Source organism: Chionomys nivalis, chromosome X (genome assembly GCF_950005125.1).
Source record: "Chionomys nivalis chromosome X, mChiNiv1.1, whole genome shotgun sequence".
Taxonomy (NCBI): domain Eukaryota; kingdom Metazoa; phylum Chordata; class Mammalia; order Rodentia; family Cricetidae; genus Chionomys; species Chionomys nivalis.
This window is the reverse complement of record NC_080112.1, coordinates 1,839,382-1,946,368: the sequence shown is the minus strand read 5'-3', so window position 1 is coordinate 1,946,368 and position 106,987 is coordinate 1,839,382. Positions and strand designations below refer to the sequence as shown.

Sequence of the window (106,987 nt, the reverse complement as noted above, 5' to 3'; positions counted from 1 at the left end):
AAATAGAAAAAATTATAATTTTGTTCTCTGATTTTCATATAACTCTCTGTGTCTCTGTCTCTCTCACACACACATATATATACACATGCAAACATGATAAAATAAGAAAAATTGAAAGAGAAAACAAAAAAATCCTTTAAGGGCAAGGGTATGACTGAGGTTAAGAGCACTTAATGCTTTTGCAGAGGACCCAGATTGGGTCCCAGAACCCACATAGCAGCTCACAACCATCTGTAACTCCACCTCCACAGGCTCCAGTGTTCTCTTCTGGCTTCCTTGGGCCCTGCATGTACATGTTCTGCTTACATACATGAAGATAAACCACTCATACACATAAAATAAAAATAATCTTTAAAAATTAAAAAGTATGCTAATAAATTGGGAAACCTCACAGTAGGAACATGTCTCTGAAAAGATAGTGCTTTTTTGTTTTGGTTTGGTTTTTGAGATAGGGTTTCTCTGTAGCTTTGGAGCCTGTCCTGGAACTAGCTCTTATAGACCAGGCTGGCCTTGAACTCACAGAGATCAGCCTACCTCTGTCTTCAGGATGCTGGGATTAAAAGCCTGCACCACCAACGCCTTTATCTGAAAAAGATATTGTTTATCAAAGACTAAAACTGAAGATAAAACTTTGAGCGTACCTTTTCTTGTGTCGAATGACAGCTACCATACTTATCTCCCATTCTTTTATTGTGGAAGGATATGACTTAAATCAATAACAAAGTATTTTTTAAAAAAACTTGCTGGGCGGTGGTGGTGCACGCTTTTAATCCCAGCACTCGGGAGGCAGAGGCAGGCGGATCTCTGTGAGTTTGAGGTCAGTCTGGTCTACAAGAGCTAGTTCCAGGACAGGTTCCAAAAGCTATGGAGAAATCCTGTCTCAAAAAAGAAAGAAAGCAAGAAAGAAGAAAGAAAATTAAAAGAAAAATAACTAGTGTGGTGGCGCACACCTTTAATCCCAGCACTCAGGAGGTAGAGGCAGGCGGATCTCTGTGAATTAGAAGCCAGCCTTGTCTACAGAGTGAGTTCCAGGACAGTCAGCGCTACATAGTGAGACCCTGTCTCAAATAACAATAATAATAAATAAGAAGAAAATTAAAAATATTAACTAAATATAAAAAGACTGAAGCCAGAATCAGGTGTGGTGGTGTGTAACTGTAATCAAAGCACCTGGGAGGTGGAAGCAAGAGCATCAGGAATTGGAGGTCAGCATGGGCCATACAGTGAGTTTGAGGCCAGTGTGAAGAACTCAGTAAGAACGTGTCACAAGTGAAAGCAATGGTGGTAGAGCACTTGCCGGCCGTAAATTTGGTGGGAAGGAAAGATAGACAAGGGAAGGAGCAATTTAGCTCTAGTCCAGGCTTTGTTCAGAAAAAGACCTGAGGAAGGTGGATCCCTACTATACAATGCACACAGCTGCAGATCTTTTCTAGGCTAGGTAAGTTGTAGGGCAGAAAAGAGGATTGAAAATTTCCCTGGTTTTGCCTCCTGGATTGCTGTTGCTAGGAATATCTGAAGAGCTAAAGTGAGTGCTGAGTTAAAGAATGTCAGGTGACTGATAAGCATCTCTCACAGCCTTTAGGGATGGGATCAGTGGGACAAGGAGGGCAAGAATCTAGAAAAACAAGTTACTTTACTTTTGGAAAGCAGATTACTTAGTTTTGGGAATTGTCACTGTTTAATGTGGCATTGGTTAACAGCTACTATGCAAGCAAGAGGTTCAAGCTCCAGTACCATTTTAAAGAAAAGAGGTAAAAAGGTGTGCTGACATTTTATAATCAGCCTTTGTGAGGCAGAGGCAAGGAAGGTCACAGGTTGAAGCACCTACCAGGTCAATCTGAATTTCAGAGAAAGAGACTCTGTTTCCCTTCCAAATATTTGCCTCAAAGCACCAGAGTTTGTAGTGCAATGTGTGTAAACCCCTAAAACACACACACAAGAACAAAACCAAGAGACACCTCCAAATAATTAAAACAATTCTGGAAAAGCAATACTGAGTGGGAAAACACTTCTTGGTTTCCAAATACTGCTGAGTAACATCTATTACAGTGAAGTACTGGACGACAGAGGACCTGACGGAACACGATAGGAGTCCAGACATCTCCCCAGGAAGTGGTAGCATGATTTTTGACAGGGATACCAAAGCTACAAACTAGAAAAGGACAATTCTTTCCAAAATACTTTTAGGGAGCTTAAAACAAATAGTTTCAGGGAAAGCAGATACCTACATGCAAAAGAATGAAGTTCAGGGCAGGAGAGATGGTTCATCAACTAAGAGTGCATAAAGCTCTTAGGGAAGACAGCTCAGCTCACAGCTGCCTCTAACACCAGCTTGAAAGGATCCGATGCCATCTTCAGCCACCTTCACTTCCCTCAGCATACATGTAATTAAAAAGGAAATATTTTAATTAAATTAAAATTTTCATACTACACATAAATATTTGTTGTCATTGCTTTAATTTTATTATTTTGTCTGCATGTATTTCTTCTGTATACCATGTACATACCTGTTACTCATGAAGGCCAGAAGAGGGCATTGGATGCCCAGGAACTGCACTTACAGTCATGAGTTGTTCTGTGTGTTTCTAGGACTCTAATCCAGGCCATCTTGAAGAGCATGTAGTGCTTTATGTTTTTTTTTTTTTTTTTTAGGGGGGGGGTCTCGAGACAGGGTTTCTCTGTAGCTTTGGAGCCTGTACTGGAACTAGCTCTTGTAGACCAGGCTGGTCTTGAACTCACAGAGATCCGCCTGCCTCTGCCTCCCAAGTGCTGGGATTAAAGGTGTGTGGTGCTTTTTAAGTGATGAGCCATCTCTACTGCCCTGACAGCTTACTTTTTTTTTTCACAAACTGGCCCATTAGTTCATGCTTCTTATTAACTCTTGAAACTTAACCCATTGTTCTAGTATATGTTAGCCACATGGCTCACTACCTTTTTCAGCGGGTCAGGTCACATCCTGCTCCTTCAGTGTCTGAACAGCAACAGCTTATTTTTTTATGTGTACTATTGCTTCACTTTTAAATCATCTCCTTGCTACTTTGCAGCCTCTGTGTACTTATTTCAGTTCCTTGAATAAGACACCATGAATCAGGAAGCACTCAATTCAGACAGTGAGCGTTGGTAACATATTAGCCATTGTTATGGGTCCATGGGGAAGCAGAGCAACTTAGTGGCAAGATCATGTGACAGAGGAGGCTGCTCCCAGCATAGTGATCTAGAAGCAGAGAGAAATGGAGAATGGGACAGGAACAAGATACACCCTTCAAAGGCCCACCCACTGCCAGTGACCCACTTCCTCCAACTAGACTCCGCCTCCTCATCACCTTCCTGTAGAGGCATCCAGTAAATGGATCCATGGCTGGATTAATCCACTGATGATGTCAGAGGTCTTATGATCCAATCCCCATTGTTCTGGTTTATTTTTGGCAACTTGATACAAGAGTCATCTGGGAAGAAGGAACTTCAATTAAGAACACACCTAAGATTGATGTGTGGGAAGGAGTGGTCCTGGTTTGTATAAAAAATAAGCCATGGGAAACAATCATTTCTCCATTGTCGGGGGGCTAGTCTTGACAAAAAATACACTCTTCCAGAGTGGAGACGTGGAAAAATTTAAATATAGTAAAGAACACGAAGATGAACAGAAATAATAAACACAGAAACATAGGATAGTATCAGGAGGGAATTCCAGTGAGTACTGGAAATTCACCTGTGCTTAATTTCCAACTGGTTAATATACCCCTGACCCCAAAAGGTAGGAGTAAAACAAAAGACTGCATTAACATACAATTGAAAGTCATGGGGTACATTCATTGCTCATGCCCTTCACTCACACCCAAGACCAAACACTCTGTAGGCAAACCACACCCTGGGTGGAATCCCAAGTTATTTTCATAAGGGGAACTGGAACTTAGTTGGCTCTTTAGACTTTTTTTTATGTAGGAACCAACTACTTCCCTATTTCAGGAACACGAGGTCTGGCAACTAGCCACACCTGCTGACAAGAGCCTTGAGAGAGCAGAACTCTGATTTGCCCATAGGTGGGACCTTTGTTTGAGTTAGGGGCACAAGAACCCTGAATGAACTAAAAACAAGTCCCAAACTTTGACCTTTGGCCTCTTTGAGCCTCCACACTCCATGATCTCTGCTTCAGTCTCTGCTTGAATTGCTGTGAAATACAATTGATGTTTTATTAAGTATGACGCTATGATTTGAAGCTGAAATGTATTCTGAGGGCTCTTGTTAAAGGTGTGGCTGTCAGTTAATGGGTGTTCTAGTCTGCTCTTGTGCCTGTGATGAAACACCATGCCCAAACCAACTTGGGGAGGAAAGGGTTTATTTCAACTTACATTTCCATGTTATACTTCAATGTTCACATTGTATTTCTTTTCCCCATTGAACATTGTATAAAGAAGTGTTGTGCTTTCCTGTCCCTTTTTTTTTTTTTTTTTTTTTGATTTTTGAGACAGGGTTTCTCCATAACTTTTTGGTTCCTGTCCTGGAACTAGCTCTGTAGACCAGGCTGGTCTCAAACTCACAGAGATCCGCCTGCCTCTGCCTCCCAAGTGCTGGGATTAAAGGCGTGCACCACCACCGCCCGGCCTTTTCTTTCTTTTTTTTTTTTTTTTTTTTTTTTGGTTTCCTGTCCCTTTAAGGGACAAGCCACGCCCACTCCCATTACCTCTGACCTGCCCGCACCATCTTGCCTCTTCCCTCTTCTGTTTCTTTGGCGTGCGCACACGTTTTCTCTGGCTCTTTCCCTCTTTCTCTCTTTCTCTTGTCCCTCTCTCTCTCTGCCTCTCTCCCTCAATAAAATGCTTTATGCCTATCTTTGTGTTTATGTGTCTGGTACCCGCCACCACCGGCCACAGGGCGCGTGCCCTCCCGCTGGTGGGAAACTGTCGCCGCTTGTCGCTAGCTCCGCCATCCCGCCTCGGGGAATGTTTAAGAATAAGATTGGTGCCACATGACTCCCAAACGGGGTTCTTTTCCACTTCGCCAGCTTCCCTAATTGCTTCAATCGGCGCTTCCATCGGTGAGTGTCTCCCCTTCTGCTACGGTTGCTTTCGTTCTGCTGCGGTTGCTTCCTTTGTCAGAGCCGTGTTTGGATCGGTCCCGGGGGCCGGTCCGCCCGCGTTAGCACCGCACACTTCCCATGCGGTGCATTCGACTGGGGACCGGGTCCTCAGCGTCTTTATCTTTTCTTTTCATTTCCTTTCTTTCCTTTTTTCTCTTCTCTCAATGGTTACAGTTAGGTGTCGCTCGGAGCGGCGCCCCCAGCCTTCCTGGTTTCTTGGTCGCCAGGATCCAGCTAGGCCATAGCACCCTACCTGTGGACAAAGGACGCTTTTCCACACGGTCCTGGGTGTTCATACTGCGGGTTTTTACGATTTTGGCTCTGGGTAGCAACCGGCTCCCTGGCTTTTTCAATTCTGGCTTTTTCAATTCCAGCCGTGGCATGGTGCAGTTTTTTTCAGTTCCAGCCTTTTGCCCCTCTGCGGCTTTTGTTATGGCACGGCAGCTCTCCAACAGAGCAGACTACATGTGGTGGTCACCATCTTGGCCAAGGGCCAGATAGATCAGGTGACTTTTTCCGCCATCTTGGCTAAGGGTCAGGTCACGTGACCACACTCTCCCGGTTTTACTCCCAGCTTTCATTTCAGACTTCAAAACCATACATTTTAAACTGGTATGTACTTTTAAGTCTCTTAAGCTGTTCTCTACCATTGTCGGTTCCGCCACTAACCTTATATTACAAACAGCTTTTTGCCCTCAACTGCTCAGAGATCTAAAATGTGATATTTAAATATTTAATTATTAAAAAAACTTTTCATAACAACAACAAGAACAGAGACAGGTTGGCTCCTAGCAGCAGCTCTCTGCTCCCTCCAAAGAAGACAGAAGACAGACAGGCGCAGAACAATGTCCTTCTGCATTTCGCTTCGACTGCAGAGCGCTGACCATTGGGCAAACCTGCCTTTCATCCAAAGTAAAGACCTCCAGACGTGGACGAAATTGCTGGAATCAACAGCCTAGCTGCTCAGGTCAAGGTAGGCCTGTCTTCCTACAGATTTCTTAGCCCACAGGGTCTTCTGGAGCCTGCGCTAAACAGAAAAGGTCAAATGCAACCTTCAGCGACCACGGAGGACCCAAAAAAGAGTAGTTCTGGGTGCCAATCAAGTAAGCTCTCTGTCATTTTTAAATCAGTAACTCAAGTAAAATCTTATCCTTCTCAAAGATCTCTGACAGTTTGACAGCTGAGAGGTTTCACCAGGTTGAGGTTTTGCAAGGTGACCTCACCAAACAAATTTCAAATTAAATTTATCTCTTATGTCACAGTCATTATGTCTAAAACTTCTGTTTTCACAAACCCAAGGAGTTCTCGTGAGTTCCAGGGAGCCGAATTAAATCCATCTTAAACAGGTCAGATACCCCCTCAATTCCCTGGTCCTAAATTTTTTTTCTTAATTTAACTTTGTTTTTGTTCTGCCAATACCTTAGGGACACTGGTCAAAAGCAAAGAGACCAGCCATGCCAGGATGTGACCAGCACCCAGCCTTCTCTTGCGCCCCCCCCAAAAGACGATGCCCACAATCAGCCGGAAGCAGTCTTGAGAGTTCGCCGCCCCAGTTCCTTTGGGCTGTGGTGTCTCGTCTCCTGCTTTTTATTATAAGGAAGACCTGGGAATGTTGTGCTTTCCTGTCCCTTTAAGGGACAAGCCACGCCCACTCCCATTACCTCTGACCTGCCCGCGCCATCTTGCCCCTTCCCTCTTCTGTTTCTTTGGCGTGCGCACGCGTTTTCTATGGTTCTTTTCGTCTTTCTCTCTTTCTCTTGTCCCTCTCTCTCTCTGCCTCTCTCCCTCAATAAAATGCTTTATGCCTATCTTTGTGTTTATGTGTTTGGTACCTGCCCACCCGCTGGTGGGAAATTGTTGCCTCTTGTCGCTGGCTCTGCCAGCCCGCCTCAGGGAACATTTAAGAATAAGCCTATCTTTGTGTTTATGTGTCTGGTACCCGCCGCCACCGGCCGGCGCCGCACAGCGCGTGCCCTCCCACTGGTGGGAAACTGTTGCCGCTTGTCGCTGGCTCTGCCAGCCCGCCTTGGGGAACGTTTTAAGAATAAGAAGAAGTAAAGCGCCGGGCGGTGGTGGTGCACGCCTTTAATCCCAGCACTCGGGAGGCAGAGGCAGATGGATCTCTGTGAGTTCAAGACCGGCCTGGTCTACAAGAGCTAGTTCCAGGACAGGCTCCAAAACCACAGAGAAACTCTGTCTCGAAAAACCAAAAAAAAAAAAAAAAAAGAAGTAAAGCAAGAAAAAGAAATCAAAGTTTAAATACCTGTAAGAGAATGGTTATTACTTGTAGCTTATATATATATATACAGAAAACTACACAAACACACACACATATATATTGTAGAACTTTAAGACAATTCTGAAGCCATTTCTGACAACTCTCAGTACTTCCCCTCCTCCCCTGGGAACCAAGGACATAACAGCTATGCATGCACGTACTGAGATGTTGGGAACTTTCCATCTCCCTGAATAGGAGCATGATAACCCTTAGGTGTTGACTCAGTTACTGATGTTTTGACTTAGTCCTTGGGAAGGGGCAAAGCGACCCTCAGAAGTTTCCCTTTACCTCATCTGATCTGGCAACCACTCTCCAGCCAATTATTGGTAGTAGCCTTTTTGAATAAGCCAATCATAGTAGTTAAAGAACAACCCCCAGACACCCCTTCCTTCTGTGGTTTTTCCCTTTAAAAATAGCCTGTACCAGACATTCAGGGTCTTCTAGCCTCCTGACTGCTGGAAGACCCTGTCATGACAGAATTAATAAAATCCTCATGTTTTTACATCAGCTGTGTTGAGAGATGGTCTCTTGGGGCGACTCCTCCTCCTCGGTGATTGGACACTAGGGTCCAACAGTATATCTAAAAGAATCCATAAAAAGTCCAGAATCTTTTAAGATTTATTTTTAAAAATTTTTAATGCATGAATGTTTTGCCTGTGTGTATGTATATGTGCCACATGTACACCTGTGCCTGGACTGTGAAGGCCAGAAGAGAGTATTAGATCCCCTGAAACTAGAGTTATAGGAAATTGAGCCCAGGTCTTGTACAAGAGCAGCAATTAATCTTAACTGCTGAGCCATCTCTTCAGTTCCAATCCATGGAAATAATTTTAAAAAATTACATCTTGGGGCTGGAGAGATGGCTCAGAGGTTAAGAGCATTGCCTGCTCTTCCAAAGGTCCTGAGTTCAATTCCCAGCAACCACATGGTGGCTCACAACCATCTGTAATGGGGTCTGGTGCCCTCTTCTAGCCTGAAGACATAAACACAGACAGAATATTGTATACATAATAAATAAATAAATATTTAAAAAAAATAAAATAAAAAATTACATCTTGGGGCTGGAGAGATGGCTCAGTGGTTGAGAGCACTGGCCGCTCTTCCAGAGGTCCTGAGTTCAATTTTCATCAACTACATGGTAACTCACAACCATCTGTAATGAGACCTAGCGCCCTCTTCTGGCCTGCATGCATACATGCAGTATACATTAAATAAATGAATAAAAGAAAAAAAATACTTTTAAACCAAGTGGTGGTGGCACATGCCTTTAATCCCAGCACTCAAGAGGCAGAGGCAGGTGGATCTCTGTGAGTTCGAGGCCAGCCTGCTCTAGAGAGCTAGTTCCAAGACAGGCACCAAAGCTACAGAGAAACCTTGTCTCAAAAAATAAAAACAAAAAGCAAAAAACAAAACAAAAAATAATGTCTTAAGGCTAGGAAGGCATAGCAGGCAGATCTCTGTGAGTTCAAGACCAGCCTGGTCTACAAAGCAAGTTCTAGGACAGTAAGGGCTGTTATACAGAGAAACCCTGTCTTGAAAACAAAAACAAAAAATAATAGCTTGGGGATCCATCAAGGTGGCTGGCTCAGCAGGTGAACTTGCCTGGCAAACCTGATGACTTGAGTTCGTTACCAGGAACCACACTGGAAACAGAGAACTCATTCCCAAACGTAGTTCTCTAATTTCCACATACGCTTGTCAGGAGCCATTTTCCCAAAAAGTATAGCAGGGACCATTGTCCTGGGGATGTTTGCAGAGAACCCCACACCCCAACTGTATTGAGAACTGTTTGTTGGCAGAGCCCACCCCACACCCAACTATCTTGAGAGCTATCTGTTAGCGGAACCTGCCCCACATTCCAACTATCTAGAGAACTGTTTGTGGTTGGAATCACAAAAGGAATGATTCCGCTTGCATAGTGAACACTAGATGTGTCGACTCGTGACCTCGTGACCAACTCGTGACCATTGCTGCAAGACCCCTTCCTGCCCTCGCCATGCCCCTGCCCCCATCCCAAGCCAAATTCCTCATTCAAGGGTTATATAAGCCACAACCATTTCGCCAATAAAGTGAGGCCTTGACAACAGATCTTGCTTGGCCTCGTTCCTCTTTCCCGCCCATGTCTTTTCAGATAGTGTTTCTTTGGGTACCCTGGAATAACTGACCCGCCAGGCGGGTTACAACCCTGGAATAACTGACCAGCCAGGCAGGTTACAGTGGCACCTGAATCAGGGACCGGAAGCACGGCAAACTATCAGACGATGAAGCGCAGTCCGGGGACGACAACAAGAAAAAAGAGAAGGTTCTGCTGGCTGTAGGACTCGGACAGATCTGCAGGACAAGGTAGGCGCAGGTTCACTGTCATCCAATAGACATGGGAACAGTCAATTTCAAAGGAAGAGAAATTTATCAGGGAGAGAGGAGTAAGAGTCAAAAAGAGAGATTTATGTGTTTGATTGGGGACTCAAAAGGGAGTCCCTCAAGACATGAGAAGTAAGGGTACAATCCACAGCTATGCCTGCCAACCAAACTGGCTGCCAGGGCTAGAGAGCCTATGTCTTAACCCCCTGCCACACGGAGCAGAAGTTGCCAGGCAGGTTTGCTATAAAGGAATCTAGACTCAGAAAGCTACAGCTTCAGGGAAGTAAAAGGAGGTTAAATATGCTTCTTATCCATTCTAAAATTTTGCTTCCTGGTCAAAAATCTTTAGTTTGTAGGCATATAAATTTATATTCAAGGTAAGTTAATTTCAGTACTATGGTTCTGTAGGAAAGTTTTATTTTTTTTTTTATTTTTTTTTTTTTTTTGGTTTTTCGAGACAGGGTTTCTCTGTGGCTTTGGAGCCTGTCCTGGAACTAGCTTTGTAGACCAGGCTGGTCTCGAACTCACAGAGATCCGCCTGCCTCTGCCTCCCGAGTGCTGGGATTAAAGGCGTGCGCCACCATCGCCCGGCTGTAGGAAAGTTTTAAAATCAAAGATTGTAATACATTCAGAGGATTTTAAAATTGTTTAGGCTATTCTGAGTTTTTATTTCTTTCTTATAAAGTTGAGGATTGTTCTTTCGAGTTCTGTAAGAAGTTTTGCTATAATTTTAATGAACATTTACATTAAATCTGTAGGTGAGTTCTGTGAGGAATGTTGCTATATATTTTTTTTTTTTTTGGTTTTTTGACACAGGGTTTCTCTGTGGCTTTGGAGCCTGTCCTGGAACTAGCTCTTGTAGACCAGGCTGGCCTCGAACTCACAGAGATCCGCCTGCCTCCCGAGTGCTGGGATTAAAGGCGTGCGCCACCATCGCCCGGCTTGTTGCTATAATTTTTAGTGGACATTTACACTAAATCTGTAGATTGCTTTCAATGAAATTGTCATTTTTGCTGTGTTTCTTCTACTTTCCCAAGAAAATAGGAGATCTTTCAAGATTTAAAGTTCTTATCATACAAGTTTTTACATTTATGCGACCCGCTCTTGGGTGGGAGTCGTATTGTCTCAGCTTGTGGTCCTTTCCTGCTGCCAGGTGTTGCTTCAGGGTGGACTGCTGAGACTCAGGCCTCTTACTAAATTTATCAAGGGCCAGAGTTATACTCTAACAAGTGATAATGGTTAAAAATAAAAAACATTTTCGCCTTCTCAAGCAGAGACTACAGGACTCAAACTTCTGTCCTGCTTGCTTAGAGTTACTCCAAGATATTTTATGATATTCATGGATATTTAAAAGGATGATGTCTCATTTATCCTAGGTGTAAAAGAGATACATTTGGGTTTTCAGATTCTGGCTATGATAAAGTAGTTCTGCTGTGGGCATAGCTGAGCACATGTCCTTATGGTATGGTTAAACAACTTTTGTATTTAGGCCCAAAAGGGATATTTGCTGAGTTTTAAGGTAGATATTTGCCTAATTAAAAAAAATAACCATAATGGGGGGCCCCCGGTACTGGGGAGACTCTCACTCAGGTCTCAGGATGACACGGCCCCCCCCAGTGACTCACGGGAGACTGTCCTTGCTGTGGTCGTGTGGGGCTTTGGTTGCCTTTGGCTGGCAGGGGAGGAGTTCGGCCCCGAGCGAGGGAAGAGGCCACAGCCCAGTGGTCCAGGAGGGTCATAGAATATTCCTAAAATCCAGTGATGGTCACAAGGGGACAACTCCCTGCCTCGGGACCACTCCCAGGGTCATAATTGGCTAGTTCCTAAAACAGTACAATGATAATCGCAGAGGGGAGGCTCCCTGTTTCTCAAGATTACGGTCTGGCTTTGTCTTCAGCTAGTTCCTGGGGCAGGGTCACTGAACCAGCTGGTCCTGGAGTTTTTGATTCTTCTCTTCCTGCTGGGGGAGTCTGGATTTATCCAGGTCTTTCAATACTATATGTATGATCCAAAAGTGGCTGTGCCAGTATGCACTTCCAGCAATGGAGTTTTTTCTTTACCCACATTTTCTTAAGCATAAATTGTTAGTAATAATTTTTAACCTTGGTCATTTTTACAAGGATAAGATGAAATCTCAGAGTTTTTTTTTTTTTTTTTTTTTTTTTTTTTGGTTTTTTCGAGACAGGGTTTCTCTGTGGTTTTGGAGCCTGTCCTGGAACTAGCTCTTGTAGACCAGGCTGGTCTCGAACTCACAGAGATCCGCCTGCCTCTGCCTCCCAAGTGCTGGGATTAAAGGCGTGCGCCACCACCGCCCGGCAATCTCAGAGTTTTGATTTACATTTCTCTGACGGCTAAAGGATGTTGTGTTTGAGCATTTTTTTAAGTGTCTCTCAGTCATTTTTAAGTTCGTCTGTTGAGAGTTTTCAGTTTAGGTCTGTAACAAATTTTTATTGGATTAATTTTTTAATAACTAATTTTCTCAGTTCTTCATATATTTTTGGAATGGGTTTATAATAAATAAAGATCTTTTCCCACTCTATAGTCTTGTTATACAAAAGCTTCTTAGTTCAGGAGATCTCATTGTTTCTCCCAATGTTTGTGCCACTGAGGCTGTGTTTGAGATGTGGCAAAGTGTACTTCTAAATTTTTTCTCTGTGAGGTTCAATATAATTTTTATATGCTGAGGTCTTTGGCTCATTTAAACTTGAGTTTTGTACATGGCGATGGATGTAGATCTATTTTTATTCTTCTACATGGTGGTTTTTTTTTTTTTTTTTGGTTTTTCGAGACAGGGTTTCTCTGTGGTTTTGGAGCCTGTCCTGGAACTAGCTCTTGTAGACCAGGCTGGTCTCGAACTCACAGAGATCCGCCTGCCTCTGCCTCCCAAGTGCTGGGATTAAAGGCGTGCGCCACCACTGCCCAGCTACATGTTGGTGTTTAATGAGGCCCAAATCATTAGTTAAAATGCTTTCTTTTTCCATTTTCCTATCAGCTAGGCACAATTGCAACTTAAGAGGAGGATAGCTTATAAACTTTTAATTAGATATACAATGGTTAAAACCCTAGTTATAATATTCTTTTTTTTTTTTTTTTTTTTGGCTTTTTCGAGACAGGGTTTCTCTGTGGTTTTGGAGCCTGTCCTGGAACTAGCTCTTGTAGACCAGGCTGGTCTCGAACTCACAGAGATTCACCTGCCTCTGCCTCCCGAGTGCTGGGATTAAAGGCGTGCGCCACCACCGCCCGGCTTAGTTATAATATTCTTATGGGAGACCTTGAGCCGCTAGGTAAAATTCTTACAGAAAACAATGAGCCAATTTCCAATAGAGAGCTTAAAAAAGCTGCCTAACAGGTACTCAAGCAGGTAAAATATAAATCAACAGGTAAAGTATACAATAATCAACAAGTACAATATATTAATTATAATTCAGTTATGGCAAATGTATGTATTAAATATAAAACTTATTCTGCAACAGTTTTATAAGAAGACAAAATGCTGCTTATGGCTAAACCTTCCCAGTTTTGCCAGTTAAGATATTAAACTCTTAATTTAGAACAGTAGCCTGTCTGGTACAAAAGGGCAGGATAAAATCTAAAACATAGTTTGACAGAATATTGACTATGATCAATGTTTCTTATACTAAACAATAGATTCATTGATAATTTTAAGATTGATTCCTGGACAATTGTGTTTGCTCAATTCAAAGGCAAAAACAATATTCTTGCCGGGCGGTGGTGGCGCATGCCTTTAATCCCAGCACTCGGGAAGCAGAGGCAGGCGGATCTCTGTGAGTTCGAGACCAGCCTGGTCTACAAGAGCTAGTTCCAGGACAGGCTCCAAAACCACAGAGAAACCCTGTCTTGAAAAACCAAAAAAAATAAAAATAAAAAATAAAAAATCTTTTCCCAGATGATCATTGCTACAATTCACACACCTGTATTTTACTAATGTTATAGCTAAAAATCCCTTAAAGGATTTTATGCTAAATTTTACAAATGGCTCTTCCAATGGAAGAACTGCATATATGGTTAATAATAAAAAGAAATTGTGGGGGCTGGAGAGATGGCTCAGAGGTTAAGAGCATTGCCTGCTCTTCCAAAGGTCCTGAGTTCAGTTCCCAGCAACCACATGGTGGCTCACAACCATCTGTAAAGAGGTCTGGCACCCTCTTCTGGCCTTCAGGCATACACACAGACAGAATATTGTATAAATAGTAAATAAACAGAATATTGTATACATAATAAATAAATAAATAAATAAATAAAAGAAAAAAAAAAGAAATTGTGGAGCATACCAAGGCTCCTTAAAAGCAACTTATAAAAGTTGCAAACAGATCCTGATGCAAACGGATCTAGCATGATAACACCAAGCTGACCTTTACTAAGGCAAGGTAAAAAAGCCCTTGCAATGCATTATGAAAAAACCTGACCTATATATATTTGGGGTCGAGGATATGTTTGTGCTTTTTTTCCCAGAAAAAAAAAAAAAAAAGCTGGACCTGATGATGTCGTGGCTGCAGATACCCCACAGAGGAGTTCCAGAGGCCATTGGAGAGAAATCCTTGATCCAGTCTTCCCTGCCCCCACAGAAAGGAGTGCCTGATAACAGGACCTGCTACGGCACTCTGCAGGGTGTCATGCTGCCTCCAAGAGAGTTCAGGGAGACCTGGCTGAGATAAGAGCCAAGATGTGCCTCAGATAGCTGAGTGGAGCTCACCTCACCCAGGAAGCCCACCTGCCCTGAAGCACAAATGCTGAGCTGTTTCTGCAGTTTAAATTCTGTTTGCTTTGCAGCTGAGGTGTAGACTAAATATCTGACTGTTTTAATCTTTGGGACACAAAACTCATTTTGATTAAAATACTAACCCCTCTTCACTTAAGAAGGGGGAAGATTGGGGTTTTGACTGTTGCTCAGAGACTGGAACTGGTGGTATTTGATAACAACAATGTCTGTCATTGTATGTACTCTTACTGGAATTGACTTAATGATATTTGTAACTGCTTATAGATGTTGGAAAAGGTTTGACACATGCTGTAAAGTGTTTGGGTTTAATGCATATGTTAAGAATTTTAGATTTTGATCCCTTTACACTGCCCTAATTGTTGGCAGGCAGCACTCGTAATCTTATTGTGGAGTAGGCATTTAGGAAGGAGGATATACCTTAGGCCAGACTAAACGGTGAATACTAGGTTTGAAAGGTGCCCTTTCTTCTGGTCCAGAGATGGAGTCATTGTTGCCCAAATTATATCTTTACTCAACCTATACGTGATATCTTTTATTTGAGGAGCTCCTCACAGTCTTTTCATTAATGATTCATGCAGAGGCCCAATGACGGGAACATTGTGGAGCCCTCCCCTGAACAGCACATCATACAGAGGTCATACAGTCCGGCTCAACATGGCATGATGTCAGGAGACGAGGATTGCCCTCCACATAGCCTAAGACAGGGACCCTGCAGTCAGAGACCTGCTTATTTGAGGAGCTCCAAGGAACTAATGCTACTCATGAGGCACCCCTCTGTTCCCAGGAGAGAAAAATTGCTCCACCACCTGAGAGGAGGGCCCTCCTTGTTCCAGTCCCTTCTCCTTTAGATCTGACAACATGGTTGGACTCTGACCTGGTGCCCTCCACTTGATAGCTGCCTGCCTTTATAAAAGGAAGGGGGATACGCTCTGTGGTGTGTATGCTGTGGCACACGTCACGCATACACAGGACAACAACGATAATGACGATGATGATTAACTTATAATAACATGGAAAATACATAGAAAAATTGGCCAAGTAGGCCAGGTGTGATAGTAGTCCCAGCAGTCTGGGAAGGAGGCAGAGGTGAGTTGTGGTGTGGGAATGTGGGAACAGCCACTGGTTGCTTACAGAAGCAGAACACAAATGGGGCAGGTCAGAAAGAATTTCACTGAGTGCCAAATAAAAGTCACATGTTCAGGATAACACACCTGTACCTCTATTTAGGATGCTTCCAGCTGGGTGGTGGTGGCACACGCCTTTAATCCCAGCACTTGGGAGGCAGAGGCAGGCAGATCTCTGTGAGTTCGAGACCAGCCTGGTGTACAAGAGCTAGTTCCAGGACAGGCTCCAAAATCACAGAGAAACCCTGTCTCGAAAAACAAAAAAAAAAAAAAAAAAAAAAAAGAAAAAAAGAAAAAGAATACAGGGTGAGACTCTGTCTCAAACAAAACAAGACAAAATGCCAAAGCATACATACAGGGGCTGGGGATATAGCTCAGCAATAGATCACTTGCCTAGCATCCGTGAGGGCCTGGGATCACATACAAAAATATACATAGAAGCCAGGCAGTTGTAACACAGGTCTTTAATCCCAACACTCAGGAGGCAGAGACAGGAGGCTCTGAGTTCGAGGTCTACAGAGTGAGTTCGAGGACAGCCAGGACTATACAGAGAAACCCTGTCTCTATTTCAAAAACCCAACACACACGCATGAGAACAATTAGGCTGACCAGACCCCTTTCCCCCATAGGGGCCTGGTGTACAAATAGCACACTCGTTTGGAGTGACCTCACCCTGTTGCCTATATGGGCTCCCCGAAGGGACCTTGGAGACAATCTTCTGAAGGCTCTTCGAGCTCTGACCTCAATGTCGCCTCCAATCTAGGCCCCAGACAGGTATACGCTGTGCCCTAGGGAAGCCTCAGGTCACCACGGCCAGGGGTCTCACTGTCCAGGCCATCACGTCCACCTGAATCACGCCTCAGAATAAGGAACGTCGGATGGAGGCCTTACGTAAAGCCAAGTCCAAGCTCTCTGTGCTGCCAGAGGCAAGTGGTGTTATCAAGTCCCTTCCTCCCACTTTCTTGCCCTGGTCCTCCTCACTGAGTTCTTCTTTGTCTGTCTCTCTCTAGACGCACATCTCAAAGAGGTGAGGCTTCACTAAACTGAATGTAGACTGATCTGAAGACACAGTCGCTGAGAAGTGACTCGTTCCTGATGGCCGAGGGGTCAGCTGCATCACCAATCCTGGTCCCATGGGTATTGGCGGGCCCCGCACTCCTGAGGGCTTCTACTGTGGTGCTACCCTCTACCCTACTAAATCATCTGTCATCTCAGTCCTCAGGAGGTGGAAGAATTAAGATGAGAAGTTCAGAGTCATCCTTGTCTAGACAGTGAGTTTCAGGCCATCCTGATCTATGTAAGATTCTGTCTCAAAAAAGAAAAAGAAACTAGTAGTCTAAGAAAGGCAACATAAATCCCAGCAAGAAGCCAGGTGGTGGCACACTCCTTTAATCTGAGCACTCAGGAGGCAGAGGTAGGTGGATCTCTGAGTCTGAGGCCAGCCTGATCTACAAAATGAATTCCAGAAAAAAAAAAAAAAAGAAAAAAAAAAAAAGAAAAAAAAGCCGGGCGGTGGTGGCGCACGCCTTTAATCCCAGCACTTGGGAGGCAGAGGCAGGCGGATCTCTGTGAGTTCGAGACCAGCCTGGTCTACAGAGCTAGTTCCAGGACAGGCTCCAAAGCTACAGAGAAACCCTGTCTCAAAAAACCAAAAAAAAAAAAAAAAAAAAAAAAAAAGAAAATGAATTCCAGGACAGCTGGGGCTGTTGTACAGCCTGTCTCAAAAAACCAAACCAAATCAAACAAAACGACAATGAGAGAGAGAGAGAGAGAGAGAGAGAGAGAGAGAGAGAGAGAGAGAAATCCCAACTTAGTGTTTACATTCTCTGGTGTGGATCACTTTCTTCTGTGTCTTTCTTTCTCTTAACCCTAGTGCTTAAAATCCACATTAACGTCTTTTCACAAACTCCATCTCTGACAGGTAGATTAAAACGTACCTTTAATCCCAGCACTCAGGGAGCAGAAGCAGGAGGATTTCTGTGGATTAGAGGACAACGTGGTCTACAGATTGTGTCCCAGACCAACAAAGGCTATGTAGTCAGACCCTTTTTCATAAAAAGTACTAAATGTTGGGCCTAGAGAGAAGGCTCAGCAGTTAAGAGCACTGGCTGTTCTTTCAGAGGACCCAGGTTCTCTTTTCATCATCCACATGGTAGCTCACATCTCTGGAACTGTACTTTCAGGGGATCTGATGCCCTCTTCTGACCTCTTTAGGCACCAGGCACAAATGTGGTACACAGTCATACATGCAGGCAAAACACCCATATATATATAAAATAACTTTTTTGTTTTTGTTTTTCTAGATAGCTTTCTGTAGCTTTGGAGTCTGTCCTGAAACTTGCTCTATAGACCAGGCTTGTCTTGAACTCACAGAGATCCACCTGTCTCTGCCTCCCGAGTGCTGGGATTAAAGCCGCGCGCCACTGCCACCCACAAAATAAAATATTTTTTAAATGCCAAGTGCATTGGCTGTATTGAGGACACCACATCTGTGCAGTGGAAGTGGGAGGGAGAGGCAGCAAGTCCATATCTCTTCTGACCAGTGAGTCCCTTGCCAGCAGCTAGAGACCCAGGCACACAGCCAGGAGATAGCACCAGACCAGTAGAGGCTGCCTCCCTACCTATAAATGAGTGGCATACAGCTGGTCTGTGGAGGACTCGTATAGAGCAGGGTGACACATCTGCAAAAGGTACTAGTAAGAGGGACAAGCCCTGTGCAGGATTGTAGCAGCATAGTTCCTTTTGGGTAAAAGTCAACATAGGTCACTTATGTTACCAGCTGCAGCTGCTCCTGTCTGCTCAGGGGGCATGAAAGGAGCCTGTGCAGGCTATTTCCATGTGCAGTTACAGAGACTGAGGCTGCTTGTCCATCCTTCCTCCTCCTTTTTCTTTTCTCCCTCCACCCCCACTCTTTTCTTTTTTCTGTTTTTTGTTTTTGTTTTTGTTTTGTGTGTGTGTGTGTGTGTGTGTTTGAATAGGCTCTCACTGTATAGCTCTGATTAGCTAGGAACTTTCTTTCTTTTCTTATTTTTTTTTTCAAGACAGAATTTCTCTGTGTAACAGCACTGACTGGGAACGTTCTAGATGAACTACCATCAGCATTTGTCACTCCAAAAGCCAAACTGTCATCCCATATCCAGAAGGCCTTATTAGCCATGTCCCCCTGTTTGTGGGTTACTCCATCTTTCTTCGTCATCTCCATACACTCTCTCTGTTGAGAAAGGACATCCCAGAGTAGAAGTCCTGAATTCTCCCGTCTTTGTTACCTGCACCTATTCAGTACCAGGCTTTCAAGATCCTATGTCTAGCCGGGCGGTGGTGGCGCACACCTTTAATCCCAGCCCTTGGGAGGCAGAGGCAGGCGGATCTCTGTGAGTTCAAGGCGAGCCTGGTCTACAAGAGCTAGTTCCAGAACAGGCTCCAAAGCTACAGAGAAACTTTCTCTTAAAAAGAAAATCCTATGGTCCCCTAAACACATCTGCAATGTATTTGTTTCTTTCCATGGCTATAGCAGCATCCCTAACCCAGGTCTCCCCCCAGTTTTCATACCAGGGCTCTAGGTTTGTACTTGATCAAGTGCAAAGCTGTTGAGAAAGTCTGGGAAGGCAAGCTCAAGTTCTGGAGCTTAGCAGCTGTGACCATGACTTACTGACCTTTGCACCCTTGAAGTCCACCCTCTACCAATCTTATGCAGATGGATACAGGTTGGAACCCTGTAGATAACTCTTAGCTTTGTTACTTACTAGCCATGAAACTTCCCTTGCGCTGCTGCTCCCCCCCACACACACTCTGTTGCCCAGAGGAAATGACCAAAGCTCTTTCTGGAGTTACTGGGAGGACAAAATGTGTTAATATCATTGGATATTTAGCAGTTTCTTTTTCTCTAGATGGATGGTCAATGGTCACTTCGTGGGAGGCTAGGAAATGCCCACCTTGGCAGTGACCTGGTCTTAGCAGCTCCACTCAGGTCCCTATAGCCAGTCCTCTACTGCACCTGCTGAAGTCAGCAAAGGGGAGTAAAAGCCTGCCTTCTGTTGTTAGACAAAGGGGTGGATCAGAATGGGTTGGGCTCTCAGCCTGGGCTCACTGGGATGTGTTAGGCTGGCACAGTTGCATTGTGGGGCAGGAGACTGAAGCTCCACTGAGACTGCTCCTGGGTAAGCAACTGCTCCTCAGAACATTGGTGGCCCATCAGGTAGGTAGGAGCTAGGGGCTGGTTTGGACACCATGTATAATGACACGCTTCAGGGCTGCCAAGGACAGGGAAAAGCCAGAATCTGTTAGCCTGACTAGCTAGAGTCCATCAAAGGCCATCAGACACCAATCTGGCTCCACAGTGACACCTGTGTGATACCTGCAGGCATGGTATCTCCTAGAGGGACTTAGCACTGAAGCTAGAACAGAGGGAACCAGGACTTCTGACCCAAGATGAGAGAGCAGGCACTAGCCCAGAATGGGTGCAATATAAGGAGGCTGCCTGCTTGGCTCCCCACCCCCACAGCCAACCAACTGGTTCTGCCAGATGGCAACAGCCACCTGCCACTTCACCAGAAAGCTTGCTGCCATGCTACTGTGAGCTATAGGAGTAGCAAAACCCTTAAGCTGAGTAAATATGTCCCTGTACTGTGGGTCTTAAAGTTAGCTGGTCCCAAAGTTGCCTTACGAGAGCAGCAGGGGAGCCACCTGCTACTGCCACTCCCTTCCCTCCTTCGGGGAAAGGTCCTCCCCAGGAGAACCTTCCTGTCCCATATCTGAAGCCAGGGCTCACTTCTGGCAAAGTCCCCTGTGGTCCCTCTGCCTCAGCCCCTCCCATTCATCATCCTCTGCTGGCTTTCCCCTCTACCACACTGTAACTGGCACAATTTTGCGAGTCCTGGGGGTAGGGCTGGGTGGGGACAATCTTCTTTCAGGCCAGGAGGCGGGGGAGAAGGTCTTCTTCATGGGCTGTCTTTGTCATTGCCTCCTCTGCCTTAGCCTGGACAAAGGCAGGCATTGACAGCTGTAACTGGCACTTCATCCAGTACCAAGGCTACCGAGGCCAAGCCTGGCATTTCAGGGGCTCAGCGCCTTTGGCCCTGTGGTGGGGGCTTAAGGGCTACCCTGTGTTCTTTATAGGGACCCGGGGAAACTTGGGGGAGGGAGCACTGTGCATTGGCACAAGAGTTGTGGGCCACATGGGGAGAACTGACTCAAGGAAACCCTGTCCCTTTGTCTCTACATCCCAGGGGGTGTCTCCCTGGAGATGGGGAGTGGCAGGGAGCTCCCTGGCTAGAACAGCCCTAGTGGGGGTAAGAGCACCAGATAGTGGGTCCCTGGCCTGTGTCTCTGGACAGAGGGGGCATTGTTGGGGTGGAGGCAGGGCTGTCTTGGCCAGGCCACTATTGACAAAGCTCCCAGCTGTGGTGGAACCCGGTCGCCAGGCCCTTGCCCCCTCCCCTGTCTCCTTCCTCCCCCAGGACCAGCATGAATGGGGCTGAGCCTCGACTGTATCCCTCCCACTCAGGACAATGACCTCTACAACCATCTTGTGCCCATCGCCACTACTCTGAAGCAGCTGATGTGAGGAGACCCCATTTCTGCACTCCGTAGTGGTGGTAAGTGTCTGGGTCCTGTGTCCCCAAAGATGTCACTGAGAGATGCAGAAAGGGATAAATTTGCCCAGGCTAGGCATAGGGCAGCCTTGCAGGGAGCTTTTATATCCTTTGCCTTCTTGGGTAACAACCTCATCTCCCCCATTACACACACTCAACTCTGTCACAGGGACACATGGACACTAGAGGAAATGGTCTTTCCTATCTGTGTTGTCAAGATAAGGGGACCTGGGATCTTTCTGAATGGCAATATGTGGTTTCTGGCTGGCACATGCCCATGACTAGTTAGCTGTACAGATCCCAGCTCAGTTCAGGATATGTCACCAGTCCTGTCCCTCTTTCTGGAGCTCTACTCAGGGTCAAATCTGTCTGAATGTCACCTAGTTAGGCAGTTGGTCAATGACTGCTATTGGGTTGGAGGGGACCTGGGAGCTGGTCCTTGCCCTCAGTGTCTTAGACTCAGGGTCCCCTCCACTCACAACTGGGGCTACTTCTGTCCTGTTTCCCTACTCCCTGTCCTCTACTTCAGTCAAGCTCTCTCTGACCTTTCTCTCATGGCTCTCCTCATCAGCGCTCCTACACTGAGGACCCTGCTGGAGCTAGGGCTCCACAGACTCTAGCTGCTGGGGTCCTTCACTCTGGCACCCTGAGCTGACTCCTGGTGCCCCAGAGTTCCCCAGCACCCTCCAGGTTGGCTGGAAGTTCTTCTGCCACCCCTACATGGGCCACCCAGTGGTGGTCTAAGGCCCTGTTCCTGTCCACCTGTTCGTTACTGTTTTGGGGGTCAGTGTACCTGATTGCATCTTAGCCAGAAGCCAACGCTCTCATTGACTGTGTCATTGAGCTAGTTAAGGTCCTTCCATGCAGCTGATTCTGACTGCCTAGGATGGGTTTTCTCTTTATCCTCCATTGACACATGATTGCCTGGCTCCTCTTCTCCCCATATTGCCTTTCTTTGTCTGGGTGACCATACAGTTGCCCGGTAGATGTGGTTTTCTTCCCCCATGTCCCTCCCCTTTCCTGCTTTTCTGTCACTCAGAGTCCCTCTACCATGGCCACGTGGCTTCTCAGGACTTGTCCCCTTTATACTTCACATGCCTATAAAACAGAAGATAAAAGAATTCTTTCCTTGTATACCCTCATCCCCATCCTGTCTCTTTCTCCAGATCTAGGACACTTTCTTTGTCCTTTCTGTCCTCTCCCTGACTGTCTCTCTCTGAGCCCCCTCCTCCTCTATCCTCCCTCCCCCACAGCCTTTCTCTTTCCCAGTTTAGTTCTTATTCTCTCCCTTGCCTGCTTCTGTCTGTTGGGGAATGGAGTACCTTCAGCATTCTCCCGTCAGGTCTCATGCTGGCTGACTTCCTCCAGGTTCCTGTGATGGCTCCCTGGCCTCTCTTCACCCTCCACCTTCTGCTGCTGTTCCTGCTGCTGCTGCCCTTAACCAGAGCCCATCGCTTCTCTGTACCCAACACCAGCTTCAACCACCTGGTGCTGGCACCAGGCCAGGGCACACTCTACGTGGGTGCGGTGAATCATCTCTTCCAGCTCAGCCCTGAGCTGAAGATGGAGGCTGTGGCTGTCACTGGCCCTGTCATTGACAGTCCTGACTGCGTGCCTTTCCGTGACTTGGCTGAGTGCCCACAGGCCCAGCTCACTGATAATGCCAACCAACTCTTGCTAGTGAGCAGCAGGGCCAAAGAGCTGGTGGCTTGTGGGCAAGTGAGGCAAGGTGTATGTGAGAAGCGGAGCCTTGGGGATGTGGCTCAGGTGCTGTACCAGGCTGAAGACCCTGGTGATGGGCAGTTTGTGGCTGCCAATACCCCCGGAGTAACGACAGTGGGCCTAGTGGTGTCCTTGCCAGGCCAAGACCTCCTGCTGGTAGCCAGAGGCCTGGCAGGCAAGCTGTCAGCCGGGGTACCGCCCCTAACTGTGCGCCAGCTGGCTGGGCCACAGCCTTTCTCCAGCGAAGGTCTGGGACGACTCGTGGTGGGAGACTTCTCAGACTATAACAATAGCTATGTGGGGGCTTTTTCTGATGCCCACTCTGCCTACTTTGTCTTCCGTCGCCGTGGGGCCCGGGCCCAGGCTGAGTATCACTCCTATGTAGCTCGTGTCTGCCTTGGAGATGTCAACCTTTACTCCTATGTGGAAGTGCCCCTTGCCTGCCATGGCCAGGGCCTTATCCAAGCTGCCTTCCTTTCTCCGGACACATTGCTAGGCGCATTTGCAGCAGGCATAAGTCAGGCACAGTCAGCCCTATGTGCCTTTCCCTTAGCTGACCTGGACAAGAGTATGGAACAGGCCAGGCGACTTTGTTATACCACTGGTGGTCAGGGGCCCAGTGGCATGGAAGAAGCCACTGTGGAGTATGGTGTCACATCCCGCTGCGTTACTCTGCCTCCTGTGAGTGATGAGAGCCTGGCTCCCAAATATTGACAAGGGGTTCTGTCTTCACTTTCTGTTCCTTGCTCTGTCCTGCCAGCCCTCTTCCTCTGTGATATGGGACATGGGTGCTCTCCAGGAATAGCTCCTGGTTAACCTTTTAGCTAGGTATATCAATAGGTAGCAGAGGGCTCTGTCTCCAAGCTCCAACATGCTCTCAGCCTGTTTCTTTCTATCTCTCTTCCTCTGTGGGACAAATTGTGATGTTGTGATGCTTGGGGACCAGCCTTCCAGACCATACTGGCCAGGATGCTCTGGTCCCTGATTCCTCCCAACTCCTATCTTACTGACTGTGGGATATTGTCTACTCCCAGGGGAGGGCCTGCCCGCTACTTCTGGGTATTGATTCTCTATACCTTGCCTATCCAGGACTCCCCTGAGTCATATCCCTGTGGTGATGAACACACCCCCAGCCCCATCGCAGGCCGTCAAGCCCTGGAGGCCCAGCCTCTACTGCAGCTGGGCCAGCCCATCAGTGCAGTGGCTGCTCTCCAGGCAGATGGGCACATGATAGCCTTCTTGGGAGACACCCAGGGCCAGCTACATAAGGTGAGATCCTGACCCATGGGGGTGTTCTTGGATGACCTTTACACTTGCAGGCTGCGCCTGGCTTTGCTGCTTGTCCAGGTGGCCCTGCCATTTGTGGCTCAGGACACGCCCCATCTCAGCTGTGCCCCACTGGTGGGTCAGAAGGCTTCATTGAACCTGGACATCTGGTAGGATCCACCTCCTGCTCTAGTCCCCCAGGCAACTGTGCCTTCTCTAACCAATGGGGTTGGTGCTGAAGGTGAGTGGAGACAATATGTAAACAGGCTCAGAGGACCTGATGCTCAGAAGTAGCCTGAATTCAGGAGTCTCTCTAAAACAAACCCTGTTTCCCAGTGAACTTTTTGTCTCTATAGCTGCCTTCTCATGTGGCAGAATGGCCGGATATTCAAGATCCTCAGCCAGCCGGGCGGTGGTGGCACACGCCTTTAATCCCAGCACTTGGGAGGCAGAGGCAGGTGGATCTCTGTGAGTTCGAGGCCAGCCTGGTCTACAAGAGCTAGTTCCAGGACAGGAACCAAAAAGCTACGGAGAAACCCGGTCTCGAAAAATAAAAAAAAAAAAAAAAAAAAAGAAAAAAAGAACCTCAGCCAGGGACCTTTTGCTGCCCCAGCCTTGTTAGTTCCTAAAGAGTGGCTTAACCTTGAGGGCCCTGAATGAGAGAAAGTGGCATGTCTATATCTTGATGGCCTAGCAGGAGGGGCATCTGACTCTGGGGAACAGGCTACTTCCTGACAGTCTTTATGTTCCTATAAAGGAGATAGGAAAGCATGTGCCTTCAGTGGCCAGCATTAAGCCATCAAGAGAGCTGGCCTTGGCTTGGCAGAGTTGCCCAGTCCTATCTTTGCACTCCTGTCCAGGTCTTCCTAAACAGCTCCCAAGGCCAGATATACCATTCCCAGCAAGTGGGGTCCCCAGGCTCAGCCATCATGCCTGACCTGCTGGTAGACAGTAGTGGAGACTACCTCTATGTCCTGACTGCCCAGCAGGTAAGGCTTGTCTCTGAGGTTGAGTGGAATGTCTCTAAGTGACCTGAGTCTTTGTAACCCATCTTTATTTCTCCCTCACTGCCCATTCAGGTAGATCGGATTCTTGTGGCAGCCTGTCCTCAATTCCACAACTGCTCCACCTGTCTCCAGGCTAGGGACCCACTGTGTGGCTGGTGCATCCTTCAGGGCAGGTAAGCATGAGCCCAGACTTGAACCAACAGACGCTGGGAGTCAGGAAGCTGTCCACAGAAGCAACTGTAGGGTGTGCCAACTTGGCTCAGTGTTGCTGGGGTCCCTAATCCCATCTCAGTTCATTGGGTCACCGTTCACCTCTCATTCTAGTAATCTTACCTCAGACCAGGCCGCTGACACCCTTCCCAGGACCTGTGACCTGCTGCTGGTGTTTCTTGGTTCACTCCAGCTTTCTCCCATCCTGGGCTATCATCCCAGAACTCATTTATGTAAACCTGAAATGTGGGCCAGGAATACAGCTCAGTTAGGAGAGTGTTTGCCTAGCACGCACAAAACTCTGGGTTCAACTCCTAGCACGTATAAGCTAGGCCTGGTGGCATATACCTATAACCCCAGCACTTGGGAGATAGAGGCAGGAAGACTAGAAATTTAAGGTCAGCTGGGTGGTGGCAGCGCAGAGGCAGAGGCAGGCAGATCTCTATGAGGTGGAGGCCAGCCTGGTCTACAAGACTGAGTTCCAAGACAGGCTCCAAAGCTATATAGAGAAACCCTGTCTCAAAAAAACCAAAAAAAAAAGGAAAGAAAAAGAAAAGAAAAGAAAAGAAAGAAAGGAAGGAAGGAAGGAAGGAAGGAAGGAAGGAAGAAAGAAAGAAAGAAAGAAAGAAAGAAAGAAAGAAAGAAAGAAAGAAAGAAAGAAAGAAGTTCCAGGTCATCTTCAGCTACATAGTAAAGTTTGAGACCAACATGGGAGACATGGCCATTGTTGGAAGAGAGGGAAAAAGGGAGAAAGGAAGGAAGTATTTTCCTCTTACTCCCAGTTAAAGCTAAAGCCTGCACCCTGGCCATGAAGTCCTATGTTCCCTTCACGCCTCCTCCTTACTGTGCTCCAGCCAGCATCCTCCAAACCCCATGCCAGGAAGCCTGAGACTCACTTGGTGAACCAATGGGCTCCTGCCTGGCAGGTGTACTCGGAGGGGCGAGTGTGGACGGGCAGCCCAGCCAAACCAGTGGCTGTGGAGCTATGAAGACAACTACTGCCTTCACATCCAGAGCCTGCTACCAGCCCAGCACCCGCGCCAGGAACAGGGCCAGGTGAGGAGGTCTTTCAGCCAGTGTGGCCATTGTCTGTGGAAACACCATCTTAGCTGCTTCCTGTCCACTTGTACCACTCTGTTTCCCTCTCATGTGTCATAGGTCACTCTGTCTGTTCCCCGGCTGCCCACCCTGGCTATGGATGAATACTTCCATTGTTCTTTTGGGGACTATGACAGTCTTGCTCAGGTGGAAGGGCCCCATGTGGTCTGTGTCACCCCTCCTGGAGATCAGGTGCCACCTAACCCTCCAGGCTCAGGTGAGTGGACCTTTGAGTAGGGTACTAGGGTGGAACTGGAGCAGGCAGGAGCTACAAGACCTTCTCCGCCACTACTGTCCCCTTGCAGATCATGTCACCTTGCCCCTGGCCCTGATGTTTGAGGATGTGGTTGTAGCTGCCACCACCTTCTCCTTCTATGACTGCAGTGCTGTCCAGGCCTTGGAAATGGCTGCCCCGTGAGTTCCTGGATCTGACTCTTGATGGGTAAGGGTGGAAATCCCAGATGTTATACAGCCTGAGACCCTTGCCCCTCCAGGTGTCGTACTTGTGTAGGCAGCCTGTGGCGGTGCCACTGGTGCCCCCAGAGCAGCCGCTGTGTATATGGAGAGCACTGCCCAGAGGGTGAGAAGACTGTCTACAGTGCCCAGGAGGTTGGTATGATCAATATGCAAACTCTTTGCACCTGATCATCCCAGAACGCCACCCCAGCAGGACAGGATCAGACTCACCCAGGAGTGATCCCATGCAATTTTGAAAGGCTAAGGCTGTCCTTTCCCTAGGTGGACATCCAGGTTCGTGGCCCAGGGGCTTGTCCCCAGGTTGAGGGCCTAGCAAGTCCTCAGTTGGTGCCTGTGGGCTGGGAGAGCCATTTAGCCCTGCACATTCAGAACCTTCACTATTTCCGAGTGAGTAGTCAAGTGAATGGGGGCATAAACAAGGGGAGAGCAGACAGTGTTTACAGCCTGACGTTATGGCATCTGCATCTTTCAGGGTCTGCCTGCCTTATACTACTGCTGGCTAGAGCTGCCGGGAAAACTGCAGAAGCTACCTGCCTCCCTAGAGGAAATATCCAAGGACTCTGGCCTCATTCATTGCCAGGCCCAGCAGGTAAAAGGCTGCTTGATGTCTTAGGCAACCACACTCCACTCAAACACACCCACACCCCCCCCCCCACACACCTCTGCTTAGTCCCTCTTCCTCTTCTTTTTACTTTACCTTTACTCTGTGTTGGGTGCCCTGGGCATGTATCAGGGAGCAGGGTGCCTGCAGCCTCTGTCTCTCTGCTTAGAGATGTAGAGGACAATCATGCCCATTCTAAGGAGGTGCTCTGGACAAAGTAGGAGGCAGAGATGTATGTCCCAAGTGGGGGAGTCAAGCCTGATCCTACCCTCTGTCCATAGTTCCATCCGTCTATGTCCCAGCGGGAGCTCCCAGTGCCCATCTATGTAACCAGAGGTGACATCCAGCGGCTGGACAATGCCCATGATCTTCATGGTGAGCCCTGAAGTGACAAGGCAGGTGGGGGGGCAGGATATGAGACTCATGGGCAGTGGCTCAACGTGTTGCCCCACTTTCCCCAGTGACTCTGTATGACTGTGCCGTGGGTCACCCTGACTGCAGCCATTGCCAGGCAGCCAATGGAAGCCTAAGCTGTCTGTGGTGTGGTGATGGCCAGCCTTCCTGCCGCTATGGGCCACTGTGCCCACCAGATGCTGTGGAACAGCTATGCCCTACACCCACCATTGATGTGGTGAGACTCTCCCCTCTGTAGCTCTTGGCTTCCATTCCCCAAGGTCCCTGCCTCCACTATCCAACACTCCCCCATGTCAAGCTGCTTGCCTCGGACTCCCAGTACCTAGTAGTCTGGTCTAGACATTTTCCAGTAGTTGGCTGACTGGGCACCACCCCTGCAAAGTGGGACGTGGGTATGGGGGATCCTATCTACCATCCTTCTCTGCTACAGATTGAACCCTTGACTGGTCCCCCAGAAGGTGGCTTGGCTATCACCATCCTAGGTTCCAACTTGGGCCAGGCCTTTCATGACGTGCAAAATGCTGTGACTGTGGCTGGCCAGCCCTGCAACCCTGACCCTTCTCTCTACCGCATCTCTGCTCGGTGAGGCGCTTCAACAGGTTGTGGAGGGTAGGGATGCTCTCCGGAGTAGGCCTTCAGAAACTGGTTACCCAGAGAGAGGGGAGGCTTGCAGTCAAGACATGTGAGGGCCTGAGTCAGAGTACAAAAAGGAAATTAAAGGTAGAGGAAGAGCCGGGCGCACGCCTTTAATCCCAGCACTCGGGAGGCAGAGGCAGGCGGATCTCTGTGAGTTCGAGGCCAGCCTGGTCTACAAGAGCTAGCTCCAGGACAGGCACCAAAAACTACAGAGAAACCCTGTCTCGAAAAATCCAAAAAAAAAAAAAAAACAAAGGTAGAGGAAGAGCAGGCCAGGCAGCCCCTGACTGGCTCCCCCAGGGCCTGAGCCAGCGACTGGACCTTGATTCACCAGGATTGTGTGTATAACATCTCCTGCTCCCAATGGCACTGCTGGGCCTGTCCAAGTCACCATTAAGAGTCGTCCTCCTGGCATCTCAACCCAGCACTTTGTCTACCAGGTCAGTAACTCCCCTAAGATGGTCCTAATATGGTGGGGAGAAGGACTATGTAAAGATGTCAAACTAGGGGCTGAAGAGATATCTCAGAGATTAAGCGCGCTTGCTGCTCTTCTAGAGATCATGAGTTCAATTTCAAAAAACCGCATGATGGCTCACAACCACCTGTAATGAGATACACATGTCTTCTGGTGTGCAGGCATATATGCAGGCAGAACACTGTATACATAATAAATACATCTTTTTTAAAAAGATGTCAAACAAGATCCAAGAGCAGCAGGAAGCGCTGCTGCTGTGTCCAAGAAGGAAACTGCATGATCTCAGTGGACAGCAAGCTGGGAGCAGTGTTGTGATGACAGGGACACTGTCCCTGGCAGCTGTCCAGGAGGCAGGTAGGCAGAGTGGAAGCAAGAACAGCAGACACCCAGGGTGACGTGCACGCAAAACTTGTTGCAGCCCTGGAAGAGGATGTGGAGAAAGTAGGGATACCCCCAGATGCTAGCCTGAGCCCTTGGCACATGGTTGGACTACTGTGGAGTAGAAAGCCCAGGGTGAACGTATGAGGGTTAGAGCAAGTTTTGCTGAAGTACTCCAAGTTGGTGACTGGATCCTAGAGCTTAGAACTTGTGAAATGCCTCAAGAGGGAGAAGGTGATGGCAAAGGCAGGGGCACACAGGAGGGGAGATAGCCTAGGCAGAAAAGGCGGAAGAAAGGCATAGCACTTCAAGAAGTAGGGTACAGTCAACTGAAGCCCCTGACTCAAGAAACCAATAAGTCAAAGTTGGGAGCCTTGAGGATGGGCCTTGTGTCTACCCCAACATACTCTGTTCCCCAGGACCCTGTCCTGCTGAGCCTGAGTCCTCAGTGGGGCCCCCAGTCAGGGGGCACCCAGCTAACCATCCATGGGCAGTACCTCCAGACAGGAGGCAACGTCAGTGCCTTTGTGGGTGACCAACCTTGCCTCATGTAAGTATCCAACCCAGGTCACCTGCTCCAGGCCTGACCACTGTCAAATGGAGGATCATCCTATACGATGGGGCAATGGATTCAAGGCTTTGTAGACATTTTAAAAGAAGTGGTACTAGTAACCTCTGCCCCTGCTGAGGGAAGCAAGTGGTTCTTTTCCTGAAGGATTGGGCCAGGTCTAGGGCTGAGCCCAAAGTGAGAATATCCCTTCCCCTGCAGCCAGGAGCCTGTGTGTCCTGAAGCCATCATATGCCACACCATGCCCCAAGCAGAGCCAGGAGAAGCAGCAGTTCATGTGGTTTTTGGCCATGTTGAGCGCAAACTGCTCGCCACCCCATTTCGATATACTGCCAATCCCCAGCTGGTGGCAGCAGAGCCTAGTGTCAGCTTCCGGGGGTGAGTGCTTGCCCATCCCGCAGTTCCCTGGAAAGAGAGGGTATTGGGGTTGAGCTACTCCAGATCCTCTCAACTCTGTGACTTGTGTCCTGGCACAGGGGTGGACGACTGATCCGAGTCAGGGGTGTAGGCCTAGATGCCGTGTGGCGGCCCTTGCTGTCTGTGTGGCTGCAGGATGAAGACCAGGTAAAGGCTTTAGGGGTCCAGGGCCAGGATGTAAACCCAAGGAGGAGCTGTGGTGCCCCTGCTGCCGATCCCCAGGCTTGTATCCAGCTTGAGAGTGGTGTGCTACAGGTGAGTCCCTTACCACTGCAAGCAGAGAATAGGGTCAACCCCAGGGAATGTTTGGTGAGGGGACGGGGGGGGGGGGGGGGGATACCAAGACCATTCACTGATCTGTATCCCCTGCCCCTCCAGTGCTCTACCCTGTGCTCTGTCAACTCATCTAGCCTCCTCCTGTGCCACAGTCCAGCAGTGCCGGATGGGGCCCTCCCAAAGCGGGTCTTCTTTGCCCTAGACAACATGCAAGTAGATTTTGCCAATGCTAGTGGGGGCCAGGGGTTTCTGTACCAGCCTAACCCTCGCCTGGTTCCACTCAGTCATGACGGACTCACTCACCCCTACCGCCTCAAGCCAGGCCACATCTTGGATGTGGAGGTAGGTGTGCCACTGCCTGGGCACTCACCATCCTGAGGAGGATGGGGGTGGGAGTCCTACAAGCTCAGGCTTCTGCTATGTGTCCCAGGGCGAGGGCCTCAACCTGGGGATCAGCAAGGAGGAGGTACGGGTGCACATTGGGGATGGAGAGTGCCTGGTGAAGACGCTGACGCTTACTCACTTGTACTGTGAGCCACCCCACCTCGCCCCTCAGCCAGCCAATGGTTCAGGCACCCTGCCGCAGTTTGTGGTGAGTGTGAGTCCGTCCCTGGTGGACCAGCAGCGTGCTGTGCAGCAGGTCCATGCTCAGGAGCCCTGCTCCCCCAGGTGCAGATGGGCAATGTGCGCCTGGCTCTGGGCCCTGTCCAGTACGAAGTAGAGCCCACGATGTCCACCTTCCCTGTGGAGGCCCAGGTGGGCCTGAGCCTGGGTGCTACTGTGATGATTGCCGCAGTGCTCCTCCTCACGCTCATGTACAGGTAAGGCTGCTTCCTCTCCAGCACATGGCAGGTCCCGGGCCAGACGTCTATCTGGGCCTGTGATTGATGCCTGGCCTCTGGATCCAGGCACAAGAGCAAGCAGGCCCTGAGAGACTATCAGAAGGTGCTGGTGCAGCTGGAGAACCTGGAGACTGGTGTGGGTGACCAGTGTCGCAAGGAGTTCACAGGTGTGTGGGGGTACAGGTGGAAGGACAGGGCATCCACCAGGCCTGAACCCACATCTTGATGGGTCTGGCCTGCAGACCTGATGACTGAGATGACAGACCTCACCAGTGACCTAGAGGCCAGTGGGATACCCTTTCTGGATTACCGGACTTACGCTGAGCGTGCCTTCTTCCCCGGTCATGGAGGCTGCCCACTGCAGCCGGGGCTTGAAGGGCCCGGGGAAGAGGGTTGCCGTGCTACCGTGCGCCAGGGCCTCACACAGCTCTCCAATTTGCTTAACAGCAAGCTCTTCCTTCTCACAGTGAGAATCACATGGATGGTGGGGACCACAGGGCAAGGGAGTCTCAGCTGGTAGGGAGGTGGGGCTGGGGATTGCCAGACTCTGGTAGAGACCTAACCACAGAAATAGGGAGGGCATGGGGTTTTGTGGAATGAATGCCAACTCCCTGTCTAGCTCATCCACACTCTGGAGGAGCAGCCAAGCTTCTCCCAGAGAGATCGCTGCCATGCGGCTTCACTGCTGTCCCTGGCTCTGCACAGCAAGCTTGAGTACTTGACCGACATCATGAGAACTCTGCTTGGTGACCTAGCAGCCCATTATGTACACAAGAACCCCAAGCTTATGTTACGCAGGTTAGCTTTGACCTGGGTATGGGGGCAGGGGCAGGGGTTCACCTCTGACCCATTCCCGATATATACTGAGTGGGATCTGGCCCTGAGATTGGGAGCCAGGAACTCTGGGAGTAGGGTCAGAGAGGATTTTAGGATTATCCTCACCAAGGCCCTGAGGTCTTCTTCACACAGGACGGAGACAATGGTAGAGAAGCTGCTTACCAACTGGCTATCCATCTGTCTCTATGCCTTCTTAAAGGTGGGTGGTGTTTTTAACATGCCTTCCCAGCACTTAAGAACTTCTGTCTGCTTATGGTCTCTATAACAGCCACCCAAATCCCCCAAGGCCCCCAGCTGAGACTTGGGGTGGCCATCAAATAAAGGTCAGGTCATGGGATCCTTTTCTCTGCTCAGTGGATCCATGAGAGTGCTGGATAAGGGAAGGCATTGTGTTCCTTCTCCAGCTGACTGTTGAGCAGGGACAAAAAGGTCTTGGGGCCCAGCTCAGGGGCCTGGTTAGCTTGCTGGCCTTTGTTTAGATCCTTGCTATAGGCTGCTAACTGCCTCTCCCAGGCCCACTATGCCCTCTGCTGGCCTTTGCTGGGTCCACTGGCCCTGTGGCCAATGTCTGGCACGTCTTCATGGTTGTAGGAAGTGGCTGGTGAGCCACTGTACATGCTCTTCCGAGCCATCAAGTACCAGGTAGACAAGGGCCCTGTGGACGCTGTGACAGGCAAAGCAAAACGGACTCTGAATGACAGCCACCTGCTACGAGAGGATGTGGAGTTCCGGCCTTTGACCCTTATGGCACTAGTGGGACCTGGGACTTGTGGGGCAGCAGAGAGCAGCGAGGTGCAGCGAATACCAGCCCGGGTGCTTGACACAGACACCATAACCCAAGTCAAGGAGAAGATGTTAGATCAAGTCTACAAGGGAACCCCCTTCTCCCAGAGGCCTTCCGTGCACTCCCTAGACCTTGGTGAGAAAACCAACTGTACTCCCTGCTTACCCACTGCTCCTAGCACACCTGCAGTTGCTCAGCCACTGCTAATGAGGAACTCAGGAAGCAGGCTGTGGGCTTATGGGCTTCTCTGAGTCCCTCTAGAGTGGCGCTCAGGACTAGCTGGTCACCTAACCCTGTCGGATGAGGACTTGACCTCTGTGACTCAAAACCACTGGAAGAGACTCAACACCCTGCAACACTACAAGGTGCTGGTGGGCAGCACCGACAGGGTGGAGGGGCGGGGGCTGTCTCCAGAATTAACATGTGCAGGGTGCCCCTTTGCTCTCATTCCCCACCTGCAGGTCCCAGATGGAGCAACAGTGGTGCTCATTCCTCAGCTGCACAATGGTGGTACTGTCTCCCAGAGACTGGGCCAGACGGGCTGCCCCTCTGGAGAGAGTAAGTTCCTTGGTCCAGACATGCCCATATGCTAGCACTACCAGCAGTGCTGGAGTGGTCCAGGGTTAGAGTCACTAGAGTACCAGGCTGGGCAGCAGAAATCCTGGCCATGCTATGTGCCTCACTTGGGTTTCCCACCCCTTCTTGCCAGGGGGATAGTCAAATCTCTAGGCTTAACCAAGGTGTGGAAATTCTGGATGCATGGGATGTCAGGATGAGCAAGTTCCTGAGCAACCTCTCCCTTGTCCCTCACCTTCTCCCTCCTTGCTCTTTCCTTACTCCATTACAAGAGAAGTATGGGCTCCATCATCATAGGTTGCATATTGAGGGCAGGAGCATTGGACTGAGGTCAAACTTCTGTGCTCTTAGACACCCCCATGCTGGAAGATGGTGAGGAGGGTGGAGTTCGGCTCTGGCACCTGGTGAAAGCCACTGAGGAGCCAGAAGGGGCCAAAGTGCGGCGCAGTAGCCTCCGGGAACGAGAACGAGAACGGGCACGAGCCAAGGCCATTCCAGAAATTTATCTCACCCGTTTACTTTCAATGAAGGTTGGTGCTGCCAGGGGAGTCTGGCAATGGAGCAGAGTTGACAAGGAATTGTGACTGAGTTGAGGAGGAGGTGTGGTTCTGATGAAGCAGGGGTTAGCCCCCTTCACACCCTGCCTTCACATGATCCTCATGACATGCCTGCAGGGAACCTTGCAGAAATTTGTGGATGACACCTTCCAGGCCATTCTTAGTGTGAACCGGCCTGTGCCTATTGCTGTTAAGTACCTATTTGACTTCCTGGATGAGCTGGCAGAGAAACATGGCATAGAAGATCCAGAGACCCTGCATATTTGGAAGACAAACAGGTACCTTTCCTGTTGACCTCTCTCCTTCCCATTGTATGGGTGGTCTACTGAATTTCAGAGGGACATGTCCTTATCATGACAGGGTAGCAAGTCCAAGACAGAAACTCGGACTTTACAGCATCACCCTGAGTTTCTGCTCTCACTCTCCAGCCTGGACTACTAATAGGAAGGTCCAAGCTCAGGCTCATGTGCCGTGAGGATAGCTTCCCATGGAAAACAAAGCCTAAGTTCCCTGCTACCTAGGTCTCCAGCTCCAAGACAGACATCTATGTGGAGGAGTGGGGAGCTGAAGTAAGAGGGGAGGAGGCCACAATGGCAGGCCAGGCCTCATCTCCACACCTGACCTATACCTCCAGCCTACTGCTGCGATTCTGGGTGAATGCCTTGAAGAACCCCCAGCTCATTTTTGATGTGCGGGTGTCAGACAACGAGGATGCCATCTTGGCTGTCATTGCACAGACCTTCATCGACTCCTGCATGGTCTCGGAGCATAAAGTGGGCCGGGTGAGGGCATAAGCAGGGCACCAGAGGCAAATAGAAGAAAAGTTTGGGGGGAAAACCCAGTGCAGAGACTGGATGCTGAGAGGGATGGCATCGTGGAGATAGGAGATGGTGGTGCAGGTTGTTCTCCTACCTCCCCATTTACACCTCTCACCTCCTCTACTTGGAGCAGGATTCCCCAGTGAACAAACTCCTCTATGCCCGGGAGATCCCTCGCTACAAGCAGATGGTGGAGAAGTAGGTATTAGAGCCTTTGGGGCTGGGGATCAGGGATACAGGCTCTTAACCCTGCTGACTTCTCCAGGTACTATGCGGACATTCATCAGAGCTCTCCAGCAAGCTATCAGGAGATGAATTCAGCTCTGGCTGAACTCTCTGGGGTGAGGCTTGGCTCAGGGGACCCAGTCCTCCACATTTAGGGGGGAATAACTGGCAGAGTAGGAGTGGAGAGCCTTGGGTCTTGAGGTCTGAGATAAGAGACTCACTGCCCCCAACATGCTACCCATAGAACTACACCTCTGCTCCCCACTGTCTGGAGGCTCTTCGAGAACTTTACAACCACATCCACAGGTATTATGACCAGGTGAGGCCAGAGCACCCTTGAGGGGAAGAGGGCAGGCACTTGGAGGAGGTGTAGCTAAGACAATGACCCACAGAATCTCCCTGACGGGAGGATAGGTTTGGGGGTGGCCCAATCCAAATAAAGGGAACAAAGGGAACAATCCTGTGCAGAAAAGGGCCCAGGCTGGGAAGTAGTCTTGGCTTCCACCAGGGCCTCCCTGGACAGGTCTCCAGGAGAGTTCCTACTTTATCACCCTGACCCTTGTTGAGATGGAGAAAGGACTAGGAAGACCCTGGGCTGATGGGCAGAGGAGTGGGATTTCAAGCAGGTACACTCTATTGCCCTGACAGATTATCAGTGCCCTGGAGGAGGACCCCGTGGCCCAGAAGATGCAGCTGGCTTGTCGCCTGCAGCAAATCGCTGCCCTGGTGGAGAACAAAGTGACTGACCTGTGAATGAGGGCCACAGTGGTCACCCAAGACCTACCAGCTTATAGAACAGTGAGCAGGATCCACCAACAAAGTGGTGTATGACCCTGATCAAGCAGTGACTGAGGAGGGGTCAGCAAGACTATATGGAGTGCCTACTGCCGCGCACCTGGCTTCTTTCTAATTTATAATTATCTCTGCCCTCTTTCCCTCTGTATTTAATTGTTTGCTGGAAAATCACATCTGGAAATAAAATAGAAATACAACTTTAAAAGAAAAAAAAACAGTTCCAATCTGCCACCCCTGCCTTTTCCTGCCAAGTGTGAACTCTCAGTACCCCCTGGGCTGAGGTGAGAGGGATGAGCGAGGGTTGTGGGAGAATCACCATATCCCCACTTTCTAGATCTAGGATGCTACTTCTCCCAATACCAGGGTTTACTCCCCAGACACACCCAGGCTCTTCAAGGGCTTCTCTACAAGCCTTTCTTCTATTCACTTTTGCCCTTGGTGCGATGGCTGTAATCTGCCATTCTTGGGGAAAGAAGTAATTAAGCCTTCCATACTTTGCTCTGTCTCTCCTTTCCTGACCTCTCAGGCCCTGCAGAAAGGCTGTCCTCTCCATTGATGCCAGCCCCATCCATACCAGTTCTCTCTCTCTCTCTCTCTCTCTCTCTCTCTCTCTCTCTCTCTCTTTTCTTTTCTTTCTCTTTTGGTTTTTCGAAACAGGGTTTCTCAGTAGCTATGGAGCCAGTCCTGGAACTCACTCTGTAGATCAGGCTGGCCTCGAACTCACAGAGATCCGCCTGCCTCTACCTCTCATGTGCTGGGATTAAAGGCGTGTGCCACCACCACCTGGTCAGTTCTTTCTTTTTATAGGACACTGGACAATGTGTCTACCTTGGGATAAGCATTGCCACTGCCAAGCCCCCTCCACTTCCTTCAGAAGTTTCTGGTAGCCCTCCTAGCTCCACTTTTGCCCTTTATTCTCATCTAGAAGCAATTAGAGTGGACTCTCTCCCTCTCAAACTGTTTTTTTTTTTAATGTTATGTATGTGGATGTTTTGCTTGTATGCATGTCTATACATCCCTTGTATGTCTGGTATCCAGGAAGGCCAGAAGAGGGTGTCAGATCCTCTGGGAGCTGAAATTACAGACATGTGAGCTATCATGTGACTTCTGGTAATTGAACCTGGACAATAGTAGACAGTATTCTTAACCACTAAGCCATCTCTCCAACCCATTTTTGTTTTTAAAGATAAGGTCTCACATATCTCAGGCTGGCCTTGAATTTGCTATGTATCTGGGGATGACCCTGATTTTCTGATCCTCCTGAGTACTGAGATTACAGGCACATTTCACAACTGGTTTATGAAGGGCTGGGGATCAATCCCAGGGCTTCATACAAACTGGGGATCACTCTATCAACTGAATAGACTCTCCCAGGTCCCAGAATGGGGTTTCTAAAGCACAAAAGTACTTGCCCACTTTGCTGGAACTCCCCCAGCAACAACTATAGACTCCAAATAAGGGTCTCACTTGTTTCTCCAGGTACTAGCATTTTGTAGCATACCAGCATATAGCGCTCTCCAGTGTGCCCTGTATGCTTCTGGGGACTTAATGCTTTCTGGTCCTTCAGGAGACACAGGAGCCCCTGGTTACCAGGCAGCTTATAGTCAACAACTGCAGGGTTTTTGTTCTCCTGGTGGATGTGGCAAAGCTGGCTGGCCCATGGCAGGTACCTGTAAATTTGGTGGAGAAAGTCATTGTAGTAGAGAGGCGAACAGGCCTGCTTTTCGTCCCACCTGGCTTCCGCACGGCTAGCTTAGCCCCGGAAATAATAACACAGAAACTATGTTCTTTTTTTTTTGTTTTTTTTTTTGTTTTTTTTTTTTGGTTTTTCGAGACAGGGTTTCTCTGTGGTTTTGGAGCCTGTCCTGGAACTAGCTCTTGTAGACCAGGCTGGTCTCGAACTCACAGAGATCCGCCTGCCTCTGCCTCCCAAGTCCTGGGATTAAAGGCGTGCGCCACCACCGCCCGGCGAAACTATATTCTTTTAAACACTGCTTGACCCGTTAGTTCTAGCCTCTTATCAGCTAATTCTCACATCTTGATTAACCCATTTCTAATAATCTGTGTAGCACCATGAGGTGGTGGCTTACCGGGAAAGATTCAGCATGTCTGACCTGGCGGCTGGTTCCATTGCGTTTGCCCTCACTTCCCTTCTTCCCAGCATTCTGTTCTGTCTACTCCACCCATCTATGTTCTGACCTATCAGGCCAAGCAGTTTCTTTATTAATTAACCAATGAAAGCAACAGATAGACAGATGACCTTCCCACGTCAAGTCATTAAGGTAGAGGTGGCCAGCTCTGGAGCTAAGGGTAGGAGGCTATACAAGTCAATAGTGATCTGATGGGCTGGTTGCCTCTGATGGGAGTAATGAGTTGTTTTTAGCTTTCGCCTTTGACCCTTGCTCAGCAACATTTAAGGGAGATCTGGGCTCCCCACCTGTATTGGGAGGATCTGTGAATTACAAAAATGCTGGAATCAGGGCTGAGAATGAACAAAAAGTGGGGTTCAGATGGGACTGCCAGGGGTCACCTCCAAAAAGGTACTCACATGGGTTAAGTGGGAAGTTCAAGAAAGCAAGTGACATGCCACGTTTAGAGAGAGCTCAGCCTAAGTATCTGGTCACCATGTCAACTACATTCTTTCATAGGAACCTTTCACCACAGTCCTAGGGTGCAGGAGCTCCAGACTGCTCCATCTCCATGTAGGTGTCTTCCTTGGCTGGTCCTGGATTGTGGGGAATCCGTCTAGGGACTGAGTCACTGCCATAATCCCAGCTTGGTGGTCCCCTCTGTCTCTAGAGTGTGAGTGAAACAGGGGTTCAGCCTAGGGGCTGGACTCTCCAAGGCGGCCATCAGTGCACTGCCCCTCCCTCTGCTGCATACCTTGCCCACAGCTGAGCAGCTGGGAGGCTATTTATAAAGGCGGGTGAGATCAGCAGCAGAGGCTATAAATGCACTTGCCACGGCTGGGTCCCACAGAAACAGTGGGCCAGTGCATCAGAGAGCTTTGGGCTGCGACATCAGGATGAGTGCCAGTGCTGGTGGTAGTGGTGCTGTGGATTGTGGTGGCAGCAGCAGCAGGTATGATCAAGCTGGGGAGACTGAAGTCCCTTGCACCTTGTGAGCTCACTATGTTCTCCCTCTTCACCGCAGCTCTCAGACCTCCTGTGGGCCCGAGTCTTCAGGCTCTGAATTAGCTCCAGCCACACCAGCACCTCGGTTGCTGCAGGGGCTCCTGGGCTCTGATGATGAGGAGCAGGAAGACCCCAAGGACTATTGCAAGGGTAAGGCCTGACCTTGGCTGCACGTGGTCAGTCAGATTACCACTGTAGGGGCTTGGTAGAGCCTGGGAGGAAGAAGGTGCCCAGAGACTAAGCCCTTCATGGGACAGATGGTCAGCAGGACTAGGCTATCTTGAGGGATAGGAGAGAGAGAGATGTCCTGCTCTGATCTATTGGCTCCCTTCTGCAGGTGGCTACTACCCAGTGAAGATAGGTGATTTGTTCAATGGGCGGTACCACGTGGTGCGCAAGCTAGGCTGGGGCCACTTCTCTACCGTCTGGCTCTGCTGGGATATTCAGTGAGTGGCTGGTATCTGTCTGTGGGTTTGGTTGAGGCAACCACCATGACCATGTGAGTCTGGCAAAGGCTGGCAGCCTATGAGGGTCTCCGTATTACAGGCGCAAGCGCTTCGTGGCTCTGAAAGTAGTGAAGAGTGCAGGACATTACACAGAGACAGCTGTGGATGAGATCAAGCTCCTGAAATGTGTGAGGCGCCTCCCCTACTGTTCCCGGCTTCTTGAACTGCCTTGGGCCTGGCAATGTGGGGCCCTGCAGTGGGGCAGGGCTCCCAGAGGGGGCAGGCTCCAGCTGGCTCTGCCAAGTAAGAGGACCTAGAGGGCAGAGATCTGAAAGAGGCAGCTGCCTCTCTTTAAGTGGGCCCCAGCTGGACTGGGAAAGGGGGCCAGAAGTACTTTAGGGGAGCTGAGCAGCTGTGAGGAACAGGTTGGAGCCATCTGTGGCTCCTTGCCTTTTTGTTCCAGGTCCGGGACAGTGACCCTAGTGACCCCAAAAGAGAGACCATTGTTCAGCTCATTGATGACTTCAGAATCTCAGGAGTTAATGGAGTTCGTATCCTTCAAAGGATGAGAAATAGGGCAGTCGAAGGAATTCAGACTTCCGGTCTGCACCATGGGACTCAGCCCTTGCAGGGATAGCCCATGAAGCAACCCAACAATGCCCTTTGAGCATTTGTGTTTCTGAGCAGGGGAACGATGATTATCTGTGGATGCTGCTGAATGACCCTAAATATAAACGTATGCTTTTGAGGCCTTTTGGAACAATTGGGCAGAAGAGTTAAGGCTGGTCTAAGAGGCATCTCTAGGATGACAAAAGGTACCATCCCAACTGGCACATCTTTGCAGGTGACAGAAACACTATAAATAATAAACTGAGACAGTGGTAGCCACCAAGATGGTCCAGGGAAAGTTCTGCTTCCCTGACCTCTGCACAGCTGAAGCCTAGGTGCTTACAAGGTGGATTGTAGGTAAACCTGTGCCTTAGTTGTGTCTCTGGCTGCCCTTCACTCCAAGTCCAGATGTGTGCATGGTGCTAGAGGTTCTGGGTCACCAGCTCCTCAAGTGGATCATCAAGTCCAATTACCAGGGTCTGCCTGTGCCCTGTGTTAAGAGCATTGTTAGGCAGGTAGGTGCTGTCCCAGGCTGCCCAGTTTGGCTGGATGTGGCTGCTGTGGTTCAGCTGTAGCTTTCTCCAGGTGCTACATGGTCTGGATTACCTCCATACTAAGTGCAAGATCATTCACACGGACATCAAGCCTGAGAACATCCTACTGTGTGTCGGAGATGCCTACATCAGGCGCCTGGCTGCTGAAGCCACCGAGTGGCAGCAGACAGGGGCCCAGCCCCCATCCCGTTCCACAGGTATCAAGAGCATGTGTGGGGACTGGCACCAGAACTCTGGGCCTCAATCCCTGAATTACTATTCTTTTTTCTCTCCTCGATCCCTATCCCCAGTCAGTACTGCCCCCCAGGAGGTCTTGGTAAGTTGTGGCACCCCCACTCTTCCTGTCCCCTTTTCCCATCCAAGTCAGACGAGGACACATCCTCAGAGCTCGGCTCCTCAGCCACACCGGTTACACCTTTTGAACTTATGCAGCGGTCCCTCTAAAAAGCTGGGTACCTGAGAAGAGTGGTTACACAGAGTAGGTCATGTGCTCCAAGCTGCCTCTGGTGACTACTGGGCCCACTCCCACCTCAATGGAAGGATACTGTACCTTTCCCAAATGACTGCTTCGGACCACTTCATCTAAGCTAGGAGTGGACAAGGAACAATTTAGGGTGGGCCCACTAGGTTCTCCCCAAACCCACAAAGTTGTATGGAGTAGGGGTAGGAGGGTAGGCAGAGAAATGGATAAAGAGGCTGGGACTAAGTGTGAGACAAAAGGTAGTAGCGCCATTTTCCTGATGCCCATAGGAGTTAGTTCTGGGGTCCAGGGCTGGGCAGGGAAGCCAGGCAGGTGACCCTGACTCTGGTGGCAGACTGGTAAGCTGTCCAAAAACAAGAGGAAGAAGATGAGGCGCAAAAGGAAGCAACAGAAGCGGCTGCTGGAGGAGCGGCTGCGGGACTTGCAGAGGCTGGAGGCCATGGAGGTCGCAGTACAGGCTGAGGGTGAGGGGTCAAAAAGGGCACTGGGCCACTAAGTATGCATGTGGAATGCAGGCCTCTGCTCATATGGCCTTCTGCCCCTTCTTCACAGACTCCAGTTCAAGATTAGAGCGGGGCAGCGGCTCCACCTCCTCTTCAGGCTGCCACCCGGAGGGCACCAGGGCTGGCCCCTCTCCAGCCTCTTCATCCCCTGCGCCTGGAGGTGACCGCAGCCTTAGTCCCAGCTCACAGACCTCAGGTTTCTCAGGGTCTCTGTTCTCCACGGCTTCCTGCTCCATCCTCTCAGGCTCATCTAACCAGCGTGAGACTGGGGGTCTCCTGTCTCCTAGCAGTAAGTGTGGGAACAGTGGGTAGTAGATAGGCAGGACCAGGAAGAGTAGGGCTAGGATCAGTCTCTCTTCCTTCTCTTCTTTCCCTAGCACCATTTGGTGCTTCCAACCTCCTGGTGAACCCCCTGGAGCCCCAAAATGCAGACAAGATCAAGATCAAGATTGCAGACCTGGGCAACGCCTGCTGGGTGGTATGTTGAGCATTTTGGGATGACAGGGTGCTTGGTCTTGGGGAACCCTATCCTAGGCCTCTGGCACGGCCTACAATGCAAATAGCCAGCAGTCTTCTTGAGTATAGTTGAGAGCTACTTTTTGCTGCTCAAGCAGAAGTAGAAGAATCATGCCAGGCCAGAACGATGTCCATGGCAAGGGACAGGAGCTACTAGGAAGGAGCTACCCTCAGGTCACCTAAACAGTTCCTCTTGTAATATCTGGGGAACTCTTAAGAATAGAGTGAGTGGGCTGAAGAGATGGCTCAGTGGTTAAGAGCATTGCCTATTCTTCCAAAGGTCCTGAGTTCAAATCCCAGCAACCACATGGTGGCTCACAAACATCTATAATGAGGTCTGGTGACCTCTTCTGGCCTGCAGACAGAATATTGTATACATAATAAATATTAAAAAAAAGAATAGAGTGAGTGTACCACTGATCTTTGTTCATAACACGATACTTTGATTGCTGTGGAAAATATGATATAAAAATTTGGACTACAGAACTAAAAAGAAAAAGAATAGAGTGAGCTCCATGGAGCTCAGGTGCATGGACCAGAAGCAGATGTGGGCTGTGGGACAGGCTAGCCTGCACCCAGGCTCCTGCTCCCAGGGTTCGTTCCCTTTTCCTGCAGCACAAACACTTCACCGAGGACATTCAGACTCGGCAGTACAGGGCTGTGGAGGTGCTGATTGGTGCTGAGTATGGCCCCCCTGCTGACATCTGGAGCACAGCATGCATGGTATGCTAGTTCAGTTACCTCCAAGTCTAGGGCCAGCCACCCTCCTCCATGCCTAGGGTCAGCCACCTGCTACAGCCTCACTTCTCTCTTCCCTTCCAGGCCTTCGAGCTGGCCACTGGTGACTACCTATTTGAGCCTCACTCTGGAGAAGACTACAGTCGTGATGAGGGTAAGGGAGGCAAACCCTGGCCTTGGTTTTAGGATCTCCAGCTGCCCCACCCTGACACCCAATATTCTCTCTGTCCACAGACCACATTGCTCATATCGTGGAGCTTCTGGGAGACATCCCCCCAGCTTTTGCCCTCTCAGGCCGCTATTCACGGGAGTTCTTCAACCGCAGGGGTAGGGACCAAGTAGGCTTAGGCCACAAGGGCTAGGAGAGCAGAGGGGAGGTCAGGGACCTTGATTTGACAGAGAGAACACTGGGTACAACAAGCCTACCAGGCGACACAGTCTAATGTTGTGCCCCCCGCCCCCCCCAGGACAGCTGCGGCATATCCACAACCTCAAACATTGGGGCCTATATGAAGTGCTTATGGAGAAGTATGAGTGGCCCCTGGAGCAAGCTACACAGTTCAGTGCCTTCCTGTTGCCCATGATGGAGTACATCCCTGAGAAACGGGCCAGTGCTGCCGACTGCCTCCAGCACCCCTGGCTTAATCCCTAGATCTTACTGGAGCTGTCGACAGCAGGGACTGTGCTGGTTTTGCCCTAGCTCTCAGTGCCTTGAGGGAAAGCAGGCAACTTCTACCACCCTGTGGGAGTTGCTCTCCTACCTTGCTGGGTGCTGTTATGCTCACTCCCCAGCCCCCATGGCAGGACAGAAATTCTGGGGCAAGGCTCACATCTCAACCTGTCTACTTGTGATCCTCCTAGAGGGTCCTGAGTGGGAAAGAGTACCTGTTTCTTTCTTAATAAAGGAGGAACCAAAACACTGGTGTCTTGGTATGAGGTAAGCACGTGGCCAAGTTCTAGGGCAGAAGTGGCTTTATTCTGGAGCCCATCCACCAAGCTAGGAGGACTGCTAGAGTGAGAAGGGGGTCCTATGGACAGACTGAAATAAATGCAAGGATAGTTAAGCTTCGACAGCCCGGCCATTAATGATGCGGATGTGACGAATAATGTCCTGGATGGCTTGAGATGTGGTACCTTGGCCTCCAATGTCTGGAGTGTGCATCTGGAGGAAAACAGAAAGCTTGAACATATCAGGCCAAAGTCTGCCACAACCCTATGGTGGCCCAGGGCTACCCACTGTTTCCTATAGTTAGAAGGGCAAGGAACTGGCACCAGGAGGCCAATACCACCATTCCCTTACAGGCCACAGTCAGTGCTGGTCACTGCCTGAGGCATATAGGACTCATCAGACTAGTATAACATGGGCTAGAGGAAAGGAAACTGGAAGTGGGACAAGAGGAACCTTACATTTTCATTGTCCATGGATGCTAAGACAGCTTTGCGGATGGAGGTGGCATATGAGTGGAGCCTAGAGGATGAAGAGAACAAGCTTTTGGTTCTCAGGGCCTAGAGGCTGGCCAGAGGACTCATGATCGGGCATTAAGAAGCCACTTACTTGAGGTGGTCTAGCATCATGCAACTTGCTAGCAGTGTGGCAGTGGGGTTAGCAATGTTCTTATTGGCAATACTTTTGCCTGTGTTCCTTGTAGCCTGGAAAAGAGAAGAAGGGGGTAGGTGAGAAAATGTTAGACTACATAGCAGATGATTCTACTTGTGGGCCATACACAGTGAGGCACATCCCAGACACAGCAAAAGAAGGCATATCAGGGCTTGGGAGAGGGAATAGGGATGCTCATGGGTCTGTGTTTTCTTTAGAAACCTTAAGTCTTAAGCAGTACCAATGGCTGAACACCACTGTGGGATACCAACTATAACATAAGAGAAAGATGGCAGAGTTGTGCCTGGCTACTCACTGTCTCAAATACTGCATACACATGGCCATAATTGGCTCCAGCCACAAGGCCCGGGCCTCCAACTAGCCCTGCACATACGTTGTTGACGATGTTTCCATAGAGATTAGGCATCACCATGACATCAAACTGCTGAGGCCTGGATACTAGCTGTGGGAAAAGAAGCGAGCCAAGTTGTATAAGCCCTGAGAACCAAGGGTGGGCAGAAAGCTATGGGGCCAGCTGGGCTGATTACCTGCATTGTTGTGTTGTCCACAATCATGCTGTCAAAGGTGATCTGTGGGTAGCGGGCTGCCACCTCCCTGCAGCACTGGAGGAAGAGTCCATCACCCAGTTTCCTAGATGACAGGGGATACAAGACACCAGATTGGCCTCTCACTACAGTCAGTTGGAGAGGAGAAATAGGGTGTACAGAGAACCATGGAACCCTGAGGACTAATTTATAACCTATTCTCCATATGGAAAAACAAGCATAACCCCATCTATCTCGCCTCTTCTAGGGATGCACTATAGTGAGGACACAGAGCCTCAGGGACAACAGGATACAGTCCTGAGTGTGGTCACTGATACCCTAGACCCTACATGGACCTGTTCAAAGTAGGCAGAAAGGTACGGAGTATACATACATGATGTTGGCCTTGTGCACAGCCGTTACTTTCTTACGCCCACTCTCCTGGGCCAGCTTGAAAGCGTATTCAGCAATGCGCAGGGACTTGGCCTTGGTGATAATCTTCAGGCTCTCCACGACTCCTGCTACACTCTGAGAAGAGGTCAGGGGACAACAAAGGGCTTAATGGGAGTACCACAGGACGCAGCCTTATCACTAAGTATACTTGGCTTTTCCAATTCCTTGAGTAGGGGCACCTTTTCCTTGTTTCTGAAGCTCTCTCAACTATGACTCTGGCCATAATCATCACCGTCCACCCAAGAGGATCAAGTAGCTTTGCCTACCTCATGCTCCAGGCTGCTGTACTCTCCCTCTGTGTTTTCCCGCACAATGAGGATGTCTATGTCTTTGTGCCGGGTCACCACTCCTGGCAGGCTCTTACAGTGGATGACATTGGCATAGAGATCTAGGCTGGTGCTGGGAGGGTGACAGGGAGAAAGTCAAACCAGGCCCAATTAGTAACAGGATCATGAATGCCAGCATAGTCCACCCCGGTCTTCAAAGAGCCACCATGCTGTGTACATGACTCTCACCGAAGGATGTTGTTTCGGGATTTGTGAGATGGTGGCAGGTTATGATTTGTTTCGATGTTGCCTACAGAACAAAAACAAACAATATAGGCAAGCTGGAAAGGGATCTTCTGGGTTCAGCTGCATTGCCATATTCCCCTATCTGGCCCAGAGAACGTTCACCAAAGGTTGGAGAACTGGAGAAGACCATTTTCAGGAGCAAAATACTTCCTTGAACTCTATGATGTAACTGCCATTGTGAGCTCCATGAGGTTCAAAGGGATGTATACGTATGCATGTGTGTGTATGTATGTATCTGTGTGTGTGTGAGAGAGAGACTCATGATGAGTTTCAAGAACTTTGACAAGCACCTGGCATAGTAGGTACTCAGTAAATATTTACTAAATAAATTAATAGTTATGCTTGACAGCTAGCCAGGACACCGTGCCATTTACTACCTAGGCTAGCTCCACAGAGTGACCATTCCTGTATATGACTAAATTGGCTGTCCATGCTGGGGCCAACAAGGTGACCTTGGTCAGGGTTACTGCCAGGCCTTCATGCCCAGCTCAGGGGCAGGTGGGAGCTGCCTGAAAAAGGCCCCAACTAGGCCACAGAATGTCTGGGCCAGAGTGCCCCAGATATCTAGAGAAGGAAAACAGAGGCCCAGTGAGATCAATGAGATAGTATCTGCTAGAAGGTGATTAGACCATGACAAGCAGAAAAGTCTTTTTTGGTAGTCCAGCAGGACCACCTGTCCCCGCCTCCAAGGTGTTCCCAGACTGACTTCACCCAGTGCTTATGGCACCCTGTGGCTCGTTTAAGGCCCATTCAATGCCAACATATTCTTCACACAGAGCAGTGGATGGGTTAAACTTCATAAAATGATTATTAGTTTAAGGTTGTGCCACCCAATCAAGGCAAACCTCAGGGAGGATTATTAGAATGCTTATGTCCATGACTATGCCACTTGGAGTCAAGGCAGCAGGCACAGGGGTAAACTACATCTCTGATCTTTCGTTTTTGAAAAAAAGTCTGTGGGTCAAAGCAGATTCCAGCAGAGGCATGCCTCAGTGAAGAAAGGTGGGAGGAAGCTACTGAGCAAGCTCACACAGGCCATTGAAATAATAGAACCATACTGTCAACAGGCCACAGAAGCTTCTACCCAGATGCTAAGAACAAGAGTCATCAACAACCAGAAAAATCCCTGAAATTGGAACCATGGGAATCCACAAAAGTCAGTATACAGGCAAAAGGAATCACCATAGCACCCCAACCTGGTCCCTGGGCTCACCCTTCAGGGCCACACGGTTCCGGCGAATGGCCATGATGGCATTACGGATATCCTCCTCATCAGCGTTAGAGCTCACATGCACCTCTTCAAAGTCCACTGGCACACACGCATGTCTGCAGTAAAGTTAGGCTAAAAAGGCTTGCCTAGGGCCTTCCACACCCTTTCCTGAAGCCTTTATCAATCTCTTCCCTGCTGCTTTCCACCTTGACCTGGCTCCAGCTAAGAGGAAACTGGACCCATCCATGCCAAACATAAGGGTCACACTTGACCCCCACAGGACTGGTGCTACTTTCCTTGTACCCAGGTCAGTCTAGCAGGATGAGAAACATTGGGATGCAAGACCTGGCTTTACAAGCAGGCTTTCCCCCCGACTGGGTACTTGGGCAAAAGTACTCCCTGTGCTTCTTGGCACAAAGTTCTTGGGTGCTTCCAGATTGGTGTGGGGTACAACACTCTCTGGGAGAGAAGGTAAGGGAAGAAAGTCCAGGCCCTCCATACCTGAATACAGATTTAACATGTAACATGAGCTCCGGGCCGATGCCATCCCCTGGGATCATAGTGACTGTATGCCGCCCACCATACTTAGCAGATGGAGGCTAGAAGGGAGAGGGTGAAAGTGAGCCCTTTGGTACACCAATGTGCACCCTGACTTGAGCCAGTTCCCTTCTTCCCACCAGTACCAATCCCACAGGTCAGCCAAGGCAAGATTGCTATTCTGAGGCTCCTGATCAGCAGCCACCACCACCCCAAGACCACTGGACTTGGGTTAACCCCAAAGTAACTAAGAGCCCCTCAAATCTAATTCAGAGAATACTCACAATTGTTTGTTGCTAGAGGGAAGACAGAAAGGAAGAAGACATGGATCAGCCAAGGTTAGAGGAACAAGGCTGTGACCAGGGAATTGGGTTCATTCCCCTGGGGACTATATCTACCACAAATCAGAGGTGAGGTATGAGTGACTTCTGGAGACTGTGCCTCAGAGGGAAGGACAGGAAGGCCAGGGAGCAACACACAGTCATGTATACACATAGTACACACAGTCTCATGCACATTATGTGTGCATGTGCACGTGCACCTACGCACTTGGATGCACATGGAAACACATAAGCACAGCTCTCCCCCTCTCATGTATATGCGCATGTGTACATATACACATCCAAGGGAGGTACTTACTGAGGAAATGCTCCTCCGAGGGGCCTCAATGGCACCTAGAACCTGTCAAAGAGAACCCAGATGCCAATGTTAAGTTCGAAAGAGCTAGCCTAGCTCTTGGCAGAGAGAAACTGATAACCAGTAAACAACAGTTTATCATGTGCCTAGGACATTCCAAAGCCTCCATTCCCAGCAACTGTTCCACAGGAGCATCAGACAAAGTGGGCCCAATATTTCATTCCCTTTGTGAATCAGCATAATAAAAACTGTATGCCCAGCCTGGCATTGTAGCTTTAATCCTAGCCCCCAGAAGGCAGGGGCAAGAAGATCTTTGTGAGTTCAAGGCTGGCCAGCTTGGTCTACATAGTGAGTTCCAGGCCAGCAAGGGTGACAGAATGAGGTCTTGTCTCTAAAGCATAATAAAAACAGAACTGTATGTCCCCATCCCACTTGTGTATTGGCTTTGGATTCTCTTTTGGTCAATTACTGCTACATGTGCATGGAAAAAGACTGGTAAACTTGAAATGTTGCAAAAGAATACTCTCAACAAGTCAGCAACTCTGAGCAATAATTTCATTAGGTCTTTCCTCATTTTTCCTTATTACAAAGCCAGTACACAGCCACTATAATAAATGCAAATGGGTAAGGAAGTAAGGAAGGTATAGCAAGCACACCACTGCCCTGGGATAAGCACTGTCACCTGTAGGGAATGGTCCTTCAGAATAGACATAAAAAAATACTTAGAAACCCACAGCCATTTCTGGAAAGACTGATAACAGATACCAATCTCTAGTATGGCTATCACAAGGAAATGCAAGCAGCTTTATGGTGCATCCTGGACGGATTATGAATGTCCCCAATCTCATGACTGGGAAGCAGCTATGTTTGGCCATGCTGGTGACACTCTGATAGCTTCAGGAAAAAAAAAGCCATTTGGGCCAAATGGGCTAGGTGCTGAGAAGTAATCCACTGTCCTGGAAGGAGAGGCCGCATCCTCAGCTCCACAGAAAAGCTTAACTCCCCTTCTTGCTGTGCCTCACTCACTTAGAAATACTCAAGGAGGCACTGGCACGGCACAGCTAAATTCTTCCCTGTAAACTGATGATTTTCTGCCACTTACCCACCAGACAGTAGCAGAACGGTCTAACCAATAGCAGAGACATAGCCATTTTCTAAAGAGCATTGCCTTCTTTGCTCAGGTAGACTCTGACCCTCCCTCTCTGGGTTCTCCTAGCCCACAGTTACAAGAGGCCCAGGAACCATGGCACTAGCAAAGCAGGAATGCCACTCAATGGCCCAAGCCAAGAACTAGGAAGGTTGACTGCTAGGGCCAGAGCCCCAAAGGTCCCTCACTACGTATGCAGCCATAGGCATACTTGGAACTTCTTTGTTTTTTTTCTAGTACTTGTCAACATCAGATTCATCTTGTGTGCAGGGTTTCCATGCCTTCTATCAGAAGGTAGTATAGATAGCCCTTCCTTCTGGGAGCCTTCCCTGGGCTATTAAGTTCTACTTATACCTTACCCCTACCCATCTAAGAAACATAACTCTACCTGATTATCACCTCCCTGCTCTCTTTCTAACCTCTGAGAACAGAGCACATATTTGTCTGACCCTCCCCTCCTGTCATTCCAAGACCATGCACAGTGCCTAGCCCAGTGCTTGGATGACAAGGACCATTTCCTAAGTGAATAAGAACGTCAGAAAACGAAGAAACAGATGGAGACCAAGGATATCTAGTAAATCTGCCATTTGCTACTCGTGAAATGGTTGTGTGTCTTTATCAAAATCCATGGAATAGCAATCAGGCATAGCAGCACACACCTGTAGTCCTAGCACCTAGGAGGTGAGGCAGGAGGACCGGAAAAATTCAAGATCATTCTCATATACATAACAATTTCAAGGCTAGCCTGGGTAACGTAAACTATGCTTCAAAAATCAAAAAGAGGGGCAATTGGTCAACCCATGGAATGGAGGCACCAATTTCATTTAACTGCTGGAAAGTCTAAACAAGAGGAGGTATACAAGTTGTTCACAAGCCCCAGCAGGATGGAGCTGAGCTAAAGTACACCGACCCTCACTCTACTAGCTTCTCAGTCAGAGAGTTAGTTCAAAGTTAGTGTCCCTGGGAGCTGCAAGGCTGACCACAGTAACTCCCAGCAGTGAATGCCTCCTGGGCTTCAGCTGTGACAATGAGCCAGCCTGCTAAGGGCCTGCACCAGGTGTGACTCACAGTCTCAGCAGCCCTGTTCACGGAAGGCAACAGCACTGTTAGTGCTGAACCTGTCCCACAGTTGCTACCTGTGCCAGATGTGACAACGGCCTTTGTCCCAGTCAGAAAAGTCCCCAAACACAAATCCTTAATCTTGCTCTATACAGATGTGAGTAGTTTCTTTTAGGGGATTACAAAGCTCTCCCTCATACACCCAGATTGTCCAATCAAAGTAGCCCAATATGAGGCAGGTTGAGGAGTTGAAGTCCACATTTTAAATAGAATTCAATAAGCATATACAACTCCCTCTCCCAGAGAACAGAGGGGAGAAACATAGTAAGTAAAAGAGGCTGCAGGCAACATTGAGTTCTGGAAGCTAAGAGTTGTCAAATGCTTTGAGAATGTGAAGTCCTCTTTCTTCACTGGACAGAAAGGAAACTGGAACTCAGAGAGAGAACTGGCTTAAGGCCATGCTCTGGGTCAGTGGGGGAACATGGTCTGGAGGTCAGAGCTCTTATTCCCCAGAGCTAGTTGCTGGTTGGCTGGTGCTAAGCCGTGCTAACCAAAAGCTAAACGGGCTAACCAAGACTCCCAAAGAGAAAGTTGAGGAAGCAAAGCCCCAGCGGCTTCCAGTCTCAGAACCCTGGTTCAGTCTCATTACAGGGGCTTGGGTTTGCTTGTTGGCCTTTTGGCTAGAATCAAGTGTCAAGCCGCTTGAGAGGCAGGGGGTCTGGAGCTATAAGAAGGATCAAGAGTCATTCGTAAAGGCTGAGTCTCCACCTCCAGTAGGACAGGTGACAAAGCAGTCTAAGAGAGGGAAACCCAGGGAGTAATTGACTCCGGGAACCAGACACCAACGCAAGTGGAAAGGGCGAGGCGGGCAAGAACACGTGACCTCTTCAAAAGGGCTTCCACAAGGACACCAGGGAGGACACACTCAGCCACAGCGATCCACCTTTCCAGCTCTTCCGGAGCCCCTGTCACCAGCTACAGACCACCCCCTCCCTAGAGGAGCCAGACCAGAGCCAACTTCGGCCATCCTCCTCACTGAAAGCAGATGTGACCAATGAACCCCGGCGTGCAGCCCTCTCCCCGCCCCTCCTAAGGCCCGCACAGCCAATTGCACTCCAGGTCGCTCAAAGAGCCGCTACCCCACTCCTGGTCTCAATGGGGTGTGAAGTCCCCCAGTGAGCGCTGCAACTGTCCCACCACCCATTCACCACTCACCTCCCAAGGACGGCAGAGGACAGCTGGCCTGAACACTGCCTTTGCAGCACTGCCAGCAGCTATTGCCACCTTCAGCGCCATGACGAAAAGTGAGGACCTCTACAGGTCAAAACGTTAAGACACCGTTCTCGCGAGAATTTAGCCAGTGAGAGGTCCGGGGTGCGGGATAAGAAAAGCTAGCACTACGCACGCGCACGGTTTCATAGGTTCCTACGCCCCCTTCCGGTTCCTGGAGCACTGTTGTCGCCATCTTGTTGGGGGGGAAAAGGAGGGAAGTGCCACCGGTTGGGACTCTGGCCGGGAAAGCGGACACGTCAGTGCCGCCAGCAACGTCACCAGGCCCGGCCCAGCCCGACTGTGCACGATTGGGTGTTGAGATCGCTTACGCGTCGCGCTTCCTCGTCTGCTCCGCATGTTCAGGGCGGCTTGCTCTCTTTTCCTTTCGGCAGAGAAGAGGCGATGGCGGCGATGGCATCTTTCGGCGCCCTGGCGCTACTCCTGCTGTCCAGCTTATCTTGCTGCTCAGGTAGCGGCCTGACCGGACCTTATTTTGGGCGAACCTCTGTCCCATAGCAGGTGGTGTTGGGGGAGGAAGGGTGCGCGCGAGGCTGGGGTCTGGCCCTTCCTGGGGCTCTTCGCTGCTGGGATCTAACCCCGCTGGGTATCGTGTCGTGGCGAGCGAAGCACCACATACACGTTTACCTGCCAGCCAGGCGGCTGGAAGAGCAAATCCTTCCATGTCTGCTTTTGGGAGTACCCCAAAGGCGCACTATGCTCCGGCCATCAGTTCCAGCCGGGAAGGTGATATGTCCTTGATTCCTGTTTCAGAAGGTAGTCGCAAGAGCAGTGCTTATCAGCACCTGGCAATAACCTGTGTGAGAAGTAGTGCTGGCAGAGAGGAACCAGTATCGTGTAGGCCAGGCTAAGAGAGGAAGCAAGGACACTCCAGGCAGAGGAGCAGAGTAAGTGCTGGAGGCAAGTTAGAGAGGGAGCCAAAGAAGTGAACAAGGGCTTTTAGTGCCCAGAGCCTCGACTTTCCATGAGGCCCTGGTATATCCTTCCCAAGGTTCATAGCAGAATTGAGCAGTGCACAGATCCATTGATAACTCCCTGTGGTGGGGTTGAACTCAACCTGGAGTCCAGACGCCTGTTTTGGAACTTTTTAGAGGACCGCCTCAAAGAGACAAACCTGGCTTTAAAACCTTTTAGGGGCTCCACAATGTCCACAGGAAAAAGGCCCAGCTTAGCGGGGTACTGAAGGGTTCCAAGACACAGAACAGTTGGATAGGACTTTCCCAGTTAGTGTTTACTTAATACCCTGTGACATAATAACCTTATTTTTTCCCTGTGACCACATTTCTTTAGACGTGTTTAGTTACAGGAACAGGTTGATGTTTGGGTCCAGAGTTTACTTCTCTCTGGAAACACTAGGACCATTCTTGGCATTGTCTAGAGACTCTTCTTTGAAAGTCCTTGTGTGTTGCCAGTACCCCACTTAGTGTCTACAGAATGCTTTCAGTACATGAGGCTATCTTGGTTTACTGGGCTTCTGGGGTGCTTCAGGCCCAGGTAAGCTGCTTTGTGGCCTCCGTGACCTGGACTCAGGTACTAATTCAATAAATCAGACCCCTCAAATACACTCCTGCTCCTTCCATGTTTTTGCATCCATGTTTTTACCTCTGCAGAGTCTTCCCTACCCCATCCTGACCTGTCTCAACATCTCTCACTGGTCCCTTCCATTATACTTCAGACCGAGTACTAGAATCCACCTCCCAGACCTCCCTGTCAGCAACAGAAGGACTTGTGTGTCCTCAGTTCACCAAGTCTGAGAGGCAGAGCCAGGGTAAACCCTTTTGCCTTTTGCCTGGAACACACAAATTGGCTTTGCCTCTTCCCCACAGCAGAAGCCTGCCTGGAGCCCCAGATCACCCCTTCTTACTATACAACCTCAGATGCTGTCATTTCTACAGAGACCGTATTCATCGTGGAGATCTCACTGACTTGCAAGAACAGGGTCCAGGTGAGACAGTAGGACTCAGCAGAGAGGGTTCAGGGGAAGAGATAAGGGTGGCAGTGCTCTTCACTGGCAGTTGACAGTGACCCGAGGATCCTATCAACTGGGAGAATAAGGATTCCAATTCACAGGGTGCAGGAGAGATGAGGGCACAGTGAGGCCAGATCCTAGCAAGTACTTCAAGAGCATTTTCCTGACCTTATTGGTATGCTTTGCCTCCATGCAGTAATGTGGGTAGATACCCCACTGTTTCCTGGATGAATGTCTGGAACGGGAGAAAGAACTAGTGTCAGACCCCATGACCCTTCATCTTCTTTCTGGTTGCAGTTTGCCTGCGTGTGTGTCTGGATGGATATTCTCTGAGTTTAAAATTGGAAACCCCAGCCTGAGCCCCTGACCTGCTCTTTCAAAAATCTAAAAGAAATTGGACCTTATTTTGGGGGAGGGTCAATACTCTATGGTTAAATACCTCGTTTGGCATGAAACAAGGCCATTTTTATCATCCTACTTCTGTATACAGCTAATAGACTTGCTGTGGGTTAGGTTAAGCTGGTCATAGGGAAGATCTTGCTCTACTCACCTCTAGGGAAACAGGAAGGAAGATGGTGACAGTATCCATGGGTATGACCTAGCATGGCTATGGGCTGTGGAAGGCATTTGCCTTGGGTCTTCTATAGCAACCCCTACCAATATAGCCTTCAACTGGACTACTCTTCCTAGTCATGGTACTGCTTTGAGCCGCATAATGGGGGTTCTGTGTGTGCCCAAAGAAGGAAAATGTGACTCTTGCTTTATTATCCTCACTCCTTCCCCAATCCAGAACATGGCTCTTTATGCTGACGTTAGTGGAAAACAGTTTCCTGTAACCCGGGGCCAGGATGTGGGCCGATACCAGGTAAGGGCTACTGAATCCAGGGTTGTTGGGGAAATGGCTCAAAACAGGGTTAGAGATCAAAGACTCAAGCACCTGCTCATAATGGTGCTGTGCCCGCACTAGCAGAGTAGCCCTTCATGTGTCTGCTATGCCCGCCCTTTGCCAAACACCCAACAAGGTTTCATGGAGCCTGGAGCACAAGAGCGCCCACGCAGGCACTTATGAGGTCAGATTCTTCGATGAAGAGTCCTACAGCCTCCTAAGGAAGGCAAGTGTCATCTGGGAACTGCATGCCCCATTTCTGTAGCCCTGTCATCCTGATCGCTATGTACTGCCCTTCTGCACCATCAGCAGTGTAGCTTACACGGAGCAGGAGCCTTCTTCCTGCTCCTGCTTCTTCATTTGTCTCTTGCTCATTTCTCCCTTAACTGGAAGCCTGTCCAGCACCTTTTGACCCCAGCACCTCCCTTACAGGCTCAGAGAAATAATGAGGACGTTTCCATCATCCCACCCCTGTTTACAGTCAGTGTGGATCATCGGGTAAGTGGCCTTGTCTTGGGAGCAGAGAACACAGGGCACACTTCATTTATTCATTTGGGGGGGGGTGAGTTTAAGTGAAAGCTACCATCTGCTGCAGCCCAAGTTTTGGTATCACTGCTCTCTGTGTTCTGAGAACAAGTGACTAAGAGTGGCTGGCCTACTCTCCTCTGTCACTCGCCTGAGGTAATTTTGATCTTTTTCTTATATAGGGCACCTGGAATGGGCCTTGGGTCTCCACAGAAGTGCTGGCTGCAGTGATCGGCATAGTGATCTACTACCTAGCCTTCAGTGCAAAGAGCCACATCCAGGCCTGAGGGCAGCATCCTCAGCCTTCTATTGCTTCTTTCAATAAACAGTTGCTATCTGTCATGAGTACATTTAAGACACGGGACTCCTGTGTCTTTGGGGAGGGCTGGGAATCCAGCTGCCCTTGTCTGCCTGGACAGTAGTGATACTGAATGGATAATTGTACTTTCCCTGGTGTCCTGTTTTCTTTCATTGTTCTGATTGCCAAAATGGCTTAGGCTTTCTCTTTTCTAGTATAAGGCCTCTTTAGAAAAGATCATCTTTCCAGCCAGGTAGTGGTGGCACACACCTTTAATTTAATCTCAGTACTTGGGAAGCAGGGGAGGGGATCTCAGAGTTTGTGGCCATCCTGGTTTACAGAGCAAATTCAAGGATAGCCAGGGATACATAGAAGCCCTGTTAACACTAAAGAAAAAAAAAGTCCATCTGTCTTGACCTCACCAGTCCCCACAGCAGAGCTGGGTTTCCACCTGGCTTCTTGTCAGGAAGTCTTCCCATGGTCAGCTAATGGTAGGCAGGACCCTGGGACTCTTTAGGATTGCTTTGGGCTGGAGGGCTCCTTTAACTGCACATGTGGTTGGGAATGACACCTTTACATGCAGAGAAGGCAGGGGCCTTTTGTAGTCTCCCCCAAATTCAGCAGTCAAAACTTATAATCAGCCTCATCTTTGTGGTAGCTCCTATGTTGGAGATGGTCATAAGCTATATGTAAGTGCTTTTGTGCTTTGCTTGCCTAGTAGCTAAAATTGTTATGTGTGCAGCTGCCCTAAGCACTCTTACATCCTAATCCTAACCAGCCTGTGATGCTTCCTGGCCTGATGCTGCTCACATCCAATATACTGCTTGATCTTTGAAGCTCAGACTCTTACACCTCCAGAAGTATGTTCTTTCTCTAGTGAGGCCTCTGCTATGAGCATGTAAGGCCTGAAAGACAAAGGCCAGGAACTCCTGCTTGTACTCCTCCATGTTCTTTGCCAAGGTTTCAGGAAAAGCTTGAGTAGTGTTCCTTCTTAGTACTAGGGAAAGTTGGTTGGGGGGAAGAAGCTAGATACCAAGTCCCAAGTAAATCTACCCCGCTGTATGACTAAAGCCACTTTACTTGTGCTATCTAGTCTCCAGAGTAGGTCATTGGAACACTTGGCCACACCCTAGGGGATCCTTGTTTAACCTCTAGAAGGGTTGGGTTGTGGGAGATGTCATAGACTGTAAGTGCAGCTTACTCAGGCTCATCCAAGCTAAGGGGTCTGCCATGCCCAGTACTTGGGGAGCACTAGGACAATAGTAGGTGAGCAGTAAAGGCCAGAGGTGGGAGCAATAGCTTCTCTTGGCTGCTGAAGTACAAATGACAAGTCACCTATGTTCTGGCCGATCAGTAGTGAGGAAGTAGCAACAGCTATTGGCCAATTAGTTGCTTTCTGGTTCTGGCTCCACCACCTGGCCAGATGGCAATGCTAGCTAAATGTGAAGTTGATGTTGCAAGCTTTCAGTAATTGTTGCCAGCCAAGGCAGCATAAGCTTCGAAACAGTATCAGCCCACATTCTGGTCCTGAGATCCCCACAGCCAGAGAACAATAGGATTATTCCAGACCTCACAGTAGCTGGTCCCACTAGGAAAGGGTAGGAAGCTGGAGACACCCCTCAAAGCAACCGAAGAAATATCTGGCTCTCTGTTCTCCCATTCCCACCACTGCCTACAAGCCTCCTCTTCTCCCTACTCACCAGCAAGGCTATGTACAGTCCCACCCAAAGTTGTTGAATGGCAGGGAGGTGAGGCTGTGTCCTTGTGACCCAGCCTTCTCAGCAAAAGGGCTCAGCTTCTGGGAATGGATCCTCAAATTTCCCACTCACATTCACCCTCACCACCAATTTGCTGTGGAAATCTGGGCACTTAAGAACTAATGAACTGACATCTCCCAGCACAAACAGCAATGAACACAGAGAGTCCAATCAACGTAGTAAAAAGGCAGCTTGCTTTATTCTTGGAATGTAGATGGGGAACAGGGGTTTCCTGTAGCCTCCCATCATGAGCTTCACCAAGACTGAGAAACCAAATGAGTGGCACATTTGAAAGTTGCATCACTGGAAGAGGTTTTAGGTGTCTCTCACTCAGCCCACCTTCCTTTCTCACTGGGTCCAGGCATCCCAACTCCCACCAAATCTCTAGGCTAGGTGAGGTCTACCCTGTTGCCAATTGGGTTTGGCTTCTCAAACCCCTGAACATCTAAGCTTCTTGCTCAGGTTACTAAAAGTGGCTCTGCTCCAGGTGGCATAGGCCAGGGGTCAACAAATTCTTTTTGGATGGATACTGTGCCCACAATCCCTGTGATTTCACTCTCAGTCACATGGGTGCACCTCAAAAGCCAACTCAGATCCTTCCTGCCATTCCTCAGAGTAGAGACCACCAAGACAGCTGCTTCCTATTCTTCCCCATCCCTTTCCTTTCCCTCCCACCCAGCCCTCCCATTTTTCCTCCCCCCAACCTCCTTCACAGCCAGCACTCGGTGGGGTCCACCTTTGTCAGGCTGCCTGAAGGATCTGCCAACCCCCAGAGCAGGTCCACAAAACAGAAAACAACTATTGGCAAGCACAGAAAAGGAGAAAAACCACAAAATTCAGGATTGCCTTTGTCTACAAGGAACTGCGGCTTCCAGGGGTGGGAAGAGGCCATGCTCAGCAAGAAGCTGGACATTCTCTTGTGCTTAAGATAGTCCACCTCACTTCTCTCTGCACGGACTTCCCTGTCTCCAAGAACATATCAAGAGCACTGTGTATGTACGCAAACATGCAGGCACACACAAGTGGCCTTTATGAGTATGCCCTCTATGCTGGCTGTTGACATAGCCTCTTGGGGAGCAGGAAATAGGTGGAAGAGAAGTGTCCCTTCTAGGGGCTTTCTACTACCAAAGTTCTGTGCACACATACAAATACAGGCGTGTGCATGAGCACAGCGTGCAAGCACACACATAGACACACACTAGATTCTAAGGGAGGGTGAGGGTCAGGCTCTCTAGGCCTGGACTGGGCTCTTGCTGGGGCAGCTCAGACAGTGGTGACAGAGAGTAGAGGGTTATAGATTCTTTTTCCATCAGCTGAGCGGGCACCGTGGGCCAGCATCTCTTGGATGGTGATCCAGTTGTCCAGGATCTTCTTGTTTCTCTTCTTCATGGTCTTACGGTGGCTCAGGGCAATAATGTTGAGCTCAGGCTTGCTGTCGCCATTCTGCTGCTCCCTCAGACACTCCAGGCGGCTCTGCATCATGAACTCACGCCTCTTCCGCTGCTCCCGTGCTCGAATCAGGTGCTGCTTCCTCTCTTCCTTGCTCCAGTAGCGGCCCATCTTCATCTCACTCACTGCATCATCATCAGTGGTCATGCCGCTGCGCTCTTCCCGGATTTTCAGGGCCCTAGCCTTCAGCAGCCGATCTCGCACAGGCCGCTTGGCCACATAGCGGGTTCCATCACTTCGCACCTTCACTTTCCATTCCATGCGGGGTACTTCGACAGCTGCGGCCACCACCCCACCCACCCGAGGACCACTAGCCAAGCTCAAGGAGCCATGGCCCAGATCCTCCAGGGTACGTGGCGGGGTCAACTGCACACAGCTCTGGTAATGCTCGCTCTCCTGGCCACGATGACGCCTGGAGAGGTAAGGGCTGCCTTCGGGAACTACACGCTCCAGAGTAACACCTGTCTTGGTGCTGCGTCGGACACGCTCCTCTGAGTGCTGTCTCCGGCCCACCTCAGGATCCCGAGAGAGTGATCGGAACTTGGCAGGGCTTCCAGGTGAAGAAGCCCCTTTGGGGTGGGCGGTGACAGAAGGGCCAGAAGGGGTCCGGTTCAAATTGGAATTGCCCGCAGCAGATCGCTTCAGGGGGATCTCAGGCAAAGGCTCCATGAGAAGGGGAGTGCTCCGGCAGCTCTCCCCAGTGTTGTAGGCGCTGGTGCTATCCTTGTCTGATTTCTCTGGCAGTTCAGAGATATCAGACAGCTCGTGCTTTTTGGGCTCACTGGCTGCCAGGTCATAGAGGCTCTCCTCCTCCTGCAGCCAAGCCTTCATACAGCGCTCCCGCAACTGCTGCATCTTCTGTGCCCGCAAAATGTTGCGGCACTTGAACTCTAGGTGCCGAAGCTCCTCCTCCAGCATGGCCATCTCATGGCCTAGGCTCTCATTTCGGTTGACGTCCAGGGCACCGTTGCCACTGGAGGCCCGGGAGAAGAAGATGCCTAGCTGGTTGCCATTCTCCAGGTGGCACTTGATCTCCAGCAGTTCCCGGTAGCGTTCATACTCCTCATCAGTGAGCCCAGGCAGGTCAGCCCCCCCCAGTCCTGCCCCCTCAGCCAGCAGAGAGTCCATGCTGAAGTGGAAGTCCCTGCTCTGCAGGGCATCCCCTTGCAGGCCAAACTTGCGCAGGCTTCCAGGGGTGTTGGTGGTGCTGGGGGGCTCATCCCCCAGCAGGTCATGTTCAGAGCTCTCTTCATTCCGGGTACTCTCATCAGTCCGGCCCACCCCGCTGTCCAGCTCCTGGCTGTTGCTCAAGCCTGGGCCCCCATCAGGAGCACCCTTCTCATCATTTCCAGTCTGGGACAGAAATGACAAACATAATCAGTTAGATTTCCACACACAAGTGTGATGCAGTAGGACTAGAGCTTCTGCTCATGGCTTATTCCTCCCTAGGCCCAGGCTGGGAGACCATGTCCACCTAAAGTCCCTTTCTCCTTCCTCCCTCTCTCTTGCCGTCCCAACTTAGCATGTCTTTCTTTGTCCTTCCTTACCTGTGGGGCAGGGGGTGACTTCAGCTTCCTGGCACGAAGGTCCCCTTCATTCTCAGACCCAAAGTCATCTAGGAAGTCATCTCTGTCACTGTCTTTCCACCGCTTTGCTAGCTGCAGAGACAAAAATGAGCTAGCCAACACTTTAAAGGCTTCCCCAATGCCCTCCACATTGCCCTAAGACCATGCTCTCAGTAAAGTCAAACAGACCAGCAGCTTTCAAGACAGAAAGCTTCTGAGGGGCCTTTTATCACCCAGTCAGGTGGACATACACACCTGGCTCTCAGGCCGGGCCACCAGCAGGGAGATGTTGGTGTTCTCTTCCTGGCTCAGGATGGCCACTGCCTCCTCTCGGTTCTGGACATCCATTCCATTAATCTGCAGAGGTCCAGGGAGACAATCAACAAGAATGCTAATGGAGGGCTCTGACTGTGCTAAGGACAGGCTCTTGAACTCTAGGAAGGCATAAATAAGCAAAATGTATCAGGGGAAAGGATGGCCTGGACTGTGCAAGAGCATGTGTGCTCAGAGAGTGGGGGAGCAGAAATAGAGGGAAAGAGGGCAGGGGGTACTGATAGGCATACACGTGAGTCACTCAGGGCAGTTAACCAGAACAGAAATAAGATTAGGTCCAGGTTCCAGGGTAGAAGGCCAGGTTCTCAGCAGAAAAGATCTAGGAATGGACCATGGAGAGAGAGAGAACAGGGCTGCCACAGGGCAGGCATGGCAACCTGCTCAAGCGCTCACCTGGATGATTCGGTCTCCCTCACGGATCCGGCCGTCTTTGGCTGCAATGCTGTTGGGATTTACCTGCAGGACACATGCATCTTGGGGACTTGGGCACCTATGGTGTCCTTTTCAGTGCAAGTGAGTGTGTATGGGTAGCCTTATCTTGGGGTGCTCCCAAGGCAAATAACAGACTTGCTTACTTTCCCACTTCACCTCAGAGTAGCAGCTTCCAAGGTCTCAGAAGCAGGGGCAGAACAGTGGGCCCAGGCAGTTTGCTCCCTCAGCTTGGGAGAAACAGAATGACCAGAAGTAGCCCCTAGCCCCTACCCAACACTTTTTTCCTCTATCCCTTGCACTGCTATACTCTTGCAAAGTCTTTCTTTTTTTCTGTGCTAAGAAACCTAGAGCCTTGTGTATGCCAGGGCAGCACCTAGCATTGAACTATATATCCAACTTTTTTGAGAAAGATTTATTTTATTTTTAAATTTTTGTTATTTTTTATATGTATATGCACATGAGTATAGGTACTGGTAGAGTTCAGAAGAAGTATTGGATCCCTGGGGTTAGAGGTGTTTGTGAGATATCCTATTTGAGTTCTGGGAATTGAACTCAGGCCCTCTGAAAGAGCAGTAAAAATCATCCTTCCAGAATACCCCCCCCATTCCTTTTTAAAACAGTCTCACTATGTAGCTCTAGCTAACCTCAAGCTCACAGAAATGTACATGCCTTTGCCTCTTGAGTGCTGGGTTTAAAAACACCATTACCTATACCTAACTTGTGTTTTTGAAATAAGGTCTCCAGCAATTTAGGCTGACCTCAAACTCACTGTGTAGCTAAGGGTAACCTTGAAACTTCTGACCCACCCAAGTGCTGGGATTACAGAGACCACACCCAATTCAGAGGCTTTTTTTGGGGGGGAGGGCAGGAGCTAGGTGCTGGCACGTAGCTAGATGCTTCTTCATACATCAAGTCTGGGATGTTCTGGGCAGCGGGACATTTTCCATTTGGAAGGGTAGCTTTAGTAGGATAGTGCTAATGGAGGGGTTGCTGCTGGATAGACATCTGCCAAAGGGAAGGAAGTAGGGAGAGAAAAGGTGGGGTGTTTAAGTACTTGATGTCTGGGCACAGACAGCACTGTCTACCTGGATATACTGAAACCACAGCTACCCTGGCCTCGACACCCACAATCTACCACAACCTATTGTTAGGCCTCTGGGCAGCTCTAAATCCTGGACAGGCTTTGTAGAGAGTCCACAGAGCTCAGCTAGAACAGCTCTGGGGCTTTGTGTGCCACAGCCTGCCACAACACCTCTCCATACCTCTCCAACGTAGATGCCCAGGTCCTCCTCATCATCTGTGCGGTAGCACACCATCAGGCCCAGCTTGTCTTGGTGACTGTTTTTACACAGCTCCACCTCCTGTCACGGGGGTAGGGAGGAAGTAGAGTTATAAAGAACTGAAGTGTATGAGCGGGGACGCCTGCAGACTTGGCTGCATCCTTGGCTCGGATCCTAGCCTGCAGCACCCCCACATCTTCTGTTTCCGTTCTCTGAATTTAGTATGCTGCTCCTGGCTTTGAGGGCTCCCTTCTCTTACCATCCTAAATGATGCAAGTGTTCAGTGGTTTCCCTATCAGGAAACGCCCAAGACACAGAATGTACAGGACACACAGGACAAACACATGCATGGGACACAGAGTCACCAACACAGACAGAAGGAACACACCACGTCACCCACACCCTCCCTGACTCAGGCTGCTCTCTTCTGGGAAGGGTCATGAGGCCCAGCCACCAGGGGGCAGCAGGAGCCAAGCCTGGGCAGAGCTGCAGAAAGTGAGCCTGCTCAGACTCCTGCTGGTTACAGGTTCTGGCCAGGCAGAAGGGCTAGGCCAGCCACTAGGCTCACCTCGTACTCCAGCTCGTCCATTCGCTCTGCCTCCTGCGGGCCGCCCTCCATGAACTCCGCGGGGTCATAATACTCATGGCTGATGGGGGGGCTGCCCAGGAGAAGGGGGGGTCAGATGGGCCATCTGCTTCTGTGGCACCCTAGCCCCAGCTCCAAGCTGGCCAGTCCCAGTGTAGTAAACAGAACCCTATTCTTGATGTGCTCTCTAGGGAAGGTGGCCAAGCTGCTGCCTGTAGAACCCTCCTTTCTGATTTACACAAAAGCTGTGGCAGGATCAGGAATGCTCCTTAAAGCTCGCAGGGGTCCATCCTAAGGACCTGGGCAGGCACACCTAGTTCTTCCCATCCCAGTTCCCAGAACAAGGGCTGATTTCTCCAGAGCTAAGTGCCCAGGCTGCCTCAGCACTGTTCCCACTCATGCAGAACCCTCAGGAATTATCCCAGCCTTCTGCAGAGCAGACAAGCACCCCTCTGCCTCCTTGCCCTGAAGTTAGACTAACTGCACTACCCTCTGGCCTACCTCTTGGAACAAAGGGCTCCCAGGACCGCCTCCCAGTGGGATGAGCAGAGTGAGTCAATGCGCTCACATGGTCATGGCAGCTAGGCCAGGATGGAAGGCCTTTCTTAAGAGGGATAAAGAAAGAAGTCGAAGAGATAGAGGAAATTCAGAGCAGGTGGAAGAATGGGACAGACAAGGGATGCAAGAACATTCAAGGAGAGATGCTTGTGAGGAGGCAGAGAAGATGGGGCAGAAGAAGAAAGAGGAAGGAGGAACAACCAGGCCCTGAGCACCTAGGCTCCCCTTAGCCTTTCTGCCAGCTGATGCCAAGCCTGAGGACAGAATCTTGGAGGTTTCTGAGCCCAAGTGCCACTGTCAGCTATAGAGTCAAGGAGCCTCCTCCCTGCACAAGAGTGGCAGCTGAGTTGAGTTTCCCCACTATGGCTAGAGCTGAAGAAAGCCACCTGTGGGTCACATGGGGACAACTGCCCCAGGTGGCATGTCCTCTCAGGAGGCAGGGCCCAGGCCCTCCTGAGGGCAACTCACAGCTCAGAGAGGACGTACGGCTCCAAGATGCCCATGGGTGGGGTGGGTGGGCGCAGCTTGCCCAGTGCCATGATATGCTCGAAGGTGATGTCGGTCTGAGTGCCACTGTCCACCAGCTGAAGGTCATGGCAGGAGCTGTCCCCCCGCAGACGGGGGCTGCGTCTCAGCACCTGGATCACCAGGGGCTCCTTGGAGGCACGCAGGGCCTCTAGGGTTTGCTCCTGAGACAGCTTGGAGAGCTCCTTCCCGTTCACCTGTGGCAGAGATATGCCTCTGTGAGAACCCTCATGAGCCGGCTTCTCCCCTCTGGAGGTGAAGGCCAGCAGGACCCTGAGCTGCTAACCAGCACCCAGACCTGTTCAACCAAGAAATATACTTTCTACTCACAGCTCTAGCTACCCCTAGTGCCCTCTTTCCCAGGCAGACCCCATTCATCAGCCTCCAACCCAGAGTTCTGAATATTGTGACTCCCTCAAAGCCAGGTGACTAAGTACAGGGTCTGAAAGTTCTGCCATCATCTCAAAACATCTGTAATCCTCCTCTACTAGGAACCATTCAGAGCTCTCTGATCCTCCCATCAGGACCTGCCTCTCCTCTGGCCAGAGCTAGCATCTAGAAGACCCAGAGTCCCTTGATGATGACTGAGTCAACCTCAGTGTCAATTTGTGCTCACCTAACACCAGGGCCAAAGGATAACCAAGTACAGCAAAGCAATGAACACACGGAAGGGAATGAATTAGTAAAAATGTACAAGGAAATGCCAGCTTGCAAGCTTCCTGACAAAAAAAAAAATTGGAATTGCAAAGTGTCCTAAAAGAGGAGCCAAATGGTGAATCTTACAAGGCCAGCATGATTTATTGAGCACTTGCTATGCACCAGGTGGCAGGCAGGGCTCCAAAAATTGAGTACCCATGAAATCCAAAGTCCTGACAACTTTGAGAGAGACTCAGCACTGTCTCTGTTGAGCAAATGAGGAAAGTGAGGCTTAGCCAGTGAACAAATTGAGTCAAGGAGAGCCTGTACAGTGGTCAGATTGAGGGGCAAAGGAAGATGCCTGAGGCAGAAGCAGGACTGATGTGGGATTCCCCTCTGCATGCTGTGAATACCATTGGTTAATAAAGAAACTGCTTTGGGCCTATAGCAGAGCTATAGGGGAACACAGCTAGGTGGGGAAAACTAAACTGAATACTAGGAGAAATGAGGCGGAGTCAGGAAGAAGCCATAGAGCCATTGGAGAGACACGCTGAAACTTTGCTGGTAGGCCATGACCTCATGGTGATACACAGATTAATGGAGACAGGTTAAATTAAGATGTAAGAGTTAGCCAATAAGAAGTTAGAGCTAATGGGTCAAGCAGTGATTTAAATAATATAGTTTCTGTGTGATTATTTCGGGGCTGAGAAGCTGGGAACCAACAAGCAGCCTTCCTATAACACAGGACAGGGAACAGCTAGGTAGGAAAAGCAAAATAATGGGCAGGGAGTGGAGGTAGAAGGGGTATTCTTTTAGACAGAAACAGGCTGAGACCCTGGCTGGAAAAGGAGGGAAACCCATCATTGGGTAGGAAAGCTGGCAGGCAACTCCAACTGGGTATGGAGCAAGTACCTCTTGGCAGAAGGCTACTCTCAGCCCAGCCAGAGTCTGTTAAGTTCTGGAGCGGTTTGTTTCACTCCTTAGGTCTTCCTTGGATATGGGACAAAAAAAAAGCAATGTAACATAGCAAACAGATGTCACAATTCAGGGCACTTGTCAAAGGCCTGCAAGGTAAGCAGGAAGCAGTTTCTGGAGGTAGCAGTTGATAACAAACCTTTCTGGACTGAGACCATACCCATTGTTCCTCACCGGGATGAGCTAACTGGCATGGCACCAGGCATCACCCCCACCTAGAAGAGAGATAGGCAGCATCCTTGAGTAGGTGCAAAAAAAGTGATGCGCCAAAAATAGAAATGATACTTGGGAGGCTGGCGAGGATCACTGTGAATTTGAGGTCAGTCTGACATACATAGCAAAAGCCTAAGTTCTGCCCCACAAAAAACAAGAGCTGGGTACAGTGGCTTGTGCCACCACACTGTATCAAATACAAGACCTCAGAAAAAGAAGGTAAGAGGCAGGAAGATTAGAAGTTCAAAGTCACCCTTAGCTATAGAACAAATCAGCATGGGTTACTACAAGAGACCCTGTCAGACATAGAGAGAAAGGAGGAAGAAAGAGGAATGAAGAAAGAAAACAGATGAGGAGGTTAGTTATCCTAGGGACAGAACAAGGAGAGAAGCACTTGCAGGGAACTAGAGAAGTCCCTTAGCTATGGCTGGAGAAAACACAGTTGTAAGCTGGGCAGTGGTGGCACACACCTTTGATCCCAGCACTTGGGAGGCAGAGGCAGATCTCTGTGAGTTCGAGGCCAGCCTGGTCTACGAGAGCTAGTTCTGGGACAGGATCCAAAGCTACAGAGAAACCCTGTTTCTAAAAACCTAAAGATCAAGAGTTTGATGTCAACTGTGCTACATGGTTCTGTCCCCTCCCCAACAAAAGTCCCAAAACAACAAAAATTCCATCTTGTCTGAATACAAGAGAAATACTAGTCCACTGGAGAAAAGCAAAATTGCTTGTGATCTCAGGGATGTATGGAATGCTGTGGCCCTGTGGACACACTTCCTGGCAGTCTTTTCTCTGTGAATTATAAGGTAGGGGCAGATACTTCAAACCCTACTGGCTTTGTCTCTGTTACTTAGCAAGGAGGCCATTTCCGATGTTTGATATAAGGAATATAGCAGCTGGGTGGTGATAGCACAGTCCTTTAATCCCAGCAGGCAAGGGGGCAGGAGAATCTCTGTGAGTTCAAGGCCAGACTGGTCTACAGAGTGAGTGACAGAACAGCACAGAGAAACCTTGTCTTGAAAAACAAAACAAACAACAACAAAAAAGAATTGGGCATTTTTCATGCATCTTTGCGTAATCTATGGTTATCACACTAGATAAGTCTTTCTTAAAATGGAATTACTGGAACATCTTCAAGGGAAACAGCTTCTCTCAGGCAAGACATTTTCTAGAATAGTATTTCTAAAAAGTAGATGGAGCTGGGTGTGATGGAACACTCAGTACTCACAGGGCAGAGGAATCAGGAGTTCAAGGTCAGCCTCCTCTATGCAGGAAATTAGAGATCAGGAAGGGGGAAGGAGGAGGGAAGGAGGGGAGTAGAAAAGCAGTCTACTGTAGAGGCCACAGTTAGCCAGGCAGACCGGGGAAGGGGCTATGCACAGGACACTAGGCAAGGTGTGTGTCAAAAGCCTTTGACAAGAATATGAGGAATGGCCTCCCCAGAAGTGGCTGGAGTCAGCTGTTAAAAACAGACATTAATATCAACATTATGACTGAGAAACTTGCAACTGAATGAATGGAATTAAGAACAAAGGCAATAAAGACTAAGCCTCCTGGCTCTCTAATTGCTTTACTACACTTTACTGTCATCTGTGTGCCTGGCATTATTTCCATTCTAAGTGTCTGGAAGCAAACACATTTCTTTACTCTGCTCACAGTAGTGGCTTGAAATGGGCTACAGTAGAGTGCTTATAGCACGGAAACCAACCAGTGCTCCGGCTTACTCCTCAGCTTTGTTTTGTAACATCTGCTAACAAACAGGCAGAAGAGGTCAGAGAGATCAACTGGGGGTTTCTGTGTGGGAGGAGTTACCCTGAAATCCCAGGACAGGAAGACAAACACAAGCACAGTGTGGGATATTCAGGTGACACAGAACCGCAGGAATGCCTTTCTCCCTGGAATCATTAAGTTACCCAGCAGCCCTGTTACTATGGAAACCAGGCTCAGGCACTGGGAAGAGCTTGCAGGGCAGGCCAGTGGGGGCTGGGAATACCATAGTCTTAGCACCTCAGAAAAGGAGCCAGAGAGATTGCCTATAACAGGCTAGAGGGCTCTCTTGGCCCAAGTGGTGGCCACACCCCTGGAACTCCTCTACCTCTTCAGGCCATGGTAATCCTCAAGAACTGAAGGTAGATAGGACAGAGAATCTGTTACAAGGAAGAAGTAAGAAATCCTTCTAGAGCAGGTAAAGGCTCTCAATAAGATGGAAATATACAAGGCACTGCACAAAGCTGTGTGGGGTCAGGTACATGGCTAGAGACAATGGCAGCTCTTAACCTGCATGAAACCCTGCCTGTATGGTCCCCAACTGTTAGGAGGCATTTCTGACCTTCAGACTACTATACTGTAAAAGGTATTCTGGCCTAGGGATGTAGCTCAGTGGTAGAACATCTGCTTAACATGCACAAGGCTCTGGATCTATTTCCAGGACTGGGGGGAGTGGGGGAAACAGCATAGAATTTAGTCAGGCTTCCACCAGCCTCCCCTCTTCATTCACACTGAGACTTAGCTGGCTGGGCAGTGGTTTAATCCCAGCACTCAGGCAGGTGCATCTCTGTGAGTTTGGTCTGTAAGAGCTAGTTCCAGGACAGGCTTTAAAGCTACAAAAAAACCCTGTCTCGAAAAACCAAACAAAAGACACTCAGGATGCTCTCTGCACTGTCACCTGTTACAAGCTCCAAACAAATCCAAATATACCAGAAATGTAATTGGAACAAGGCAAACAGCTGCCTTGGGAATGAACAGTGTGTATGGGGTGTAGGAAAACTGGGGAAAAACAATAGAAAAAAAAATGGAAGCATTTGAGACAAGAGGCTGCATAAGTACTAGTCCAAAGAAAACCATTACATAGCACTAAGAAAACAAAACTCATGGGCTGGAGAGATGGCTCAGCTGTTAAAGTCTAGGCTCACAACCAAAAATATAAGAGTTTGGTTCCCAGCACCCTTGGCGGTCTCTCCAGCCACCAAAAGACAAAACAAAACTCAGTAGCTACTTAGCAAAGGACATCAAAGGGCAGCAAAGCCATTCAGAGGAAAGGTAGCCCAAACCATCCCAGTACTGAATGAAAAAAATGCCTGTTAGGATCAAAGTTATTCAGGTTGGCCTCTCAACTCTATGGCAGAGGCTAGCCTAGAAATCTATTTTCCTGCCTCTACCAACTACCACTATCTGATTCACACTTGCTTCTTTTAAAGGCATCAGCAGTAGAAAACCTGCACGAAACTCAGTACACAGAATCCCTCTGGGAGAAAGAAAGATCAAGGGTGGTGCATGGGCAGTTTCAGCTCTGCCATGATTATCTTCATTAAGTGTGGAGGCTGCCATGTCCCAAAGCAAGGCTGGGATAAGTGCTTGTACCTTATTCACATATACTTGTCAGCGTGCAAAGTCAAGTCAAGAAGGTCTCAAGTCACTTAGGCCAGAGTTCAATCTTCACTGTCAGAAGGAGGTTTCACCCAGGAGCCAGAGCCAAGGCACCACATCATCTCAGGCCTGGGCTGCCAGGCAACAGGAAGGGCCAGAAGGAGAAGGCCAAAGGCCAAGCATTTATAATCAATAATAAGTCTCTGTGTGGTTATTTGGGAGTAACTGCGGGGAAACAGAAAAACTTGGCCTATACTCTTCAACACCTGTTTGTCACTTCTTGGCCTTTATTCTGCGAAATCATGCAAGCTCAGGAAGTAATGTTCAATTGTTAACACAGCTAACCTGTCTGTCACTCAAACAACTTTCGGATCTGCCCTCCACAGAAATGGAGGGCAAATGTGTTGAATAGAGCACAATAAATAATCTTATATGCCCAAGATCATGGGGGATAAAGGCCGACACAGCATGCCAGACAGATTGGCCACATGGACTGTGTAGGCCTTTCAGACTAAGATAGCTTAGTCTGAAAGTGCTTGCCACATAAACTTGAAGGTCTTTAGTTAAATCCCTAGAACACTGCGCAGCTAGTTTTATGTCAACTTGACACAAGTTAGAATTATTTGGGAAAAGGGAACCTCAACTGAGAAAATGTCCCTTTGCCAGGCGGTGGTGGCTTCTTTAATCCCAGCACTCAGAAATTTGAGGCCAGCCTGATCTACAGACTGAGTTCCAGGACAGCCAGGGATAGAGATGCTCAGAGAAACCCTCTCAAAACAAACAAACAAAATAGGAATAAAACACTAAGAAAAGCATATTGTTAAGGAAAATGCTAGGGCTGGCTGAACATTCATGGCACATATCTTTGATTCCAGCACTCTGGAGGCAAAGGCAAGACCCACCCTGAGTTTGAGACCAGCCTGGTCTACAGAGTGAGTTTCAGAAATTCCAGGACTATACAGAGAAACCTTGTCTTGAAAACCTGAAAGAGAGATAGAGAGGGAGGGACATTTGTAATCCCAAAACTGAGGAGGTGGGACAGGATGCCTGGGGCTCACTGGCCAGCTAGCCTAGGTGAATTATCAGTTGAGTATCAAGCCAGATGAAACTCCGGTCTCAAAAATCGAAGTGGAGGACTGGAGAGAGGGCTCAACACTTAAGAGGTTCTAAGGTCAAATTACTAGTGCCCATGTAAAAGCATGTGCCCAGAGCCCCAGAACTGAAGACTGAGGAAGGTAGATCTTGGAAGATCATTGGCTGGTTCACACAAACAACTGTATATACATGTAACACATACACACAATGCATACACCACAAATCATCAAAAAAAATTTTTAATATATTTATTTATTTATGCATTATTTATACAATATTCTTTCCGTGTATGCCTGCAGGCCAGAAGAGGGCACCAGACCCCATTACAGATGTCTATGAGCCATCATGTGGTTGCTGGGAATTGAACTCAGGACCTTTGGAAGAGCAGGCAATGATCTTAACCTCTGAGCCATTTCTCCAACCCTCATTTAAAAATTTTTAAAAAATAAAAATTTAAAAAGTGGAGACTGGGAGATGGCTCAGTGGGTGTAATGGCTAGTCTTGGTTGTTAGAGATGGCTCATTTGAAGTAGGAAGACTCACCCTAAACCTAGGCCACACCTTCTAGTGGCAGCCCACATAAAATGACATGAATAAAGGAACCTGTTTTTCCTTGTCACCTGATTTCTCTCACACTCATTGGCAAGTTGTTGAGGCATTCTTTTGCTGGTATTAGAACCTACTTCTTTAAAATTCAAGCTGCTGAGCCGGGCGGTGGTGGCGCACGCCTTTAATCCCAGCACTTGGGAGGCAGAGGCAGGCGGATCGAGGCCAGCCTGGTCTACAAGAGCTAGTTCCAGACCAGGCTCCAAAGCTACAGAGAAACCCTGTCTCGAAAAACCAAAAAAAAAAAAATTCAAGCTGCTCTGTAGGGACCACACACACACACACACACACACACACACACACACACACACACAGCAGAAGTTTTGAAGTGAAGCCAGCTCTAAGATGGAGCCTGAGAAATGACCCAAACCCTTTGGAGGTGCCCAGAAGGTCGCGAGTGACTCCCCAACATTAGACACTAAATTATTTACAGGTAGAAGTTTGGTTTTGCTTTGTTCAGATTGTGACTGTGTCCTGGTTTATTTTTGATTATATAGGGACCCACAGTTGAGCGATGTTAAATGAAGAGACTTTGGATGCTTTAAAAAGACTGAACTTTTATTTTCGTATATTTGAGACAGGGCTTCTTTGTGTAGCCCTGGTACTCCCTCTGTAGACCAGACTGGCAACAAACCCTCTGACTCGACGGTGTTAGGATTAAGGGGTTAAAGTTGTGCACTACCACAACCAGCAAAACTAAACTTTTAAAATGCTTGAATTTTCAAAGATTTTGGAACTTCTTTTTTAATGATTATTTTTTAATTTTATGTGCATTAGTGTTTTGCCTGCTTCTATGTCCATGTAAAGGTGTGGGATCCCTGGGAACTGAAGTTACAGACAATTGTGAGCTACTATGTGGGTGCTGGGAATTGAACCCAAGTTCTCAGAAGAGTCATCTATCTCTCCAGCCTCAACTGTGGGAGGGTCTAAAGTTTGGAATGTGTTTTATATTGGTATGTTGATGCTGCTGAGATCTTGGCGATAAACAAGAAATGAAAGGTTATAGCTTAATAAATGGTGTATTTGGGGGCTGGAGAGATGGCTCAGTGGTTAAGAGCACTGACTGCTCTTCCAGAGGTCCTGAGTTCAATTCCCAGCAACCACAGCCATCTGTAATGAGATCTGGTGCCCTCTTCTGGCATACAAGCATACATGGAATGTTATATACATAATAAATAAATAAATCTTAAAAAAAAATAAATGGTGTATTTGTGTGTCAAATTACAAGCGGTCAAATGTAATGGTTGCTTTTTAAACTTGACACAAAGCTAGACACATCTGGGGGAAAGTATCTTTACTGAGAAAATGCCTCCATAAGATTTCCCTGTAAGCAAATCTGTGAGATATCATCTTGATTAATGATTGATGTGGGAGGGCCCAGACCATTAATGGGTGGTACCATCCCTGGGCAGAGATAGTCCTGGGTTATATAAGAAGGGCTGAACAGCTGAGAGGTGGTAGCCCACACTTTTAATCCCAGCACTCTGGAAGCAGAGGCAAATGGGATCTGAGTTTGAGGCCAGCCTGAATTACATGAAATCCTGTCTCAAAGAAAAAAAAAAAAAATCAACACCGGAAAAGGTTTCTGGACTGAGAATATAGTTTAGAAACAGATCAATGAGCATCTTCATTACTGGGGGGGGGGGGGGGGGGCCGGGGGCAGGGAGGAGGTTAAAAATTATTTTCTTCATCAAATCCAAGCCTGTACCTCCAAGCCTGAACCTCCCTCCTTTGGAGCAATCTGAAAGGAATCTACTTTGTTTCCATTACTTACTAAGGAGACTATAGACAGAAAACAAAATGTTCCCTTTATCAAGTACAACCTATGTACTTTATAACAATCCAGAAGAATACTTTTTATCAACACTTCCTATATATCTCCAAACCCACTCCAGTGCCAAATTCCTGTTTGCAATGCCCAAGGACAGTGTTGCAGTCAAATCGAAGTCTTGCCGGGCAGTGGTGGCGCACGCCTTTAATCCCAGCACTCGGGAGGCAGAGGCAGGCGGATCTCTGGGAGTTTGAGGCCAGTCTGGTCTACAAGAGCTAGTTCCGGGGCAGGCTCCAAAGCTACAGAGAAACCCTGTCTCGAAAAACCATAAAAAAAAAAAATCCAAGTCTCACGGTTGTTTACACAACTGCTCCTTCATTCTGTACTACTACCATTGCTTTTGTACACAGTCACATCTTTTTTGAAACATTAGAAGTACTCAAAGCACCACACAGACAACTCAAAGATCTGTACTGAAGTCCCCAGCAACTGCTACTTCCCTGGCCTGGGACTTTGTTTCCTCTGAATGATGGATTCAGCATCCAGTTCTGCTTATTTCCTGATTTGATGCTAAGTTTGGAGCCCTTGGCTGGAACAGGGATCCCAAGCCCAGATCCCAGGCCATCTCCAGATATTACATTGGGCACTCCTCATTCCAGCCTGACTTAGTATCCCCTCCAGAAACATAGCCAACAGAATTTTACCTCAAAGTATAAAATAGTCAACTTTCTATAAAGTAACTAGGAAGGCCTTTAAAAAAAGGCAACTAAGCCGGGCAGTGGTGGCGCACGCCTTTGATTCCAGCACATGGGAGGCAGAGGAAGGTGGATCTCTGTCGAAGTCAGCTTGGTCTACAAGAGCTAGTTCCAGGACAGGCTCCAAAGCCATAGAAAACCCTGTCTCAAAAACCCAAACAAACAAAAAACCTAAAAAACCCACCAAAAAACAAAAACAAAACAAAAAGAAAAGAAAAGAAAAGGCAACTATTCAAACTTAATCACAAGGATATCTGAGGCAGTATTATAGTGTTATTATTGTGGTAGAATACACCTAACACAAAATTAACCACTTTTTAAATATACCACCAAGATGAAAATAGTGTCATATGGATTTAGTTTTAGCATTTGAAAGGCAAGCTGGGAGGTGGTGGAGCATGCCTTTAATCCCAGCACTTGGGAGGGAAAGGCAGGTGGATCATACTGAGTTTGAAGCAAGTTCCAGGACAGCCAGGGCTATTACACAGAAAAAACCCTGTCTCAAAAAACTATATGTGTGTGTGTATGTATATATATAGTTTCAAATGTATATATAATTTCACATATATATTCATATATATATATGAAACTATATATTTGAAAGGTAGTGGGAGGGGACAGACAGCTACATCCAACAGTACAAGGCAAATGGACATGCAAGTTCCAAGTAGACTGGGGTCTACTAAATGTGTTGTTCTATCACAGAATGGAAAGACGAAACTGTTAAGATGTATGAACATGGATGGACCTTAAAAATGGTTTATATTAAGCAATAGAAAGCAGACACAAAAGGAAATATTGTATGGCATTTCATTTAAATGGGTCGTCTCCATCAGGCAAATCCATGGGGACAAAAACAGTGTAATGGTTGCCAGGAGCTGAAGGAAGGTAAGTGGGGAGTGTCCGTGGAACCACGCAGTGGTGGCAGATATGCAGGGGCCCCAGGAGCGGCGGCCCCGCCTTCTGGATCTGAAGCTACAGACAAAGGGAGTGTGGCGGCGGCGGCGGCTGCTGCTGCTGCTGAGGCTGCGGCTGTGGCGGCAGCGGCAATGGGGGGGGGGGAGGCAAGAGGCGCAGGCAGGTGCACAGAGGTATCAAAGGGATTCCCAGAACAGGTCCCCCGTCTCACCACTCCCACCCCCACCCCCGCAGTGTCAGAGTGCCTCTTTGCGCTCAGGGCTGGGATGCCTTCCTACTAGTCTCGGATCTCCAGAAAGGAAAGAAGAGGTGGGGCCAAAAGAGCCCTACCTCGGGATATCCTGCCAGACCTGAGAGTTCCTATATGGCTTGAGAAATGGTCCTTTGCACACTCATGAATAACATAACCAGTGAAGCTACATCATTTCTAGGGAACTCGGGTGCCACAATCAGTCTGCTTACCCCATTCTTCAGATGAGGAATCTGAGGCTGGGAAGAAAAGAAACCGGAAGTTAGCTTCCAGTTCCCCACCGACTCCTGGTGTACACAGGAGATATGCTGGAAGCCTAGGCCCAGACAGGTATTATCGGAATGTCAAGTTGAGCCAATCAACAAAATGAAAAGAAATCCCCGAAGAAACACAGCAGGTACTCAACATTCAGGGTTTATTGTCCCTCCCCCCCACCTGCCTGTGGCCTAACAGAAGCCTCCAACTCAGGGTTTCGAAGACTGTCAACTTCCAAAAAGAATAAACACCTGCATGTTCACTTTACCCAGCTCTTCCCACAATGCACCTGCTTTCACTTAAATTTGCAGAAGCATTAGAACCACTCTATTCACTATATCATATAATTTATCATGAATCCCACCTGACACTTCTGAAACTCTCCAATTGTACCATGACATCCTTATAATTTATTCTAATCCTGGATCAAATTAAGAAGCACACTTTTGCCCCTTACCTACTTTGTTTAAACCTATTATCACTTCTTCCTTTCACCTTTCATGACATGGGGCTCTTGGCAGAGCTCTTATAGAAGAATATATATAGAAGAATATACCAAAATCTATAGTTGCTGACTTGTTCTCTGTGAGAAGATTCAGGTTAAATATTTTGGCAAGAGCACCAGCCATGTGATGACAGTGTACTCACTTCTTCCCCACTGTATTTCAAGGTTAGGGATGCCCAGCTTCATCACATAATCCAGGTAGTGGCTGCAAATAAGGCCCCCTTATAAAGCACACTTTGTGACAGGGTATTGCCATGAAGCTCCTGCCTCTGCTTCCCCAATCTTGGGATTACACATGTGTATCACCATGCCAGGCATAAGGTGCACTTTCTCTTTTCACAGGGGCTGACCCTTGCCTGATTGAAATGCCTTAACTTCTAGCATGAACACAGCACACATTCCATCCACATTTGCCAAGCCGGGAAAGGGTATGGCTGCTCATTCAGCACTCTCAACCTCTCTGTATACATACTTTCTATCCACCTCTCCAGGGCTAGCAAGCAGAGAAGGACAACAGAATTGCATCTGTGAGATCTTCTGGAGTATTTGAAGTGGGTATCTTCAGAGTTGCCTGTATGTTCTAAAGGAATGTGGGTGGGAACTGAAGATGGCTCAGGTTAAGAGCACTGACTGCTCTTCCAGAGAGGTCCTGAGTTCAATTCCCAGAAACCACATGGTGGTTCACAAACATCTGTAATGAGATCCAGTGCCCTCTTCAGGCCTGCAGGCATGCAGGCAGGCAGAATCTTGTATACATAATAAATAAATAAATCTTTAAAAAAGGGGGGTGAGTGTGGGTGGTGAAAAGAGTCAACTGCACAAAGCGTAGAAGCATAGACCTGATTTAGACAATGCCCTCTGGATTTCTAATTTAATAGGTCTGTGTAAGGTCTTACCATTTATTTGTAAAAACACTGCACTTCGACACTGAAGTAATTCGAGACTTCCACTGTCCTTTTCTCCAAAGTTCCCATCTGAAGCTCTCAAAGCAGCAGGAAAGCAACCCCACTCCCAGCATGTGAGAAGGAAATGCATACTCCGGAAACAAACAAACACCCCCCCCCCCATCACCCTTAATCTGGATTTACATTTGAACAAGGATCTTCCTTCTGTGGAAGTGAAGTCAGGCCTGGGGAGGGGGAGGGGATAAACCTGGGGTGAAGGAGGGGGTCATGAATTGAGAGACTCCTCCACAAAAACTCCTTTAGAAACCAAATCAATCTCCAGCACTATCTCCCTTCCCAAAGCTGACTCGGAGTTGACTGAGATCACCCTCCCTGCCTTTCCAGAGGCCATCTGACAGGAAGAAGGAATGCCCTAAGGTCAATAGCTAACTTCCTGAAAGCATGCCCTTTGGGTGTTTGTTCAGTTTTTTTCCCTTGCACAATAAATAGCTGCCAGGAGCCAAAGTTCCCAGCATCTTCAGATAACCTAGTAGAGCAAGGGCAAGGTTCACAGTTAGCCGTAAGCAGAATGATGTTATCTGCTCCAAGCAGTAGTGAAGATCAGACAGAAGAATGCATTATGAAAAGGAAGGTATCTTGCCATCTGGGCCTGCAACTTCTCAGCCTGTTCCTAAGTGCAAATTATGGGGCTACTCTTGTCCCTCTCCTAACTCACCCTGCATGTTATACTTCCTCATAATTTGAGCCCTTTCCTCTGTTTTTTACTTCCCTTTTCTTTCACAGTAGAGAAGCTCTCAGAATAAGATAAAAAGTCTTCAGTCACTAGAGTACTGTTTCTCAATCAACTGAATGGGCTGCAGCAACAATGATGACTTCTACCTCTGGTATCGCAGGAGACCCAATGCTGACTATGAAGGAGGTACGTTCAAGCTGCTTCCATCAAGGAATTAACAAGTGGGGGAAACTGAGACACACAGCCATGTAGGGAAATTGAAGCACATGGACTTGCCCACAGGTAAGGGTTGGGGGCAGAACTACTCTTACCTACTTACCACATCAACCTGATGGAGGAAAAGAAAACTAGACCATGGAGATGCCGCACAGGTCACAGGGCTAAAAATAAATACATTTACTGTGGGGTGCACATGTGTAAACATGACATTCTTTGTTTTGAAGTTAACTAAAGTATTTACCATATGATAACTGCATGTGTTTGGAATATGAAGTGAAACAGGTTTTGTATTTTATGTCTACATACCTGTAAAACCATGGTAACAGAGACAGTGGTGATTGGTGTCATACCCTAGGGTCTGGATACCCTTACTGCCCATCCCTGCAACTGCTATTTTCCTGTTAATTTATTTCAAAGTATCAGACAGCCCTCAACTCAGAAAAGGGGGCTTAAGAGGTTAAGAACACTGTTCTTCCAAAGGTCCTGAGTTCAATTCCCAGCAGCCGCATGGTGGCTCACAGCCATCTGTAGTGAGATCTGGCGCCCTCTTCTGGCCTGTAGGCAGACACGGAAACTAACACTGCGTACATAATAAATAAATAAATATTTTTTAGAAAGCTCAGAAAAGGATGCAAGGTGGCAAGCAGATCCAAATTTCTTGAGCTGGGCAGTGGGAAGGAGTCTCCACCAGATCCAACAACTGGGATGGAGGCTGTCACAATAGGCAGTCAGCAAGCAAGTACTGGAAGAAAACCTTTCAAGACCACCTAAAGGTGTCAGGGAGGTACTCACACAAGCCTTTAATTCCAGCACTCAGGAGGCAGAGAGAGGAGGATATCTGCATTCAAGGCCAGCCAGGGTTGATTATGCAGAGAAACCCTGTCTGGAGGAGTGGGGGTGGAGAGAGCTGGCTTAGTCTTAGGCCTGTCCTAAACTCACCCTTCCTCTAATGTTGTAGGTGGGCATAATGCTCCCCGGAAGGAATGGGTGGCTTCCAGTGGAGAGCAGGCACCTTTGTGGAGTCTGATTTACTAAGCCAATACACGTTAGGTAAGCTAGCACGTCAGAGTCAGAGAAGGAACGACAAGTTTAGGAAGACCAGGACAACAGGGAAAACAAAGAATTTGGAACCTGATGAGACACATGAATGACAAGAGGGCCTGCTGGTGTGAAGGGTGGAGGCGGCGAGCAGATCAGGATGCTCTGATTCCAGTTTTCCACTCTTCCTTTATACCTCAACATGCAGTCATCTTTTTAATCAAGAGAAGTGGTATATTCCCCCTTTTTTCAGAGTAAGGCCTTGTATTTCATAAGGATACTCAACCTGCTTAAGTATATTAGAAGGGCACAACTGAAATAATACACATAGGCATGAAGTTCTGACATGCTAAAGGGCCTGTAACAGATCTTATCAGTCAAATAGATAACAACATTACACAACCATCTCAATAGTGACAAAAAAAGCATCTGACAAAATAACCTCCCATTATAAAAATTTTTAACAAACCAGGAACAGAAGGGAACTTCCTCAACCTTCTAAACCCAGTAGCCAGGTGGCAGTACACACCTGAAACTTTAAAGTTCTGCTTGGCAAATAGAAACAAACTTACTTATTCCCAATTCGGATGCATTTTCTGTTCCTTGCCAATCTGTTGTGACTTGAACCTCCACTACACTATTGAGTGGATATGGTGAGAACACACATCCTTGCCTTGTTCATAATCTGAGAGAGAAATGTGCTCACTTTTTTCTACCAGTAAGGAGGGTAGCTGTGGATTTTTAATTAACAATTTAATTTACGTATATGCATTATTTTGCCTGCATGAATGCACCACATGCACTTCCTGGGTGTTCCCCTGGTCATCAGATTCCCTAGAACTAGGGTTACAGACAGTTTTGAGCCACCATGTGGGTGCTGAGAATCAAATGTAGTTCCTCTGGAAGTACAGCGAGTGCTTTCAATTGCTGAGCCGTTTCATCAGCTCCTGCTCTTATTTATTTAAGTTATTTAAGTTATTGTTATTATAATACAGGATCATGTTCTGGAGTAGAGGTCTCAAATTCTTGATCTTCCTACCTCAATTTTCCCACTTGTTAAGGAATACTGAGAGCACTTGTCTGCAGTGGATGACCTGATGGAAGCAGCTTGAACGTACCACATGTCTCCTTAATAGTTAACACTGAGTAGAAGTTGTCATTGTTGCTGCAGCCCATTCAGTTGACTGAGACATAGAACAGGACCTTTTTAAACATCCAGTGACCGAAGACTGTCCTATCTTATTGTGAAATCTAGAAAACAATTGCAAGCCTGGCATAATGGCTCATGGACTTGAGAATTGAGAAATTGAGGCAAGAGGACTGTTCTAAGTTTAAGCCCAGCCTGCTATATAAGTTCTAGACTAACCTGGCTTTAAAAGGCTGCCCTAAAAAGAAATTCCACTTACAATAATATTAAAAAGGATAAAATACTTGGGTTGGAGAGATGGTTTATCAATTAAGAGCACTGGCTGCTTTTGCAGAGGACCCAGCTTCAGTTCTCAGGACCCATGTGGCTCACAAATGTCCATAATGTCAGTTCCAGGGGTCTGTTCAGTGTTCTGATGCCCTCTGTGGCCTCTGAGGGCACCAGGCCACAAGATCGACACACAAAAATGATGAGATGACTAAATCCTAACAAATTTAACAAATACAAGCCATATTTGAAAAAAAGACCTGGCCCAAATAAACAGGCAATACTCTACAATCTAAGCTATGGATTCAATTCCACACCATCAAAATCCCAGTTTATTTTCAGAAAACAAGTTGACCCCAAAATTCACAAGGAAACAAGGGACCCGTAGAGCCAAAATAATCTTTAAAAAGAGAAAATTGGGCTGGGCGGTGGTGGCACAAGCCTTTAACCCCAGCACTTGGAAAGCAGAGGCGTGCAGATCTCTATGAGTTTGAGGCCAGCTTGGTCTACAGAGACTCTATAATTACTAGGAAATCCTGAACCCTGTCTTGGAAAACCAAAAAAAAAAAAAAAAAAAACGCGAGAGAAAGAAACTTGGAGGACCAACTACTTCCTAACTTCAAAACTTCCTAGAATGCCGGGCGGTGGTGGCGCACGCCTTTAATCCCAGCACTCGGGAGGCAGAGGCAGGCGGATCTCTGTGAGTTCGAGACCAGCCTGGTCTACAAGAGCTAGTTCCAGGACAGGCTCCAAAACCACAGAGAAACCCTGTCTCGAAAAAAACCAAAAAAAAAAAAAAAAAAAAAAAAAACTTCCTAGAATGCTCCATCATGATAGCATAAAGACAGACACTTCTGCAAAGCAGGAATGTAAACATACAATAAACACAAGAAAAAAATGCTCTACAGCATTTAGCCAACAGATATGCAAACCATCAAATCCACAATGAGAGAGCTGGGGGTATGGGGGTATGGCTCCATGGTGGAGCTCTTGCCTAACTCATACAAGTACTTGGCTTCCATCCCCAGCACTACATCTGAGCAAACAAAAAACCCACAAAAGATGACACTTTATACCCATAAGACAGCTATAAAGATCACCAGAAATTAAAAGTGTTGATAAGCATGTGGAGAAATTGGTACATTGCTCGTGTTAGTGTTACTGGGAAGAAATGACTGGAAACCACTATATATCCAGTAACTCCATTTTTAGATATTACTCAAAAGAATTGAAAGCAGGGATTAAGACATTTGTATACCAATATACAATATACAATGCTACAATACATTGTAGCATTATCCACAATAGCCAAAAGTACTAAATTGTATTCTTTTAAAAGATACATTGTATGCCTGTGAATTTGATGTTAACAAAACTGTAATTTTCTTTTAAGTTCTAGTGTCATAGTGAGAAAGTCTCTACAGGCAAGTTGCAGAGGCCATGAACGAAGTCACCTTGAAAGAGATAGAAAAAAGGACACTCAATGTGGATAGCGCACATGTTTAAAAGATCTTGGGAGGCAGGAAGAGATACTGATAACTGCCAGAGTTTTCAGGACAAAAGTTGCCATCTGATCTGTTAGGATCCAGGCCTGAAGGAAAACTCTCCTAGAGGCCCACAAGCTCCTCACCTGGGCTACCTAATAGCTTTCACTGATTTCCATATATTGTTTCTACATTCCTTTTGTTTTTACTTAATTTGAAAGAACAGTTCTTGCCTTTTAAAACCATCTGGTCTGCCAAGGAGAACCAAGAAATGAAAGTTTGTTTCCAAATTTTAGAGTAGCACCGAGGATGAAGACTGTTCTGCAGTGGCCTCCCTTCTAGCCAGCCACCTAGCTGAGGGCAAGTTCTTTCTGTGAGACGTGGGGCTCTCTTTTAATAAGGCCATCAGGGACTCTCCTACCTAGGGTCACCCCAGCCTTCCGGCCCATTGAAACCCCAATAGAGGCAGCCCTAGTTCTGGAATCCAAAGGGTTTTTATTACTGAACCCCTTTTGTCGGTTCCAGCTAGGTCATTCCAGATTCTTACTCACTATTAGTGTGGCAACGGACAGGTGAGGGAGGTGAGAGCTCCAAACAGTGGGAACAAAAGAGGAGAAAACAACAGTGACGGGGCGGGTTTGGCTGAGGGAATTTTTAGGGAGGATAGAAAAAGGGAGGCCACAGAGACAAACAAAAATGACCGGAAGCGCCTCCTCCTCCAACGTGGCGCTCCATGCCCACCATTTCTTCCCCCATTACTTCCCATTCTTGCTAGTAGTGACGGTAAGATCATAGCAAGAATGTTGGGCTCCCGAAACCACCTCAATACCATCCCACTACTATGACTGACACCATCTCCCTTACTACTCCCGCCGCGTTCCTGAAAGGAATTTTTCCACTATTCGTCCAGGAGTCTACAGGTTCTCTCTGAGCCAACCCCTCCGGCGCGCACATGTTTTCGGGTTCTAATCAACAATCTGAGTATCAGCAAACTCAGTAGCGGAGACACAAGTCACTAAACTCACCTGTCTGCGCCCACATCTGCGCCCATCCTGATCCTCCTTCTGATAATCTCAACCACTCTAAACTTAGACCTTGTGCGTCGCGTCTCCATGAACATCATCCGGGACACATTTCTCTAAACAACTCGCAGGGTGCACACAAAAAGTACACACGCGCAGGGTTGGAGAGCCTCCGCGTACACAGACAGAGCACAGGCACGCACTCACGTAGTTACGCCACGCACAAGCAAGGGGACCCCACTCGTGGCTGAGGGGCTGGGCTCAGCTCAAGGTGCGAGCGTGCAGCTAGTAGGGTGGCTCCTCCTGCAGCACAGGAGTCGCTCGCATCGCCCTCCTTGTCCCCAAGGCCTGGCAGGCCAAAGCGGAAGCTAACAGGCAGAGTGCGTGCTGGACACCACCTATCCCGGAGTCACCCATTCACCCAAGATGACCGGGGCCCGGGAGTCGACAGTCATGACTGGGTCAGACCAGTGAGTTGGGTGCGAAAATGGGTACCCAAACCCAGCTCGATTGTCGACGTACTGAGTCTGGCATGCCAGGACGGGATTGGCCTTCTGGCTCGCGGGAACTCTACAGTTTCTTTGGTTCTGGGTCCAACCAGGGGAACATGTGCCGGGGAACCCAGCCCGTTGCTAAGCAACCTCCATCCCGCGCGGGCCACTGAGTGTCTCTCAGTTATAGGACAAAATCCTAACTTCCCACCCGGGCTGATCTGGACACATGGTTCGAAGTCCTTGGTTGGGGTGCCTGGTGATGTACCTCGAACACCTATCTCCACCCCGTTCATGCCATCCTTAGCTGGTTCCCACAGGGTGCCAGCACCCAGCAATTCACAATATGAGGGTGAAATCGACTTCCTACCTTTTCCTCTCCGAGCCTTCTCGTCCTCCCACACCTGCCTCTCCGCCTCCACGTGGCCCTCCCCTGGGGTTTACAGTTTTCCTTGGCTCGGTTGCGCCCCTCGCCCCAGCAGCAGCCCAGGCGCCCTACCTGAAGCATCACTTTATACTGCTCCTCCGGTTTCTGGACCACGCACATATTACATCCCATGGTGCTGGCCGGCGAGGGAAAGAAGAGGGCGGGAAGAGGAAGGCGTCTTTCACTGGCCGACGCTTGGGACCACGGGTCCCGGGCCCGGACTCCGGGCCATACCCTACCCTACCGCGGGGGACCGAGCCGCCTAGCAGGGGAGGGGGGCACGCCCCCAAGAGGAAGGCAGCTCCACGCCCCTCGACTTAACTCTTAGCTGGCCAAAGCCAGACACAGGCATGCTCCCTTGCACCCAGCCAGGGAAAAAAGGGCAGCGGGGGATGGGCGGGCGCGCCGGGCGTTGCCTGGCTACGCCCCCCCCCCCGAGGCGCGGGGGCACGCCTGGCCTCCGGGGCCGTCAGGGGCCGTGGGCCACGCGCCTCCCCGCCCGCGGGGCCCGCCGCTGCCGTTGCCGTCTCCGGCTCCCGCCCATGGCCGTCAGCCCCGGGAGCCCAGCCTCCGCGCTTGGCGCCGCCGCCCGGCCCGCCGATAGAGGGGCGGCCAGGCCCGCGCCAGCTGCAACCTCTCAGGGTCCCGCTTCTCGGGCTCGCAGCGCCCTTTCAGAGCCTGACACGCAGCCGGTCGCTGGTCTCCAGCTTCTGCCTGGGACGCCGGGAACGCACGCGCGCGCGCCCGCAGCGACGGCGGGGGAGGTGTGCGGGGATGGGGCGCACGCGCGCGGTAGAAGACGAGGGGCTGGGTGCGGGCGGGAGCGGCGGGGGGCCGCGAGAGTCGGCGCGGGAAGCTGGGGGCGGGGCCTAGGTGGCAAAGGGCCCTGGTGCCCCTGGCACCCGATGACGCTTGTATCCGATGGCCAGGTGTTTAGCGGACCTGTCTGATAGGTTCAGCCCTGAGAAAGAGGGTCCAGCTTGAAGAAGCCTCCCTGGACTCCCGGAGAGAGTTAGGAGTAAGGAGAGGCTATTTTACCCCTTCCCCAGGTTCTGGACGTGTCAGTCCCACTGTCCCCACTGTTCCCTCTGTCTCTCTTTAATGGCTGGTTCCCTGCTTTAATTGAGCCATTCGCTTGCTATCTTTGAAATGGATACCTTTGTTTAGAGAAAAGCGTGGAGTGCTGTAGGTGGGGAAAGGAGAACGACAGAGAAGCCTCCTGCTTACCTGTTTCTCATTTCCAGCCCTCACTCCTTACTCTCCTCTTTTATTCTCTCCTTCTGTATCTCCTCTTCCTTCCCACAGCCTGCTTCTCTTCTTAGATGAGACAGGAGAGAAGAGGGCCATTGCCTATAAAACAAGGACAGATTGAACGCTAGGTACCCGGGGACTACCTAGCCTCTAGCCCCTGCCTGCAGAAGATTCGTTGATAAAACTGCCCCGTGCTTTTTCTCCGGGCTCAGGCGAGTGCGGGAATTCATAGCAGCATAGGGATGTTTAATTAACAGCATTGGGGAAGGCTGTTCCAAGACTTTTCCTTTCCTCCCTACTGTGGTTCACAAGACAAATGGGAGTAGCCTGAAATCTAAAAAAAGAGGTGTTAGTGCTTATCAAGTGTTCCTCCCAAAAGCAGAACTTGATTGAGACTAGGGCTGCTATGCAGCCTTACAGGAGAAGACCATTGGGTCTTCTTGAAGGGTATCCTTTCTGAGAGCTCAGTACAAGTGTCCCTGATTGGGAGGTATTGTATTTAGATCAACCTTGGGGAGAGGAGATGAACCCTAGGCTTTCCTCCATGGCTACTGCCACCACATAGTTCTCTGCCCTGTGTCATTATTATTATTATTATTATTATTATTATTATTATTATTTTGGACCCTGTCCTGTAACTCACTCTGAAGACCAGGCTGACCTACAACTCACAGACCTGCCTCCTGAATGCTTGGATTAAAGGCATGTGGCACCACCGCTTGGCCCCTGTGCCTTTTTTAAACTTCCTGATGCCTAGAGCATGGGTCCAGAGAGCAGCCCCTTAGGAATATCTTCTCTAAATCTTCTAACTTCCAGTTGTACTCCACCAGGGTCCTGACCAGTTATCCAATCCATTTCCTCCAGCCTAGGAGCCCACAGACCTTTTAGCACAGGCCTTTCTTTCTTTTTCTTTTATTTATTTATTTATTTGATTTATTTTGGTTTTTGAGGTAGGGTTTTTCTGTGTCACCCTGGAACTCACTCTACAACTGGCACCAGAAATCCACCTTCCTCTGCCTCCCAAATGCTGGGATTAAAAGTGTGACCATTTCTTGCACTACAAAGGAGACAGCCAAGGGTGTCCGTCCCGTCCATGGAGGTTTTCCCTCCCTGGTATCCTTCAGAGCAGCAGCATGCTTTTCCTAATCCTGACATCTAACACATGAAGTAGATTGCAATTGAGACATTGAGGAGCCCTGCCTGGTCCACGTGTATGAGCTGAGGGAGAAGTGGCAGGGCATAGAAGCAGGTGGTATAGGAACTAGATTACCTGCTAACATCTGTTGCTGAGGCCTCTTGACCCCAGCTGGGCCTGAATGTGTGAGTATCTCGAGCTTGGTAGGCCTGATAATACTAAGCTGTAGGCACTGGATGTTCCAAGTTCCTGTGCACATGAGAAACTTCCTTTAGAATGCCTTATCAGCCATAGTAAATATGACCTTGCTCCAAACCTCAAGGTGTGAGTACCAGGACCTTTCTCTTGAGGCTTCTCAGTGGCTTTGTACAGCATACTTAATAACAGACAGATCCCACCACATCCCTTAGGAGGTTTGCCAGATCTTCCTACTCTAATTACCCAGCAGATTTTATTCAAGTCTGGACCATCCTCAGGGCCCAGCACTTGGGAGGTCGAAGCAGGCAGATCTCTGAGTTCGAGGCCAGCCTGGTCTACAGAGAGTTCCAGGATAGCTAAATAAAAATCCTGTCTCGAAAAGGAAAAAAGAAAAAAAAAAAGGAAAACCCTAAGAAATACAAAACCTGGGACGCTGACAGTAGTCCACCACTCAGCCTCTTTCTCTCAGGGACCTAAACTCACAGTGATAGAACCCTAACACCCTTCCTAACACCTTAGTAATGGGGTGGTCCTTTCTTCACTCCATGAGAAACGGCTTGCCACTCTTTCTCACAGACCCCACTGTTTTATTGAGTTGATTCATTAGAGGTAGTGTTCATAAAGGATGTGGGCTCCATGTCCTTCTATCCCAACTGCTGTGACAGGATACTTTACTGGGTAATTTACAGCTCTGAGGCACTGACCTCATCCACGAGGGCAGACCTTCCTGGTATCACAGCCTCCCCCAGGCTCTCCTCTTTACCACCATCACCTTGGCAGTCAGGATTCAACACAAAATTTTGAAGATACAGACACACATGCTCAAAGCACAACAGCCTTTGCCTACATTCTTTTTTTGTTATTTCCAGGTGAATGTCCAGCAGTTCTAACAAAGACCATGGAATGCCTTTGCTTCTTGATTTTTCCAGAATCAGATACTTCAGAGTATACCTTATTGGAAGACTTAGTGACGTAAGTGGGTGGCAGCGAGACAAATTGAAAGCCCACAATTTGGATCACGTGTGTACGTATGTTACAAAAGAGTGACTATCCAAGTCAAAATATACATGGTTTGTCAGAATCAGGAATTTTTCTGGTACTTGAGCCTAGTCAAATTCCATGACTTGACTATGGATACTCTAAAGGTTTTGTCTATGCTGCAGTGGAATGCTGTACTATGCAGGAGAAACAAACCCAACAGGGATACTCTAGGGTAGTCATGGTTATAATTCAAGATCACTGAGCCGGGCGGTGGTGGCGCACGCCTTTAATCCCAGCACTTGGGAGGCAGAGGCAGGCGGATCTCTGTGAGTTCGAGACCAGCCTGGTCTACAAGAGCTAGTTCCAGGACAGGCTCCAAAACCACAGAGAAACCCTGTCTCGAAAAACCAAAAAAAAAAAAAAAAAAAAAAAAAAAAAGATCACTGTAGTCCTGTCAAACCCAAACCCATACACTGGTCAAAAGTCATTGAGTATCAGGTGTACTGTGGCACTTAGGAAACTGAAGCAGGAAGAGCATGAGCCTGAAGCTAATGATCTGTAGAAAGATCTTGTTTAAAAAGAAAGAAAGGAAATAGCCAGGAGTGGTGTCACTGGCCTTTATCCCACCATTCAGGAGGCAAAGACAGCTATCTATGAGTTGGAAGCCCACCAGTTTTACACAGTGAGACTCTATCTCAAAAGAAAAAAGAGAGAGAAAAATAAAAAAAAGGAGTGGAGGTATTTTTATCTATTATTGCTGCTACTCCTATTTTCAAAATTTGAAATGTTTTGGATATGGTGACACACAACTATAGCCCCAGCACTCAGAATTTGCTCACATTGGGTGGGGGAGGGGAGTATCTCTACAAGTTCAAGACCAGCCTGGCTATATAACAAATTCCAAACCAATCAGGACCACACAGTGAGACCCTGTCTCAAAAGTACATAACATAGCTGGGTGTGGTGGCATACACCTTTAATCCCAGTACACAAAATTTGATTTTATGGTCTTTTTAAACTTCAATTCAAAGAGCTGTACTATTTGTTAACCATTTAACATGTTAATCATGTGCAGCATTTGTCTGCACAAAACTCTCATTTTGTTTAATAAAAAAAGAAACTATAAACCAGGTGTGGTGGTACATAGACAGAAACAGACAGATCTCTGTGAGTTTGAGGCCAGCTTGATCTACATAGTGAGTTCCAGGACAGCTGGAGCTACATAGTGAGAACTTGTCTCAAAAAATCAAAAGAGCCAGGTGGTGGTGGTACACTCCTTTAATCCCAGCACTCGGGAGGCAGAGGCAGGCGGATCTCTGTGAGTTCGTAGACCAGCCTGGTCTACAAGACCTAGTTCCAGGACAGGAACCAAAAGCTACGGAGAAACCCTGTCTTGAAAAAAAAAATTATATATATATATGTGTGTGTGTGTGTGTTCTAGAAAGTAATCTCCTGTCAGATCTGTAGTTGGTGAAGATTTCCCCTCCATTCAGTAGTATGTCTTTTCACTCTATTGTTTTCTTTGCTGTATGAACTTTTAATGCAGTGCTTTTTGTCAGTTCTTGCTATTATTTCCTGAACTGTTGGAGGTCTTTTTGTAAAGTTTTTCTCTGTACCTATTGAAATTACCTGGCATGAGTGAGAAGGAAACACAGAACATGCAACAAACTGGCTTAGGAGTTTATGATGGGGGTGGGGAGGTGTGCAGGGGGGGGGGCTGAAGATGGCATCTCCAGCTTTTAAAGGCTGCCTTGTGCCCAGGGGGATGATGTGGCTGTGATGATGCAACCATGCTGCACATGGGTCATGTGGGGTCCTTTAAGATTCCCGGGGCCATTAGGCACTTCTGCCTGAGGGCTTGTCTGCACATGCATCGTCCTGTCCTGAAATCCGGAAGTGTCAGCCATATGTTGTGTGGCTGAATCATTACACCTATATCATTTTTTTTCTTTTTTCTTTTCTTTCTTTCTTTCTTTCTTTTTTCTTTTTTTCTTTTCTGGTTCTCTTCAAGACAGGGTTTCTCTGTAGTTTTGGAGCCTGTCCTGGAACTAACTCTTGTAGACCAGGCTGGCCTTGAACTCACAAAATCTGCCTGCCTCTGCCTTCTGAGTGCTGGGATTAAAGGTGTGTGCCACCACCGCCTGGCCTCTACCTATATCTTGAACTGTTTTCTTCTGGTAATTTCAGAGCTTCAAATTTCACAGTAAGGTTTTGAGAGACTAGCATTTAGGCAGACTCCCAGATAGGTAGGCAGACAGACAGGGAGAGAGGCCATGCTAATAAAGGTAGTAAATTTCCAAGATGGCTGACTTCCTTGCACTCCTTGTACTGATTGTTCTGTCTTGTTAGGAGACAAACCACGCCCACTCCCTCCCCCATCTGGTGAGACAGACTGATCTTCAGCTTCTAGCCTGAGTTTTCTTTCTTTTTTATCTTCCTCTAGGAGACGCAGCTTCGGTCTCTCCTCTCTCTCTCTCTCTCTCTCTCTCTCTCTCTCTCTCTCTCTCTCTCCTTTTCTCCCCTTCTCTCTTCCCTTCCATAACCCACCTGATAAATATCCAACTTCACTCTGCATGGCATGCCAATCCGTCTGTCTCTTGCCCACCGCTGCCACATGGCTTGCCGCTGGGGACCAACCACCTTTGGGAACCTGCCATGTAGTCTTGTGCTCCCTGCCTGGGACTGGGTGCTGCTCTTGGCACCCACTGCCCCCTGTCTGCCACAACTTGGGGACCCTGCAGTGTTTCTGCTGCCTGCCACCACCGGGGATCCTGCAGCAATTTTTTTTTTTTTTTGGTTTTTCGAGACAGGGTTTCTCTGTGGTTTTGGAGTCTGTCCTGGAACTAGCTCTGTAGACCGGGCTGGTCTCGAACTCACAGAGATCCGCCTGCCTCTGCCTCCCGAGTGCTGGGATTAAAGGCGTGCGCCACCACCGCCCGGCTCCTGCAGCAATTTTTAATAATCCATTACACAGGCTGACATTAAACTCCTGACATTCTTGCTCCATGTCCATTGTCCTGAGAGCTAACATTACAGGCATGAGCTGCAATACTTGCCTGGTTTGAAAGTTGTACTTAAATAAGCATTTACTTGAAGGATTTTTTTTCAATATATCTATATTAAGAAATGTCAACTAAGCAAATGCTTACTTTACATTTATTGAAAGTTGTTTTTTTTTTCCATGTGTATGCCATTAATCCCAGCACTTGGGAGGCAGAGGCAGGTGGATCTTTGAGTTTGAGGCCAGCCTGGTCTATATAGTGAGTGCCAAGACAGCCAGAGGTGCATAACAGAGAAACACTGTCTCAAAAAACAAACAAAAAAGAAAGTTGCTTTCTTTGTGGTTTTGAAGATCCTCCTCCCACTCCCACTATGCTTCTCCACAAATACAGACTAGAAAGGAAGTAGGTTTCTCTAATCAGAAAATGCGGTTCCTTTTTTCCAGTAAGCAGCAGGAGCCAGAATACTGGAAAGTCTTGGTTATTTGGAGTCAGGGAAAGGAAATTGGGAGGTCTGCCTAGCAGTGTATCACTTTCCAGAATAAGCCATATTACATGTCAAATAGCTGGCTCCGGGTCCCCAAGGAGAGAAAAATCTTCCTCAGTGGGAAAGCAAGCCAGAGCCTCTTTAGTCATTAAAAATGATTTACATAGACTGAAGGGATGGAGAAAGGAATTCATCAGGGAAAGGGAAAGGAGGCGGGGCAGCCTTCCCTTCCCTTTTTTTTCTTTTCTTTTTTTAAATTTTTTTTAATTGAGCTATATATTTTTCTCCGCTTCCCTCCCTTCCTTCCCTTTCTACCCACCCCTGTGATCCCCACGCTCCCAAATTACTCAGGAGATCTTGTCTTTTTTACTTCACATGTAGGTTACATCCATGTATGTCTCACTTTCCCTTCCTTTTCAGCCAATATCATTAAGCTTCTTGTTTTCAATTTGTTTTTGCCTTTAACAATATCCTTCCTGGGTTTCTATGAAATAGAAACTTCACAAGATTTCATTAAGTCCATTGTTGTTCTTGCCTTTTCTAAACAAGTTGTAGATGCTGCAGCCAGCATGTACTACATCCAAGGAGAGCAATGATCAGAATTTCAGTTTTCTTTTTTTGGCTGTGTGGTGGGGGGGGGGGGGGCAGGAGGAGGTTGAGACAGGGTTTCTCTTTCTCTGTAGCTTTATAGCCTGTCCTGAAACTCATGCTGTAGACCAGGCTGGCCTCGAGCTCACAGAGATCCACCTGTGTCTGTCTCCTGAGTGCTGGGATTAAAGGTGTGCACCACCACTGCCCAGCTCAGAATTTCACTTTCAGTTCTGCACAGAGCTACACCTGCCACAGGACAGCTATCTTTAAACTCATCACACACATGTGAAGGGCTAAACATTCTATAAGCGAAAACAATCTATAAGTGTTTTCCCTCCTCATACATTAATTTTGCTAGCTGCTGTAATGGGTTTTTTGCTTGAGACTTTCTACGGTTTGCTGTGTGAGTGTTATTTCATAGTTACCTTCAACATCTTGCCCAGTCCAAACCTCAGGAAGAGTTTAACTTCAAAGTCTTATAATTTAACGATTTTTGGTTGGCTGTTTGGGTTTTTGTTTTGTTCTGTTCTGTTTTTGAAACAGGGTCTCTCTACATAGCTCTGGCTGTCCCAGACTCACAGAGACACACCTTCCTTTGCGTCCTGAGTGCTGGGATCAAAGGTGTGTGCTATCATGCCTGGCCATAAGTTTTTAACTAAGAATTTTCCTTACAGGGCCCCAAAACATAACTCTTGGACTTTCATCAAATAATCAGCAGTATTGGGCTGGAGAGATGGCTCGAGTTTAAGAGCTCTGACTGCTATTCTAGAGGTCCTGAGTTCAATTCCCAGCAACCACACGGTGGCTCACAACCATCTGTAATGGGATTTTATGCCCTCTTCTGGCCTGCAGGCATACATATAGAGAATTCATACATTAAAAAAATATGTAAGTGAATAAACATTAAAACAAAGTAATCAGCAGTATCATATTTACATAAAAATTCTAGGCCCTTCAGTGATTGTTTCTTTGTCTTTTGAGATAGGGTTTTGTTAGGTATTTCTTAAGATAAGCCTCTCTGCTGATGCAAATAATTTCAATCAGACAAAATTAAATAAAATTAAAGACACCTATGTTTAATGCAATGCTCCTGGGTGGCCTCGGGAAAGCATGAAGAGGGAAAGGGAGGAATGAATGGAGAGACCACACAAAACCAGGAGACCATGTGTACATTCTCTGGGGGGGCAGGTTAAATAGCCTGAGGGAGTGGTCTTGACCTTCCCTGGGGAGGGATTACCTTGAAATGGAGTTTCACGCCCAGTATTCCAAAGATGGATACCAGGGGATGTATAAAGGGAGCTGTGGTGATGCTTCCAACCAAACAGGTTTCTCCATGTAACAGCCCTGGCTGTCCTGGAATTCAATTTGTAGACCAGGCTGACCTTGAACTCATAGAGATCCATCTAGTGCTGGGATTAAAGACGTAAACCACCACCTCCTAGCCTGATAAGCATTTTTATAGTTCAGAAGTAGGAGGCAGGCAAATAATCGGGGTTACAAAAGCATAACAAATTGATCATAGCAACTGCCCCGCCTGGCCGCCCCCAAACAGGGTTTCTCTGTATATAGCTCTAGCCCTACTGGAGCTTTTTCTGTAAGCCAGGCTGGCCTTGAACTCACAGAGATCCACCTGACTCTGCCTCCGGAGTGCTGGAATTAAAGGCTTGAGCCACCATGCCTGGCTGGTCATAACAACTTTTTGAAACAAAAGCATATTTGCCATTTCCTGGAACAGGTAGCACAGAACCATTTGTAGTTAAGGTTATAGGTGGGGGCATGGCCTAATCCTTGAGAGACAGAGGTTTAATTTTAAAAAGGAGTGAACCTAATTTGTCTTACTATAAAATGGCTTTCAAACCAAAAATGAAGACAGCCTGGTTCATCACCACCCTCAGTGAACCAAATGGAAATTGTTTCCTAAGGCCTCAAGTTGGTCTCCTGCAGTTCTATATGAAAATGCCTGTTTTCTAACTAATTACATACTCTATTGACGGGGTCGGGGTGGGGGACAGAGAGTCTCCCTATGTAGCCCAGGCTGGGCTTTAATCCAGGGTAATCTTTCCTGCCTCACTAAATTTTGCTGTGCTTTTCTCTACCGCTCTTTTAGTTATGATTCCAATAAGTCTGTGATGCTGGGGTAGTGATGACACGATTCTTAGTCCTTAGGCTGACTGCTACTGGACTTGGACAAGCATCACAAATCAATTGTCTTACAAATCCAAGCCGGGCAATGGTAGTCCACTCGGGAGGCAAAGGCAGGCGGATCTTTGTGAGTTTGAAGCCAACCTGATCTACAAGAGCTAGTTCCAGGACAAAGCTACAGAGAAACCCTGTCTCGAAACAACAACTATTGTCTTACAAGTCCTCATCATAATCCATCTTTGAGGGAAGTCAGGGCAGGATCTCAAGAGATCAGAGGCAGGAACCATAGAAGAAAACTGCTTGCTGGCTTGCTCCCAGGCTCAGGGTCAGCTATCTTTCTTATACCTCCTAGGACTACCTGCCTAGGCTCCCCCTCATCAATCAACAATCAAGAAAATGCCTCACAGGTATGTAGTCACAGGTCAATCTGATGCAGACAATTCTTCAGTTGAAGTTTTCTATTCTCAGGTGATTCCAGTTTGTGTCAAGTTTACAAAATTCAACTAGCACAACTGGGAATTATTTTTCCCAAATATTAAGATATTTCAATAAGACTAATTATTTTCCCTCAACTGAAGAATGGATAAGGAAAATGTGGTACATTACACAATGGAGTACTACACAGCAGAAAAAAATAATGACATCTTGAATTTTGCAGGAAAATAGATGGAGCTAGAAAACATTATTCTGAGTGAGGTAACCCAGACACAGAAAGACAATTATCACATGTACTCACTCATAGGTGGTTTTTAAACATAAAGCAAAGAAAGCCAGCCTACAAACCAGAATTCCATAGAACTTAGACAACAATGCAGACACTAAGAGAGACTTATCATAGATCTAATCTGCATGGGAAGTAGAAAAAGACAAGATCTCCTGAGTAAACTAGGAGCGTGGGGACCTTGGGGGAGGGCTGAAGGGGAGGAGAGAGGAAGCAAGGGAAGCTGAGAAAAATGTAAAGCTCAATAAATATCAATTAAAAAAGACTAATTATTTTCCATTTATTTATTTCTTGTTTATTTTGTTTAAGACATTCTGTCTCCAGACCATGGTGGAGTACTCCTTGAATCTCAGCACTTGGAAGGCAGAGGCAGGTGAATTTCTGTGAGTTTGAGGCCAGCCTGGTCTACAGAGTGAGTTCCAGGACAGCCAGGGCAACACAGAGAAACCATGTCTCAGCACAAACAAAAACTACTGTGAACTGGGCATAGTGGATCACACTTTTAATGCCAACACTCAGGAGGCAAAGGCAGATGGATCTCTGTGAGTTTGAGGCCAGCATGGTCTACAGAGTAAGTTCCAGGACAGCCAGTGTTACACAGAATTCTGTGTTGAAAAACAAAACCAAAAAAAGTATATAAATAACTTTACCAAGGCCAAGTAAGCTATTGTGTGAGAGCTCGAATTCTTGAAAGGAAAATTACAGCATCTCATTAAAGAACTAACTAGGCCATCTATTCCTATAACATGGCTTAAGGTGAATCTTTCTTGCTAGGGGTGGTACCTTAGTTAGGTGACTGACCCAGCCCAGCTGGAATGTTAGGTTTCCCCCTTTCGGGCAGAAGGAGTCTCCTTAATGGACCTTTTTTGCTACTATAATCCCTCCGTCTGTTGACTACTATGCAAGTACTATGTGTGTCTATGTACCACATAGGTGCCTAGTGCCCTTGGATCCCCTGGGACTGGAGTTACAGATGGTTGAGCCAACATGTAGGTGCTGGGAATAGTACTCAGGCCACCGAAAGAGCAGCCAGTGCTCTTAACTGCTGAGCCATCTCTCCAGTCTCAGATTTATTTTAAGTTGTATGCATGAATGTATGTCTGTGTCTGGAAAAACATGTTCTGCCACATGTGCCTGCGACTGTATACCTGTAGGGCCCGGGTCTACCCTTGTTCCTGGGGCTCATCTTGAGGACAGTTTCTGGTCAGCCAGCAAACTAAAGCATTCTGTTTGTTCCTGTGCTCCCTCTGCCCCGCCTGGTGATTAGTTGTAGGGCATTGTTGACTCCATCTTTGGCGTGGTAATTTCCCACCTGCCTGGGTGGAAATCCTTGTGCAGCAGCGAGGTATACAAAGGATTTCCCCAAGGTTGAATAAACAGCATTTGGTTGATCTTCTTTCGAATGACCCAGGTCTCTTGTGTGTTCTTTCAAATCTCCAGGCCCTTGCCCGACTCACGTACGGTACAGTGGCACGCGAACTGTACCAAGGGGGTAACACAAAATCGGATGTTATAGGTGCCCAAGGGGGCTAGAAGCATCCTATTTCCCAGGAGAGGTTGAAGTCAAAGGACGTTGTGAACTTGCTGGTTTCAGTCCTCTGCAAGAGCAGCAAGTGCTCTTAACCATTAACCCATCTCTCCAGCCTAAGGAATCTATATTTTTCAAAGATTGATTGATTGATTATCTATTCAGTGTTCTGCCTGCATGTAGAAGAGGGCACCAGATTTCATTACAGATTGGTATGAGCCACCTTGTGGTTGCTGGGAATTGAACTCACGACCACTGGAAGAGCAACCAGTGCTCTTAACTGCTAAGTCATCTCTCTAGCCCAAGAAAATCTATTTTTAAGACCACAGGGATTAAGGATATAGCTCACTAGTAGTATACTTGCTAGCTAGGCATAAGGCCTTATATTTAGCCCTTGGCATTGAGGGAAAAAGGGGGCCAGAAATAAGTATGATATGCCTATAATCTCAGCAAGTGGGAGAGAGGCAGAAGGATCAGAAATTCTAGACTAGCTGGAGCTACATGAATTCGTGTGTGTGTGTGTGTGCATATAATATGGAGAGATATGAACTAAACAGAAACTTACCATTTATTTAGTTATTTACTTATTTTTGAGACAGGGTCATGACATGTAACCCTAGCTGTTCTGGTAACTGGTTAGATGGACCAATGCCTCCCGAGTGTTGTGTTTATAGGTATGTGCCACCTTATTGGATCAAGCTTAACATTATGTTCTTTTTTTTTTTTTTTTTTTTTTTGGTTTTTTCGAGACAGGGTTTCTCTGTGGCTTTGGAGCCTGTCCTGGAACTAGCTCTGTAGACCAGGCTGGTCTCGAACTCACAGAGATCCGCCTGCCTCTGCCTCCCGAGTGCTGGGATTAAAGGCGTGCGCCACCACGCCCGGCTGTTCTTTTGTTTTGATGTGAGACAGAGTTTCACTATGTAGCCCAGGATGTTCTGAAACTCACTCTGTAGACCAGGCTGGGATGGAACTCACTGAGATCTGCCTGCCTCTGCCTCCTGAGTGTTGGGATTAAATTCATGCCTTGATGAAACTTAACATGTTCAACATCTACTTCCATACTTTAAATGAAGTGTGTGTGTGTGTGTGTGTGTGTGTGTGTGCAGGCACACACTCTCTAATGTCATAACACATATATGGAGGTCATAAACAACTTGCAGAGTTGAGTCTCTTCTTCTATCATGAGAATTCCAGGGATGGAACACAAATTGTGAGATTTGTGGGCGAGTGCCTTACACACCAAGGCAGCTTGCCAGCCTGTGTATTAGCCTTATCTGGAAACTTTCTGCTCATAAAATGGTCAGGGTCCAGTCAGAAAACCAGAAACTACACAGGTTCCCACCTCCCTTCTCATTTTGTTGTTTATGAGGTAGGGCCAGGGCCTTATAGAACTCTGCTAGCCTCAAACTTGCTAAATAGGTGAGAAGTTTGAACTCTCATCTGCCCGCTTCCACTTCACCATACTGGGATTACAGGCTTGTACCACCACGTCCAGCTTTCATTCTTTCAACAGAGAGAATTTCTAAACAGAATCCGTGGTGCTGCTGAGAGAGGGACTTTTGGAGGAACTGAAAGGATATCAGGGAAATAGCTGCAAGAAAGCCACTAGCACCTTCAGGGTTGAGGGGAGTAAAGAAGAGCTAGGTCATCAGTATAGAGCTATTTCAGAGTTAGAAATCAGACTCAGAAGCTGGAGACTGAACCCAACTGATGCTAAACTAAGCCACAGGCTTGGCCTAGGACCATGGCAACAGAAGCATATTGCCATAGAAAGGCTCAATACCCTTCTCTTCTTACGCAGCTTTTTAGTATCTCTCCTAATGCCCCATTGGCAGAGTCTAACAGCCAAATGACAAAGAAAAAGTCTAAGTGTGGTGTCCCTGTATCAGCATTAACCTCACAGAACAGAGTGTGATGTGATCCCACTTCTACCTGCTTGATTTCTCAACATCAACTCAAAGCTTTCTTACTACACATGAACTTCCATTAGCAGCAACAAGTTTATGTTTTTGGCTAACAAAATGCCAATAGCTTTCAAACTAATCTGTTCCTGCCCTTGTTCCAAGAGGAGAAAACAAGGTTCCCACAATCTTGGTAACTGCCTTCAAATGGCACTCACAGTACAGATGATGTTAGTTCTTCCTTTAAATAAGTTCTATTTAAATAATCATGACTTGGAGACTTAATTATAAGGTTAACTATCAAAAAATTGCTGTTTAAGAAAGCTAAGTAAAATTTTAAGAAAACCAATTAGGTAATAATATATTCTATATAACTAATATAATTGAGGAAGGAATTTTATATCACTGAAAGTCTTATTTATGTAATGATTAGGAATTGAAAATTAATTTTTGTATTTATTGCTACTGGGGATTGAATCTAGAGGCTGTGCATGCTACTACTAAGCTACATCCCTAGTCCTTAATTTTTATATTTTCTTTTTCCTGCTTTTGTATATTTCTTTGTTTCGAATTCTCTGTCATCCAGCCTTTCATGAGCCTGTTTCCAACAGAAAGCAAACTGCCCCAAATAAAATGTTATACTGCCATCTTCATACTAGGCCCTAGGCACTGGTGAGATCTTGCTGGGCCTCAGGGAGGCACCTCACATGCTGCTGAGCTCATGCATGACTCTATCCTTGTCACCTTAGCCACAGGCTTCAAAGCCCATTGAGCACTAAGTGGCTGCCACAGAAAGTGATACTTGGTCCTCTCAACTACATACAGAGAGTCCTCTGTTCAGTTCATGTCCCTCTCAGAGATCTTGCTGACCACATGAATCTTTGACTACTAAGTGTCCTTGCTAGGACCAAAGCAGTGGTTTTGGCAGTTGACTCTGCCTCACTCCTTAGCTTCCTGAGAGTCTAGCTTCATGTTGGAGGTACTGGCTGGAGACATATTTACCACTCCAATTCTGAGAAGTAGTTTCTTTAGTAGTATGCCTTCTGCTGCTCATATACCTCATTTAAGTGTTTGGTGGCAGGGCCTCTTAAAAGAGCCATGTGTTTTTTTCTGCCAATGCAAACAAGAGCCTATCAAAAAAAAAAAGTGGTTACCAAGAAGCTTATTTAACTCAGTTTCTGTGTGTTTAGATTCATTTTTTAAAGCTTTTTTTCAGCCTTTAGGTGTAAATTCTTGCCTAGCATTTGGGTGCCATATATAGGTAGAAGTTTTCTGTCTCAGAGCTACTCTGCTGTGGGACAATTATCTTTTATACTGTTACTTGTATTATTTTTAATAAAACGCTGATTGGCCAGTAGCCAGGCAGGAAGTATAGGTGGGGCAACCAGGCAAGAAGTAGAGGTGAGGAGATGAGAACAGGAGAATTCTGGAAAAAGAAAGGCACAGTCTGCAGTTGTCACCCCAACACAGAGGAAGCAAGATGTAACTGTCTCGCTGAAAAAGGTACAAGCTACGTAGCTAACACAGACAAGAATTATGGGCTAATATAAGTTATAAGAGTTAAAAAGAAGCCTGAGCTACTAGGCCAACCAGTTTATGATTAATGTAGACCTCTGTGTGTTTCCTTGGGACTGAATGACTGCGGGACTGGGTGGGAAAGAAACCTCGGTCAACACTACTTGGTCCCAAATACCTGGAAGTAGCTTCCCAAATTACCACACAGAGGTTTAATATTATTTATAAATGCTTGGCCAATAGCTCAAGCTTATTATTAACTAGCTCTTTTTATTTTCTTCTTTTTTATTGAGCTCTACATTTTTCTCTGCTCCCCTCCCTGCCTCTCCCCTCCCCCTATTAACTAGTTCTTACATTTTAAGTTAACCCATAGTCCCTTTTTACTCTTTTTTTTTTTTTTTTTTTTTTTTTTTTGGTTTTTCGAGACAGGGTTTCTCTGTGGTTTTGGAGCCTGTCCTGGAACTAGCTCTTGTAGACCAGGCTGGTCTCGAACTCACAGAGATCCGCCTGCCTCTGCCTCCCAAGTGCTGGGATTAAAGGCGTGCGCCACCACCGCCCGGCCCATAGTCCCTTTTTACACTTTGCCACATGGCAGTACCTTTATTAGCATGACACATTCATCTCCTGCTCCCTTTGCATCTGGCTGATGATTCCTGACTCTTCCCTTCTCCTTCCCAGCATTCTCAATTTGATTTCCCCACCTAAACTTATTCTGTTCAGTTATTGGCCAATCAGCTTCTTTATTAAACCAACCACAGAGACAAATCTTCACAGTGTACCAAGGGATTATTCCGCAGCAGGAACTTGAAGTAGCTGCTAAAGAGCAGAGACAAAATGAAAGTATGCATGCCTACTGAACAGCTTGCTCTCTACATAGACGAAGTTCAGGATTCTAACGTAGGAAATAACGCTACCCAGAATGAACTGTTCTTCCCATCTCAATTGATGTAATCAAGAGAATCCCTCCCACACAGGTCCCCGCACTTCATAGGCATAGAAGCAGGTGGGTCTTTGTGAGTTTGAGGCCAGCCTGGTCTATATAGTGAGTTCCAGGACAGCCAGGACTACATAGTGAGACCCTGCTTCAAACAAAACAAAACAAATCAAACAAACAAAAAACAAAAAAACAGAAACAACAAAAGAGAGAGAGAATCCCTCCCCCAAGACATCCAACAGGCCAACATAATCTAAACAATACTTCATTAAGATTCTTCTCATGGGGCTGGAGAGATGGCTCAGCAGTTAAGAGCATTGCCTGCTCTTCCAAAGTTCCTGAGTTCAATTCCCAGCAACCATATGGTGGCTCACAACCATCTGTAATGAGGTCTGGTGCCTTCTTCTGGCCAGCAGGCATATACACAGACAAAATATTGTACACATAATAAATAAATAATTTTTTTTTTTTTTTTTGGTTTTTCGAGACAGGGTTTCTCTGTGGCTTTGGAGCATGTCCTGGAACTAGCTCTGTAGACCAGGCTGGTCTTGAACTCACAGAGAAATAATTTTTTTTTTTAAAAAAAGATTCTTCTCATGTAATTCTAGACTGTGTCAAGTTAACAGTCAAAGCTATCAAGACCCTGCAAGATGGCTCAGTGGGTAAAAATTTTTGCCAAGCCTAGTGATCCCTAAGCTCCACATGGTAGAAGCAAAGAATCAACTCCTGCTTCTACACATATGTCATGGCATTCACACATGCATACACACACAATCAAGTGTAGAAAATATTTTTTTTAATATTTATTTATTATTTATTATGTATACAATGGTCTATCTGTGTGTATGCTGAAGACCAGAAGAGGGCACCAGACCTTATTACAGATGGTTGTGAGCCACCATGTGGTTGCTGGGAATTGAACTCAGGACCTTTGGAAGAGCAGGCAATGCTCTTAACCACTGAGCCATCTCTCCAGCCCCTAGAAAATATTTTTTTTTGTTTTTTTTTTTTTTTGTTTGTTTGTTTTGTTTTTCGAGACAGGGTTTTTCTGTGGTTTTGGAGCCTGTCCTGGAACTAGCTCTGTAGACCAGGCTGGTCTCGAACTCACAGAGATCCACCTGCCTCTGCCTCCCAAGTGCTGGGATTAAAGGCGTGCGCCACCACCACCCGGCTAGAAAATATTTTTTAAAAAAAAAACTGGAAAAAAAAATTAAAAACGAACTGGAGCCGGGTGGTGGTGGCGCACGCCTTTAATCCCAGCACTCGGGAGGCAGAGGCAGGTGGATCTCTGTGAGTTCGAGACCAGCCTGGTCTACATATAGAGCTAGTTCTAGGACAGCCTGGTCTACATATAGAGCTAGTTCTAGGACAGCCAGGGCTACATAGAGAGACTCTGTCTCGAAGAAAAAAGCAAAACAAAGAAACAAACAAAGAACTGACTGTCATAGAAGAATAGAAGTTAAATTTACAACTGCCTTCAAATTCAAAGAGACAAAAAAAAGCAATCCCAAATTCCATCTTTCCTTGACAGAAACCTGTCAGTTTTCCCTACAGAGAGGTCTATAGGAGATGTGGGCCTCTATTGACTTTGTGTGTGTGTGTGCTAAGGATATAACTCATTCCCCATGTATGCTAAACATGTACTCCAACACTGAGCAACAATCTTAGATGCCTCCTGAAGATGCCTCCATCTTAGACTTCTGATCTCCAGAGCTGAGAAAGAATCCAGTTCTATTGCCAAAGGTACTAGTGGCAGGTCTTATGGTGCCCTAGGACAAGAATCTTGCCTTTAGGCCTGGCGCTCAGAGGGAAAGAGGTAGAATTCCTCAAAGTTAGATTTTTAGATTTTTATTTTGTTTGCTTCTTTCTTTCTTTCTTTCTTTCTTTCTTTCCTCCTCCTCCTCCTCCTCCTCCTCCTCCTCCTCCTCCTCCTCCTCCTCCTCCTCCTCCTCCTTCCTTCTCATCTGTGTATAATGCAGTAAGGGGTAGAAGTGTGTCACAATGCATGTGTAGAGGTCAGAAGACAACTTTATGGAGTCAGTTTTCTCCTTCAACTTTTTTTAAAAATCATTTTTATGTGTATTGGTGTGAAGGTGTCAAATCCCCTGGAACTTGAGTTATGGACAGTTTTAAGCTGCTATGTGGGTGCTAGGAATTGAACCTAGCTCCTCTGGAAGAATAGTCAGTGCTCTTAACCACTGACCCATCTCTCCAGCCCCCTCTCCTTCAACTTTTATGTGAGGCCCGGAGACCAAATTCGGGTCTTCAGGCTTGCGCCATCTGGTAGCAAATGCCTTTACCTGCTGAGCCTTCTGATTTGCCTGCTGTTCCTCAAACTTAAAAACTAAGTGTGGGCCAAGCATGATGGAGCACGCCTTTATTCCTAGCACTTGGGAGACAGAAGCAGGCAGATTTCTGTGTGAGTTTAATGCCAGCTTGTTTTATATAACAAATTGCAGAACAGCCAGAGCTACACAGAAAGAACATGTATCCATAACAAATAAACAAAGAAAAAACTAAGTGCAGGGCCTCTGGACCTATATCTTATAACTCAAATTAACCCATTTATATTAATTTACATTTTGCCTCATTGGCTTTTACTTTTCTTTCATTTTGTATGCCCAACTCCCTCCATGTCTCATTGGCATCTGACACATGCCTCGATTATCTCTCTCTGCCCAGAAGTCCCACCTATCTCTCCTACCTAGCTATTGGCTGTTCAGTTTTTTATTATACCCCACTCACAGCAGCACATCTTCACGCGGTATACAAATATTCCACAGAAGGTAGTGCCTAGCTAGTGCTGGGGTCATTGAGCTTGAAAGTGGAACGCATAGCTGAGCATGCTAGTATGGACCAGTAATCTCAGCATTCAGAAGACTAAAGCAGAAGAATGGCCGTAAGTGTGAGGCCTGTGTAAACTGCATAGTGAGTTAGTGGTAAGCCTGGGCTGCAGAATGAGATCCTGCCTCTCAAAGAAAAGGTCAGACATGGCGGTGTGATGAATTTGAGGCCAGTCTAGGCTACATAAACAAACCTTGCCTCAAAACAAAGAAGTAGTATCTTTGGGGCTAGGACCCAGACCTGTGAGAAGGAAGGGTGAGGTGATGGCTGGTTGCCATGTCTGAGCCCCAAGGAACTTAGAGCTCTGGGCGGCAATGTCAATACCTCTTCCAGGTGTCTCAGAGGTTCAAGCAATGTAGCCAGGTTGTCAAGTGCTGGAGAAAGCACTTTCTCCCTCTAGCCTTGTGGTCTCTTTGGAACACTCCCTACTAGAAGAGACTGAGAGAGGTCCAGATGGCAAAGCATATACATCTCTGGCCAGAGACACAAACTGGTTTGGCATAGCCACAAATCAGCAGTTCCCCTCCTAGGATATATGAATAGATCCTAGAGAGAGACTCATGTGTAGCTGTTATATTCATAATGGTAGAGACAAGGAGCAATTCATATCTACTGATGGAAGCATGGCTGAGTAAATTGCAGTACGTCTATACAATGGCTGCTGCTCAGCAATGGAAAAGAGAGGAACACAGTAACATGGATGAGCCTCATAGACATGACAAGAATGAAAGATGCATAATTTTATTGGTAAATGTGCCAACAATCAGACCCACCTACAGCTTAAGGTGGTAGAAAAGGGGTCAAGTTCTGCATTGAGGGTGGCCCCACAAGCATTCAAATATTCAATAGTTAATGATGGTTGCATGAAAGAATATACACAGGTTAAAAACCTCAGATGTATATTTTATTTGCTCTAACCCTCAACAAGAATGTTTTAAGTCGACAGGCATGATGGGGACACACTGGTAATGCTAAGCACTCAAGTAGGAGGATCAGGAATTCAATGTCATCTTCAGATACACAGAAAGTTCAAGGTCAATCTACACTATTTGAGACCCTGCTTCAGAAGAAATGAAAAGCATGATCAGTGGGTGTTCAGGTTATCTGTTTTGGATAGTCCTGCAATGGTAGTTGGCTCTCATTATTGGTCACGCGTCATGAGGATCATGAACCCTAATTAATAGCCAGCATAGACTTTAGTTATCAAGAGAATCTCAATGTGAGCTCATCAACTGTGACAGATACAAGATGACAGGAAGAATTTCGGAGGTGGAGTGACTTTTAGAGTGCCGCACTCCCCTCAAATTTCCTATAAAGCTAAAATTGCTCTAGAAGTCATCCGTTTGGAGACATCGCTGAGTGAATACACACAAGGATCTGGGTTCCATATTCAGCACTTCAAATATAAAGATGAAACGGGTGTGGTAGTGGTGCACACCACTAATTCCAGCATTCACGAAGCCAAGGCAGGTGGCTCTCTATGGGTTTCAGACCAGCTAAAGCTACATAAGATCTTGGTCTCAAAAATCCCCAAATGGCCGGGCAGTGGTGGCGCACGCCTTTAATCCCAGCACTTGGGAGGCAGAGGCAGGCGGATCTCTGTGAGTTCGAGGCCAGCCTGGTCTAGAAGAGCTAGTTCCAGGACAGGAACCAAAAGCTACGGAGAAACCCTGTCTCGAAGATCAAAAAAAAAAAAAAAAAAAAACCCAAAATGATGATGAGGATAAAATTATAAACATGCACACAAAGTGGGAGCTGGGGATCAGTGGCAGAGTGCGTGCTTAGCAAGTACAAGGTCATAGATTTTATCCCTAGCATGGGAGGGACAGGGCAGATATGGGGATGGGGAGATGGTTCAGTCTGTAAAGCATCTGCGGCACAAGCATGAGAACCTGAATTAAAACCAGGCAGTGGTGGTGCACATCGTTGACTTTTACTGCTGGGGAGGCAGAAGCAGTCAAATCTCTAAGTTCAAGGCCAACCTGGTCTATAGAGTGAGTTTTAGGATGACCAGGGCTACACAGAGAAACCTGTTTTGAAAAGCCAAAAATAAAAAAATAAGTTTAAAAAAGGTAACATTTCTGTAACATCTGCATTCTCAGTGTTGAGGAATTAGAGACAGTTGGATTCCCCTGGGCTTGCTAGTCAGTAAGGTGAACAGAGAGGTGACTGGGCAGCTAAGAGCACTTGCTGTAAAAACATGAGGAGTCGAGTTCAAATCTCTAGTAGCATGTATATAAAATGCTGGCCATGGTCATATACTCCTATAACCCTAGCACTGTGTGATTGCTGGGGATTGCTGGTTACCAGTCTGCACTGAGTGAGAGACACTGACTCAAGGGAATCAGGGAGAGTGCTAGAGCAGGATAGCAGGTCTCTTCCTCTAGCTTCTGCCTGTGCACAAAAGCTCTTGTAAAGTGACACACACTTACACCAAATAAAAAACACATAAATAAATACAATTTTAAGGTGGGGAGTTTTTGAGGAAGATTGCTACCTCTGGCCTTGCTTCCATGCATGTGCATATGCACTTTCACAAGCATGGATATGTCAAATACAAAAAATGTCAGTTTTAAAAAATAGCCTGGGAGGCAGCCAGACCTAGAAGGATTTTTTTTTTTTTTTTTTTTTGGGTTTTTCGAGACAGGGTTTCTCTGTGGTTTTGGAGCCTGTCCTGGAACTAGCTCTTGTAGACCAGGCTGGTCTCGAACTCACAGAGATCCGCCTGCCTCTGCCTCCCGAGTGCTGGGATTAAAGGCGTGCGCCACCACCGCCCGGCGAAGCATTCTTTTTGTTTGTTTGTTTTTGTTTCTTTGTTTTTTTGAGACAAGTTTTCTCTGTGTCTGTCCTGTAACTCATTCTGAATTGTAGCTCATTTCTGTAGACCAGGCTGGCCTTGAACTCAGCCTGTCCTGGAACTCACTCTGTAGCCCAGGCTGGCCTCAAACTCACAGAGATTCACCTGCCTCTGCCTCCCAAGTGCTGGGATTAAAGGCATGTGCCACCACCACCCAGCTGGAAGCATCCTAAATAGAGGTACAGGTGTGTTATCCTGAACATGTGACTTCTATTTGGCACTCTGAAATTATTTCTGACCTGCCCCATTTGTGTTCTGCTTCTGTAAGCAACCAGTGGCTGCTCCCACATTCCCACACCACAACTCACCTCTGCCTCCTTCCCATCTGCCTGGCAAGTACAGAGGCTGGGGAATGTATCTTTAGCTGAGTTGCCTTGTACCTGAGCCAAAAGACTATTGCCATGGGAGAAGCAGAAGACAGATTGCGAGTAGACCACAACAGGCCTGCTGCTGTTACAGGTAGAGATAATGGGCACAAGGAGAACAGCTGAGACTAAGGCGGTTCTCTGTGAACTCCCCAGAGCTGGGAGGTACACAGTGTTAGGAGTGGGGGCTTTTGACAACCTCTTATAGCAGGTTTGTCTGCTGAAGGGACTGAAGCAACAGGGACAGCAAAACAAGAGCCACAGAAAAGCAAAGGCAAGACTTTGTAGTGAATCAGAGGGTACAGAGGGGAGTTGATGCCTTACTGGAAGAACCTGGGGCTGGACTAGTTGTGGGAACTATAAGAAACTTTTTTGTGGAGGAGGGGTTCTAGACAAGGTTTCTCTGTGTAACCCTGGCTGTCCTGAAACTCACTCTGTAGACCAAGCTGGCCTTGAACTCATAGAGATGGGAGGATTGCATCAAGGCTGCATGGATAAGGCTATAGAATAAGATCCCATTTCAGAGAGACAGAGAGAGAACCCTGTTAGTACAATCCCAGCTATTTGGAAGGCCAAAGTAGAAGGATAACAAGTTCAAGGCTGGCCTAGATTACAAACTGACCTTGGGACTAGTCTGGGTAATTTAGTGAGAACTTCTTCTTCTTTTTTTTTTTAAATTATTTATTTATTTATTATGTATACAGTGTTCTGCCAGCATGTATCCCTGCAGGTCAGAAGAGAGCACCAGATCTCCTTACGGAAGGTTGTGAGCCACCATGTGGTTGCTGGGAATTGAACTCAGGACCTCTGGAAGAGCAGCCAGTGCTCTGAACCTCTGAGCCATTTCTCCAGCCCATTTAGTGAGAACTTAAATCAAATTAAAAAATGAAAAGATGGCCAGGCGGTGGTGGCACACGCCTTTAATCCCAGCACTCGGGAGGCAGAGGCAGGTGGATCTCTGTGAGTTCGAGGCCAGCCTGGTCTACAAGAGCTAGTTCCAGAACAGGAACCAAAAAAGCTACAGAGAAACCCTGTCTCGAAAAATCCAAAAAAAAAAAAAAAAAAAGAAAGAAAGAAAAAGAAAAGAAAAGATGGGTGGGGGGGCCACATGGCTCACAACCAT

General features: G+C 47.8%; 5 protein-coding genes and 1 pseudogene across 21 annotated transcripts; 4 read left to right on the top strand and 2 right to left on the bottom strand.

Annotated features, from left to right (window-relative positions):
• Nucleotides 1-16,170: 16,170 nt before the first annotated feature.
• LOC130868720 (small nucleolar RNA SNORA70) lies at nucleotides 16,171-16,297 on the top strand (annotated as a pseudogene).
• A 4,765-nt stretch (nucleotides 16,298-21,062) lies between these two features.
• Nucleotides 21,063-36,318, top strand: Plxnb3 (plexin B3). Of its 5 annotated transcripts, none has more exons than XM_057760153.1 (35): nucleotides 21,063-21,175; nucleotides 22,541-23,575; nucleotides 23,984-24,163; nucleotides 25,021-25,149; nucleotides 25,240-25,340; nucleotides 26,304-26,433; nucleotides 26,536-26,692; nucleotides 26,781-26,889; nucleotides 26,970-27,084; nucleotides 27,214-27,339; nucleotides 27,425-27,541; nucleotides 27,835-27,928; nucleotides 28,015-28,184; nucleotides 28,398-28,549; nucleotides 28,938-29,043; nucleotides 29,876-30,006; nucleotides 30,226-30,402; nucleotides 30,501-30,696; nucleotides 30,820-31,059; nucleotides 31,148-31,309; nucleotides 31,387-31,538; nucleotides 31,626-31,726; nucleotides 31,802-32,025; nucleotides 32,179-32,357; nucleotides 32,529-32,595; nucleotides 32,988-33,315; nucleotides 33,442-33,545; nucleotides 33,642-33,738; nucleotides 34,108-34,286; nucleotides 34,431-34,591; nucleotides 34,948-35,095; nucleotides 35,265-35,329; nucleotides 35,397-35,472; nucleotides 35,601-35,675; nucleotides 36,005-36,318. In XM_057760153.1, exons 2-35 carry the CDS (start codon nucleotides 22,550-22,552, stop codon nucleotides 36,107-36,109), a joined length of 5,679 nt encoding a protein of 1,892 aa, XP_057616136.1. In that variant the 5' UTR covers nucleotides 21,063-21,175; nucleotides 22,541-22,549; the 3' UTR covers nucleotides 36,110-36,318. The 5 variants fall into 5 exon arrangements, 4 of the variants coding, with proteins under 4 accessions (XP_057616136.1, XP_057616135.1, XP_057616137.1 ...); XM_057760152.1 differs by having other exon boundaries at nucleotides 21,073-21,175; nucleotides 22,515-23,575; XR_009056488.1 differs by lacking the exon at nucleotides 35,265-35,329 and having other exon boundaries at nucleotides 21,073-21,175; nucleotides 22,515-23,575; nucleotides 36,005-36,068.
• Nucleotides 36,319-39,157: 2,839 nt separating this feature from the next.
• Nucleotides 39,158-44,015, top strand: Srpk3 (SRSF protein kinase 3). Of its 2 annotated transcripts, XM_057759289.1 has the most exons (15): nucleotides 39,158-39,232; nucleotides 39,305-39,435; nucleotides 39,623-39,731; nucleotides 39,832-39,919; nucleotides 40,195-40,282; nucleotides 40,749-40,855; nucleotides 40,926-41,091; nucleotides 41,185-41,210; nucleotides 41,710-41,839; nucleotides 41,928-42,167; nucleotides 42,256-42,356; nucleotides 43,010-43,117; nucleotides 43,217-43,286; nucleotides 43,367-43,459; nucleotides 43,600-44,015. In XM_057759289.1, exons 1-15 carry the CDS (start codon nucleotides 39,177-39,179, stop codon nucleotides 43,782-43,784), a joined length of 1,698 nt encoding a protein of 565 aa, XP_057615272.1. In that variant the 5' UTR covers nucleotides 39,158-39,176; the 3' UTR covers nucleotides 43,785-44,015. The 2 variants fall into 2 exon arrangements, with proteins under 2 accessions (XP_057615272.1, XP_057615271.1); XM_057759288.1 differs by having other exon boundaries at nucleotides 40,926-41,210.
• Nucleotides 44,016-44,094: 79 nt separating this feature from the next.
• Idh3g (isocitrate dehydrogenase (NAD(+)) 3 non-catalytic subunit gamma) lies at nucleotides 44,095-52,267 on the bottom strand. Of its 2 annotated transcripts, XM_057759879.1 has the most exons (13): nucleotides 52,104-52,267; nucleotides 48,686-48,727; nucleotides 48,331-48,342; nucleotides 48,011-48,108; nucleotides 47,513-47,625; nucleotides 46,243-46,303; nucleotides 45,994-46,126; nucleotides 45,669-45,802; nucleotides 45,278-45,380; nucleotides 45,046-45,192; nucleotides 44,688-44,782; nucleotides 44,540-44,600; nucleotides 44,095-44,294 (listed from the first exon to the last, which is right to left on the bottom strand). In XM_057759879.1, exons 1-13 carry the CDS (start codon nucleotides 52,182-52,184, stop codon nucleotides 44,193-44,195), a joined length of 1,182 nt encoding a protein of 393 aa, XP_057615862.1. In that variant the 5' UTR covers nucleotides 52,185-52,267; the 3' UTR covers nucleotides 44,095-44,192. The 2 variants fall into 2 exon arrangements, with proteins under 2 accessions (XP_057615862.1, XP_057615863.1); XM_057759880.1 differs by lacking the exon at nucleotides 48,331-48,342 and having other exon boundaries at nucleotides 52,104-52,266.
• A 77-nt stretch (nucleotides 52,268-52,344) lies between these two features.
• Ssr4 (signal sequence receptor subunit 4) lies at nucleotides 52,345-56,007 on the top strand. Of its 6 annotated transcripts, none has more exons than XM_057759884.1 (7): nucleotides 52,547-52,629; nucleotides 52,932-53,065; nucleotides 54,008-54,123; nucleotides 54,938-55,012; nucleotides 55,170-55,259; nucleotides 55,466-55,531; nucleotides 55,741-56,007. In XM_057759884.1, the coding sequence occupies exons 4-7, from the start codon at nucleotides 54,941-54,943 to the stop codon at nucleotides 55,843-55,845; spliced, it is 333 nt and encodes a 110-aa protein (XP_057615867.1). In that variant the 5' UTR covers nucleotides 52,547-52,629; nucleotides 52,932-53,065; nucleotides 54,008-54,123; nucleotides 54,938-54,940; the 3' UTR covers nucleotides 55,846-56,007. The 6 variants fall into 6 exon arrangements, with proteins under 6 accessions (XP_057615868.1, XP_057615869.1, XP_057615865.1 ...); XM_057759883.1 differs by having other exon boundaries at nucleotides 54,005-54,123; XM_057759885.1 differs by lacking the exon at nucleotides 52,932-53,065 and having other exon boundaries at nucleotides 52,345-52,629; nucleotides 54,005-54,123.
• Nucleotides 56,008-58,315: 2,308 nt separating this feature from the next.
• Nucleotides 58,316-84,692, bottom strand: Pdzd4 (PDZ domain containing 4). Of its 6 annotated transcripts, XM_057760332.1 has the most exons (8): nucleotides 83,488-84,137; nucleotides 64,285-64,538; nucleotides 63,241-63,331; nucleotides 62,655-62,753; nucleotides 61,354-61,416; nucleotides 60,883-60,984; nucleotides 60,610-60,720; nucleotides 58,316-60,415 (listed from the first exon to the last, which is right to left on the bottom strand). In XM_057760332.1, exons 1-8 carry the CDS (start codon nucleotides 83,545-83,547, stop codon nucleotides 58,877-58,879), a joined length of 2,319 nt encoding a protein of 772 aa, XP_057616315.1. In that variant the 5' UTR covers nucleotides 83,548-84,137; the 3' UTR covers nucleotides 58,316-58,876. The 6 variants fall into 6 exon arrangements, with proteins under 6 accessions (XP_057616315.1, XP_057616316.1, XP_057616321.1 ...); XM_057760333.1 differs by lacking the exon at nucleotides 61,354-61,416; XM_057760338.1 differs by lacking the exons at nucleotides 63,241-63,331; nucleotides 64,285-64,538; nucleotides 83,488-84,137 and adding an exon at nucleotides 84,643-84,692.
• Between the last annotated feature and the right edge of the window lie 22,295 nt (nucleotides 84,693-106,987).

Coding starts and splice junctions, on each gene's coding strand:
- Plxnb3 (XM_057760152.1), top strand. CDS start 22,520: ATGCTGGCTGACTTCCTCCAGGTTCCTGTGATGGCTCCCTGGCCTCTC. Junction 26,890..26,969: donor GCCTTGGAAATGGCTGCCCC/GTGAGTTCCTGG, acceptor TTGCCCCTCCAG/GTGTCGTACTTGTGTAGGCA. Junction 30,403..30,500: donor CCTAGTGTCAGCTTCCGGGG/GTGAGTGCTTGC, acceptor GTCCTGGCACAG/GGGTGGACGACTGATCCGAG.
- Srpk3 (XM_057759288.1), top strand. CDS start 39,177: ATGAGTGCCAGTGCTGGTGGTAGTGGTGCTGTGGATTGTGGTGGCAGC. Junction 39,920..40,194: donor AGATCAAGCTCCTGAAATGT/GTGAGGCGCCTC, acceptor TTTTTGTTCCAG/GTCCGGGACAGTGACCCTAG. Junction 41,840..41,927: donor GGTCGCAGTACAGGCTGAGG/GTGAGGGGTCAA, acceptor CCTTCTTCACAG/ACTCCAGTTCAAGATTAGAG.
- Idh3g (XM_057759879.1), bottom strand. CDS start 52,184: ATGGCGCTGAAGGTGGCAATAGCTGCTGGCAGTGCTGCAAAGGCAGTG. Junction 45,193..45,277: donor TGGACAACACAACAATGCAG/GTAATCAGCCCA, acceptor CTTTTCCCACAG/CTAGTATCCAGGCCTCAGCA. Junction 44,601..44,687: donor ATGATGCTAGACCACCTCAA/GTAAGTGGCTTC, acceptor TTCATCCTCTAG/GCTCCACTCATATGCCACCT.
- Ssr4 (XM_057759885.1), top strand. CDS start 52,563: ATGGCGGCGATGGCATCTTTCGGCGCCCTGGCGCTACTCCTGCTGTCC. Junction 54,124..54,937: donor CTTGCAAGAACAGGGTCCAG/GTGAGACAGTAG, acceptor TCCCCAATCCAG/AACATGGCTCTTTATGCTGA. Junction 55,013..55,169: donor AGGATGTGGGCCGATACCAG/GTAAGGGCTACT, acceptor ACACCCAACAAG/GTTTCATGGAGCCTGGAGCA.
- Pdzd4 (XM_057760332.1), bottom strand. CDS start 83,547: ATGGGATGTAATATGTGCGTGGTCCAGAAACCGGAGGAGCAGTATAAA. Junction 62,754..63,240: donor TGGACGAGCTGGAGTACGAG/GTGAGCCTAGTG, acceptor CCCCCGTGACAG/GAGGTGGAGCTGTGTAAAAA. Junction 61,417..62,654: donor TGGGCATCTACGTTGGAGAG/GTATGGAGAGGT, acceptor TGTGTCCTGCAG/GTAAATCCCAACAGCATTGC.